At 30.1% G+C, this 144,179-nt stretch overlaps 13 protein-coding genes and 1 pseudogene across 20 annotated transcripts in view; 7 read left to right on the top strand and 7 right to left on the bottom strand.

The window, feature by feature from the left end:
* Nucleotides 1–14,089: 14,089 nt before the first annotated feature.
* On the top strand, nucleotides 14,090–22,633 carry LOC108321054 (cysteine-tryptophan domain-containing zinc finger protein 3). Its single transcript, XM_017552701.2, has 11 exons — nucleotides 14,090–14,645; nucleotides 15,442–15,514; nucleotides 15,617–15,744; nucleotides 15,860–16,237; nucleotides 16,766–18,063; nucleotides 18,270–18,715; nucleotides 18,839–20,454; nucleotides 20,542–20,699; nucleotides 21,131–21,291; nucleotides 21,396–21,553; nucleotides 22,048–22,633. The coding sequence occupies exons 1-11, from the start codon at nucleotides 14,544–14,546 to the stop codon at nucleotides 22,264–22,266; spliced, it is 4,737 nt and encodes a 1,578-aa protein (XP_017408190.1). The 5' UTR covers nucleotides 14,090–14,543; the 3' UTR covers nucleotides 22,267–22,633.
* A 6,553-nt stretch (nucleotides 22,634–29,186) lies between these two features.
* LOC108337968 (pentatricopeptide repeat-containing protein At4g15720) lies at nucleotides 29,187–31,459 on the bottom strand. Its single transcript, XM_052871718.1, is given in 2 exon segments — nucleotides 29,187–29,751; nucleotides 29,753–31,459. Coding segments are annotated over 2 exon segments (1,842 nt in total). The 5' UTR covers nucleotides 31,421–31,459; the 3' UTR covers nucleotides 29,187–29,577.
* A 3,092-nt stretch (nucleotides 31,460–34,551) lies between these two features.
* On the bottom strand, nucleotides 34,552–41,884 carry LOC108346100 (cullin-1). The gene is made up of 19 exons (XM_017585084.2): nucleotides 41,348–41,884; nucleotides 41,132–41,231; nucleotides 39,512–39,697; nucleotides 39,285–39,332; nucleotides 39,003–39,206; nucleotides 38,827–38,904; nucleotides 38,625–38,714; nucleotides 38,459–38,539; nucleotides 38,180–38,242; nucleotides 37,822–37,857; nucleotides 37,656–37,742; nucleotides 37,431–37,580; nucleotides 37,275–37,330; nucleotides 36,092–36,212; nucleotides 35,831–35,992; nucleotides 35,574–35,717; nucleotides 35,215–35,433; nucleotides 34,961–35,128; nucleotides 34,552–34,875 (listed from the first exon to the last, which is right to left on the bottom strand). The coding sequence occupies exons 1-19, from the start codon at nucleotides 41,485–41,487 to the stop codon at nucleotides 34,774–34,776; spliced, it is 2,235 nt and encodes a 744-aa protein (XP_017440573.1). The 5' UTR covers nucleotides 41,488–41,884; the 3' UTR covers nucleotides 34,552–34,773.
* Nucleotides 41,885–46,613: 4,729 nt separating this feature from the next.
* On the bottom strand, nucleotides 46,614–61,720 carry LOC108330056 (cation/H(+) antiporter 18-like; annotated as a pseudogene).
* Nucleotides 61,721–62,050: 330 nt separating this feature from the next.
* LOC108330050 (nuclear transcription factor Y subunit B-5) lies at nucleotides 62,051–62,576 on the top strand. The gene has a single exon (XM_017564505.2). It carries the CDS (start codon nucleotides 62,051–62,053, stop codon nucleotides 62,444–62,446), a length of 396 nt encoding a protein of 131 aa, XP_017419994.1. The 3' UTR covers nucleotides 62,447–62,576.
* Nucleotides 62,577–70,127: 7,551 nt separating this feature from the next.
* On the bottom strand, nucleotides 70,128–72,213 carry LOC108332872 (uncharacterized). Its single transcript, XM_017568173.2, has 2 exons — nucleotides 70,856–72,213; nucleotides 70,128–70,391 (listed from the first exon to the last, which is right to left on the bottom strand). Exon 1 carries the CDS (start codon nucleotides 72,011–72,013, stop codon nucleotides 70,889–70,891), a length of 1,125 nt encoding a protein of 374 aa, XP_017423662.1. The 5' UTR covers nucleotides 72,014–72,213; the 3' UTR covers nucleotides 70,128–70,391; nucleotides 70,856–70,888.
* Nucleotides 72,214–73,715: 1,502 nt separating this feature from the next.
* On the bottom strand, nucleotides 73,716–76,511 carry LOC108344006 (uncharacterized). Of its 6 annotated transcripts, none has more exons than XM_017582644.2 (3): nucleotides 75,201–76,511; nucleotides 74,322–74,490; nucleotides 73,716–74,059 (listed from the first exon to the last, which is right to left on the bottom strand). In XM_017582644.2, exon 1 carries the CDS (start codon nucleotides 76,378–76,380, stop codon nucleotides 75,265–75,267), a length of 1,116 nt encoding a protein of 371 aa, XP_017438133.1. In that variant the 5' UTR covers nucleotides 76,381–76,511; the 3' UTR covers nucleotides 73,716–74,059; nucleotides 74,322–74,490; nucleotides 75,201–75,264. The 6 variants fall into 6 exon arrangements, with proteins under 6 accessions (XP_017438133.1, XP_017438181.1, XP_017438088.1 ...); XM_017582692.2 differs by lacking the exon at nucleotides 73,716–74,059 and adding an exon at nucleotides 74,798–74,919 and having other exon boundaries at nucleotides 74,143–74,472; XM_017582599.2 differs by lacking the exon at nucleotides 73,716–74,059 and adding an exon at nucleotides 74,798–74,919 and having other exon boundaries at nucleotides 74,143–74,490.
* An 886-nt stretch (nucleotides 76,512–77,397) lies between these two features.
* LOC108332977 (COMPASS-like H3K4 histone methylase component WDR5A) lies at nucleotides 77,398–79,891 on the top strand. Its single transcript, XM_052871720.1, has 2 exons — nucleotides 77,398–78,207; nucleotides 79,342–79,891. The coding sequence occupies exons 1-2, from the start codon at nucleotides 77,521–77,523 to the stop codon at nucleotides 79,633–79,635; spliced, it is 981 nt and encodes a 326-aa protein (XP_052727680.1). The 5' UTR covers nucleotides 77,398–77,520; the 3' UTR covers nucleotides 79,636–79,891.
* Nucleotides 79,892–87,881: 7,990 nt separating this feature from the next.
* Nucleotides 87,882–93,697, top strand: LOC108347789 (uncharacterized). Its single transcript, XM_017587207.2, has 4 exons — nucleotides 87,882–88,015; nucleotides 88,192–88,251; nucleotides 89,659–90,504; nucleotides 91,020–93,697. Exons 2-4 carry the CDS (start codon nucleotides 88,204–88,206, stop codon nucleotides 92,910–92,912), a joined length of 2,787 nt encoding a protein of 928 aa, XP_017442696.2. The 5' UTR covers nucleotides 87,882–88,015; nucleotides 88,192–88,203; the 3' UTR covers nucleotides 92,913–93,697.
* A 3,141-nt stretch (nucleotides 93,698–96,838) lies between these two features.
* On the bottom strand, nucleotides 96,839–101,044 carry LOC108323860 (mitochondrial thiamine diphosphate carrier 2). 2 transcript variants are annotated; one of them, XM_052871721.1, is made up of 9 exons: nucleotides 100,882–101,044; nucleotides 100,797–100,847; nucleotides 100,543–100,695; nucleotides 100,324–100,452; nucleotides 100,103–100,214; nucleotides 99,568–99,695; nucleotides 98,235–98,387; nucleotides 97,541–97,678; nucleotides 96,839–97,342 (listed from the first exon to the last, which is right to left on the bottom strand). In XM_052871721.1, exons 3-9 carry the CDS (start codon nucleotides 100,657–100,659, stop codon nucleotides 97,124–97,126), a joined length of 996 nt encoding a protein of 331 aa, XP_052727681.1. In that variant the 5' UTR covers nucleotides 100,660–100,695; nucleotides 100,797–100,847; nucleotides 100,882–101,044; the 3' UTR covers nucleotides 96,839–97,123. The 2 variants fall into 2 exon arrangements, with proteins under 2 accessions (XP_052727681.1, XP_017412146.1); XM_017556657.2 differs by having other exon boundaries at nucleotides 100,797–101,044.
* Nucleotides 101,045–116,520: 15,476 nt separating this feature from the next.
* Nucleotides 116,521–117,839, top strand: LOC108334062 (protein SRC2). The gene has a single exon (XM_017569684.2). The coding sequence runs from the start codon at nucleotides 116,730–116,732 to the stop codon at nucleotides 117,564–117,566; it is 837 nt and encodes a 278-aa protein (XP_017425173.1). The 5' UTR covers nucleotides 116,521–116,729; the 3' UTR covers nucleotides 117,567–117,839.
* A 4,159-nt stretch (nucleotides 117,840–121,998) lies between these two features.
* On the top strand, nucleotides 121,999–122,957 carry LOC108335334 (uncharacterized). The gene has a single exon (XM_017571333.2). It carries the CDS (start codon nucleotides 122,091–122,093, stop codon nucleotides 122,652–122,654), a length of 564 nt encoding a protein of 187 aa, XP_017426822.1. The 5' UTR covers nucleotides 121,999–122,090; the 3' UTR covers nucleotides 122,655–122,957.
* Nucleotides 122,958–136,144: 13,187 nt separating this feature from the next.
* On the top strand, nucleotides 136,145–136,901 carry LOC108341072 (flowering-promoting factor 1-like protein 3). The gene has a single exon (XM_017578690.2). The coding sequence runs from the start codon at nucleotides 136,269–136,271 to the stop codon at nucleotides 136,596–136,598; it is 330 nt and encodes a 109-aa protein (XP_017434179.1). The 5' UTR covers nucleotides 136,145–136,268; the 3' UTR covers nucleotides 136,599–136,901.
* A 6,425-nt stretch (nucleotides 136,902–143,326) lies between these two features.
* LOC108326390 (vesicle-associated membrane protein 724) overlaps nucleotides 143,327–144,179 on the bottom strand; it is a 3,211-nt gene continuing 2,358 nt past the window's right edge. Inside the window, exon 5 of one of the 2 annotated variants that reach the window (XM_017559918.2) lies at nucleotides 143,327–143,765. In XM_017559918.2, the coding sequence (XP_017415407.1) occupies nucleotides 143,616–143,765 (150 nt within the window). In that variant the 3' untranslated portion in view covers nucleotides 143,327–143,615. Of the gene's footprint in view, nucleotides 143,766–143,945; nucleotides 144,067–144,179 lie in introns of those variants that run through there. The other variant, XM_052871722.1, reaches the window with a different exon arrangement.

The following is a 144,179-nucleotide window of genomic DNA, read 5'->3' on the forward strand; positions in this document are numbered from 1 at the left end:
AAATACTTAACGTAGTTCATATTTAGTCGAAGGTATTAGATTATTTACATTAAATATATATTAAAATAATTCTTAATATATTTTCGTCATTGAATTAAAAATATATATATATTAAGCAATGAAGTATGCAAAGATTTGCATTTATGGGTGGAGAATGCGAAACATTGTGAGAAACAAGTTTACAGTGACAATATTATATCACATTGCAATTGATAATTACATTCTTCTATTTAAATTAAACTGTGATTTTAATCTACGTTTTCAGAATATATAGTTGATATTTTTTTATAACTTAAATGTAAGTTTTTTTACTTGCATGGGTTAAATATATATTGAAAAATTATAATCATTTAAGTAATTGTATTAAACTATATTCTTGTTAATAATATAAGGTTGAACTCTCATTAATTTTTTCTTAAAAAAGAAAAAAAAATTATAGATATTATTTCAATATTGTTTTCCTTGAATCCAGGTGTCGTCTTCTCTTTATAAATTTTAATATAAAAGAGGGACATACAATAATGCATCCAATCCCAGTTTTGTTAACTTTGTATCATGATTACTTATAAATTGTTACAATGTCAGTTTTAATGAATTATACATCAATTATTTGTGATACAGAGATTAAATTATAAGTTAATTGATAAAAAAAATATCATTTTCAAGTTGTAAACTAATATCCAAAATTATATTATTCCCCTTGGCAAGAGTAACATCTTTTTCATTTAGCAATATGATGTCTTTGTAATTTTTTTCCACATTTGTTAAATAAGATAAACTTCTAATTAGATGGTGTAAAACTCTCCTATTAATAATTCAAAAAATTGTCATTTTTTTATCATGAAGATAATTCTCAATGAAGACAATTCTCAATATTAACAATATTCAAAATTTCAAGAAGTTGTTGTGATGTTATTGGAGTGATGCAGAATATTAATCATCAATATTTCTTGTATAATATGGTATAATTCTAAAAAAAAAATTATTTAATTCTCCTCAAGATTTTCCCAATCTCTTAATTTTAATGCAAGAAAACCCCTTGTAGCTTTATTTATCAAGACACTAATATAAATAAATATTACAAGACATTGTTACACAAACTAAAATAAAATTATGATCACTACAAATATTTATAATAAATATCTATAATTAACTAAGAATATATTTTCTAAATATAATGACAATGTAATAATAAAATTAGTACCGTCAAAATGGGTTGAAACTTGTGAGTCAATCCGGCTCACCACGGGTTTGAGTTGGCTCATCACTCCACCTATTTTTTTATTAAAATCAAATTAACTAAATTAATTATTCAAATCCTTTTTTTATTGAAATCAAATTAATTAAATTAAGTATTCAAAACGCACAACCTTTACTTCGCAGTAGAGCTTTTCGTGCTGTTGTCTATCCAAAAGTTTCTCTCTACTATATATTTTTGTTAACGGCTATATGTAGTTTCTTGGTCAAACGATTGTGTATGTCTCATTAAACTAAATTGACAAAATTTTATGGTTGATAGCTTAGAATATATAACAATAGAGTTATTTTGTTTCATTTTCTTTTATATCAATTGGTCCAATTATTACTGTTTCAATTTGATCGATCAAAGTAACATGTTATAAAAATCCCAGAGGAATAGGGTGAAAAAAAGTTAAGTGCACCAATGAACCAACCTGTTTAACCCATCAACCCGTAGTGGGTCGGGTCGAGTTTAAAATTTTTCGGTTTGCTAATAAATAAGGTGGGTTGGGTTGGCTCACTAAGTAGTCAACCCGTGGTGGGTCGGGTTTAAGTCGGGTCGGGTTACCCATTTTGACAATTCTAAATAAAATAAATAACCATCAATAATAATAAATAATTATAATGGTAACATTTCAATCATGTCAATATAAAATATTTTCATATGCTATATTTATCTTTTATTTGTTTTATTTATTTTTATTAAAAAACTGTAATTTACTTATATTCTTGAAATCTATTTATGTACATTAATTTGATACTATGATCTTCTGTATTGTGATAGAAAGAGTATTCATTTTTTGGTGTACGTATTGTTTTTCAATTTTATCCTTTAAATAATTTTTTAAAATTAAAATAATTATTTTATCAATATTATCTTTTAATTGATAATTTGCTTAAGTTTAACTATTTTTCTGACTTTTAACTGTTTTTTTCAAGCTTAATTATTTTTCTTAATTAAAAATATATCTATAAAATAATTAAAAGCTACTCATGATAAAATTATAAAAATATTTATATTTAATTTTATAATTGTAAGAATACTAATAGTAATTTTAATAATTTATTATTATCATAAAAGTCAACACACATTCACTAATTTTAAATAATGATAATATATTTTACTTGTCATATGATAATAAATATATATATATATATATATATATATATATATATATATATATATATATATATATATATATATATATTCATATTCTGGGGTCATACTATTTTCCTAGTTTATCATTTAAATAGATTTTTTCTAAATTTAAAATAATTATATTATCAATTTTATGATTTTTTAAATTTATCTTCTTTTTTAATTTATCCATTTTTTAAACTTAACTATTTTTAAATTATAAAACTCTTTATAAAATAAATAAAATCTATCTTGCAATAAAATTATAAAAAATAGTTATATTTAAGTTCATAATTTGTCTATATAATACTTATATATATAAAGAGATTTATTTTTTATGTTAGCATAGTAATATCTCATTTAATAATGTAAAATTATTAAATAAAATATTATAAATATGATAATCAATAAGCAAAGAAGATTAACATATAACTATCATATTAAATTCATTGGTACAAGTATATAATGCATGACCTAAAATCATGTCATTGTATTGTCTTTATTTTTTTTATAAACAAAGTCTCACATATGATAAAATAAGAGATGAACATTGGTTTATATACACATAATATACCTTTATTGGTAAGAGCCTTTTGGAATGGTACCAAAAACAAATCCAAGAAAGTCTAGCCCAAAGCGGAAAATATCTTACCAGTGTGGAGATTTATGTGTATGTAGGTTTCACCCTACCACACATAAGGTTAGTCCGTCAACATCATTAACCAATATAAAACCTCTAGACAGGACAACTCCTTGTACAAAATCCATATATCAATACAAACAATATTTTTATACTTTTGCTTAATGAGTAACGCTAGAAAGCACATTCATCCAACGACCAAATAGCTCGTCCAACGAGAATAGCACTGAAACTTATAAACTTGAATTCTCACAAAAGTTACCCAGTGAGACTCACCCAACTACTTCTAGTGAGTGAACTATTTGACTTTTGTTGTGTTCAATGAGATTATTCTCGCCCAACGACCATAGAGTCAATAGCTTTATGATTTTAATCTCACCTAACAAGTATATTATCGCCTAAAACCCAACGAAATTATTCTCACTGAGCAAAGTCTACATAATTTTGCATATTTACGTCATTTCAACCCAACAAATTAATCTAACAACAACCACATGTGAAAACACACCAATTATCAAATTATACACAATTCAATGTCTTAATTAATGTCAATTGCAATATCAAACAAACAACATACTAAATTTCAAAATACAATTCATGTGAGCCAAATTGAATCATAATTCAACTTCATACATCATATTCCATCGAACACTTCAATCACACAAACCAAATACCTCACAAACATGCAATTAGCAATTACAAGTTATCTCTTAGTTAAAAACAATGCAATGAGTTTTCCTTACCTAAAAGACAAATCAAATTGATCAGTAATCCTACAAACACTTCCAAACACACAAATAAAACTCTATCTTCCCATATGAACACCATTAGAACAATTGATTAACAAAGACTCTTATATAAGACTCATACATTACATGCGAACCAAAATGATTCACATGCAAGAACACACCAATAAAAAAAGAGATAAAAAACTAATTTACTTTATTTAAAAAATTGTTTGGAAAAAAATGAGAGTTCGTTTCAAAGATCATCATAGCTATATAAGAGTTCGTCTAGAAAAAAAAATCGAGAGTTAGTCTAAAAAAAACACTATTTTTTATTAAAATAATAAAGTCTCATCATTTCAAACACACTATCAATTTTAAAACATGATTTTATAGGCTCTTACATATGTTTTCCAAACTCACCATTTAGATACAAGTTTTTTTTTATTAAATTAAAATAATTATTTTATCAATTTTATTATCTTTAAAAATTTAACAATTTTTTTAGTTTAATCGTGTTTTTTAAACTTAACATCTTTTTAATTACAAAACTACCTATAAAATAAATAGAAATTATGTACAATAAAATTATAAAAATTATTTATATTTAATTTTACAATTAAAATAATAATTTTATTTTTTATTATTATTATAAAAAATTGAACACATACGGGTAGCGCATATGTTTTTATTAGTTTTCGGTGTGTATTTTTTTTTCTTCTAATTTTATCCAAGTAAACTTCTTCTTTTTTTAATTTTAATTGTTTTTCTATTTAATCATTTTTTTAAATTCCAATAAAGGATTAAATATGTTTTTACTCTTTAAATTCTTAGTGAAAATTATAATTAGTCACTCTTTGAAACTTTAAATCAATCTAGTCTCTCATTTTTAGAAGTGCATGAATTTAGTCATTTTAACCAAATTATGTTAAATTTGTCTAAGATTTCAAATGTATTTCTCAACTAACATTGAATAAAAAAATTTGTCAAAAACAATATAAACAACTCAAATGTTATGATGAAATATGTTTGAAACGTTAAATAACTTTAATAAAATTTAATTAAAATGATTAAATCTACATATATTTCTAAAGTTGAGAGACTAAATTTGACTAGAATTTCAAAAAAGACTAATTCCAATTATGACTAAAAGTTAACATTAAGGATCAAAAATATATTTAACTCAAAAATAAATAAACCAATGTCATCCACAAAAAAATAAATACTATATATAATAAATTGTAAAATTTGTTTATATATAATTTTATGATTATAATTTCATTATTTCTTCTTATAAAAAAATGAATACATTTGTTTTCACTTGATTTTTTTTTTGTTTACATTTGTTTTACAAGATAAAATATCCGTTTATTATATATTAAAATAAATTAATTTTAGTAATTAAAAAGTATAATATTTATACTTAGGAGATGGCTTATGACGCATATTAAGAATTTAATAGTAAGTTGAAAGTCTTATACTGAATGAATTGAATAATATAACATAGAGAAAACACTGCGTGTCTATATATATATATATATATATATATATATATATATATATATATATATATATATATATATATATATATATATATATATATTCTTTACCTTAAAGTTATATTGGAAATGATATTACAATTCTTATATGAATTCGTTATGAATTGTTAATATTATATTCACTTGAATAAAACACATGTAATATTAATCGTTGATTAATTTTAATAATTGACTCAAATAACTACAGTATCAAATAAATGCATCTTATTGTGATAAAACAAAATATTAAAAAAATATCGTTAACGAATATTCATAATTAAAAGATGTTAATATTTAATATAATATGAAGAAGAGTCACGTGTGGTAAAAACAATTATTTGAAATTTAAATAAGTTGAAAATCTTGATTTAAATAAAAATTATCATTGATTTAAATAAAATTATCACTGAATTTATAGGAAATAAGTTTTGCTAGAATATTTTTATGGAGATATTAGACTTTAATATTGCTAATAGATCAAATTATGGTAATATTTTGTAGAGTAATTGATAATAACCCTTCTTAGTTAATGTGTTTACACGTGTCTTTAAAGCTAATAAATATTAGCAGTATTTTGTTTCTGTATCCTTTGAAATTAATAAATATTAAATTTGCACATAGAAAAAAAGCACGTGCTTTTCAAATAGTCAACTTCCTACAGTGCATGTGACTGTGACGCACGACGAACGATGACCAAGTTCACGCGCTACTCCTGCATCTGTCATTCTTCTTTCAATGTAACAATATAATCAATATATTTGACTATCGAACATAAAATATTATTATTTTTATATATTTTTATGATTAATACTATTTTGAATAAAAACTTTCAGCCATTTTCAAATGTTGAAATCTATAATCAATATTCTTTTGCTTGTTTGTGAAGTATGGTGGTTCAAGGTGAACTTTTATTTAGTTAATTTAAATCGTTAATTTGATTTGTTTGTATACAATTGTTTCCTATACGATTAAATACATTTAGAGATAGTGAATGTGATTCATAATCAAATAATAACATAATAAAACTTATTTTCTAGAAAGTTTATAAATTTTTTTGCAGTAGATACATTTTGAAGTTTGTTGATTGATAAATCATTACTATTCTAACTTGAAAGACTTACATTTGTGTGATGAAATAATTTGTTAACCAAAACTATTACATAAAGTCAATCCATCAAACATTTGTGATCTAAAGAAAACCATTAGACTACAGACCTATACAACTATCTATACAAATTATTTATATTTAATTTCATAATTATTATAACAATAATAATTTCATTTTTTATTACCATTAAAAATCAAATACCGCACATATGTTTTTACTTGTATTTGATAAATAAATAAACCTATAAATATATAAATTATATTTATAATTCTTCATAAAAAATCATAGTTTAAAATTTTCAAAATATAGAAAACTCCATCAATTAAAAAAAATTATACAATACAAAAATATATATCTAGGTCACAACTAATGTCTAAACATATAATCAATTATTTCATTATTGTAGGTTTTTTTTTTCTTGTTCATATTATTCTCTGCTATCATATGATCATAACATGTAGAGCTGTGAAAATGGATCACCCGGTCCGATCCGACCTGGCCCACCACGAGTTGGTCACTTAGTGAATCAACCCAACCCGATTCATTTATTAGCGAGTCAGAAAAATTCGAACCCGGTCCAACCCACCATGGGTTGGTGGGTAAACGGGTTGACTCACTCACTCACTTAATTACAATTCTTTTTAAATAAAAAAATTATAAACTTTCTATAATTCAAATCTAAACAAATTTCACTCCCGTGTTTAATTAATTTTGAAAATACGGGTTGAAATCTGACCCGCATAAAAAAATACAATTTTTTTAAACCCAACCCAACTCAAATCCGTGGTGGATCAGATTGGCCTGCATGTTGTAACGCTTTTGACAGCTATAATAACATGTACAAACCACAACAAAAACAACACGGTAAAGTAGTAAAATTTTATTAAGTGATATACAATAAACATCCATCAATCCGACCTTCAAATATATACATAATTATACCATCCAATCTTAATAACTCTTCCTTCAGATATCATTTCCCATTATTAATTCTTATTATTCTCTAATTACTTTTCTATCTATTTCTCCACACATTCTTTTTCAAAGTCATTCTTTCAAAATTATTTATTTTTAAAAGTTTTATTATTTCTACATTAACGTTCATACACAGTTTTATTATTTCAACGTTAACTTTCATATACAAGCAAAATATTTGTTTATGTTATTTATAATAACAAAAGGTTAACATTAGGAATAAACAATAAAAATAATATTAATTATATATTAATAATAAAGTTATTAAATAAAATTTTTATGTTAATTAAATTAAATATTACTATGTATTAATATTTATTTTACATTTATAATAAAATTCCCATGCAATCCACTAAAGACCAATGAAAAAGAAGAAGGAAAATATTTTAATAAGCAAAAAATTGTATGGCTTAAGTGACTTTTTAAGTGTGTTAGAAAACAATTTTATTTTCATTTAAGTAAAAACGTCATTTGTTTGAGCGAAAATAAAATATTAAAAAAACATAGTTTTGATATTTATTCATGAGTGGAAATCTTAGGTTTGAGTGAAAATATAAAAATCAACCTCATACAATAAAATCAAATATATTTTAAAAGTTTGACTCAAATTTAGTTTGATAAATATAATTTTCATATACATTTAAAATTATCAATACAATCTATAATTTAATCAAATATCATTACTCACTCATTTCAATATTCAATTCTTTATCATTAAAATTTGATATATTTTTTCATTAATATCAAACTCATTTAAACTAACATATGAAAAACTACGTGAAACTAATTATACTCTTTTAAAATATATTAAAAACTCAATTTAAAAATCTTTTATACTTTAGACATGCAAAATATAGTCGGTATTTAATCCATCAAAAGTATTATATTTAAAATAGAGTTCTCAAAATGGGTAATCCGGCTTAGCCCACCACGAGTTGGTCATTTGGAGTGTGTTCACTTGGAGGAAATGATTTCGGGGAGAGTGAGTGGATGAATTTGAAAGTAAATTTTTTGTTATTTATTTGAGTGGATTTTGAGATAATTGAGAGTGGATTTGGAAGTAAAATTTGTTAAAATTAGTGTAGGATTTGATTGATGTGACAGATAAAAAAATGTTTAATTGGTAAAAATTAAATATTACCAAAATGCCCCTAGTTATTAAAGTAATATAAAATGATAAATATTTAGTTGTAGAAATATTTATAAAGAGTAAAAAATTAAAATTAATTATTAAAGTAAATTTTAAAAATGTAAAAAAAATTATAAATTAGTAAAATGATAATTGTTATTATTATTATTATTATTATTTATTATTATTATTATTATTATTATTGTTATTATTATTATTATTATTATTATTATTATTTTTATTATTATTATTATAAGAGAAAAAAATATGAAAAATATAAAATACAGGAGGGACAAAAATGAAAATTGGTTTTAATTCCTTGCAAATCATCCCATATATACCATGATTGAAAATAGAGAAGATCCCTTAATTCTCCTCTTTTCTTTCCTCGCCAATCTTTGCATGTGAATACAAATAATCCCTCTTTTTCATATGTGCTAATCCATCTGAAGAGTAAACTCCTCTCAAGTGAACAAACCATTAGTGAACCAACCTAATTCGCTCACTTAGTAGCAAGCTGAAAAAAAATTCAAATATGGTCTGACCCACCACGGGTTGATGGGTCAAACGAGCTGGTTCACTGACTCACTTAATTATGAGTTTATTCTCAAATAAAAAAATTATAATTTTTTAATTAAAATCTAAATAAATTTCACTCTAACTCCAAAGACAATTCAAAATAAAAAAAATATCATACAATTCAACTATAAAAAAAAAAACAAACACAAAAGACGAATAAATAAGTTTTTAATATTGATAATTTTTGTATCACTTGCCCATTTATAATATTAGAGTCTTGAATATATATAAATCTAATAATATTTTTCTCTCTTAGAAATTTTTTTTTATCTCATCTACAATATAATAATAAAAATGCTAACTAATAATATTGAAACACAAAACCCGCATAAAAAAATTACTATTTTTTTCAAACTCAATCTGGCTCAAACCCGTAATGGGCCGGATTGGGTTGACTAGTTACAACCCATTTGGACAACATTAATTTAAAGCATTTAAAACCAATCATCTATTTATAAAAAAACAAAACAACATTATCATGCCTAACATTTAATATTTTGTTTTAAAATAACCACAGTTGAAACAATTTGTCTTAGCTATAGTATTCTAACACAAAATTAATAAACACGCAACAATTTTCATTCATTCAAGCTATATAAATCGTATATCAACAAATTCATACATTTAAAAAATATTCAAATAACACACAATCTTGTATAAAATTCAATATAACCATGTTATCTTTTGTATTTAGATTATTTATCCTTATGTTTTTATCAAATTTACTTAATTTACTTGCAATTTTATACTATAAAGAAAATTTCAGCTTAAGAAAAAAAAAGAGACTCAAATGAAAATGAAAAAAGAAGATGAAGGGAATAAGGATTTTATCCGTTTTTAATTTCATCCTATTTTAACCTAATTTTTTAATTTCATTTTCAGTTATTACACAGCAAAAACAAATTTAACCTGCACTAAAATCTATAAACAACAACTAGTAATTAAACATTGTTTTAAAAGTGAGGAATTTTTAGAAAATATTTTGGAAGTGTCAACATAAATATATATAAAAAAATAAAATGCTAAACATAAAATATATTAAAATTAAAATAAATTATTTTTATGTATACGTAAACAAATTTAGGAGGAGCAAGGCCCCCAAAACTATGAAGCTCAGCCACTAATTTTAAGATAATTTTTGAAAAAAGTCTAACTAGTATAGTGTGTCTATATATACTTTTGATTAAAAAATATCATAAAATTGTTTTATATAACTAATATATAGTATTTTAAAAAATGGCTTTATCAAACACGGGACTGATAAAGCGCTTTTCCAAACTGTGATTGTTGAATGCGATTTACAAGTTTCCGAGAGTGATGTCGTTCACGCATTCCATTTGCGATTGTCATAATACTACAAAAAGTTATGGGAAAAAAACACACGAGCACAACGAGGGTAAGTTTATTTATATCTATGCAAAAACAATTATTCAATAATGGATTTCAGGTTGAAAAATGTAAATTTTGTTTCCTTATTTATTCAATCTATCACTTCATTCTTTTTTTTTTCAAATAAAATTAATATTCAAATGATTGTAAATATTCTTTATAGTTTCAAAATCTGAAAATATTTTCTTTTTAAAGATACAGTTATTGTTTTTCTTTTCGTTGTCAAACACGGTGGTAATTTTACATTGTTTTTTTTTTATCTTATTTAGGTAACTTATTCCATATATGTTTTCCTATTTTTTAAATAAATATTTATAAGACTTAAAGTAATGTTCGAATGGGAAGACCTTATTTTTTTATTTGTTTATTTATAGTAATTACAATACTTACTTAAAGCATCACAGTCATCGTTGTTTTTTTGGCTGCTAATAATAATTTATTTTTTGGATATAATGGAAGTATTTTCCATAAAAGAAAATAACTATGTTATAATTTGATCATATGATATATAACGATTTCATTTTACAAATGAAATTCAACACACGGAGAATTATTTTTGCGCCGTGGTTCTACTAAAACAACATGAACAAATCATTTGAATATTTTTCGGTGAACAAAATTACATTGACAACATACTATAAATAACTGAATTGATTTAAAAATCAAGAAAAAGACGAAGCAATGGAAAATAGAGGAACTTATGTACTTGATGCTCCTTCCTCAAATTACTAACATGAATTGCATCTAGTATGTGATAAGAACCTATGAAATAGAGTTTTAAGAGCTAATAAAATATTTTAAATAATAAGAGTATGTTATTTTAATATTAAAAACAAAAATATATAAATATCAATTTTATTAAGGAGTGTTATTACTTAAAATATATGTTATCTTTCTAAAACTTATTATCTGAATATTTTTTTTCTTAGAGTTTTAGTTCTGAGTTATCTATTTGAAGATTATGGAGTGTCTACATGATCACGACAACAATATATTTATTTCTAATCGATGAATTCTTATAAAATAGTAAGTTAATTTCTACTATTTTTTCTCTAATTTATATGTTTGATAATACATGTAAACCTAGCTTTGTCACATGTGTCATCTACTCCTTTCATTAACTTTTTTATTAATCAATGGTTCTAATGATGTACTTTAATCATGGTATTATGTATTGTAGAAACAAATAGAGTTAGTTGATATGTGGGGGATGTATGAGTTCTATAGAATTGTTTGAGCTCCTAATAGGTAAGAAAAACTAACCATTACTTTTTAATTTATTTTGAGGTTTATAATATGTGTTGTATGTTTGAAATGTTGTGAAATTAGTGGTTTGGTGTGATGAATGATTGAGTGAGTGTATTGATTTTTGAAAGATCTATTGGTTAAGAATGGTTGTTTAATTGATTTGAAATTTGTGTTGAAATGCTGTTGTGATATGATAAAATACTTGAGTTTTTGGGTTTAGAGTTTCTTGGTTTTGTATATAAAAATTAGGAGGGAGTTGCTTGTTAAATTTAAAGGTTTTTGCTGGTCTTATTTGGTGAGATTGAGTAAATAATTTATGGTTTTGTTGTTGGGTATATGAATGAGTAAAAGGTCATGATATTAGATAAAAAGGAAGTTTAGTAATGGAGTTTTAACAAGTAAAATTCTAAGGGAATTGGTTATTGAGTAATTTTGGAGTTAGGAATTTAAGTTTGTGTCGTTTGGGACATTGTTAGCTTTTGATTTTGCTGAAATATGAGATGCAAATATGTTAATATGATAGTTGAGCTATGAGAAGTGTGAGCTTAATCTAATGGGTTGAATCATTTATCATTTGAATTAATTGATATCAAACCAATAGTTAAACGTGTTTTCAAACAATTACAAGTATTAGGATATCAATTTGATCATTTGTAAATGACTTAATACACACAAATCAAGAGAATCAGAGTTGTCATGTTCTGGTATGACATTGAGGGGCACAGAGTGGCGTTGAGCGTCCCAAAGTCAAAGAGCCACTGTACTTCAGGGCACTAAGTGGCTAGTTTGGGCATTGAGTGACCAGTTTAGGTGCTGAGTGCTGCAAAGATAATGAACTATTTATTTGGTGGGCGTTGAGCGATAGAAAGTGACATTGAACATCACTTCTCTGCTGTAGGTCTGAGCTTTTGTTTTGCTTAATTCGCTGGGTGAGTGACTTACTGGACGATAGTCTAGTACAAGACATCTATTTTGGGTTTTCCTTTAAGCTTTCTATATATTAAAAAGTTGGTCTTTTTAGAATGTTTTACAAAAATTAATCAAATGGGTGTGTATATTATATATGTTGATGAATATGGTGTTGTATAATTTTACTTCAAGTATGATATGAAGGTGATAATAAATTTTGATTGTTGGTATAGTATCAATGCCGTAATTTCATGATCTCATGGTGAGATTTTATGGTGTTTAGTAGTGTGTTGTATTTATGTATTTTTTCAATTTTATCTTTTAAATAAAAGTTTTTTAAATTAAAATAAATATGTTATTATTTTTTATCTTTTAAATTATTATTTCTTTTTTAAATTCAACTGTTTTTAATTTTATATTTTTTAAACTTAACCATTTTTTAATAAAACTATATACAAAATAAATAAGAATTATTTACATTGCAACTACTGTAATAATTATTTACATTGACAATAAAATTGTAAAAAATACTTTAATCATTATAAAATAATAACATAAATGAGCAAGTAACAAGTATTTTCCCTAGTAATATAGTTACAACAATACATAACCATTAATAATGAAATTTGGTTTTTAAAGTATTTTGTTTTCCTAATAATTTCATACCTTTTCTACTCTTTGACACTTTTCTTCCATCAACCAGTTTCTTAGTTTTTATGATAAACAATGAAATTAGCATAATGAACAATTTTGTTCCATAAAGATGTATCTTTAAAATTCTGGAAGATGTCTGAATATAATACCAATTAGAGCAATTTAAGATCATCTAAAATTTTATCCTATCACAGTTAAATATATAAGATAAAAGTATTCTAATAATGATAACAGATAAATTAATCAGAACTCTTATCCTCTCAGAAATAGTATAAAAAAGAAAGATGTATATATATATATATATATATATATATATATATATATATATATAACTTAAATAATTTTTAACATTTCATATCTTCATATGTCCATTTATGTATAAATTGTTCATTAATGTTTGATTTTTACCTTTCTGACTTGAATTCACTGTAATTCGAACCAGAATATCTTAAACACTCATTCTAAATTTTCTATTATCTGATCATAACCCTAAATTAGGACAAAATATAATGATTAATAAAAAAATAAATTATTTTTACATATACTTTATTTTTTTATGTTTTGATAATTATTTTTCATGATAATAATTACATCAAAATTTTAATATTTATTAATTTTTGTTATAAAAAAGAGAAAACTCTACTAGTATATTATTATTTATAAAAATAAGAAGGATGGTATTGTTTCTAAATAAACTATTTTTTTCCATGAACCAAACACAATAAGATAGAAACAAAAGTTGGGCGAGATATAAGGGAATAAATAAATAATAATAAAAAAATATAGCATATAAAATTGCAAAAATTAAGAGACCAAACACAAAACCGTAGTCTTTCATTCCGTGCTGGGCACATCAAACAATTCAAGAGGGAGAAAGTTTTGGATTCCGTTTGAAGTCTGCGTCAATACTCAATTCATTCATTCCACTTACTTCTGTCGTCGCTCATAGTTTCCCCGATCTCCACCGTCTCATCAATTCTTCCCTTGTTCTTGGGTCAAACCCAATATTAATTTTTAATTCAAGTAATAATTCACATCAACGATTCTTGTCCCATCGCATGATCACACTTTCTTTCATCTGTTTCCGCTTCTGGGTTCTCCTCTTCCTTTCTTGGGTCGAGTATTTTGAAAAAAAAAATTGATTTTTTTTTATCAATTGATGTATATTGTTGGTTGAAGTGATGCTGGACTTCAGGGAAAGTTCCACTGTAAAGGGGTCACTATTCGGGTTTTGGAGTTTGGGTTTTTGGGGTTAATTTTGCGGTGGTCAAGATGCAACGCAATAGTACTGCTGAGTTGGAGGAAGGAGAGGCTTTCTATTGTTATGAGGATGAGGATGATGACAACATTGACCTTGATTCTCTCTCTTACATTGTAAGGGTTTTTACTTGAAATCTTAACCCATTTCAATGTTTTCTGGTTTGGTTTCTCTTCTACTTTGTTCATGCGCGCAAATGGAACAAACAAGTGAAATTATCTGGTACCACTGAGCATGAATTTTCAATTTGTCAATGTGTTTCATTCCTTGTGACATACAGGAAATCGAACACATATTGACTTTTTTTCTTTAATGATTAAAGAAAACCATGTTTTGTTTTATAAAAAGAATCTGGTCTATAATCGAAGAGTACCAAAACGTAATAAAATGTACCAAAAACTGACAAACATATGGATCAATTATGTTTGTCCACGGATACTGTAGATGCTTTTCAGTGTGTTTGTTTCTTCATTTTAAAACCCAATTGAACGCCAATCCACGTTGAAGTACATTGGAAAAGAGGTAATGAGCAAACAAACACACTTTCTTGCAGCTGGATCTGCAATCTGCCACACACAATACCATCAATAATTACATCCTGCATCAATTGTACTTCTGCGTAATAGTGGTGATATACAAGTTTATCTTTTTTGTTTGTTTTTTCAGATTGTTTGTGGTATGCAAATGTGCAGTTATATTTTGACCGTGGGATAAGAATCTTACCTACCAATTAAATAATAAAAATCATTATAATTGTTGAATTTTGCTGCTGTGCTTCATGGTGTCTGTCATGATGCTGCTTCATTCCTCGTGATACATTTAGCCAATGCAATTTTTGCTTTTATCAGTCATATTGATTAAATTTCATCTTTAACATAACAGGACTAATAACTTGCTTACTGTTTTTTTTAGGATGAGAGGATTCAGCATGTTCTGGGTGATTTCCAAAAGGAATTTGAAGGAGGTATTTTTCCCGAGCGTTTGGGTAAGTTCAACAATAGAAATAATGGCATGTAACCAGAAATGAAATATCTGTCTATGCACTCACACGAGTAACTTTGTCGGATGATATGAACAACTTTTTTAGGTGCAAAATTTGGTGATTATGGCTCCTTTTTACCCACCTATGAACGCTCGCCTCGGTTGCGATCAGGTCCAAAGGCTCCAGAAAAACCCAATAGTTCACAAAAAATTCCCAGCAACATCCACACCACGGTATATAAAATTTGTTATTTGTTTTTCCCTTTTTCAACCAATGGATAGGAAAATGATGTGTTAGCTTGGGAGAAATACGGTTTACTTGAGCATCGTTGGTTATGTTGTTATACAGGCTGCAATTTATAACTCAAGAGCACCTCCAAATACGACTCCTTCCACGAGGCTTGGAACTGCTTCCCCTATTGTTCTTCCATCTCGAGATACAGGAGTGCCTTCAGAGAAGAACACAGGAATTTCCTCGAATAGAGTAACAGGGAAATGTAGTTTGAAAGAGGACTTTGCAAATAAGGCAGAAAAGTTGACCAACCAAAGAACGCCACAAATCAAAGTAAAATCAGATAGCTTAGCAAAAAAGAATGCTGCAATTTACAGTGGACTTGGGCTTGATGACTCTCCATCCTCTTCGGCAGAAAACAGCCAAAAGGAAAGTGAAGATTCGCCACACGTATCTCAAGAGATGCCTGAAGAATCTTGCACAAGCATTGTTCAGGTAGATGACTTGTTTTATTTCTATGAAACAATTATTCTGATAGCTTAAGCTGTCATGTCATAAGTGATTATCATATAAAAGCTTCAGTATAAGTTGTTTCTGTAATCAGAAGAGAGCAAACGGGGTAAATTGTTTTCATATAAGTTGTAAGCCTTTTCACAGTAGCTTATTGAGATAAGCTGAAAGCAACTGATAAACATATCATAACTATTTTGAGAAGTTTTTCCAAGCAGTGACACAAGTTCTTATGGCATAAGACAAGTTAAAATGAACTGGAAACAAACTCTTCCAAGTTCACCCTTTATATCTAACACAATCATTGGTCTACTTTTTCTTGCGTGATGACACTTAACTTTTACCAAAAAGGAATCAAGGCAACAAGGATTGAACTCTGGACTACATGGTCAAGAAGCTCTGCTATCATGTTATAAACAGACTACCCTAAAAGCTTAATCTGTTTGGCGAAAGTAGATGAACTGTTTTATGCATAACAATATTTTTTGAATTTTTTTATGTTTGATGTTACAGATTATGACTTCTTTCACTGTCCCTGGAGGTGTGCTAATATCACCTCTACATGACAGTCTACTCAACTTGATTAGAAAGGGAAAAGGCCTTGGAGACAGTAGACCCATGTCTTCTCTTAATGGTCATCAGGAGCATTATTCCATGTCTACTGATGAATCAGATTCCTTGGTTGGGGATTCACATTTGTTGAAGAAAAGGAAACTGACAGTGGTAGACCAAAGTGAAAAGCATCATATGAATGGTAACTGTTATGAGAACGACATGACATTTCATACGAAGAAAAGATTAGCAAATAGAACTCCAGATCGTAAGGACTTTCTGTCTAATGGTCTGAGATGCACACCACTGTCAAGTTCAATTTGTGATGCTGGTGAAACAGCAGAAGTCGCTGGTAAGGCTATTGAAGTATCCAAGGAGGTCAATAAAAATGGTGTGGAATGTAGAATGGGTTCCATAGAAGTAGTGAAGGAGGTTTCATTGGAGTCAATATCTGATCAGGATTTTGACAAGGTTGTGAAACGAAATACAGGAAGTAGCTTTGGGAAAAAAGTGTTAAAGCATAAAATGGAAATGTCTCAGGATAACAATTCTGCTGATCCTAAGAATAGTAGAAAGTGTAACACTTCTGCTATTTCGAAAAGGGTTAACTCTAATGAAATGAAACGTAAGGTGGATCAAGATACTCAAAAGTTTGAGACTAATCAGACCAAGGTAAAATCTGCAAGCAAGAACAACTTAAAAGGCGAACAGGGACCTGGAAAAGTTGTGGCCGATGCCAAAAAAGGTGTCACTGGTTCTAGTAATAAAGCAATGGTAAATGATAGAAAGAGTACTGGCATTGGTGTTATTTCTTCTAAAAATGAAATGCATAAAATGAAACTGATGGATAATAAGGTGAGAGATTGTGACAGAGGTTTACTGAAAAGAAAAAAATTACAATTGAAGCTTGATGGAATAGATCCAACTGATGGGCCTCCCCTTAATAAGGATACAGTAAATGCTGACCTTTACCATGTTAAAAAGAGTGCAAATGAGGTTAAAGTAAAGGAAAAACCAAGTGGCAATAAAGTTGTTTATCAGTTGTCTGCTGTGCCATGCGTAAAAGATGCTCCAGGCACATTTCCTGTTGCTGAAAATAAACCCACTTCTGAGATGGTTCTGTCGGCAGCAGCAGCACCTCAACTTATTGAAGAAGATTGGGTTTGCTGTGACAGTTGCCAGAAATGGCGGCTTCTACCTATGGGTTTAAAGCCAGAGCAGCTTCCAGAGAAATGGTTGTGTAGCATGCTATATTGGCTGTAAGTTGATTACTCTCATCTTGGGTTCATTTAGGAGCATATTTTACTTGTTAAAAACCCAGTTTGTGAATTATAACCAAAATTGTGCAGTATGTAGAAAGATATAATAATTATGACATATTTTCTCCTTTCTCCAACTTTGCATACATTTTATCTTTGCTGTATGTATTATTAGATTCTCATTGTTCTTCTGAAATTCTTGTTAGGCCTGGAATGAATCGGTGTAACATCAGCGAGGAGGAGACAACAAAATCACTTTATGCTTTATATCAAATGCCGATTTCTGAGGGTCAAAATAACATGCAAAGCCATGTCACTGGACCCGAAATTGGAGTGAAGTCTGTTGATACTCTACAACTTTGCCATGTTGACAAAAAGTCCAGTTCTGATGTAATGCTTGACCGGGGAAACAAGAAACATGGTATTAATGAAAAGGCAAAGCCAGGACTCAACATTGACAGGCATCAGTTGTCAAATACAGTAAAGAATGGTCAACAGTCAAATGTTAAAAATAGAAGCTTGAATGACATGAATCAGCGGTCTGCAGACTCAAACCGTATGAAGAAATCTAATTCTCAAAATTTGAACAGGTTGAACAATTTGATAGAAGATAAAAAAGCGCTTAAGGCAAAAGAATATCAAATTAATGGAGGTATCTCATTGACTTTGGGGTTGATATATTTTGTTGCTGCTTCATATTTGTTTTATGGTGCAAATAACTGTATATAAAAGTTTTCTAAAAGAATATGTCAATGTGGTTGTCAAATGTGTGCAGGTGACAAACAGGTTAGATTGAAGCGTAAGATGGAGGATAATCAACATGGATCTGGAACTCATAAGAAATCTAAGATTGAAGTTGTTGGCAATGCTGATAAACATCTGAAACACGGTATGGACTATAAAAAGATGGGTCTAAACTCAAGAAATGACTTACCAACAAAGGCTAGTGGGGAAAATACGACGAAATATGATGATTATTGTTCGTCTGATGATAACAAGTTTGTAGTTCCGGTAAAGAAGGGAGATCGGGCACAGTTTTCATCTGATGATGGTTCGTTGGATGCTACAAATAGTAGGCAAAGTGGTTCGGTCAAAGAAAGAAAAATGAGTGACTGGCGGGATAATGAGAAACATAACAAAACATTGTATATGGAAGGTGACATGCATCGTGTTAAAAACATCAATGTAAATAAGAAACAGAAGAAGTATACAGTTTTGAATACAGAGGCAAAACCAGTAATTGAAAGTGATGACGAATTTATTAAAGAAAGTGAGATGAAGCGTGCTTTCTTGCCAGACAGCAGGGACAAAATGTCTACTGGGACAGAGGTGAAAAGTGATATCAATATGGCCCACCAGCCTAGAAAGCACAAAAAAAATGTTGCTTCTTACCAAGCTTTGGATTGTTTTGATACATCGGGTGGGGATTTAGGCTCTGGAAAATTTTCATTGGCAGCAACTTCAAGTTCTTCTAAGGTTTCTGGGTCTCACGAAGCTAGAACTAAGCTTGAAAAGGCCATAGGCTCACCAGTAGAATCTGTTACCTCATCACCTTTGAGGACTTCCAACATCGAGAAATGTACTTTTGCTGCAGGGTTGGACACATCAGAAAAAGATGATGCTAGAAAAGGTGGTTTATCAATAAAAAAATTAGATAGTAGGGAGAAAAAGTTATCAGTAAAAAAGGAGAGAGTTTCAAATGACATACATCTTGCACGTGTTAATTGTGGCAGTGGTTCACATCATGAAGAGAAAATGAACAAGAGTAATAAGGAAAATGCACTTTCTTGGCAGAAATCTGGTAGGCTCACATCATTACGGGTGAAGCAAAAGGTTAGAACTTCTGGTTCTGAGGTGAGTAGGGATAAGATGAAGGTTTCAGTATCAGCTAATGATTTTTCCAAAAATGGTGTGAGTTATGACTCAGCAGTTCATCCTAATAATCACACTTCTGGTACTGAGACAAGTCATGATGTTAAGAACGTCTTTCTGAAGTCTAAACACAATATTGACAACCTTAGCAAGCAAAATCCTTCAAGGGATTGGTCAGATGAAACTGGAAAACAAACTGAGCCAAAACAAAATGATTTTGGGAATCCAATTTTGAAAAGGGAAACTTTACATTTGGGTTCTAGAACTGCACCCAAATCGCAAAAAGGAGATATGTCTATTGGGCATCCGGTCCATGCATCTGGCAACGGTGATGTTCCTAGGCTTGTGAGAAATGCAGTTGATGTTAGTTGCAAGGCTGGAGTTGATCACAGTTCAGGAAGTTTAGTACCTGACAGACAGCTCAGTGGGTCAAGTCCCGTGACAACAAATTCTAGCCAAACTGCCTCTGGCATTCTGGAAGAAGCCACAAACCTAAAGGATTCTGCAGATCATTATAAGGTTATTTCAACATTAAAAGATTTTACCTCACACCTGTTTGATATAGCATCTTTCTCTTTCTAACCAATTGTTTTATTCTGACTGTAGAACTCTGGTTTTGAGTTTGAAAGTAACGAGACTTATTTTAAAGCTGCCTTAAAGTTTCTGCACGGAGCATCACTTATAGAAAAATCCCACCGTGAAAATAGCAAGCAGGGAGAGATGAATCAAATGCAAATTTATGCTGCTACAGCTAAACTTTTTGAGTAAGCAAAATTTGAATCAGTAAATATGTTATTTCTGCGATCTCTGATTTATTATGCTTTTGGTGAAAGCACATTTTGAGGGGAAAAAGGATTCGAGAATGTTCAATAAATTTGAAATTTCTAACCTTCCTTTGGAGACTCCGTTTATGTATGGTAGAAACAAAATATAATAAAAAGAATAATTAAACTATTTGTACTAAGATTTTTTTTTTTGAAGTTCTTGTCCTTAGTTCTGTACCAATCTCTCTCCTTTTCCTTTCTAGGGTTCCTACTTTTATTTTGGGGGTTAAAAAAAATACTCATCATGTGCTAAAATTATTAGCATAGAGTTTTGCTATCATATTACCCTATAATTTTTGTATCCTTTGTTTTTTTTTTTTTTATCTATTTGTATTATCTTTAATTATTAAATTCCATAAAATGTATACCAGATCCTGTGCCCATAAATATGAAAGACGCCAAGAAATGGCCGCAGCTTCCTTGGCCTATAAATGCATGGAGGTGGTATACATGAGATTGGTTTACAATAAACATTCTACCATAAACAGGGATCGTGATGAGTTAAAATCAATTCTACAAATGGTTTCTCAAGGTAATTGAATGCAGTTGACTTTAGATATAAGTATGTATGTCTTTAGGCTTGTTGAGCATTGCTGTATGTTGGTGATGTTCACTGTTTTTTTACTCCATTTTTAGGTGAATCTCCTTCGTCTTCTGCATCAGATATTGATAATTTAAATAACGTGGGGGCAGTGGATAGGACTACTTTGACAAGGGGTTCTAGTACTCTTGCTGCTAACAATCAAGTCATATCTGCTCAGAATCGCCCAAATATTATCAGGCTTCTTGATTTTGTAAGTTTTACTTTATTGATAAACCTTATGTTTCATTTGGAAAATCTATCTGGGTGTTTTGATCCTGAAGTACGGTGGAGTTAATTTCGGGGATTTAGTTGTTTAATGATTTAACGTAATAGTAGGAAATTTGTCTGTATTAGACTACCAGATAAAATGTTTGAGAAAAATCTATATGGATGGAAGCTGATTTTTCTATGTTAAATAGGAAGATTGAATTTTTTGTTTTCTCCTTAAAACCATTTTTTGTTGCATGCAAGATCTAGGCTCACACCTATAATTCTTGAAAACACATTAGTGATTTTTATATAAAAATCATATGGTAATGCAACTGTCAAATTGGCTATTGTGACAGTGCACATTTTAATGCAACACATGTTATAGTTCTTGTTAGAGGTATAATGTTTAACTTGTATTGAAATTTCATTCAATTGCCATAATAATTTATTTAATGAAAAGTCACAATGAGTAAAAGTTAGCTTGTGATTTTGCAGACTCAAGACATAAATTTTGCAATGGAGGCTTCCAGAAAATGCAAGAGCAGTTTCATGGCTGCTAATTTGAACATGGATGAAGCACGGAATAGGGATTGCATAACTTCGATTAGGAAGGTTATTGATTTCAGCTTCCAAGATGTAGATGAGCTTGTACATCTGGTGATGATAGCAACAAAAGCAATAACTCGAGCTGGTCTTGGTGGTGTTAGAGATTAACTTGATACTGTATATAATACTTTTTTGGGTTTCTCTGAGAGAAGGTGCCCTGAAAGGAAGTGGCTTAAGGATATCTACATACGAAAGCTGGCACCTGGAAACCTGCTAAATATGTTACCCTTGTGTACATGTGTACAAATGAGATTATTAGCAAATTTTGGAATCTATTTTTAATAGTTCAAGTTCTTATTGTGAATAGGATCAGAATTTTCTCACCCTTAAATTTTATGGGTTAGATAGAACGTAGTGACTCCTTCTTATTAAGTGACTAAGGATGGATATCATGTAATTGTTCAGTGCTACATTCTTTGCTCCACTGATTTGGAGCCACAGGAAAAAACAAATAAAACCGTGAAATGTTAGCCAACCAGTTTTTTGAGGGCTTTTGATACTTACATAGTCATAGCAAATATTAACAAATCCATTTTCTGTTATCATATCGTAGCTTGAATGGTTAGAAATCCTTGCAGAAATGTTGTTATTGTGTGTCTCATTGGTACAAATCCTTCTATCGGACTCTACCAGCTTTTTGGATTAAAGTATTCAGCTATTCCTGTCATATTGTTAAACCTTTTCTTTGCTTTATGTTTGTCATCTGACTTCCTACATTGGTTTAGGTGATATACTGTTTAATTATTTGGATCTGGCAAACTAGACAAGATGGGATAATCATCAGTAGTTTAAGTTGACTTTTATATTCTGTCTTGGTCATGCAAGTACAAGTACCTTGTGAGGAATATTAGTTGGTAATGTTGTTCTATACTTTGACCAAAGTTCTCAAGTTTTTTTTATATTTACTTTCTGTCAGAATATTTTTTGTCACTTTCCTTTTGTATTTAAAAAATTGTTAAGGTTATGACTAAATGATAATATATAACTCATTTTCTAAGACCTCTGACGGATTGCCAGATGATACATAAAAGTTTGTGATTATAGAATCATGCAAAGACTCTGGCCCACCATTTGATCTTTTCCAAACCAACAATATATGTTTTGGGTTATGATGTTTGGCCCTCCTTTTGATACCTTTTTCATAGGTTTAAACCCTTGAATTGCACATAATAAGTGCATGTACAATGAAAAGGGTAGATATGGATGTAGAACACAAGTTTGTAAGCTTTTTATCAATGGAAGTTTGGTAAAGCTTTGACAGGGTATGTACAATGTAATTTGTGTTTGTACACACTTCAGGTATGTTTTCTGTTCATCTAAATATACCAAATTTGGGTTTAAGTCTCTAAATTTTGAGTTTTAATTTGTTTTCCATATTTTTTTATTTGTAAAAGTGAACACTTTTCTCTCCATCATGTTTCATTAGACCCATTTAATGTTGACTTTGTTATTTGATGGTTTGCTTATTTATTTTAAAAAAGAAAGAAATCAAAACTCAAATTTTGTATAGAATAAAACATTGTTTTATCCATTGAAAACACACGAAGCAAATTTTATATTTCAATTAGATCAATGTTATGTAATATCCGTGATTGCCATGAATATCTTAGCATTAGATTTATATTGATTTATTTAATTTCAACACATAATTAACTAAAGTATGTTTTAAAAATAGTGGTGTTGTAACATCTCAAAAATACAGTATAAAACCATATACGAGAATCATCACATTTTAATAATATTACAGACCAGTTTTACACAGAACGAGATACGATTATGGTCGAACGACCTTATACAATAACAAGGGATTTAAAAACGTACGCTAGCTACTGCTAGACCGAACGTTTACCAAAATATACTAATGTCGCCCGGTCTTTACAAAAGGTAAAGCCAACACCAGACCGAACGCTCTCAAAGTTCGGCCTTCACTTCTGTTGCGTCTTCCAATACTTCTTCCAGCAGCTCTTCTCCTTCTGCTCACATCCACACGGATGATCATTGCAACAGAACAACGACAGGACGCACAACACAGACAAAATGATAAATAGGGTAAGCTTATGTAATTTAATTTATTCCATAACAACATACAACAATCATAATTAAATCAATAACACCCAATTCATCATTCATTCATCATGGCATGCAAAGAACGACCACTTAACTCTGATTGTCCGGACTGTATGAATCTTGTGTAGCTACGACGTTTGTGCACCCGAGTGATGTAGTAACTGAGATATCCTCAACAGCTGCCACCCGAGGTTGATCCGTTCCGTCCAAGTTAACCTTATGGACTAGGACCTCCTGCCATTCCCACACATGACTTACTCCTCTCTACATGAGAACGAGTAAGCATGGAATATTAGGATGAACGCTCGCTAAGCTTTGATCACATTCATACTTTACCAATCAATAACCACTTTCTGAGATATTCCTCCCTGGAATACTCGTTCATAATCAAACTATTTCATTCACATCACATTTCAAATTTCCTTACACATCATTAATACATTCAACTGGAATACGATCACATTCTCTCATCATAGTGTAAGTACGACTGAAATAACATTTCTTAGAAATTAACATAACTGAGCGCTATTTATCCACTTCCATCAACAGACCCCTAAGAGTTCAAACGGACGCCACGAAGCCTAGGCCGAGTACTAAGACTCTAGGTCGAGCACCTTTTTAAAGACCAACACTGTTTGACACCAAATACTAATACTGATGAGGAACTATGAAGTAACGAACGCTATTGAGTTTGAATGAAGACTCTTATTATAAGAACGGTAATAATGTATATTACAGAAAACTAGACCCAGCGCTTGGTTTAAGACCGAGCCCTGTAGAACCGAACGCTATAAAACGAGCACTGATACAAGACCAAGTGCTTATCAGAAACGAGCGCTACTGAGACTGAACACTTAGTCCAAGATCGATCACTGATAAACTTACATAAAACGAAAGAATATAAATCTATACAATTGAGCCACCACTTATTCTGAAGGAAAAAGAACAATAATGTCTACGACCTTAAGTAGTATATAACACATTTAACTAAACTGTTTAAAAAGTCTAAAGAAGAACTTAACATGAACGGACTCTCAACGAAAACTGAACGATGAATACAAACTCTCGGTCACAGTTTACCTATTCTTATATCATATTACAGAAAGACTCTTAAACAATATCCCTAACGCATTATAATTCAAGTAAGACCATGCACTCCTAAGAAAGACCGAACGCTCGACCATACTATCACCTTTGCTCAGAATACTATGGTTCGAAAATTAAACTCTATTCCAACTCAGTTCACAGCGTATATCATACGTCCATCCACACGTCCAAACCAGCAGTACAATCATATTTCATACTCATCAAATAATCAAACTTATCATGCAAGCATACAAACATTCAACACAACAAGCTAAATTAAATTATATAAGCTTCCCTTACATCGACACGTAACCGAACGCTCAACTATGCAGAATTAGAGCTCCCTACTACCAAAGACTTAAAGCCCGACGACCACGTTTTAGGAATACTGAACCACATAAAAACCAGAAACACTCAGAATTATACTATCTACTCAGGCAACCAGAAATAGAGGGTTGCATGCAAGACTTAAACGAACGCACTAGAGAGAAAGAGACTCACCGGCTCAGAATCATAAACCGATCGGTTTAAATGGAAGCTCTTGATGCCGGGAGTGTTCTAGCAGTGCCTGAGAGGTGATCGGAAGAAGAAATGGTGAGGTTTTCTTATAGGGAAGAAGGAGATTTTAGAGAGAAGGAGGAGAAAAGAGTTTCAGTGTTTTGGAGAAGAAGAAAGGCATGCAGAGAAGTGGCAAATTATTTGAAATTGAGCCTTAAATACTGTCGTCACCCAAAACGAACGGTCACTCTCCTGCAGCCACCTGTTTTCCACTAACTGAGACGCTCACTCTCCTTTTAGCACATGGATCCCACTACTTGAGGTTTTTGGATGTGTTTTAATAGGTCTGACAGGTGTGGTTAATATTTTGTCACTGAATCATGTTGGACCAATGTTTGAACTAGTGTGTCACTGATTGAATAGTATGGTTACATCTCTATTATAAAAATTTGAAAATTTAGTATACCTTCCCATATAAAAAAACACAAAAAAGTGAAAAATAAAATAACATGACAAATTAATATAATTTCTCTGTTTTTTTTTAATGTTGTAATAGACACATTAATGTTGTTATTTGTAATAGACACATTATTATAATTTATTAATTATCATTATTATGACATATTTGTACATTTATTTGGAATGTTAAGAATATATACAATAATATTTTAATTTTAGCATTATAAAATTAAATTTATTAATAAAATTTATATTAATTAATTATTATTTACTCAATGTAGTTCAATTGCAATTCAGTTATGACTAATAAATTTTAAACATATTAATGTAAATAAGTTTTGATAAAGAAAATAAAATGTTGGTTCACGTGTTTGGTATATTGGGTCACTCCCGGAAAAGCCATCCGTTTTTGGCAAAATAGTTAATGAATTTTAAAACCATAAATAAAAGTGATATCTTGATACGAAACTAACTTCTAATAAGATATAAATAACTTCTAATAAGATATTTGTCATGTTTGGAGTTTTATTCTATAAGAAAGCGCGTGATGAAGGGATGATTATATACATATTATACCAATGATGGTTATGTTAGTCAAGAGTGGAAGGGGAGGCTTTATGCTTTGTTATTGTGTAATGATTCACTGTGCAAGGATATTAAAAAAATGCGGATTTGTAGGGTGAGATTGTGTTCATTTAGTGGTACTTGGAGATTAAATAATGTATCTATTTCATAACGTTATATTTCTGAAGATTTGAGGGTGATCAGAATTGTTTTACAAAAATACCTTTATTTTAATATCATGATCTATGTGACCAAGATGCATTATATTGGAATTGGTTTTAGGTTATATTGAATAGATTCCAACATTGTGTGAAGGAAGCGGAATCAGTTCTAGGAAGTGTTGGAATTGATTCTATAGTTTTACATATGTTGAGGGAATTGATTTCCTTGAACAAGAAACCAATTTCATGCATGTTATATGTTATGAGGTTTACTTTTTAATCTGTTAATTTTTTTTAATAATATTACATCAATTAAATCTTTTATAAATTTTATTCTCAAATCCATTTTACTATCACCTTTGGATAAGAAACAACAACTAAATCATCTAAAAGAAACAACACAAACTTAACCTTCAGTATTCAAATTTTTCTACTCTCTCCTTTGAATCAATCTCTACAAAAGAACACACCCTTAATATGTGAAGAAAATAAGAATGGTAAAAAAATGCTTTAAATGAAAGGGTTAAGTATAAATAATTTGAGTGTAACTTTTTATTTTTGATGTATTGTAATGGAGTGAATAGGAGTTTCATTTATAATCATGACATAAAAATCCAGTATTCAAGTAGTAACAAAAATGCATAGGTTAAGTGGTAAGTAAACTAGATGAAGACCAATGAGGTTAAGCTGACCCTAAAAATGGATTTACAATGAATGGAACAACATTTAATTGTTATTGTTCATTGTTAAAAGTAGTAGTGAGTGATGAAAGTATGTTTTCTCATACAAACCTAAATTTGATCTTATGAATAATTTGAGTGTTGTTTTTAACTTGTGCGTTTGTGTTTAGTAACATTTATTTTATTAACTTGAGCATTTGTATCACAAGAAATTATCAATTAGACCAGCTTGAGGAAATCCACAAGTAAGGGGAATTGTCAAAAAATGTTCAACCTGTTATTCATAAGTGAGTCTGCACGAAGAAGAACTTTTATAGTTATATAAGTCTTTCAAAAAAACATTCACCTACCTTTGTGTGATGTTAGGACATTTGAAAGATTCTTTTATTGTGATATGTATTTTGGATCACATGTAATTTGTAAGATTTTGAATTATGGTTATAATATAAAGTAATTTATATATTAATTTGGATGGCACAAATTATGAAAATTAATTTCCAACTAGCCAATTTCTTTGAAGAATTAAAGTAATTTAGAAATACATTAATTTATGATTAATATCTTAGAATTTGATATGATTGGGTGATACAATAATTTTCTCATTCTTTTTAATCTTACCCTTAAGCTCTTATATTTGAAAATACATGCTAATACACACTACAACATATTATCAATATTTTTTCTTGGCACTTTTCATAGTTCAGTTAGAGCATAAACAAATGTAATAATCATGGATGAAGAAACAATAAAGATGTTAAACATTATTCTCTTTTCAAATAGTAATGCATGTGCAATAATGACAAGATATAGTGGAAGCTACATTAACAAAATCACAAGATTTTAGAAAAAAAAAAAAACAGAAACACTTTGCATACTCAAAATTACTAAAATTTTGATTAGATACTCACTAAATCTCATTTATACCCTATATTATTAGTATTAACATTTACTATTATTGATACTATTACCATATCAATACTTATAATTATTATTGTTAGAGTATTGCTTAGTGAATCAATTTTCTCAATTCAATCTAATTAATTAGATTGAGTTTCATTTCTAATTCGGTGAAACTTGACCCATCTCAAATTAATTCACTCTTGTACAGGTTACGCATTTAGTTTAGTATAAATGACTCAATACCAATCCAAGAACCACTTCTATATTTGTATTGTAGAAAAATTGCCTTGTTTTTTTTTCATGTCTTAAATTCTATTTGGAGAAACTTATTATAACTTAACTTATTGATTTATTCAAAGTTTTGAAATAATTTCTGTAAAGATTGTATTATTTTTTAATTAGATTTATACTTGAAATTACAATTTTTAACAAAAAAATAAATTCAAAATCTTAACCCAGTAAATAATGAATCTTGTTGCAGTATCATGCATTTAAATTAAAATAAACATGCAATCAGTGTGTAGAATACAATCTGCATATAACAAATCAATCTGCCAGAAATAGAATATTCAAACTACGCAATGTCCAATTGAAAATTCCTTCATGATATAGAACTACCAACTTCATGTTTGCGTTTCAATATTACCATCAAAGTCACTCTACCTTACAATAACTCAATTTTTTACCATTCAGTACAATAAAATTGATGCCTTTCAAGTTTCATTCGACTGTTAGAAAATATGTTCATGGGATTTTCTAACTAGTGGATCTGCAGAATAGTCTATGCTAGTTATTAAATCTCTTTCCTGTTCTTCTTCACGTGCTGATAACATAATTTTCAAATGAATAAGGAGCAAGAATCAGCCATGGTATACCAATAGATATATGTGCGAAACTCAGTGATGAACCCAAATTGACGACAATGATTGTCCGTTGGTGGATTGTGTGAGTGATGAAGTATGGAGTTGCTGTTCTGAGAAATACTAAACTGATAAGACAAATCATTACCAAAAATTTCCACAAGTGCATTATCTATTTTTGAAGTGATGAAACCTGTTCACACCTCTAACAATAAAGTCTCTCTGTAGAATATCGCTAATCAGCTTCAATGCCTCATGACAACCCCTGAACAGTCTCAAGTTTTTCATTATTCTGATTGTGACACCTTTAGGTGGGTGCGTTTATTAGTCCAAAGGCCAAGGCAAGTTCTTCACTATGTAAGCTCACAATTTCCTATTTGGCTTCCTCTTCCACATCAACAAACACCAACACTTTAGTTCCTCCTACGTATCCCCTTTCATTCTCTCTTCCAATTCCCTTAGCAGACTCGGAATCTCTGTTTCTTTCAGTACATTTAGACATGTCTCCAGCACGGCACAACTAAGTGGGTTCTTTTACCTCAATCCAACTACTGCCAGGTTCCTTGTAGACTCCAGTATGCTTCATTTCAGATCGTAGATTATGAGCATTTTCCCAATCCCCTGCCAGTGCATATGCGTTGACCAATGTAACATATGCACCATCCACTTCTGGGTTGGACTCTAGTATCCTATTACTGGCCTCAAGGGCAATGTCTACCCTGCCATAAAGCCTACTAGCTGAAAGAATGGTCCCCCACAACATGGCACGTGCATCACCTTCAACTTGAACTGATTTTGCTAACTCGTATGCTTCTTCAATTCGTCCTACTCGGCCTAACATATCTGCAACGCAAGTGTAATGCTTTGCATCAGGAATCACCCCATATTTTCCATTCATTGAGTTAAGTAACTCAAGTCCTTTATCTACAAGCCCTGAATGACTGCAAGCGTGCAAAACCCCAACAAAGGTGACATCGTTAGGTTTTATACTTCTAACAACCATTTCTTGGAACAGTTGAAGAGATAATGTACCAAGTCCATACTTTGCAGCACCCACAATCATTGAAGTATAGGGAATCACAGAAGGAATTGAGATTCTCCTAAAGACTTTGGCTGAATAATTCACACAACCACATTTGGCATACATGTCCACAAGTGCACTGGCAATCACATCACTAGCATCCTGTCCAAGCCGGATGACCACACCATGAGTGATTTTGCCATCACTCAGGCTTCCCAGACTCGCACAGGTGTTGATTGCACTGCTGAGCATGAAATGATTGGGTCTGTCCAAACCAGAATGATTGAATTCTTTAAACAGTTGTAGAGCAGTATGCCCTTGTGCATTCTGAGAATATGTGGTGATCATGGAAGTCCAAGAAACCACATTCCTTGTACACATGGAATCAAAAATCAGGCGAGCCTCAACAACATGGTTGCACTTGCCATACATATCAACGAGGGAAGAACATGCAACAAGGTTGGACTGAAGGCCCGAAACCTCAACAAGAGCATGAAGTCTTCTACCAATCTCAAGATTGACGAGGATAGAACATGCATTGATGAGAGTGGCAAATGTAAATTCATTGGGCAGGACGACGGTTCCTTGCATTTGACGGAAGAGACAAAGTGCCATGTTCGCTTGATCCAAGCCAACATAACCAGCCATAAGCGAAGTCCAGGACACAACATTACGCTGAGGCATTTCGTCGAACAGTTTTTGTGCATTGTCGATTCTAAAGAGTCTAAGGTAGCAATTAATGAGATGGTTGGCAGCAAAAGTGTCATTCGAGAAACCGAATTTGACAATGTTAGAGTGGGTTGATGTTGCAGAGGCTAAATCCTTGCAAGTTTGGAGCTTTGCAACGAAATGAGCTTTGATATTGGTGTGGAAATGGAGCGATGGTAGTTTATGTTGTTGTGGAAGAGAAGAAGAAAAAGAGGTGCTGAGAGAATTTATCAAATTGGGTCTCAATGCCCGCTTCATCTTCCCTTAGTTCATTCAGCAGATAGACTAAGAATAAGAAAATTATAAGTGGAAGAGGACCTTCTCGACATTTCAATGATAAAGAAAATTATTAACTACTTCCAATGATAATTCAATATTCGATGTCAAAGTTTATTTTAACTATTATTAAAATAAATTGCAGTGAAGAAAACACCCATAATTAATTAATAACTAAAAATATATGACATTGAATAATTCATATTTATTAGGTAATGAAAAGAGAAAACTTCAAAACTCATTTTAAAATTTTTAACTTTAAACTTTAAATCATAGTATCTATTTCCAATAAAATAAATTTTTCTTAATTCTTGCTTCATATGTAAGACTAAATTGAACTAGGTTTTTAGAAAAATTATCAACATTTTAACATATATAAGAGTCTTGCACAAATAAATTTTCCCCCCAAATTAGTTATTTTAGTGTATATATATATATATATATATATATATATATATATATATATATATATATATATATATATATATATATATATATATATATATATATATATATATATATAGTAAATAAATAAATTAAAAGCCATACAAATTATACAAATTAAAGAGTAATACAATATTGACAATTAATGAATAATTAAAAAATAATAACATGTGAAATGAAAATATAGTAGGTCTTAGGATAAGAATACTATTATAAGTGTTATGTGTGAAGTGTACTGACAACAGAGTGGAGATGAGATTATTTTGATTCTAGTAAAGATTTAACTCAGAAAAATATTTAGTTGAGAGACAAATGAGATTTTTATTCATTTATATTGTCATATTCTTTGAGTAAGTAATGACAAGTACAAGGATTCATTCTACTTAATAAAGTCAAATGTATAATTGTATATAAATGTGTCACGTGTTATGATGACTTTGTATGTGATACACTTTAAACATTTGATGTTTTTGAGTATTATGTGCAAATTAAAAAAAAAAAGAGTTGTTCTTATTATTGTTTAGTATTGTGTTATGATTTGTACAGTATTATAATAATATATTGTATGTAAGAAAAAAAAAATACTCTAAGTGAGAAACTGCTAAAGATTGAATAGTGAGTAATGATTGTTTGCGTATAAAATTTTTGTATTGTATAAATCATTCCGTTAATAATAATTAATTATATTTCTAAAATCCAACTTAAATTTTTTTATAAAGAACTGTAAATATATCTTATATACTTAAGTTTATTTGTGTGTTTTTATCAATTATATAATGCTATAATTAGTAAGATTATCGTAATGAATGGTGGTGTTACACTTTATATAAACAAATATGAAATATGTCATTTATAATTATTATTTTTTATAAGTATTTGTTATCTCTATTTTAGTATACACATTTTATGGTTAATTTTATTTTTATTAATATAAATAATTTTATTATTTTTCCTTTTTAATTTTGAAAATGATTTTTAAAGCTAATGACTATCACTAAAAAAGCTACCAACTTATAATAAAATTATAAAAATTATTCATTTTATACTTACTTTCTACTTTTAACTATTATAATAATAATAATAATAATAATAATAATAATAATAATAATAATAATAATAATAATAGATGTGTGTCATATTTCTTCACACGTAAAGCGACTACAAAACAGTCTTATATAATGCACTAAAAATAACATAAAAATACAAATAACAATCTCAAATGTTGAAATGGATTAAAATTTTGATGTGAAGAATATAATTCAACTTAATCCAAATTAGATCCAACCTCGCCTTTGAAAGCTACATCCCTAAATTTCATACTACACCCCATAATTTACCGACTACAGTTTTTTCTGTTTTTAATTTAAGTTCTAAATTATGTTATTAGTAGATTTCCTGAGTTATATCATTCAAAACCCAATAAATTTTATTTTTATATTCTAAGTTATATAATTTAAAATGTAAAATTAATTTTTAAAATTAAACATCTCATAATGTAAAATAAATATTTTGATTTAATATGCCACATTCTCACATGAACCATTAAGTCATTGCGATTTTGGTCTGTTATCTTTCGACACAGTGGTTAAGTTTGACATGACTCCGACAAAAGAGAAAGGAAAGTGGAAAAACATACTGTGGAGATTGGAGGAGAGAAGGGAAGGACATATGAATAAAGGAGCAAGTGAAGATATTGAAAAAAAAGAAGAATAAAAGAATCTGAAAATAAATCAAATCTAAGTAACAGTGTTTTATTCTTAGTTTTAAGACTAAAGAGATAAATATTTACTTTTATAAAATTAAAATTTCTAAAATCATAATCGAATATAGAAATTATATTTTAAATATAAAATTATTTTCAATAATGTATACCTTTTTAATAATAATTACTAAAATTCAATTTAGATTGAAAAAAAAATGCATATTTAAATCAAGTACACTAAACAGTTTAAAAAAATAACAAAACATATAGTTTATATAAAAGATTTCAACTGTGCAATATGTAAATTATAGATTTAAAGAAAATTGTAGAAAACTTATGATTAAATATACTTAAAAATATAGTTCATTTATAAAGTTTCTTATTTTTTAAGATCCTTGTTATCTATTATTTTTCAATATATTATTAAATTATAATATATTTCACACATAATTTATTTAAAAACATGGAAGATGAAAATTATTCTGGTTTCGACGTCCCTTACACAAAAAACATAAATTTAAAATTAAAAACTTCACACCAAAGTATCCATAAAAGCTTAAAACTGGCAACAAAAGTTGCTTTCATGTTTTTGAATGCCAAGATTCATAATTGCATTTGAAGGAATGATGAACAACAATGATATAAAATCATAAAGATTCATAAATAAGACATATACATCACTAATGATCTTTAGAATCATAGGGATAATTTGATTTTCAAACAGATATAAAATATCATAGACACTACAAAAATGTAGTAAATGTCACTGGAATATTGTCATAGACAAATAATGTAAGAAACCATAGCTATTGGGTTTAGATTTAAAAGGCGTACCCATTCACCTGATAATTTTTCTAAGCTGATAAAAAATATAATTTCCCTGGAGCGCTAACAATTTTTGGGGAGCAAATAGCAGACGGCATCAAAATATGTTGAGAAGGAATTGCAGCAATCAGAAGCCAAAAATATGGTGAAAGTGTCAGAGAGCTGGATTATGGAATTGATTACAATTTCCCAACATGATCACACATCTACAGGAGTTGTCCATACCTGGACATGGACGCAAAATATACAAGCACGCAGCTCCCCCTTCAAGGAAACTTTAAAAATAAAACTCATTTCATTTGCAGAAGTTCAAGCATTTTCATTTCGCAGAAACCACTTCATTTGCAAAATCATTTAGACCACGTCAAGCCAAGTACTTGAACATGTTAGCATTATCTTTGTCTCTTTCCAAATAGTCTCGAGAAATCAAATCTTCTATCCGCTTTTTAATAGCCTTGACGTCAGGCTGCACAATGAAATCCAAATGTTAAAAAAATCAGGATTTGAGAGAAAAACATAATATTATGTTTGGAGAATGGCTACATATATACCTTAAACATGCGACCCAACTGTTCAACACACTCCACGACTAATTGTTGGTAGCCCAAAACTTTCCGACTCTTCATAATACGCACAATTGAGGCATCGATAGCATATCTTCTGTCCTTATCAACATCCTCAATTACTTTCTTCTTCTCATCCACAGGAGGGAGAGGAATCTGCATACAGAATTTGTCAATTCCTCCCTAAAGTTCATAAATAGAAAAAAGGTCAAGATTAAAACACATTTTAAATAAAATTATACCTTGATTCTTCTCATTTTGTCAGTAAATTTAGAATTAAATTCAAAATAATCAGTGGATGATATTGTTTTTGTATTTGGCTCCTTGATGAGAATCTTGTACTTGGCACACGACAACGAATGAAGCAGTCTAATAACATCATCGTCCGATAAGTTTAATTGAGTCATTATCTCTGAGTAACTCAGTCTATCTGACAAGTTAAAAAGCAGCAATGCTGAAGCCTATTAAAAAAGCGACAAAGAGAAATTGGGTCAGTTGAAAATATCCAAGATTCGATGGACGTCACAATTTGAAAATGAACAAGTGAAAAGGCATAATATTTATATAATTACAGATAAATAAAGCAGGTAAGTAATATTACCTGGTAGGTTGTAACAATCAGCTCCACGGTTTTTGGCTCAAATTTCCCACTTATATTACAGGTTCCCAAGGAATATATCCATGTAAGTTTTCTGTGCTTTGTTTTAGTTTGATAAAATTCTTTGAAAACTTCAACACACCTAATCTAAAAAAAAGGAATAAAGAGATAGTTATTAATTATAACCAAATTCTATAAAGTATCGGTAATGTAGAATAAAAAACTGAGCACCAGATGCTTTATATCAAGATCCAGATTACCATTTCTGCAGGAAGATTGAGATCAAAAGATTTGTAACTAGGCCAGAAGCCAGTAGTCAGAACCGTAACTGTCAAGTCTATACCAGGGTCTGCATTCGGATTATTGCTTAAATACTCCTCAAAACTCGTTTGATTCTCCTTTGCCAATGTCAAATCCGTAACCTGGTAAGAGAGGGAAAGCATTTAAATTTTCGTCAACCATCCAAAAAAGTTCATCATAGTGTTTCAGCTTATGTTTACAAAGAATAGAAAAAGGCTGACCATTCCTTCCATCTTTGAGGTAAACTGTCCACCACATTGTTGCTTCAATTTTGTCAAAATACTTCTCTCGTGATCATCATTGGCACTCTTGTCAAAGAGAAGTCTTCGAGCAAGCTTCTTCCTGAAAGCAACAAAGCAAAAGCCCAGTATTAATATTATTTTTCAAAAATCTAACATAAACAAAAGGGAATTCAGACATTCAGATATATGACATATCAACAAGAAAAGAGCTTTAAATTAGACCTGAAAACTGCAGAAAAATTTCTTTAAGGTAAATATGTCAAACAATATTAGGAAGCAATCATGTAAGCAAAAAGTTTAACAATGGCACCATAAATCCTGATAGATCACTAGACACTCCAATGAGAATTGTTCTTACCTAAAATAATGTTACACATTACAAAAGAACATAGGATATGTTTAGACTTCTACCATTAATTGTAGAGAAAAGGTCAGACATTTTCTAGAATCTTAGTCCAGAAAATTCCTAATTTCTCATTATGTTGTAAAGTGTTCAGATAAATTGATAAAAAAAAATAGTCTAGAGACATGAGTAAATATAAAACTAATATAAGTTTCGTTCTTAAATAGCTGCACTCCACTTTGTCTCTTCAAATCTTCACCCCGATCAATTTCAATTCAGATGCCTACTCATCTCAACTTTTAGGTCTTTTCAAAAATACACTTTAGTAAACATGAAATAAAGTACCACTTCTCCCTAAAGCTTAAAGTGCTACGTAAAGACCAGTATTAGTTTTACATCTCGAAACATGTCACAGCTTAAGCAAGGGCATTTTGGGCCTAAAAGGTGGACTATGCCGAGATTAAACTAGAACAAGAGTATGACAAGGCTTGACTCCTAGCCATTTTATAATAGAGGGCTTTGGTCTTATTTCAAGGACTAATTCCCAAATAATGAAGGCCAAATATTGGTGGTATTGTATCTCTAGATGTAAGGAAAACAAATTCTACATACAACAGAGCACATTTAATTGCCAGACAACCAAGAAAGAGTGGAAGCAATTTTTATGATACAGTTATGAAATGAATATATAAACACTGGAGATAGTCGTTGGAAGGTAAAGATTGAAGCACCAGCCACGCAATATAATCCCTTTTTGACAAAGATATCCAACCTAACAATCATTATAAAAAAACAATTATCTTCTCATTAATATATTACCTATAGAATTCAGCAAACAAGTCTTTGTCACTGATATATGCAAGCAGCTTCACCACCTGCAGATAGACCAAAACAAATCGCAATTTCAAAAGTCAGGACTACATGTATCTTGCTTATTTACAGAAGTAAAAGTGGAACATCAAGAATAACACTGACCTTTTCTAGAGTCTCTTCAATTGCTTCATCACTTAATTTTTCACTTCCTCCTTTCTTAAGAATGTTATCACAGAAGGAGGCAAGCAGTTCTGCACTTGAACTTCCAGCAACACCTTTGTTGCAGAAGACCTCAAAAGCCTCTTTAAGAGCCTATATGATTAAAACATTCAGATCAGCAAGTACACATACCAATCCAACATAATTAAAGGCACTTCTATTCAAAACCTTGTGAAAAAGAGTGTGATTCTGGAAACAATCATTCACATATGCCAGGTACTTGTCATGCAGCTCAATCACTTTCCGAACAAAAACCTGAAGCAAGAAACTAATTTAAATTTTCACAACTTGAAAAAAAAAAAGTAGTAAAATTAATAAATCTATTTTTTATCACCTGCTCTTGAAGACCAACAATATCCTTTTTTTCTGCCTGTACGTATTTTCATTTAAAAGGACAAAATAACTAGGTTAGAAACAAAATAGATTGCCCCAAAAAGTATGACATCAGTCACAACTAGAACAGTAAGAAAATACAAGTAAACGAAGCTATTAATAAATCATTTAGTCAGAAAGCAACTTCAAAATCTTGTCCAAAACCCCCCATTAACAATTTCGAACAGAAATTTCAATGGATCTATACTGAGATTGTAGATTGAAAACTCAGAATGATAGTGCACAGTAATCTCTCTCCTCAATTGCTGCGATCAAGAAATTAAACCTCAGCCAGAAATAAGCAAAACTGCGGAATAGACCTTTTTGTTGCTAGCTGCATCTTCAGCCTGCTTCACCAATGCCATACCTTCAGTGGTAACATGCTGACAAAAAGGGAAAGAGAATGATAAGCAAGAGAGCAAGAAAGAAAGGAGAACAAGAGAGCCAAAAATTGGCATAAAAGCGCAAAGATAGGTTCAACATGACCAACATGCTGAGAAAAGGGAAAGAGAAAGATAAGCAAGAGAGCAAGAAAGAAAGGAGAACAAGAGAGCCCAAAATTGGCATAAAAGCACAAAGATAGGTTCAACATGACCAACCAGCTTAAATATACTGGAAACAGGATCCAAGCCTCGAGGTATTTTAGAGAATAGCCTGAACATTCTTGACAAGTCTTCAACCTGAGCATTAAAGGAAACATGAGAACACTATATACTCTTGGTTAAAAAAAAGTGTACATATAAGAACATAAAGTTTCATAAGTACCTTGTCGTCTCTAAGTAAAGCATGACATCCAGAGTGCTCTTTCTCAAGGAGTTGGTTTGCATACACAGATAACAGTTCATGTTGAACTTTCTAAACAAAGAAATTTCCAGAAGAGCAAAAGAAAACACAAAAACTTCAGAAACTATAAAATGAGACGAAAGGAAACATTGTAATCATTAAAAAAAAATCCTCAAGAACAGACCTCTAATAACTTTGGTTCACTACTAGAGTGCAAGTAATGTGCAACCCTATCTTTCTCCCGTTTTAAGCACTCCTCAGCCTGCAATAAAAAACATAACACCAAAAGATCATATAAAGGCCAAAAAGTAATGTAAATTAAGAAACCAAGTTACAGTTAGCATAAACAGGAAACAACACCTTGAGCATATAATCAGGACAAGAATCTTCAAGGATCCAGTTTGAAGCCTTTCGAGAATAATAAGCAGAAGTGTCTTTGAGCATGGCAGTTTCAAAATCATTCTCATAGTGATCCATTTGTCCCATTCCAATTTCAACAAATATGTCTAGTACATTCTTTAATAGAGCTCTATCAATCTGTTCTCCCTCACGTTCTTGATCAATCTTCATAAGCAAAAATACTTTATTGATCTAAAATTTATAATCACAGAAAATCTAGCATACATAGGAAGAAAAACATACAAGTGAAATAACTGCATCTCTAACTTTCCCGTTTACTTCCTTGTAAACCTGCAAATGATAAAACTCAAATTTATTTTGATGAAGTTGCATTAAATGAAACGAAAATAATAGGAAAGACATCTAATCTGCACTAGCATGCATGTCTTTTTTATAACATGTACAAGACTAGTTAATTGTAAGAACTAGTGCAGCAGAAATGTTTATTGCAACATCATTAGTTGCATTACCAAATCACGGAAGCAAGTTAGTCCAACTTCATTAAGGGGCGGAAGTGATCTCCGAGCAATAAAGTAGCGATCCAAATAGTGAAAGAACCGAGAAAGCCATCGAACCATAATTTTATGGTTTGCCCATCTCTTCACAAGTTCTCTCAACATAAATTCGTCATGCTTCTCTCTCAAAGAAGGCAATACCTGGACCAAAAGGAAAACAAGACAACTGACAAAATAAATAACAAGTACATTTCTTGAATAAAATCAAAAAATACAAGTATTTTATAATTGACATGTAGATAATAGCCTGGTTCGATAACCAAGAAATCCAATTTTCTGGTACAAAGATGAAGTTGCACAACCACCTGTTTGAGTAACATTTTGGATTCTCAAAATCAATTTTACACTAAGCATAATTGGTCTTGAGAGAAGTAAATAATTTGACGGTGGGTAATGGCTTTGTTTTTAATATATAAGTAAATAGGGTAGATTTGGGATGCTAGCTTTGCTGTTATTTTAAGTAAAGGGTAAGAACAGCTTTCCTTTCACTATTTATTCCCATTCAAAGGTAGCCCGAAATGCAACTGATGGCTCCAGGTCAAGGATGTCTGCATTGAAGAGAAAAGAGACAAATGCGAGTTGAGCATTATTTATTCAGCCTTCAAACTTCCAAAGAGGAAAATGTGGTTTGTGTTTTGATCAAACAAAAAGGAGACAAATCCCGAGATCCCTCCCCCAAACAGTATCATTCCAGGGGTCAAAAAAGGGGTCTTAGCCTCTGATGCAACAGCAGCCATAATTTGTTGCATCCCTAGGTGCAACAGCAAGCTACAACAGGCTTCCACAAAGCACCTCACAGCTGTAACACTGCTATATCGGCACTATAACAGACAACTGGCTACTATGGAGTACGCTGGTTAAAATTCTAAAATTTCAGGCCCTTACCTTCAATTTTCTTCCCATATTAAACAGATAAAAATGACAAAGGCAACTTTTTTCTTCATTCCAACCCTTTTAACTCTAACTTTATTATTCCCTTTCCAATGAACTGCATATCTATAAAACATCCTAACGAAGCTTGACCACCAAAGGAGTCTTTTCTGAGCAGGATAACCTCAGCAAATGCTGCTTCATTGTCTGACTACGATAAGCGATCTGTGTTTTGACTGCCTGCACCGCACGTCCTTTACCACCAAAAACTGGATGCATGGTCGGTGGAGTTGCAATAACAAAGATTTATCACCCAGTCATGCTTCAGTCATCACGTGTCCTATATTTACTCATTTCTACAATTTGCTGGTTGCATTTAGGATAAAATGTTCCAAAAACATGATTCAATGGGTGATCAAACCACATTTTATACTTGCTTCAAAAAATTTGGGACAACCGCAACTTCTATAAGAACTGGACAATAAACTTTCGAAAAAGAAAATAAATGCATCGAAGTCCCATAAATGTACGAAAACAGTTTAGTGGATTTTAAGCAACATATACCAATATCACTCCCAAAAAGTAAACGCGAATGGATATGACACTCCTAATTGTATTAAACTTGTAAGCAAGAACGGATAATAACCAAATAATACACCAGAAAGCCTATCAATGAACCCAAAATCAAATGAGAGTGTCACTAACCGTCGATACAATGTACTCTTCAAAAGACTCCCTATACTTGTCATAAAGTTGTTGGGAGTAGTCATGAGGAGGCTTCTGAGTACACATATTGTAAATGGTCCTGCAATACGAATCAAGAAAATACAGTGCTCAGATAAGAAAATATATATACAAATTTAAAAAAAAAAATCTCAAACAACCAAAAACAAAACAAAGAAACAGTGCAAAGACGAATACGTATAAAGCATCATGTAGTCCTCAGAGCTGAATTGAGTCTCGGGCAGGCCTTCCAGGATGTTCTTGAGTTTGGTGATGCCCTTCTGCATGAAATCCCATCCCTGTTCGAGGTCGATAGTCTTCCGCTCACTCATCGACATGATGCCAAACAAAACCAGCGGAATCTGCACTCGTACGTCAAATAGTGGCAGTCGCTAATTGAAATTGATAGGTACGGAGGTGGATGAGAGAAATCAATCGCCGCAAAGGGAGGAAGTATTTGCGGAACGAAACGGATTCGAAATGCGGAAAAGAAAAGCGGTGGCGATCGGGGTGGGAGATTGAGAGCGAGAGAGAGAGGTTGATTAAGGAGAGAGAGCGAAATAGAAAAGCGAACCCTAGAAACGGTTGGAGAAGGAGAAGAGGGGAAAAGGAAGGGTCGCAAGGAGGGAGGAAGAAGAAGAAGAAGGCAGAAGCATTGATGGGAAAAGGAAAGGGAACACACGACCCCTCTCCCCCTTCAAAAAAATCCTTCTCGACCAAAAATTGCTCTTTCGGTGTCGGGTCTATTATTTAAATAAGAATCCCTCTTGTTCTTTAGTAATGATTTATGGTTTATTCATAAATAACACCCTATTTTAATTCTACTCTATTTTTCATTTATAGTATTTATCAACTTAATGGGATTAGATCATTCATTATATCAACTTATTCTGTTCATCGTTTCAAAACATACTAGGTTTTTTTTTCTCCACTTTCATTATTAACATAATTATTTTTATCATAATCTTGTTGCTCGACTATATAAATATTTTTAGATATCTTATGATTTTGTCCAACTTCTACCACCTAATTGATCTAATTTTTTTTTCTATATCAAAAGCATAATTATTATTGCTTTTGCTGTTTAGATTATAATATTTATTATGTTATTTAAATCTCATTTCGTTAAGATTGTGTTATTTGTTAACATATAGGTTGTCAAAGTGGTAAATTCTTTTAAGGGATTTAGAAAAATAAATAAAGAAATTAGTATACGTATAATGAAGAAAATGAATTTTTGTTGAACTTGATAAATATTTCATTAAGGAGATTTAATTTAATATTAATGAACCATTAATTTATATAAATATCACTTTTGAGAAAACTAGTATAGTATACCTGTAGTTAAGAAAATATTTTTTGTAAGGATATAGAAAAATAAATAAAAAAGCCAGTATAGTATACGTATAGTTAAGAAAATATTTTTTTGAACTTAATAAGTATTTCATTAAATTTAATGTTAATGAGTCATTAAATTTATATTAATATTAGTTAGTCATTAAAATTATACAATGGACTTAATATTGAGATATAAATTTATAAATATTATTGCATATTATTGTATTCAATTATAAAAATCAAACTCAACTAAATTTAATAGTTTGTTTACGTTACAATTAAAAATTAAATAAGATGATAATTCATTAATTTAATATTAATGACTCATTAATGAGCAAACTCACAATTCAATTTAACAGTTTCTTTACTTTACAATTAGAACAATTAAAAAAATAAATAAAATGGTAACTCATTATTAATGAGTCTTTAAATTTATATAAGAGACGTAATATCATTTTATATTTGTGTTGGTATTGTTTAGTGTCGTCAAAATGGGTTGAAATCCGTGAGTCAACCTGGTTCACCACGGGTTTGAGCCGGTTGGGTTGAAAAAAAATACAAAATTTTTTATGCGAGTTAATTTTGACCCGGCTTACTAAGAACCCGACTCACACGGGTTGAACCCGTAGTGGGTCGGATTGGCTCACCAATCCACCTATTTTTTTTAATTAAATTAAATTAATTATTCAAATCCTATATTTTTTTATTGAAATCAAATTAATTAAATTAATTATTCAAAATGCACAACCTTTACTTAGCAATAGAGTCTTTCGCGCTGCTGTCTTTCCAAAAGTTTCCCTCGGCAAATAAAACTCTAAGATTATAGATTGGATAATATTATAGATGGAGATAAAGAAGAAGAAGATGCTTCAAGAGAGCATAATACTGTGGATTTATCCATTCAGGACTCCAATTTAATAGATGGATAATATTATAGATTGGATAATTCAGGAATATATCATTTGTTTTATCTTGTTTTTAGACCTATCTACAAGCATGACAGTTTTATCTTGTGCTATATATTTTTGTTAACGGTTATACGTAGTTTCTTGGTCAAACGGTTGTGTATGTCTCATTAAACTAAATTGACAAACTTAGAATATATATAACAATATATTTTTTTTGTTTCATTTTCTTTTATATCAATTGGTCCAATTATTATTGTTTCAATTTGATCAATCAAAGTAACATATTATAAGAATATGAGAAGAAGAGGGTGAAAAAAAAGTTAATTAAGTGAACCAATGAACCAACCCGTTTAACCCACCAACCCGTGGTGGGTTGGGTCAGGTTCGAATTTTTTCGGCTCGCTAATAAATGAGCCGGGTTGGGTTGGCTCACTAAGTGACTAACCCGTGGTGGATCGGGTCGGGTCAGGCCGGGTTACCCGTTTTGACCGCTCTAGTATTTTTAGAAGAAATTGTAATGAATACGTGGATGATTTTTTATTTTTTAAAGATATAAACTTATATTCATGCTGTTTTGTTGAAAATCTAATGTGAGTTTAAGTTTCATATAGATAAAAAAAAAAACTTAAGGTTTTGAATTAAAAATGAAGATAAGTTCTTGTGTGATTTGACTCATATCTCATTGGTGTAGTATCTTTTCAGTTATCCTCTCTAAATGTAACACTTCCTCTATAAGTGATTCTTCTTTAGTTTGTAATGATTTTTCGGATCAACAAATAGTTCTAATAGTCTTTTAGCGTCGATGTTTACATTTTTGTGTACTTTTAAAAAATGCTCTCTTTTTTTGTGAAAAAAGTTATTGCACAAATAAATGGTGTCATTTAGTTTTCATTCCTATAAAACACCATATTTAATTTAACATTTAACCTCCATCTACTTATTTATATTTTTTTCATAAAAAAATTATCATAAATTTGGTATGGTCGATCATACTTTGTATATTTTTATTTTATTTTTTAAAATATTTTTTCATGATGAAAAATAATTAATAAATATTATAATTTGAGATGTCATAGTTTATATTAATATCTAAGATGAATTTATTTAGAAAGTGAATATATTAACTTGGAGATATAAGAGACTAATCTAAATATATTATATTTGTACGTGACTTTATCATTAAAACCTGATAGTTCAAGAAATTGACCGGTAATTCCTAAATATTAGAAGGAGTTGATTGGCTGGTTTAATTTTATAGTGATTAATTTTTCACACCATAGAAGGAAAAATATATATCATTGATTTATAAAGTCATTGTAAAATGACTTTTTAGTGTGACATCCTTTTAAAGATTTTGGATGATGATCGACGAATGTTGTTTTTTTTAATGAAGAAATCTCGTAAGTGGAGTGAAGATTTATGTCTCAGTGGATTTGAAAATAAATTTTTTTGTCGTTTATTTAAGTGAATTTGAAGATAAATAAAAATAAATTTGAAAATAAAATTTGTGAAAATTAATATAAAATTATCTTCAAATTTTCTCAAATTCTTTCAAATCTACTCAAAAGAACAAGGCCTTAAATATAATTTAACAAGCTTCATCGAATTATATGAAAAGTTTCAGTAAGCTCGTCTATATTTATTTTGTCAATACTAAATTTGTTTGTTTTAGAAACTAACTATATATAAAAAAAGTTTTTATCAACCCGTGTTGTTTGAAAATCTCAACTGCAATATGAAACAAACAATTGTTTTTGTTTTAGACGTAGAAAAGTTTGTTTATAGAAGAAAACGTTGTTTATAGACTTTAAAATACAGTAGTATAAGCTGTAAAAATATGTCGACTAAGAATAATTAGCAAATTAGTTAATAATAAGTTAAAATTATGTACGTCATACATAAAGTAATTCATAAAAATTATATATTTTTAATTTGTTGTGCGTAAGTTATGGAAAACTTATCTCATTTCTTTCTTCAACAACTACTTCTAATTAGTCAAAAAATAAAAAACAAATATTAAATATTTTATGCCTTATGAGACAATAATATCAAACAAGTATCCATGTGTAATCACATGTCAAGTTTTTATTAGAAAACTATTGTCATTTATAACCATATGTATAAAGATTATTGATTTTGTAATTGTTTTAGATCTTATAATTATTTTTAATTTAATTAATATAATCTATATTCATGGTGTACACGTTTATTTTATTTATTTCATCCATAATAATATAATTGTTAACCGATTTGTTAGGTCGATATTTATAGTTTTTATGTAAAGCTGTTTCAGTTTCAATTTTATTTTATTTTTTATCTTTATGTAACTTACATCGGGATGAGAACGGGTCGGATCGAGTATGGATAGTGCTTACCCGCAACCTAATCCGTTGAATAAAATTGTATCCGCTATCCGACCCGCTACCCGCCGGGTACCCGTTTAAAAAATACCCGTGGATATTTTAAAACCCGCAGATACCCGCAAAAAATAAAAAATAAAAAATAAATATTTAATACATATTTAAAATAAAATTACAAAAAAGTATATATATAATATAAATTAGATATAAATTAAAATTTAATTAATTAAATTTAACCTAATAAAATATAATTTTATTTTATTTTTAATTAATTTAATTAAAAAATATGTAATTTTTTTTTTAATTTTTTGCGGGTAGCGGGTACCCGCAGGGTGGGTAGTATACTACCCGTACCCGACCCGTTTAGAAGCGGGTATTAAAATACCCGCTACCCATTACCCGCGGGTAGTAAATATCTGCGGATAGTTACTACCCGCCGCGGATTTTACCCGCGGATACCCGTGCCTGCGGGTAAAATTGCCATCTCTACTTACATCTATTCCTTCGTCTTATTTCTTAGTTTTTTATTTCTTTCATTACACTTGCTTTTTGTTTTCTCAATACTTTTCATTTCTTTCTATTTTTTCGAATTTTCATTTCTAAATGCTTTGCAACATTCAATCCTAAAAAAAGAAAGGTTTAATACCTTATTTTTTTGTCCCCAGTTTCGCTTGAAAATGTCAAATTAGTCCATCCTTTAAAAAGTGTGTCAATTACGTCCTCACTTAATAAAATTTGCTCCAATGAAATCTCTTCCGTTAAATCTGTACAAACGGCGTTAACTATTTTTCTCTCTCTTCTACTTTTTCTGTGCAAGGCAGGTTTTAGCAGATTTTAGCAGGTTTTTTCTCTCTTCTACTATTCTTCTTCTCTCTCTTCTACCAAATTTATTGGCGCCCCATCGTTGTTATACTGTTGTATTACCAAAACGGATGCAGTTGTGGGGTAATCTTGTGATACCAACAAACCACCCACAGGTCCTAGTTCAGGGAATTCACTACTTTTCAGAGAACAAGCAACTTCACTGACTGGCCTTGAACCCACAAGAAACAGACTCGAGCTATTAACCTCACGGATAATAGCAACTGTTTCTGCTACATTTTTAACTATTCTTTCTTCATAGTTGATGGAGTCATCATTGGTTGTTTTCACTTTAAGTTCATCGAGGAATTGCTCATCCTGTGAGACTAATTTGGTGCTGGAGAGGAGTCACCCACATCAACTCTTGAAATCTCTGCTTCATTAGGTGGTTCAACTACAAAGCGAATAACCAACAATCTGATGCTCAGCCATACGACCTCCGTAAGCAAGGGCTTCACGATCATCACCACCACCAAAGAAAAGCACTGCAACACGGTAAGAAACATTACTTGCAGAGACATGGGAGGTACCACCGAGCCCCCGATCAACAAAAATTCCAACTGAGCATGAGTACTCTTTTGTTAACCCATCGAAAATCATTTCTAGTGTTATTTAGTGAACCATCCAAACTTTGATGCTTATGAAATGGAAGAATGATGACTGCGGCTTCCTTCCTCTTAGCAGTTGCACAAATGTCTTCATGTATGTTAGCCATAGATGAGATGGCGGTCATTGGCCGGATGGACACTTGACTTAGTTGCCTGTAAGCCTCAAACGCTACAATAACATGGTTAGAAGGTGAATGAGAACCTTTGTTCCAGAATGGCAATCCATTTCTTCTTGCCTTATGTACCATTAATATAGATGAGGACCTCTTAGAGAATTCTTTAAGGTGCATGCATACACACAAAGATCATCACGCTTCTGGATTCCTCTTGAAGCCTCAATCAAATTTATCATTGATGGAATATTTCTTGCACCATGGAAGCAGACGAGAATCCTCAGTTGTCTATTTGCATTTTTCCTCCCAATTGTTCTATATTTGTAGTCAGCTATTCCTCCCTTCCTTACAGGCTTATACACGGCCATCACAAGAGGAGTGATGATGAAGGTAGTGAAAACAGCCATAAGAACCATGATGGCGAAGGTCTGATCATTCAAAACCTGGAAATGCATATTTTTAATATTTCACGGTAATAGATAGGAAAGTGCACCTTATTAAACTGATTATATGGAGAGTCATTCTCCCTGCACCTCACTACCCTCGTCCTGCACCTCCAAAAAAAATTTTAATTCTAAGTGTGCCCTTGTCACAGTCAACGAGGAGAGAGAAAAATATTGTGGATATTTAAAAAGTTTAGTAAAACTTTACTCCTCTTCTTCCCTGCCGCATCTCACAGTGAAACCCTACACCTACACCCCGTCCTTCCTCCCTCTTTTTCTCTCCGTGTATCTTGTCTCTGCCATCCCACGCTGCTCGCGTTCCTACTTTGTTTTCCTCACAGATCTGAGCTGGCGTCCAGGTTAGTAGCTTGCATCTACTATATTTGTTTGTTGTAATATGTGCTTGGTTCGGTTTGTGGGTCGTGTTCGGAGCTCGCTGGAGGTGCACGTCCGCAGTTTGAAGTGCGGAAACGGATCAGAACCGCATTTCGATATGCGGCAAGGATAAACGCAGTTCGAACTGCGGTAAGCACAAACCGCAGTTCAATCTGCGACACACATACCCAGAACCGCATTTCGATCTGCGGCGGCAAGGAGAAACTGCGTTTTTCAAATGCGTTTTGAAACTTAGTTTTTTTAATTAAATATCTCTCTTAATAATATATGTGATCTCCAGTATAGAGAATAATAGGCTTTGACACTAGTTTCTTCGTTTGAATTGAATGTGTGGTTGAAATCTTTTTATCTGCGTTGGCATATATATTGCTTATGATTTTTTTTTTCAATTGTTTATCTTTTTTTCAAATGTTTTCTTATTCAAATATTAAAATTTAAAGATTTATTAAATTATAAATATTAAAATATGACCTACAATAAATATTAAAATTCAAAAACACTCCCTAATAAAAAAATTCATATAACCTAAATATTATTAAAGAGGTATTTCCAATTCATTCTTTGAGTAATAATACACTCCCTAATGACTAAGCATAATCCATGAACAAAAAATTTAAAATAAAAAATCATAACATAAAACAATAAATTTAAATAAATAATAATAACACAATAAAAAAACATAAAAAAAAAGATAAAAAACATGTAAAAAAAAGCATGGCAGGAATTTAACTACAAAATCATTAAATAAAAAAACATGCATGAAATAAAATAAAGAAAAAAAATTAAACACAAAAAAATCATTAAATAAAAAAAAATGCATCAAATAAACAAATAAAAATTAAACAAAATAAGCTGCAAATAAAAAAAACACATATCACTAACCGCACTTCAAAGTGCGGCCTCAAAATAAAAAACGCACTTCGAAGTGCGGCTGCGTCTTTCCGCACCTCGAAGTGCGGTTGCGTACCTGTCTTCTTCGCCGGACCTCACAGTGTATTCTTCCTCTTGCCGTCACACAGTATATCTCCAAATCTTCCAACAGCACTACCACCACCCCGAGAATTTTAACCACAACTCAATCCAATTCAATACACAGTAAACAAGTGAAGTGAAGAAAAATAACTTGCTACACTGCAAAACGAAGAACAGGGCACCTCAGGGTTTATAACCAACAAATATTTTTGTGGTTGGGAATTAGGAAAATGGTTGGGGGTTAAAAAAATTAAATTCATTAATTACGTTTTGACTTTTTATTAAATGAAGGGCAAAGAGGTAAATTTGGGGGTGCAGGATGAACTGAGTGAGGTGTAGGAAGAATCACTCTTATATGGAACACTAAGATCAACAAAATTGAAACTACCTTTCTATCTTTGCCAATGTTTAGGACTATTAATTCAATTAGGCCTTTGCAATTCATTAAGAACCCCAACACCAGAGCCTCGTTAAGAGGTAGTTTACAGAGAAGGGAAACAACAAAAGTCCCAAGAATCTTTCTAAAAGAAGTTGTAAATATAACAAAAGTCAGAAGACCCCATGATTCCAGCCCCTTTATGATGGCTCACCCATTTGAAATTTGGAGGGACAATATTGTATAATTGGTAGAAGAGAGAGAAGAAGAATAGTAGAAGAGAGAAAAAACCTGCTAAAACCTGTCTTTCACAGAAAAAGTAGAAGAGAGAGAAAAATAGTTAACGCCGTTTTTACGGATTTAACGGAAGAGATTTCATTGATGTAATTTTTATTAAGTGAAAACGTAATTGACACACTTTTTAAAGGATGAACTAATTTGACATTTTCGAGCGAAATCGGGAACAAAATAGGATATTAAACCAAAAAAAAGGAAAAATTTAAAAACTTGAAAGTGGAATTGGGTTCAAGAATATGAATGTTAAACCTTCACTAAGAAATAACAACGGTATAATGTATAGCCACAAGATATAAAGAAAAAGAAACCGAAAAGAAAGTAAAAGATTTCAGCTGGTTGTATTTTAAAATTAAAATTAAAATTTTTCTAATAATTATATTATTTTTATACGAGGAGTCAGGTGTAATTTTTTGCATTAATTTTTTATTTAAATTCACGATCAAATTTTATCTTTTGGGTGTTATAAAATTTTAATAAAGCGGTTAGTTTTCAAAATGTTCAAAATTAAACAATTTTGCTTTAACATATATTATTTAAATGTTAACACAAAAATATTAAAGCATTTTATGTGATAATCATATTAAAACTTATGGTTAATAAGATTATTAATATTTTGCGTAAATAAATAAATAACATTGTTATTATTTATAAAGATGCTAAGACTTCCCGTTATAGTTTGAAAAACATAGTTTAAAACTGCTTACTTTCGCAAAGTGGGAGGAGAAACGTTCTCTGAAACTTTTTGCGGAAACTCTATTGAACATCATAAAGCCTAAAAGTGTATGTAAATCTTAAAATAATTATAGGTTTAAACCCGTTCTCGTATTTGTGTGTCAATTTCAAGTGAATCATCGTTTTTCTTTTTCATTCTCAATCAGGTCCATAAACTTGTAAAAATAAGTCAATTAACGTCGTTTGAAAACTTAATGAAGATAGCTTAAATGACTCATTTTTACAAGTTTATGGACCCGATTGAGACTCGGGTCCATAAACTTGTAAAAATGAGTCAATTAACGTCGTCTGAAAACTTAACGGAGATGACTTAATTGGCTCATTTTTACAAGTTTATGACCCGATTGAGATTGAAAAAAAAAACGATGATTCACTTGATATTAGTATAGAAATACAAGGACCAAATGAGGGTTTAAACCAATAATTATAATTTACTATAAGTTCAAATTATGTCTTCAAATTTTTTATAATTTTAAAATTCACACTTACATTTTTATTATTTTTCAATGAAATATTAGTCTTAAAAAATTAGTTAACAATTATATTATTAAAGGTAAAATAGAAAAAAATAAATATAAAAACCAAATAGGTATACTTTCTTTATATTATACTAAAGTAAAGAGTTTTTAAACTATTTTTTAAATATTTATAAACTGATTAAGTTAATAATATATTTAAATTAATTAATTTAATAAAATATATAAATTAATAAAGTTAATATAATAAAAAATTAAAAAAACAATAAAAAGTATATGAAGGTCAATCATATAACGTCTCTAATTTAACTTTAGGATGTTGAGTGCCAAAAAGTATTGTTGAGCGCAACTTTTTGAGAGAAAAATGGTGCTAAGCACCAAAAATTTGTTGACCGCCACTTTTTGTAAGAGGTTTGGCCTTAAGTGCCACAACTAAGCACCAATTTATATGTTGTCTTTGTTTTCTTCTTTGCCTGTTTGAGATAGATCTATTATGGACCTTATGTATGTTTATGATCTTGATTGTTTTTAATTAAAGTGAAAATGTTGTTGTGAGCATGTATGATGATGATAGTGTTTGAGAAATTTCAATGAGAAATTTTTTGTGAGAGTTTCAGAAGGTCATAGTCAATGGATTTGTTTGGTCTTAGGTGCAAAGAGAATTAACTTTGTGCGTGGTAGGTGATAACACATTTGGTTGTAGCTATGTAGAACATAGATACCACCACAAGTGCATGCTTCTAGTGAATTTAGTGTCAAAGACATTATCCAAATAATTGAGTTTAGTGTCAATTATTTGTGTGTATATATATGATTTAGTGTATTTCATTCATGCTTAGTTTGTATTTGATATAATATAATTGTTTTATGATAACTCTTTTGACACTGTTGTGTGTTTTGTTTGTTTATTTTGCAATTATCACTTTATGGTGTGAAAGTTAGGTGTGGTTACCCCTACGGTGGAAGACAAAGAGATTGCAAAATATTTTTTTATGCTATTAATCATTATTCTGTATAGAAATTTGATATTTTAAAAAAAATCATATCATCTATGGTTTGGTTTCTCTCACTATTTCTATATAAGATGATTATTATTTTGGATAAATATATTAATATTATATATTTTTATTGTTATATATCTTTATTGCTATATGTTTTATTTAAGTTATTTTTTTTCAAGGTCATTATTATCATTATCATTTCCTACTAATCTAGACATTATCATAAATTTTTTAATAACTAACAAATTTCTTTATTTGCAAGAAATTAATAGAATTGTTTCTTATGTGTTTTTATATACATCAATTATTCAATGAGATGAAAATTATAATATTACATGTTAAATGGTATGAAACGTTTAAATATTAAAAAAACTATAAAAAAACAGTTTGATAAATTATAGGTTTAAATAAAGTCTTTCAATTGTAATCACCTTCTATATAACTTTTTAATGATCATAGATGTTCACCTTCTTCAATTTGATAACCTGTCATTTATAATTTTACCTTCCATGTCAATATTTTATTTTCACAATCCTTTCACATCTATAAAATATTATGTTTACTTTGTTAGCTTTTAAAAAATATAACTTATTGAAGTGCACTGAATGTAAAATTTCACATATTCATGTTTTTCCAATAATGCAATATTCTATCACTAAAATTAAATTATTTAAATACATGAATTTAAACTTTGTTAGCCACAATAAAAATTTACTATCCATCTTAAATAAATAAAAAATTAACAAACATATAAAAAATCCAAAAACTACAAAATACAAAAAAAAAGTTAAAGAAAAATACCCCAAATGAAAAGATAAAAAACATATTTAAGTATAACTTATTTGCTGTAATCTGTGCTATAGTTTATTACAAAAACAAAATAAATTTGATAACTATGTTTGAATTTTATTTACTACATTACCTTCTTTAACATGAACATCTTAGTAGGTAACATTCATCAATTAATAATAACCACTCAGAAAATGAATCAACATAATTGTAAGAGGAATCGAGGAAAACCACAATCTTTGAATCATGATGATTAATTATAACTTTTCATTGTTTATGTTTTCAAGAAAAAAAAAATCTTTAGAAAATTAACACTTTTTGAAACTCTTTTTTTTAATCGGAGACAGTATATTTTATTGAAAAAAAATATTTTAAAACAAATTTTTTTAACAATATTTTAATACAACATATTTGTAATTTTTTTACTAGTTCATTATTTATTTATTATTATACTTACGTATTTTAAACTCAATAATATAATAATACATATACTATGTTAAATTTATTGTCAAAATTTTTGTATTAACATATTATTATCCTATTTGATTAAGACAATATACTTGCTTAATTTGCATGTTAAAACGAAGACTTTACATTTGATATTGGGACAATTGGATTATTATTTTTTTCTTTTTTGGGTAAACTATTTTTTAAGTTTGTGCTTTTCATATAATTTGTATTTTTGTTTCAAAGACAGATTAATCACGTATTCTGAATACTTGGATCAACTTCTATTTCGAGTTCTTTGTCTAAGGAATTTCTTAGATTATTGTCTCTTTCTTTATATTGATTATTTTATTTAAACTTAACTTCTAATTATGCTTAGTACTCTATTTAGGGATTACAAAATGGCTAAAGGAACCCAATGACAATGAAATAAATGAGCTGGATTTTTAAAAGAATAATGATTTACAGTTATGACAATTAAAACGCACAAAACAATTACTATTTAGAGATTAACAAATTGTGTAATGAGACAAAAGACTTGTAGGCTGATAATGAGACTTATGTGTCAATTCATCACATCATTCATATTGTTCGTCTAGATAATAAAAGTTCATAAAAGCATAATACTAATTTCAATAATCAATATTATTTAATAATACAATAACTAAATAAATTAATCCCCAAAAAAGTCCAACCAGACCGAAAGAAAATTAATATATATATATATATATATATATATATATATATATATATATATATATATATATATATATATATATATATATATATTTAGATGGAATAGTAATTTGACACCATTAAAGAATTAAAGTCTAAATATACTTTAAATATTTATTTCACTAAGGAAATCATTTGAAAAACTTAAAATCATTATTATTTATAAATATAATATTTATGAATATAATGAGTATAAGTAATTATGAAATTAATATTTTTTAAAAAATATAAATTTTATTTATAGGATTAAGTATGTATTATCCATTGAACCAGATAAAAACATTAATAAAATCGTCTATATATCTCATTTAATCTTTAAGTAAAAAAGTATATAAAGTGTACATATTTCTTTTATTTTATTTAAAAATAATATATTGATTAAATTTTAAATAATAAGTTAAGAAAAATTTAAATTAAAGTTTTAAATCGTAAAATTATAAACAAAAAAATATATAAAAAAATTTACTAGAGAAAATAAGTATGGAAAAAGATGACGAAGATGTAAACTTATTTAAGAATTATGTAAGATGTAATTATTTTTTATTAAAAATATAAATGAGATGAATATTTATTTTAAACTCGGAATTACACCGGTTTCATTTAATATAATATCATGCGAAATAAATGAAATTTTCTTTAAAAAACATTTGATTTTATCACTATTCTATTAAAAATATATTGACCTGACCTGACACACCGCACCACCAAAAGCGTTACTAGAAATACAATCGTATGAATCATTTACTTTCAGCACCTCACAATTTTTCGTGTACCCCTGAATTGTTTTTAAAAAGACCGTTTTGCCCTCAGCTAAAGTGATTTTTAATTTATATATTTTGGTAACTTTTCGGAACAAACTTTTAGAAATTTTGGAAACATGATTTCTGAAAAGGGATTTCCATAATAGAATTTCTTAAACAATTTTTGAAATAAGTTTTTCATAACAGAATTTCTGGGATATATAAAATACATTTTGGATAAAATTATATTACATCCCATTTATTCCCATTTTCTTCCTTAAATCCTTCTTTTGTTTCTTAATGTTTTTATTTTTTTTTCATTTATTTAAAGGAAGAGATGAAATAAAGAAGATGGAATGAAAGTGGAGGTGAAAGAAGAACATGGAGTGGAATAGAAGTGGAAGAAGAAGATGGAGTGAAGGAAAGTACGGAGATGTCGATTAGGGAAGAACATGAGGGTAACATTGACTTTTCAATTTGTCTATAGAGGTGTAGGAAGAAATTTCCAAGTTTATGTTATCCTGTTTTAAACTGTTATTGCTTAATTGGGTATTTGGGTTGTTTCACTTTACACCTCAATTTCTCTCCAACTCTAGATATTTCAATTTTAATCTTAATTAATATTTTTTAATATTTTTTGATAAAGTCACTTTGTACTTTTCTAATTTTTTTTCTCTTTTTTATTAAAGTCACCCTACACCATTTTAATAGATTTTAAAATCCGTTTCATAAATTTTTCAAATTCATTTTTAGATTTAAAATTTAATAACAATATAACTTAATTTCAAATTTTAATATTATTTAATATACATTTCTATTTTAATAATTATTAAAATATAATTTCTATTATTATAATAGTTATATTAAAAACATAAAAATAGAAAAATTAAAATAAATATAGTAATAATGAAAGTAAAAAAAATAAAAAAAGTACTAATATAAAATATGATTTAATATATTTAAATATATTAAAATATATTAATTATTAAATTAAAATTAAATAATTATTAAATTTTAAATAATTAAATAAAATTTAAAAAGATTTATTTATGGAATTTTGATATTCAATAAACTATTTTTTTAGATTTTGTTTTTTAATTAAAATTTCATAATTATTTAATTTAATTAAAATTCTAATATCATTTAATATATTTTTATATTTTAATAATCATTAAAATACGATTTATATTATAATAATAATTATATTAAAATAATTAAAATAAAAATAGTAATAATAAAAATAAAAAATATTTATATAAAATTTGATTTAAAATATTTAAATGTTAAATTATATTAAAATATTAAATTAAATTAAATAATTATTAAATTTTAAATAAAAGAACTAAATTATAAAGAACTTTGTTTATCTAATATCTTTAAAATATGTTAACGGATTTCGATAAACAATTTTTTTTAAAATTTTGTTTTTTATTTAAAATTTAATATTTATTTAATTTAGTTTAAAAATCTAATATTATTTATAATATTTTTAAATAATTTTTCTTAATATTTATCATTGTTACTTTTATTTTAATTACTTTTGTTTTTATTTTTTTTTAATATAACGTAGAAATTATATTTTAATAATTATTAAGATATAAACGTATCTTAAAAAATATTAAAATTTTAAATTAAATTAGATTATTATTAAATTTTAAATCTAAAAATAAAATTTAAAAAATTTATGAAAAGGATTTCAAAATCTATTAAAAGGTACATAGTGACTTTAATAAGAAAGAAAAAAAAAATTAGAGAGGTACAGAGTGACTTTAACATGAATGAGAAAAAATAAAAAAAATATTAATTGAAATTAAATGTTTTTTTTAAATATCTGAATATCTTATAAATATTTTATCACAATTTTGGGTAAGTTTTTATATGAAAGAAATAGGAAAAAGAAAATTGGTGAAGCAAATTAAAAAACAATTACTGTTTGAAACAATTTAATTTAGAAAAGTTTAACTATAAACATTATTATTTTTCCAGAAGTTCATGGGTTATTTTCCTTTTAGAATCCGCATTTCTCTCGTCAATTTATTACTGACAATGACCCCAAATTCTGATAATTTTATATTACTTTTATTTACAAATTTATAATTGTGATTTTTTTATCATTTCTCCAATAAAGTCTAAACTCTTTGCATATGGAAAGTGTCTATTCATTATTCCACCACAAACAAAAAAAATTTCAACTAATTTTTTGAGCATTCGTGAATACTAATGAATAATTAAAAACAAAATTTTATAATTTTTAAAATAAAATTTAATTAAAATAAAAATAATATAAAATATAATATAAAATACATTAAATATAAAATAAATTTTAATTTTAATTAAAGTCAACCTAATAAAATATAAATTAATTATAAATTCAATTAAATTTAACTTAATAAAATATAAATTAATTTTTAATTTTTTTAAAAGTAATGAAAATCTACGTATAATAGTATAATAATTACACTTAACTTATTTATAAACAAGTATTAAAATATCTGCATGTGTGAATTATCCACTTCAAATTTTATTTGTAAATATAGTAGGGATTTTTTTTTCATCCCTACTCAAAATTTATGGGTAAGCTTATTTATTACAATAATCAAACAACATCAGTTTATAAAAATAAATTATAACAATAAGAACAATAAAAAAGATAAAATTTATTATTGTCTATCACTTCTTGTTAGAGTTGCCAAAATGGGTCACAACCCGCGGGTCAATCTACCCCACCACACGGGTTTGAGCCAGGTTGAGTTTGAAAAATTGTATTTTTTTATACGGGTCAAATTTCAACCCGGCTCATGCGGGTTAAACCCGTGGTGGGCCGAGTTGACCCACCAACCCACCTATATAATTTTATTTTATTAAAATTTAATTTTAGTTTTATAAAAATATATTTATTATTTTGTTTTTGCTTGAAAAAAATATTTAAGTTCCTTATTTTCAAAATTAATTAAACACCCATGTACCAATTACAAAAACTTTTTTTTAGTGGGTATTCTTTCTTTGCGGTATTCCACCCTTTGCCTGTTTTTGGTCTAAGGATGAGATTCTTAATGATAGTTGGTTGTATTCACCAACTTTTGCAATAATAACTTGTTCTGCAGTAGGATTAACTGCATTTTATATGTTTCGCATTTATTTACTTGTTTTTGAAGGATATTTAAACGTTCATTTTTGAATTTTAATGAAAAAAAATAGTTCATTCTATTCAATATCTTTATGGGGAAGAAACAAGTAAAACTTAAAAGAAAAATTGAAATTTTTTAATTAGTTTTACTAAGAATCAAGGGAGTGAAATTTGTTTAGATTTGAATTATAGAAAGTTTGTAATTTTTTTTTATTTAAAAAAAATTGTAATTAAGTGAACCAACCCGTTTACTCACCAACTCGTGGTGGGTTGGGCTGGATTCAAATTTTTCTGGCTCGCTAATAAATGAGTCGGGTTGGGTTGGTTCACTAAATGACTAACCCGTGGTGGACCGGATCAGACCGGATGACCCGTTTTGACAACTCTACTTCTTGCACACACACGAGAGAAAACATTTAATAAATATTAAATAAGTTTGTCATCATAATATATATCACTAGTAATTTTTAAACTACCAGTGACAATTAGAGCTAATTCCCTTAATTTTTACCCACTAATCAGGTTTTACATGGACTGACTTCTCCCAAAATTTCCAACATAAATTTTAAAAAATAAAAAAACACCAACAATTTTTTTTAATATTTTAATTCTAAATATTAATATCTTACAAAAAAAATATTATACTTTTAAATATAACAATCACAAGAAATACATAAATATTAATAGTTTACTATTTATTGTAAATACATAAAGAAATATATTATAAAAAATATTCAAGTGAATATAAAATACAAATTTATATTTATATATAATATTAATAAAATAATAAATAAAAATATTTAGCTATAATCAACACAATACAATAATATAATATTAGAAAAAACTAATGTGTACAAAGCTAATTTCAACCTATCTCTCACTTTTGTTGAGGAAGCTACGTGCACATAATGTGACTCAGTTTATGATTCCTCCTCTAAACATCGTATTACTTAATATATATTATTGTTGGCTTTAATGAAGTTTTAAGTCTTTATTAATTTTTGATATAGTAAATATTATTATTTAATTTTTTTCAATAATACATCCTTTATCTTATTTTCTTGCTTATATATGTTAAAAAGCTATATGATTTTATGATTAATATTAAACAATATCAAAGTAATAAAAATTTTACATTAATCATAATATTGTTCTATATTAATTATAAAATTTCATAATAATAATAATTATTTTTAACTGTAACTTGTGACGAAATGTTAGTAACATATTTATATGTTGTTGAAAATATTATGAAAATAGGGATTGTTATCATCAACTTATTTATATTGAAAATGCATAGTTTTATATTAATTTCATATCCATTAACAGTGATGGACATTGTGATCACAATAAACATATGATGACACAGTAATTCGTTGAAGATTATACTTTGGCAGTCAATTTATTGGGAATATATTATGAAAATTTGAGCAGCTTTTGCATCAAGATGACATGCGTGTTAAAAAAGTAACTATAAAGTGATTTTGTATGATCTTTTTCTCTGTATGTTAGAGTTGTTTGAATCATTTATGAGAAACTTAATTTTCTTTATTACATTATACAAGGATATGTTTAGTGACTTGAAATTATAAGAATCGTTATACACAACAAAATATATTTTCTTTATTTTGAATTGGTTATCAAAATGAACTTTTGACTTATGTTAGATTCTTAGATAGAAACAAAGAAAATTGTACACCAATATAAATATAGAATACATTAATATCACTTTCATTTCAAAACTTTAAAGATGATAATTATATAAATCTTTTTACTTATATATATTTTTATTTTACTCATAGATAAAACTTCCAACTCATTTTTAATTTCTAACATTATATATATATATATATATATATATTATGTGTTTATAAAAAATAATTAAACATATATATATGTTTCAAACTATTCCGTATGGTCCAGACGACCATACATGACACTCCACACCAAGCGAGTCGGACGCTCCTAAAGAAGGAAAACTAAGTAGTGAATGAATGTAGCATAACCAATAGGCAAGACCGGACAAACGAAAGCAGCGATGTCCGACCTTAAGTCAATAAACATGTTTTTCTACAAGGATTAATGTAAGGGTGTTGCTCCCTCCATCACCCCATTCTTGTTTTACCCCTCTCTTTATTTTCTTATTCCTATTTTACCCTTAGTAAAATTTTAGGGTTAATATTTTTTAACTTCTACCCACTTCAATCATCTACATGTATGCAGCGGCAACTCTTCTTCCTTTTATCGTTCGTTCCCTCATTGTTTCATTGTGCTCTTCTTCCTTTTTTTCACGTTCCACTTCTTCCTCTCATTTTTTAATTGCGATAGAATTGTGGTCTTAGAGTGTGGTGGACTTTCATTAGTTGGTGTGTTTAGTGAGAGATTGCGAGTGGTGGTGGAATCAATTGATCAGCCGTGCCAAGATCGGTGTGTGGTGGTGCTTGAAGGATTCGTCGTGAAGATGCGTAATAAACCCTAAAAAAATAAACGTATAATATTTAAACGGATGTGAGTATCCCTCAGCGGATGTCAACATCCGTTTAAGGAAAAACGAATGTCGATATCCGTTTTGCCTTAAACGGATGTTGACATCCGTTGACGGATGCTCACATCCGTTTAAGTTACATGTTTATTTTCCAGTTTATTTTTATTAGTTTATTTTTTTTATATTTATTTTGGAGATATTTTAATAATGTAATTTATATGTTTTAATGTATTATTTTTGAATATATTTTTGATGTATTTTAATAATGTATTTTTGAAGATCTTTATTGTTATTAGTTTATATTTATATTTTTTTGTATTTTGCAGTTATATATAATTAGTTTTTTGTTTTAATGTTTTTGTATAATATATATTTTTTATATATGGTTTTTGTATTCTTTAACAATTTTATAATTATATAAAAAATTATTTATTAGTTTAATTATATGAAATATATAATTTTATTATATTAATATTTTTGTAATTAAAACAAACGGATGTGGTGGAGTTGGGGGGTGGGAAGAGAGAGAAGGAGAGTTGAGAGGTGGAGCTGAGTGAAAAGTAAAAATAGGTAGAAAGATAGAGTTTGAGTTTAAAGTAAATAAATAGGATTAAAAGTAAAAAAGGATATTTTTATAATTAAACTTTTTTTGAAGAAGGTTGGGGAGGTGGAGGGAGAAGTGGTGGTGGTGGTGTTTTAATGTAAATGGTAAATTAGAGGTAATTGGGCTCAGATGAGCCGAAGTTAAGATTTCACTAATCTCAAGCCCATGCCAAAAACTATAAATATAGGTAAAATGTAGGAGGTAGGTAATCGTATTTACTATGCATTTATTACCATTACACCAAACTCTCCTACAAAAAGTTTACTGACTTTAGCATTGGAGAACCTTTGACAGGTATACCTCTGAACGATGGAGTGGAGACGAAAACTTAAGTTAGTTAACGGACGACATGTTAAGAGAAATGATATAGATATTTGAAGTGACTTGACCTCGTATCCAAAACAAACAAAAAAAACTAAAAAGAAAAAGCATGAATTGAAATACATCTCGACCAATTCAACTAGTTGAGATAATAAAACTTGTATAGAAAAGAAAAATTGTAGCAAGAGGAATCAAATAAGCTATTATTATTATTATTTTACCTCAAAAAAGAAAAAAGTGTGTAATATTATAACTCATACGTTGAAGAATATTGGGTGAATCATGATTCATGATCTTTGTTGTACCATAGAGATGAATAAATTAGTTGTAGCTTAGGGCTTTCGAACGGATAGTGAGAGTGATCTTCACCCTTTTGAACTGCCTGAAAAGCCTCCTCAGCATCCATTAGCAGTGACGAAGCCAATGAAATGGATGGATCCATTGGGTGGACTTTGTCTAAACTTTGCAACAAAAAATGACTCTGAACTCCAATTCATTTAATCAGTGTTGCGGCATCAGACCCCACAATCTTAGCCGACCGCCTTGGCATCATTCGCATGTCACCTTGAATTAACTAACTCACAACATTAATGTTCATGTGTCACTGTGACTAGGCTTCCTTGCATGTGCACTTATCTTTATTTTTTTCTTTAGTCACATGTTTTCAATCGAAGAATAATCACTTCATATATATATATATATACACACACTCACAAAGCCTTGACATGTTGTCTGTTGGAGTTGAATTCCTTCCTCTTGCTTCCTTCCAAAGATGGTGGACAATGTCGGAGGCAGTTCCTCTAATCCTGAAAACAGTGGCATCAGGGAACAAGACCGTCTGTTGCCAATAGCCAATGTTGGAAGGATCATGAAGCAGATTCTGCCTCCTAATGCAAAAATCTCAAAGGAATCAAAGGAAACAATGCAAGAGTGTGTGTCGGAGTTTATAAGCTTTGTGACGAGTGAGGCATCAGAGAAGTGCAGAAAGGAGAGGAGGAAGACCGTGAACGGAGATGATATATGCTGGGCCTTAGGCTCCCTTGGTTTTGATGACTATGCAGACCCATTGAGAAGGTATTTGCACAGATATAGAGAACTAGAAGTAGATAGATCAGCCATCCAAGAGAGAGGAAATAGCCCCTCCAAAGACAAGGATGCTGAATTCTGATCCTAGAACAACCTTCAAGGAATTAATCTGTGTTGTGTCTGAAACAAGGCTAGTTTAAGGTTTTGAGGATGTTGAGACAATCAGTGTAATAGTTTTCTTGTTTTGTATGTTGTTACGTATATCTATATGCATGCACTCCTTTTTGTTGATTGATTTGCAGTATATTCATTCAATATGAATCATGGTCTCGATCGGTGCTATAAATATTCATTCATTGAACCAAAGCTGAGTTTTCGCATATGCCATGTCCATGATTGACCATATGCGTACATGGTGATACAATATCTTAATCATCAAAGCAAAAACATTCCGTACAGTTCCAAGCTAGCTCCTCCTTCTTCATTGTGTTGACCACAAATTCTACCACAGCATGTCTTAATTGGATAAGGATTATCCTTAATTACATTCAAGATTAGGGTCAAAGGACGTATAATTACACTTAAAGTAAATTCAGAACAAGACAGAAGCATGAGGTTAGTAAATCACTGTCTTCATGCATGTATGTATCTAATGGTATATTCCCAGAAAAATTCCCACGAACTCTTCCATCGTTTGGAATCTGCAAGATCGATGTTAGAGCATTCACCCTCGTGAAATTAAGGCTAAATTTTTAAAATTGTTATTATTTTTTATTTAGAGAATTACTTAAAATAGATTGAATATTCAAATGGAGTAATTTAAACTAAGATTTTAAGTAGGTTTTGGTGTTTAATTATATTGTATAGTTTGATTCTCCTTGTTTTGTTCTGACCTTATCTGAAAGTCTATCGCGGTGACCAAAAGAGAGTGTATAAAGTCAGTTTTCTAGGGTTCCTTTAAACAGATAATTGTTAATGAGAATCTTAAAAATGTAGTACGTCAGTAAATGTTATGTTAATATAGATTAATGTATCTTAAATCTAATAATGTGATTTTAAGGGGATGGACCACAATCGATACCAAATTAACTATTGTATTCGTTAGATGTCAACACAAAACACCAACAAAGTGAAGCCAAAAAACGATGGAGTTTGCAAGCTGTTTTAGATTGATTCATCGTACAAGGTCATGTAACGGATTCTTTGATGTTCCTTTTAAAACCTCACATAAATAATATATTTGTACGTATATATATATATATACAAATCATCAACTTATATTAACGATAAAATATACTTCTCATAATATTTTTCTTTTTTAATTTAATAATCAAATGTGAGTTATTTATTATATAATCATGGTATTAATGGAAAATAAGAAAAGTTGAAATAATATAATATCTTTTTACAATAATATATATATATATATATATATATATATATATATATATGTGTGTGTGTGTGTGTGGGTGTATAACTTAATTGATAACGGACCTCCCTTTTTACTTTTGTTTCTTTTTGTTTTATACATAATTAGATTTTAAATAAATTTTAATTTAATTATTGAAAAATATAATCAATAAGTTATATTTAATTTGAGTTTGAATAAATTCATCCCAGTCCAATATAAAAAAAATTGAGTTAGATTTTTTTATTTTTTTATTCAATTCAACTTTTTAATGAGATTTAACTCAATTCAACACATCTTCATCAAATTGTATTGGAATTGATCGATTGGGTCACTCTTTTTGAGTTTTTTTTCTTCTAAAATTTATAATTCTAAAACACCTTTTGTTACCTTTTTAGAATAATTTTCAGAACAATAGACTATATTAATTAATTACGAATAATTGAATAACTTAGTAGTTAAAAAATAGTTAGCAATGTAATTAAATACTAATATTATTTAATAATTTTGATTAGATTGAATTAGGTTTTATTTTATATTCAACTACAGACTTTGTCACCCAACTGTAAGAGATTAAATTAAATTAAGTTAGGTTACCCATGAAACAATTACAAATAATTAAAACACAACCGGCATTTTTATTATATTTATAAAAATAAAAAGGTAAAAGAATATGTATAAGAAAACCGTAACAAAACCTAGTAATTTTTATATAAAGTTATAAATAAAAATTTCCTTTTAAATATTTAGTGCACCTATATGTCTAAAACTATAACTCCAGATAACTAATTAAACTTGTTCTAAAGTACATATTGAGACAGTACTGTGGACATGTATATAAATAAAAGTGTTATTCTCACGTTAATAAATACAATTAATCTATATTAAAGCTTAATGAATTGATAGTATTTGACAATAAAGTAGTATTTGATACTACTTTACTATGTTTATTTTGACTAATTTCACTTAATTAAAAAAATATAGTATTCTCAATTTAAAACAAATAAAGATATTTTATTTGTTTATAAAGTGGTCTAAGAAATGAAATTATTATTTTGACCTTAAAAGCAGAAGGTACTATTTTTTGTGGGTGATAAATTAATAATATATTTGTGAATGCTAATGATGTGTTTTTATTATTGTATTTAGATTTTGTTTGAAATATTTAATCAAATGTGTACTTTTTTATTTTTTTCCTTTTGTCATTGTTATTTTGGGTTAGTCAACCCACCAACTAATTAATTATTATTATGATATTAGGTTAAAATAGTTAACTCACTAATCCAATCACATCAATGGATGATATACCCATTGCACTCATAATCTCTAATTCAACAAATGGAATAATTATTGAGAATAAAATAAACAACATTAATTAGCCAATTCCTAAAGTCCTAGGTGACAAACCTACACTTACAAATGCCTTTTTGTCTATTATATATTAATTTAATCACCCATGCAATATTTTTTTTTGCCTGCCTCCACTATAATACTTAAGACAAAGGGAACATTATGATGAGTCAACTAATTATTAAATTAATCTCATTTTAAAATGGTATCCCAATAGAAAGTAAAACAAGAAACTTGTTTGAGTTTAAATTTATTCAACAAGATACAAAACAATAAGATGGTTTATTCATATGTATTCTATCCCAACAATGATACTTTCTACTTTTATTTTAGGTTTTTTTGTTGATGTATTTTAAGCCTTCAACGTTATATATAAAGGGAATGATATTTTTTAGTAGAGAAATAAAAAGAAAAAAAATGAAACTTTTTTATAAATTAAAATTGGTTATTGTATAAGTTAATTTGTGCAAAAAGTACTTTCTCGAAATTTTTAATTTCAATTTATAAATGATTTTTCCTGTGTTTATGAAGATTGTTTTTTCCAAAGCATACCCTTAATTAATTAAGAAGAATACAATGAATTTTTTCCCTGGATTAGGAACTAAAGACAAGGATCATGCTTCTTGTCCATCATTTCCCCTACATTGTCAAAATCACATTTAATTTTAAATACATGTAAATATATATAAGTGACTTTATCGTTCTTTTTGTGATAATTGATGTATGAACACGCATTATTCTTTTAAAATATAACTTAATATAATCATTGATTTTTTTTTTAAATTTTGATAACAAAAACTTAATTTTTTTAAAAAAATTTATCTACATATTATTGTTATTATAACTAACACGAAATATTTGGAAAAGGCTATAATTTAGATAAACTTTAAAGTACATATAATGTTTTTTAATTATTTAAAAATACAAATAATTTAGTTTTATTATTTCTTTTATTTTGATCTCATAACGCTCTAGGTTAAACATGTTCATTTAAGACACCATCAAATTTATTTTAATTAATTACAATATCAGTGAAAAAAAGAAGATGACTAAAACACCAAACGAAGAATTAAAGAACATTTACAAATGTAATTTAACATAATGTAATGAGTAAAATAAAATAGTTTTAATTCGATGCTGAAAGGAGTTTCAAAGAAAAATGCAGTGATTTTTTTTTCTTATTTATAATTTTTGGTTTTGTATAGAAAGAGGACTCTATCATATGGTAGGTAGCATATAGCTATGTGTTATCATTTGGTTTAATAAATTAATTAAGGGAAATATGTACATGTAAATATAAATTTCTTTTGTTGGAATTAAGTATGATTTAAGTTTATATTTACTTGGAAGAAAACAATGATAATGGAGGATTCCCAAAAGGCAAAAGCCATTGTTTTACTTGGAAGCTATAGGTGCCTGCAACCACTCCTTTGATCCATTAAACAGCCATATATATACTCTACAGTAGTCATACTAAAAAAACAACTTCAAAAATATTAGTTTTCCCTTTTTTTTTTTATAATTACGAGGCAATACCCTAAGTCTTTGTTTGTTAGATAAAAGAAAGATATGAATTATAATTTTAATTATATATATAACTGATGTTATTTTTTTTTCTTTCTTTCTCTTTTCCTGATACATATTTAATATTTTTTTTAAGAGATGTAAATAAAGTTACATGACTAGATTATTCCAAAATTTTGCTCCAAAAAATTTAAATCATTGTGAAGCAAATGTTAAGAGATCTTATATTAGTTAGAGAGAAAGGTAATTTTAAGTATATAACTTGCGAAGATAAACTAAGTTTATATTTATCATAACTTATTCTATAAGTTTGTTAAATCTATTATTTTATTTGTTATTTCTTATCGTATTATTTTATGTTTATATATATACATGGTTTGACGTGAAAAAATATATTGGAAATCTATAATCAAAATCAATTTTGAATATACAAATGAGAAAATTGATTTAAACTTAAACTTATTTTATAATAATCAAATTATCAAAGTGTGAAAAGAATAATAAAAGGTTATATTACATATAACATTTACATTTTCTCTTTTTTGAAAGCTGCTCAAATTGCTCGAGGGTAAAGTGATTCAACCAAAATTGTTTTTTTTTTACCTAATGAACAAGTTATAAAAGATAATCCTTTAATTTCCGAGTTCTTCTTAATCCAACTCATTTAACTTTTTGGTTGAAAACTAACTTGGATCCGCTCATTCAAGCTATATAGTAAACTTTGTAAAAAGAAATCTATTTTTCCTATTTTTATTATGAATTATTTGAAATTTTTTGGTTTTATTTGTTTATTCTTTAGATTTGTGATTGTCAATTGGTGTGGTGTAGTTGAACTTTTGCATTGTGGTTTTTTCTGTTTTTTTTATCTAACTTTCCTAAATGGTTTACTTTTCTTTGGACAACGTGAAGTGGAATAACTAAGATGAAAGGTGTTAGTTTATTTTGACACTTGTAATCTAAGCTTGTGCTTAATATAGTTTTATTAGTTTGAAACATCCACAATACGAGGAACTACTTCTTTTAATTGACATGATACTCATTCAAAACATTATTTTAAGAGAATTAGAAATCATGGGTTCACAACAAACAAACACCACGGTTGAAAACTTTAAGCGTATGTTTCAAAGTATGAACCTATAAATTATTATATAAATTTTGTGAGAGACAAAATGAATGAGTTGAAAAATAGTGAACTGTACCGTATGTGACATTATAAATATTCTCGGAATATAGACATTGTTGATGACATTTTCATTTCAAGTCATTGGAACAGATTTTGTAGTTAGTTTTGTCTGTTGGAATCTTGTTAGAGGCAACTTCGTTTTATGCACCACAACGTTTTCTGACTGCTTGTAGTAACAGTGAAGTACTCATATACCTCTTACAGATATAAATTATTTTTAACCATTGATCATTTCTCTTAATAAAATACAGAAATTTAATTTATAAATAAAAATCAAAAGAATAAACGAAAGGAGATAAGAGTTTAATAAAGTTTGCTAAATATGTTTTCACTGAAGAAAATTTCCTAAAACACTTTTGTTGAAGTTTTTAAAAACATGCTTATTCAACGTGTATATTTTAATTTACACAGAGAGGATAATATATATGTTTTAAGAGAATATTTTAATGATGTATAATATGACCGTCTGGTTAGCCATTACCTAAACTGTCAACAAGCTTATGGTTCTACATAAATTGGTCGGTAAACTGATCGGTCGAGTTATAAATAGAATTAACACTAAAAATAATTACATTAATCTTAAACTAAATCATAATTATTTGGACTATAATTAGACCGATACTAATAAGAAGTTTATCCTAAAATCTATAAATATGATATTTAGGTAGTTAGTTATATTTCTCATCCTAATATCTATAAATGCATGTTTGATATTAAGGTAGTTAGTTATATTTCTCATCCTAAAATCTATAAATACATGTTTGATATTCAGGTAGTTAGTTATATTTATTGCACATTTATTGCTAATATTATCAAACAAACACGGAGTGTTTTCTACAAGTAACACCCCAACTCAAAACCTTAACTTGACCTTAGAGATTGGAGATCCTTTGGAGAAATAGATATAACCTCGACTCCATAAACCGAAACAAATAATGTTATTTTGAAGTGATTGATCTTGTAAGATATGAATAAACAAATAATATGTTATTTTGAAATGATTGATCTTATAAGATATGAATGAACCTGATCAAATTATTCTAAAGTGATAAAAGTTTTATTACAAAGGCAATTTATTATTAACAATGTTACCAATTACAAAATATAAGAAAATTTATCTGAAATTATATTAAGCGGTATCTAATTATATGATTTTATAAAGTTCAATGTAATTTCAAACTCATACTTATTCAGAAAAATCATTTTGTTTGGAAATATATGTTTTTTATATTGCAAGAATATAAAACCAAAACTGCAATATTTGCATAAACACAATTCACACAATTCGCTTTAATTAAATTAAGTGTACAGAAGGAAAAGAATACTAAGTACATCTTAGATTTCTAAAATATCAACACTTTCAAAACAGAATTTAAAAGGTAAAAAACATCAGTAGATATGATAAGTGTACCATATGGACCGGGCGGTCCGAGAGCAACGCCGACACCAATCTAACGGCCGACGTTTCTTCAATCTTTTTTACTCCTCTGATAACATTGCCGGATGGCTGCCATAAACACTCACTACACGCTATGCGACCCGACCATTCATCCTTTCACTCAGATGAGTAATTGCGGTATATCGTACAGGCAGCTGCGCAAGGCCGGCCGGTAAACTGGGTCATTAAGACTAGGATTAAGGTAAATGGTTATTAGAGCCATTGGACTGGAATTGGACCGTGATTAACTTTTCACTAATCCCAAGCCCATGGCGAAAACTATAAATACAGGTTAGAGGTGAGTGGTAGATAGATTGCATTTACTGCACATTCATTACTATTTCATTGAATCGACAAACGGTTCATGTACTGACTTTGACATCGGAGAATGGTTCCCTCCCAGACGGAAGAGTGAACAACGGAGTTTGGAGCGAGACCGGACGACTAAAAGATAAATTATAGAAGAGTTTGGTGACTTAGCCCCAATAACCGAAACAAAAAGGAAAGACAGTTCTTTGCAATAGATATGAAAAGGTAAAGACACTTTCCTTATGATTGTTGTGCAAATCCAACAATTGATATTTTCTATACTACAAGAAAAAGAATGTCAAGAAGGATAAGGTTCAAAAACATGACCAGCAAGTATAACATTAAAAAATTTCCCATAATGACACATCTAACTATTTATCGTATATAGCATGAAAGAACTAATCATATTAATTTCAGACTACACTTGGTTAAAGATGTTATTAAATCTAGAAAGGTTAGGATTATGAAGATAGCTTCAGAGAATAAACCTACAAATATGTTTACAAAGTCTCTACCAAATCGAGATTCGTTAAAATAGATTAATTTTTCGTTTAAGGATATAGTTGCAAAAATTCTTACATTATTTGGAATCAAAGTAGAGAATTGTGATATTTTATCTAAAATTGTGATCGTCTTATGAAAAGCGCAAAAGACCATCTTCTAAAGTACATCTAGAAATGTTGAGTTTGAATATTCTGTCTACTCGTTGTATTCTTGTAGACAGTGGTTTGTCTCAGTTGTCCTGACAATTTCTGGTATTCCTAGTTCTATACACACAAACATGCGAAGCTCTTGGTGTGAAATAGACGTCCCTCTGCGTATAGAACCTTCAAAAATACAGTTTCTTCTTTTTTTTCACTCTTGTCCTTGTTTTACTGTTTGATTGTCAACACAATCAGACTGTTAGAAATCCAGATTTAGACAGGAGTATAACACATACAAGAATGAGATGAAGAAATACAGCAGTTGACAACAAAATCTACGTTCAACATTTAACCAACTACAAGATGCTAGCACCCTCTCGGTTCCAGATACAACCTTACCATCCTATTTACTCATAAGTTATTCCACAAACTTTTGCTAAAATAACTACTGATAGCTAAGCTGGCGCAATCAAACTCGTAGATAGAAGATCCCAGATAACTGAAGCCACTGCAATATGCCTAAGACGAGAAGTCCCTTTCTTTAGACAAATTTTACTTTACAATTTCTACCCAACAAGAATCTTTCACAAAACAACTCAAAAATTTCTAGCTGATCTGACAAAATCATCTGCATATGAAACATGTTCCTGAAAAACATAAATGTTTGCAAGGAGGATCTCAAAGAACTAACAAACCTGAAGACAAGTTCACACAAGGTCTTGTCCCTATCATTTCCAAGACTCATGTTCTGTGTACAGCTTTAACAGATGAGAAGAATCTTCCCTAAAACGTTTCACATATTTTTCCAGGAACAACTTCTCAGTCAGAACAAATGGTGTCGTTAAGCTTGGATCCTTCCGTAGCAGACCTTTTGAGACAAGAAACTGCAAGACACAAGCCCTCGGAGCAATCCTTTTTCGGAGACTAAGTAAGAAAATTCCAGGATGTTTGACAAGGTCCACAGAATTGAAGCCTGCCTGCTCCACCCAATAACTCATCACGGCATTAATTTTATCACAGGATGACAGCATACAATAAGGCTGCCTCCTAAATGCTGGAAGAACTTGTTCTTCGGACCAACCCCACCTCTTATAAGTGTCAATCTTCTCGGCCCATTTGCTTTCGTTTACGATAATTTTGGCAACCAACGCTATGCAGAATGTTGAAAGCGAAGCATCGAAGCCCATTTGCTTCAACTCCTGAACTGGCTTTGACATGTCGCCAAAGTAGAGTAGACGACGCCATCTCTGGGGCAATTTAACAATTTTTGAACCGGGAACTCCACTATCAAGCAACAGTTTGAGGTTAGCTACCCCACGGCTTTCATAAAGTAAAGGAGGATGGTGAATCAGAAAATCAATGATTTGTTTGTCCGTAATAAAGGGTTGAAGGAGCCCTCTAATAAATTCATATGATGGGATTATACGATTCTCCAAGCTTCGTCGGAGAAAATGAGGGCAGGCGGTAACGACGTGAATAATGTCAAGGGATGAAGCACCCTTTGAACGCAAAAATTCAAACTTTGGCAACAGCAACTTTTGGGTGTTGCATGAAAGTAACTGGGGCACTCTTTGGAGGATATGAGATATCTGAGAGTTGGAGAAGGAGTGGTTTCGGAAGAAGGAGAGAACAGAATCAGGCTTTTGGGGTTTCGAAAAATGAAGATTGCGGGAAGCTTTGAGAGCGGTTTTTTGGGAGAAGGCACAGTTGTTGACGAGGTACGAGACCACGAAAGAGGATGAATTGGAGGTGGAGGTGGCCCTGCAGAATTGGAAAAGAGGGTTCCATTTTAGGGTTGTGAATTCGAAAAACTTGGCACAACCAAGGGTTGTGCGGCGGTAAATTTTGAACATGGGATCCCTATTCAAACAACAATGATGAAGCTAGCAAATGTAGATTGCAATTCTAACAACAGCATCCATGTAAAAAGAAACGCTAAATTCGAATATGTAACACAATTGAAAAGTAGAAAACCGAACGAGGGTTTTGATTTCAGAGGGGAAAAGCCCCAATTGATGAAGAATGTGGAATTTGAATTTGCTAAAATCACCAAAATGCTCTCGGATAGTCATGTTAAAAGTACTAACCTCCGAGTTAATTCGGCCAACACGGATTTTATTTGGTTTGAAAAAAAAAATATATATATTTTTTGATGGGTTAGTTTTAAATTCACTCACTTAAAATTTAGTTTATTTGAATTAAACTTATGGTGAGTGGAATTGGGTTACTAATTCATCAATTTAATTTAATTATTTATTATTTTATATTTTAATATTATTATTTAATATTTTTTTATTATATTATATATGAAATAAAAGAAAAAAGATATGACAAGAAAAAATTATATTATAAATTTATTTATTTAACATTCTAATTTAGACAAGTGATACAAAAATTATTAATACTAAAAATTTATTTGTTCGTGTTACTTGTTTTTGGTTTACGTTTATATGATATTTTTTTTATTTTGAATTGTCTTTGAAATTAGAGTCAAATTTATTTAGATTTGAATTAAAGAAAATTATAATTTTTTATATAAAAAAAAACTTATAATTAAATGAGTTAGTGAATCAACTTGTTTTATCCACCAATCCGTGATGGGTTGGATTAGTTCAAATTTTTTCAACTTATTCATAAGTAAGTCGAATTGAATCTACTCACTAAATGTGATAAGTCAGAATCAGAGGTCAAACCGAATTACCCATTTTAACAATTCTACTCTAATAACATTAAACACTTTGTTAAAAGTGTTTTTTAGAATATAGTAAACATCAATATCAATATGTAGTATTCAAAAATAAAAATAGGAATAATCATAGAAATAGCAAAAGGTTTGAAATATAACTTTTCCAGAAGATTTCTTCCTTCCATCTATCGGGATTAATATGAAAAATTAAAATACTTTTTATGAAACATCTCTAAATTTATCTTTAAATTACCTTGTTTTTCATCAATTCTTATTTACAGAATATTCATTGATTTATATTTAAAAAATATAATTTTTTTTGAAAATTCTTACATTTTCTAGGTCAAATCCCAAAAAAAAAAAATCAAGATACTAGTAACTTTACTAAATTAACAGAATCTTCTTTTTGGAAAAACAGAATTTTAAACATTATATAAAAACTTTATTTTCACAAGAAATAGTGACTATAGTATTAAAAATACTATTAATATTTTTTCCAATTATCTAGAATTCTGAGAAAATTACCAAAGATACAACTGGTCATTTTGGTTTGCCTGAGTGGTTTTCACTTAGATGATTGTTTTTAATTAGTAAGATTATTTTTTATGTTTAATTACAAAATGTGTTTCATAAACAATATATTTAAAGAACTATTTTAAATACAGATTGCATTAACATTAAAAATGTTGATAATATGACTGTATAAATTCAATCAATATCTTTTAATACCAAAATTATTTATTTCCTTTTAGACTTTTAAATTTATTCTCCATAAGTATTATAATAACAAAAACAGTTTCAAACTGAAAACTGAAATATGACAGTTAAACTAGTGCAAGTCCATACTTAATAAGTAATAATAGATGAGATTAAGGAAGTCAAAAAATAGCATTATCAATTTTGGTAAGTCGGGTCACGTGACTAGGGTTTTAAAACGAGAAGTTTAGGCCCATTTTTATCCTCTCAAAGCCCAATTACTTCCACGTACCCCTTTTGTCTAAAATTTGGCCCAAAAAACGTCACTAACATTGTTATTGCCCCCTGCCAAAAGATACAGAATTCTGCTGTCCTTTTGGCTGCTTAAAATCACTTTAGACTCATTTTGATTTCATTCCTTCTCCTTCATCGATTGCCAAATGACTTTCAAATCCAATTCCAAACTCCTTTGCACTCGTGGCTCCCAAAAATGGTCCAAGAAAAAGAAGTGATATAGCTGAAAAGTTGGTGGGATACTAGAAAACTTCAATACAAATATTGGCAGAAGGTATACCACAAGGACTTGGTTGGTACTTGAAAGGATGTGGAAGCTTGCAACAGTGTTAATGATGAAATGCAGAAGGAAAATGTGCGCAACTGTTGTTGGTTTGTAACAAAATTTGCTAAAACATTATAAGAAAGAAGAAAGTGCAGAAGCTAGTGACAGTACTAGAAACATCTTTAAGGAAAGAATACTTAACACAAGAAACCATCAATACCATGTTTAAGAAAGGTGCGAGAGAGGAAGCATGTCAAGCAATACCCTTTGACGTGGCAAAGAGCGAGAAATTTAACACTATGTTTGATTTGATTTCATAGCATAGTCTTGGATTCAAACCTCCCTCCTGTCATGAGATTATATAGATTCATCTGCAATAACCATAACAACTGAAAAAGTTTGAGATAATAGATATCATTTCTGAATTGAGATAATGGATATCATTTTTAAAGATGCGGGGGAAGACAATGTTGTTCAAGTTGTAATGAATAATGTAGCAAACAAAGTTGTTGCATGTCAAATGATGATGGTAAAGAGGAAAAAGGCTAATCTTGTGATGCACACTGTTATGAGTTAATGTTAGAGGATTATGATTAGAAGATTCCAATTTACGGGGAGACAGTTTACAAGATAAAAGAATTACTAAAAAATTTGCATGCAAAATCTTAGACAAACCATTCAATCACCCAGAATTACCTAGGCCATAAAAGCATTTATGACATTGCAGGAGTTCTACTCTAGCTGAATAGGAGTTCTACTCTAGCTGAATTTGAATAGGAGAGAAGTTTTATTATGCAGCCTCTTGGTCTCGCACACAACTGGAAAAGAAAATTGCTAGAAATTCAAGCAGCATTCCAATCCCACAATTCATGAAGATACCCACCATTGAAGAGTACTGTTAAATGAAACAAACTAAAAAGAAGGGACAATGAGAATCAATATCAATATTACTTGCAAAGCTTTTCTACAAAGGCAACTTTCTTTCCTGATCAACCAGTTATAAAATATTAGACTACTGCCATAAATCACAACTGTAACTTAATTTAAAAATGTACTTACTACAAAGACAAAAACGTCACAAAAGTCTAATGAGACATACTGGTTAGAGATGAACTACACCAAAGTCCGTATGTATCCATGAGTTAAGTATCAACAACCAGATGCTAGCATGTTCCCTGTGCCGCCTGATATAACTCTAGTAACCTGGGCGTTTTCTCCTCGAAACGTTTCACGTACTTTTGCAGAAACCGTTCATCAGACAAAACAAAAGGTGTGGCCAAGCTAGCACTTTTCTTCACCAATCCTTTGGAGAGAAGATACTGCACAACCAAAGCCCTCGGTGCAACCCTTTTCTCCAAACTGTACGAAAACAACGTTGGGGACGAAATAAGCACGGAGTGATCCCAACCAAGCTTACCAACCCAAAACCCCATCACTGCATTAAGTTTTTCCTTGGAACGCAGCATAATATTAGGCTGGTTCCTAAAAGCAACACAAATATCATCCTCGGACCAACCCCATTTCTTCAAGACGTCAACTTTGGCATCCCAAAGAGGTTTCGAAACAGCCCTTTTAGCCAGAATGGCCAGAGTGAAGCTCAGCTTCAAAGGGTCAAACCCCAACAACTTCACTTCCTCAATAGCGGGTCTCAGGTCGGAGCACAGAACCGAAGGCCGAGAGCAGAGCAAGTAGCGAATTCCGGTGTGCGTCACTCCGGTGTCGAGCAACATCTGAACGTTGGAGGCAACACGACCGTCTCCGATGAAATTGGGACAGGCGATGAAAACAGCGAGGGCTTTTAGGTCGGAGGGCAAGAACGTTCGGATCAGTTCAAAGATGGGAATGATATGGCTGTTGAGACCGTAACGAAGGACACGGGCGGTCTTGGAGACGATGAGAATGGTGTCGGAGGGCGAAGCGCCTTTAGAGGCAAAGAATTGGAATTTGGGGAGAAGCCTTTTGGTGGGGTCGCATACCAAGAGCTCTGGGGCTTGGTAGAAGATGCGGCAGATCTGGGAGGTGGAGAAACCGTGGGTTCGGAAGAAAGAGAAGACGGAATCGGGTTTTTCTGCGGTTTCGAAACGAAGCCGTTTAGATAGTTTCAGTGCGACGTCGTGCGAGAAGCCGCAGGTGTTGCTGAGATAGGATAAGGTGAAGGCGCAGGGCTCAGAAGTGGTTGTTGAGAAAAAGTGAAAGGGTTGGGAAAAAAGGAATTTGGGGAAGCAATAGAGAATAGGTGTCGGACTTAGCCTGAGGCGGTGGCGGAGAATGGTGTTCATGGGATGAGAATGGAGGTAGATCCACCGCTTCCGCCGCAAGAGTTCGGACTTGGTGTCTTTCACCGCCGTCAACCCTACAAACTGGAACCAGCACCAGAATAATTCACTCTAAACAGCTGTTAAAAAATTATCATTTCCTTTTTATTTAGCTCATTTAAATAGAAAAAATAATAAAAACTATTCTAATATAATTACGAATTACTTTAGCTTCTTAAAATATAACACTCTCACGGTTAATAACTTTTTATACTATTTAACTCTTCAATTTTTTTTTTCAAATACAACACAAACACATACGTATTATTTAAATATTTATAAATTATTTAAATTTTAAAAGTAATAATTAAAAAACAAAATAGTGTATACAATTATAAATATAGTTATAGATAAAATAAATTGTAATTAATAAAATAAATAATATTATAAGTAATATTATATAAATAATTTTTTTATTATGAATAGTTATTTAAATTTTAAAAAACAATTTTTAAAATGATAAAAATATTGTTTTTATCCTGTCTAATAAATATTCTTAAAAGTAGGGGTGGATTATCACATATCATAAATCGATAATTTGTTATTATTAATTACTACTAATATATACTTATTTTAATAGAATCATAAACTCATTATCTATATTTTGATCATATAAATACAATTAAAATACTTTATTCATTATTATTTATATTCACTATAATCATCAAAATTTTAAATTCTCTTACTAATTTTTTTCCCTTTAAACAGTAAAAAATATCATATTAATGAGGTCAAACTATCTTATCTTGTCATCTATCTCCAAATTCAGATTTGATGACATTAAATAAAAATATATAATTATAAATAAAAAATTAACTTTTTCTAATGACTAAAACATCTTGAAAAAGGAATAATCAATACATTTAATGTGAAAAATATTTTCCAAAATATAAACAAATTTGTGTGGTAAAATTAAAATTTTATAAACACGAGAGTTATTGAGAATAGAGAGAGATTTATATAAGTGTATAAAAAAAATTGAGAAAAATAAAGCTTTAGGCAGAGAGTGTTTGTTTCTACTACGTTGTTCTCTTCTGGTTTTTTCTTCAGTTCTAAGGTGACAGAAGAGTGCCAAGAGAAAGGTAAATTTAATAGTGAAAAGAAATGTCGACGGAACCGAAATCATCGTCGGATTCAGATTCCTTCAAACCCTACACTCTTTCCCAAACCCTAACTGGCCACAAACGCGCCATCTCCGCCGTCAAATTCTCCTCCAATGGCCGCCTCCTCGCCTCCTCCTCCGCCGACAAGACTCTTCGAACCTACGGCTTCACGAACTCCGACTCCGACTCCGACAGCCTCTCTCTCTCCCCGATGCAGGAGTACTCGGGGCACGAGCAGGGCGTGTCGGACCTCGCCTTCTCCTCCGACTCCCGCTTCCTCGTCTCCGCCTCCGACGACAAGACCCTCCGCCTCTGGGACGTGCCGACGGGGTCCCTTATAAAGACGCTGCAGGGCCACACTAACTTTGTCTTCTGCGTCAATTTCAACCCTCAGTCTAACGTCATCGTCTCCGGCTCCTTCGACGAGACCGTTAGGGTTTGGGATGTGAAGTCCGGCAAGTGCCTCAAGGTCCTCCCCGCCCACTCCGACCCCGTCACCGCCGTGGACTTCAACCGCGACGGCACCCTCATCGTCTCCAGCAGCTACGACGGCCTCTGCCGAATCTGGGACGCCTCCACTGGCCACTGCGTCAAGACCCTTATCGACGACGAGAACCCTCCCGTCTCCTTTGTCAAGTTTTCCCCCAACGCCAAGTTCATCCTCGTTGGCACCCTCGACAACACTCTCGTAATTCCTCATTACCCTCTCTTAATTCATTTCAACATTAGCCCATGTTTGGATAAATTTAGGGTACATTTTTCCACAAGCATGCTAATTTATTAGTAAAAAATCTGGTTCTTTGGCAGGATAATTTTAGCTTATGCAAGTATCTTAATTCGTTTTAGTTTTGCGTTTTCTTCTCCTATACGCACTTTTTGAGAAATTTATAGAAACACGGCATACGTTAGTTTCTGGTTTGGTGTGTTTTGCTTGCGTGACGAATGTGTTTCTGCAACTATTGAAACTGAGAAGGTGCATTGCTTTTCTATTGAAAATTCAATTTCGAGTTCTTAGCTCAGTCTTTCCGGGTTCTGTTGTTACTTACGCTTTGGTCTTGACTTGAACCAAGTTACTATTGTCTAGTGTCATAACACTTCTGTTTTGAACTTCTGAACCAGTGGAAAATGGCAGGCTTATTGTATATTATTATGGATTTAAGGAATCAGGATTATGCGATTCTCTGAATATGGATTGTACTCATCAGCTCCATTGAATTTTTCTTTTTGAAAAACTGTACTTAGATTTTTGGATCTCTGGCTTTATAAATATGAAGAGAAAAACAAGCCAGCGAAATTGGTGTTCAAGGGTGAACTGCGTTTTCATGTTCATGTTCAGTGTAGCTTCAGAGCAAGTTTCAAATGAAAGCAACACAAGGTTGCTTTTAAAACTTAAGTTTCCACAATGAAGTTCATTTTACATTTGCAAACATTAAACCAAACATGCACTAAACCTCAATTTTTGTCCATTTCGACTTTACAAAATTCTCATTTTAGTTTCCACTCCGTAAATATATTCTAGTATTATTTTTTTTCACTAAAAAGTGAACGACATTTTCTATGACTGACTAATCAGGAGGATTTTGTTATATTAGAAACTACGACCAACACTTACAATTTCATGAACTAGAACGGGTTTATTTTTTTCTCTGATGAGCTTTAGTTTGTAAGGTACTATTGCATGTAATAGCAAATGACTAATTTGATTAGTTTTTTCATGTTATTATTCACTTAATTTGGTAGCTTATTTGGCTACTAGTTGTTTTCTTGCTTCACCATTCAATGTTTGGGTCATTCTTACATCGGAATTTTTCTTTTCCTGCAGAGGCTTTGGAACTATTCAACTGGGAAGTTTCTGAAGACTTACACGGGTCACGTTAATTCAAAATACTGCATTTCATCAACTTTTTCTATAACAAATGGAAAGTATGTTGTTGGCGGATCAGAAGATAACTCTATATACTTGTGGGAACTTCAGTCAAGGAAAATAGTACAGAAATTAGAAGGCCATTCTGATGCAGTTGTTTCTGTGTCATGTCACCCGACAGAGAACATGATTGCTTCTGGTGCACTCGGCAATGACAAAACTGTGAAGATCTGGACTCAACAGAAAGAATGATTCAGTTGGGAACAAATGGATATCAAAGTTGATTTGGGGTAAGTGATTTATGATGATACCTGTGACTCATTTTCTAGTTGAGAACTTTGGTTGAGAAACTCTGTACCTTTCCCAGTTGAGAACACTATTTTAGTCTCTGCTAGGTTCCACCATTCTTTGAGAGACTGGAACATGTGTTTGGGAACACAATATTTTCAACCTTGTATCTTAGCTAGCGGGTTTCGCTATTTAACTATTCTCATTCTTCATTCTACAAGTCAGCATTCGCTTTTCAATTACTGTCAAAAGATATGTCAAAAGATAAATTTTATAGGCTAAAATGACCAAGTTCAATATCTACAAATACTTAGAAAGTGCTTACACGAAACAGAGATTGACAGATAACCGTGTTCTTCAACTTGAATACATAGTATAATTGACTGTGATTGTTTAATTTCTTATATTGTTGTTAATATCACAAATCCAGAAAAGTAACTGGCCCCAATTTTGGAACACGGGATATTTATAATTGCTGCATAATAGACTTCACTTATCTTCAAATTGGTTAATTTCCCTAATAGGTATTTAATAGAATTGACTTATCGACAACTAGTTAATTGGTGAGTAGGCAAACAGAAAAAACAATTGGTGTTATTGATGTTGCTTTTTGATGACACGTTTAAAAAAATTACGAAAGAAATAAACGACATAAATTAAAGAAAAATTAATTAAAAAATATGTTAATTGAGCAGGTAAAAAATAAAAACTGAAGAATTGTTCATATCTTCTTTACGTTGATAGAAAAAACCAGTAAATTACATTATAAAAGAATTGGTTCTTATTCTGCTTTTCCTTAACATAAATTATTTATTAATTTTTAATCTTGTAAAACATGTTTAATATTTGAAGCAATTATAAAGAGAGGCAATCTCCTTCTCACTGGAAGTTGATAAATTTTAGAGGATGAAAAGAGACTCTACTGTTGCGATTAAGAGATTTGAAATGATTGATGAAAGAATTTAAAGGAAATTTTGTGAAAGTTTGTTTGTGAATGATTGATAAAAATAAATAATTGTCACTTTATTTTATAAAAATTTTATATAATTTTTAATATTGGAAATTATATTAAAATTAAATTAAAATTATTATTTATAAAAAAAATATAATTGGAAAAATAAAATTAAAATTTATAAAAGAGATTTGTAAATAAAATTCAAATTCATTCTCTTAAACAATAACTCGTTTATTATTATTTAAATTATTATTAACAAAAATATATGAAATGAATATTATGAAAGTCAACTTCTAGAAAGATATTAAATCAAATAATAATATTAATTTATTATTACAGTTATTATAAATAGTATTTATTATAGGAGTTTACAACAATATAAACTTAAATTAAAATCTTAAATGAGACAATTCAGATTATATTATATAAATCTATTTAAATTCATGTATAATAAATTACACACGTGTATAAAACATTACTACAAAGTAATGGTTTTTCCTTAGTTACAAACTATAGCATAATTGAACTTACATATACTAATTAAATTTAATCCCACCAAAATACAAAATGTTAAAAAATTATTAAAAGCTTTTACTTTTCCGTTAACTAAAACTAAATTATAATTAATATATATTGTTAAACGTAAATGAAATTAAATAAAATTCTATAAATATCTACCAAAAAAACATAAAAAATCTCTGTAATGTAAAACATATATCACCTTTTTACGTTATATATATAATTGTATGAGTTTTACTTCTATTACTTTTTTTTTCTAAACATTTCTAAAAGTTAAACTAACAAAAAGCTAAGAATGAAATTTTACTTAATAAGGGAAACATATATACCAACCAAAGTTTAAAATTAACCTACCACATTAATTTTCTATAGTAAAAGAATTATAGGATACACATGTGAGCATTGTGTTGATATACATGAGCATTTTGGATTTTTTAATCAGATGCATGAGTCAAACTTAAATTTTTACATTCATTTAACACAGTATATTTTTTTTATTTTTTATCATTTTAAAAAAAATATATAAAATTTATATTTTTATGATAATTTTATTTTTATATTTTATGTCAAATGAATATAAAAGTACGTTATGTTACGGTTACATGTCTCCTTTCTACTCTCGCTCAAATCTGCTCCCTAAAATCTACACAAAAATATTGAATCAAAGACGAGTAGCAAAGTGCATATTCGTCTTGATACGTATCTTTGAAGTATGAGAGAAAAGAATGCGAAAAGATTGCGTAGATGAAGATATATGTGGAAAAGAAATATTGAGAATATAAGAGCATGAAGGTGTTTGATATTTCTATCTTATTGCCTCTTTACAGACAAAACAAACATAAGTAAAGTGTTGCATTCTGTTGTTGTCTCTTTGTGTGATGTCTTGAAGGCTTCGACAGCTACCAATGAATAGAGTGGGTCCTTCACTCTCTTCATCAAAATGGTTTCCCATTTCTCTCTCACTGCTAGAAAAACTACCTTTGCACATTCACATAACTCAAAACTCAACAACATCCACCCCATTCACTCCTGGTCCCCAGAACTATCAACCACATCTCATTTTTACTTCTTTTATTTTCTTTATCATAACTATTCTCTGGGAAAAGTAGGTATGGTAAAATTATTATACACATTATTCCTGCCGATAAGTTAGGGCGACGTAATAAGTTTTTAAGTTTTCAGTCCAAATTTATATTTATTTAGATGATATTTATATTTTATAATTAAATTTTTATAATTTGATATATTAGTTATTAATTATGATTTTGTTACGTAACTAAGTATTATTGTTAAAATTTTGCCACCTATATGCAAGTAATATTTTAAAACTAATATCATTCAAACTCCTTTGGAAAAGTAAACATATAAACCAAAGTGCTGCAAGAAAATGATCTAAAAAAACAAAATTATGAGAAGTTGCGAATGATAATAGTATTGGAGTGACAATGAGTAATTCGGAATACCTGGAATTGAATGATGATAAAATAAAAAATTCACATCCCTTTTGTTAGTTGGAGATGAAAACACGAGTAGGCCCTCTCTGATATAGAAAGCTCAAAATCCCATTGCACACGAGATAAAGATAAAACACACCAAATCTTTTGTATTATTATAACCAAATAAATACAACCAACATAAAAATTTGTGCGTGAAATCTTGTATTTGATGGATATTATTTAATATTGCGTAAAAATATTTTAATCAATGATGTCGATATACATTAAAAATTATTTACATATAATCAGAAACACTTCATAAAATGTACTTTTAAAATTAAGAATTAAAAAAATGTTCAGAAATAACTTTTAAAAGTCCCAAATCTAAATTAGACTTAAAATGTAAATTATAAATATCTTTTAATAGAAAAAATGTATATATATATATATATATATTTATGTGAATGTGATAATGTTAATATATGATAGTCACACGTGGAGAAATAATTTATGAGTTTTTTTAGTATTTGCCGTCAGATGGTAACGTCTCTTGCTGTACGGTTTCAAATCAAATAATTGACGTTTTTGGGTTAAATGTAGAGAGATCCTTTTGGGAGTATTAAAACAATTGTTTAGCAAATTTTATAAAAATAAAAAAAGCAAAAAGCAATCCAATTTAAACCCAAAAGCACTCGTCTAATTTTAGTTTTATTTTTTTATTAAATTTAAATTCAACGAAATAAAACGGCGTCAAAATGTTTTATGTTTAATTGAGGTAATTTTTAAATAAAAATAGGATAAAATTGGGCAGCAACTTTTCTAGTTTCCTATACATTTTTGCTCAAGATGTGGACCTACTATTCCACTTTTTCAAGATTATTGATAACATTTTTTATTAATATTATTAAAATATTTTTAAATTTGAGTTTGATCTTATCAGTGTTATTCAAATATATAAAAAAATATATCCTTAAGGTTATACATCGAATTTTGTTTCTTGTAAAAAGGATTTATTTCAACCTAACGTTCTAAAAACATTACAAAGAAACAAAATCTTATCCTTCATTATTTGCTACAGTACCTCATGAATTTTGTAATAGTTTTTTTACTGTACAATGCCAGTACCAAAATTTAAAGCTATAGTTTATACAAACTATTCAATCTTTCATTACTACATTTATCTTAGTAAGTTAATGATAATGCATTATTTCATAAAATTCATGAAGATGAACTTGATAAATCTGACATATAAATACATATATACATATTGGTTTTTTTGTTATATTCGCACTTCTTATCTGTTATCTGCTAGCTGATTATGATTGAGCTATTTGTCCATGCTTGTCAGTAGAGTTTGAGTTCCTTTGCCCTTTTAGCTCCTTGACTTGATAAAAACAATAATTAAGACTTTTTTATTTTAATTATACTAAAATTATATTAATTTTTAGGTTTTAAAAGTATTATGTACATTTTTGGAAAATAAAATGATAAATTGGGTAGAGGTTGTGTAATTTGGAAAATATGAACATAATTTAGTATTGCATGTTTGATGAGTTTGGTTTGAGGAAAGGGTGTTTTGGTAAATTGATTACAGGTTGTGAATTGAAATGAGATTATATGAGCAGCATGGCAATGCAGTGGTTCCAACCCTACACATTTTCTATCACTAACACTCTCTGGAATTAGTATATAATTATGTTTTTCTATTATCGATCTCTTTACTGGGATAGAGACTAATCATGATTTCTGCATTATAATTGTAGCTAATTTTCAATTACAGTGAAAATCTCAAATGCATTTTTCACTAGATATAAGTTGTATCTATGTTATTCCTATTAAGCTTTTAGGTCTCTCTTAGTTATCAATAATATACACATATATCAATAAAAAAAATTACAAAGGATGGAGTTTTTCACTCTAAAACTACTAACACATTAATTTTTATTTAATAATTTTTTTTTCGAAAACTTATATGTTTTTCTATCTTTTATCATGATCAACTTCTTGTAACTTCTTGTTAAGATGTCAGTGACTTGATTCTAACTTTCCTTGTTTAATAGTTTCACATTCTATTTATTTACATATTCTTCAATGAAATGAAAAAGATTAATATACTTGCTTCTTTTATGATTGATCTGTTTTTTGTGAAATTAATTGTTGACTTGTTATCAACTATTATCACATTTTTGTCTAGAAATGACAAAACAAGTATGAACACAACTTTTTTTTTCAAATAAAAAGTAATTTTAAAATTAATTATGTCTATATAATACCTTTTGAAGATATAAATATATATTTTGTCCATTACTATTCGTCATTCTCACCTTAGGTTGCTTCTTCAAAACATATACCATATTCATCTGGATTATAAAATTATTTAAATCTTGCAAACTTCTCATTCTAATGTTGGGTATAAACAAAATTCTACATCAGATAAAATATGAAATACACATGAGTTTATATATACATAAATTACATCCCTTAATAAGAATAAGAGACCTCTTGGAATGGTATCAAACACAAATCCGTGAGGATCTAGTCCAAAGCGGACAATATCTTACCTTACTGGTGTGAGGATATGTGTTTATATTAAACACACACAACATCATCTAAATCAAAATCAATGCTCTTCTTCTTCATATCAAACTCTTAAAATTAATTCATTAAAAGCTTTAAAATAATAAACATTTATATTTGAATTAATATTTATAATATGTAATATATATATATATATAATTATCGTATACTTTACTGTTGTCTTTAAATGATTAAAATTTAACATTTTAGTTGAAATGTTATTAAATCTGATCTTTTTAGTAGACAAGGTCAAATTATATTATACATCTTTCTTGCAATTAGTGAGGTTGTAGATCCTTTATATATAAAATGCTTAACCTATTTCATCTCAAGCCTATAAGATCATATTTCCATAGTAAGGTTTTACCTGGAGACAAAGGTTTACACTTTTCCATTAGAGTATGTTAACAGGCCATGAAATTAAATCCTTGATCTTAAATAATAACCTAAATTATACGAATAAAAAATATATTTTCTGAAAAATATTGATTTACCTTATCAATGACCTAATCCACTGGTTTTTACTTATATATATACATCCTTTATTTAAATTATTTAGCCAATTTTATTTAAAAAAAAAAACATAAAAATATTGTTTATTTTAGAGTCCAAAATTTCTGTTTAAAAGATATCTTAAAGATTTAAAAGAGAAAAATATATTTAAATTATTCTTTAGTTAGACTTCTTAATGATGTAAAATTATTAAGTATATCATAATAAAATTAACCTTTTACACTAATTTAATGATCAAAAAACATATATCAAAATATACTACATTAATGTAATTTTTTATATGAGCTAAATTACATTCAATATATAAATAGTTTTATAGTAATCATAATATTTGTATATAGTTAAACTTTGATTTATATTATAGTACTACCTTCAAAATTATATTTAGCTTATAATTAATTGTTAACATAATTTTTTGTATAGTTATGCATAAAATTTAAACTCTTTGTTATATAAAATAAAACCATCTCCTCCTGATAAATAAAATAAGTACGTATGTCTATTACAGCATATTTAACGCAAATATTTGTGATATTTTAAATTTTTATTTAAAACAAATTTACACAGTAGAGAGGTGCTCCATCATCTATAAGATGTAATTGTTCAGAAGTAAAATCAGTACGTTATCTTATCTTTATTTAGAAAATGACATTAATATTTGATTGGAAGTACAAATAAAAGTTGAGTTGTTTAACATTTTAGATTGCAATAAATTTGAGAATGGATTACTTAAATATGATGTTATATTCTGGACACAGCTTAGTTTATTTTGTTACAAAATAAAACATTTAAAATGCATATATTAAATTAATAGCATTTAGATGTTTTTATGTAAGGTACCAAAGGAAATTTATCATAAAATACTTTTATTATAAAAATTGAGAAAAAAAATCTTTTAAAATTAATTTAAATGAGTTACAAAATAAGTCTTGTTTTAAAATACAAGCAATGAAAAATAAATCCTTCAAAAAATAATTTATGTATAAATTAATTTTAACTCATTATTTAGAAGTAAAGTTAATATATAGAATGGAAAAAAATCATCTTGACATGTTTATGCACTTATCTAACACATAATTTTTTAATAAAAATGTGTGGATGTATTATCTTATAATATATAAATCTTATTGTCATAATTGGATACATATTTTATTTTAGGAGTGGATTTTATAAACTAGTTTTGTATTATTTTATCTTTTATTTATTATTATTTTTTTAAAATAAGTGTGCAACCTAGTTAACTTTGATTAACAAATTAATGGAAGGAAATTTTTTATAATAACATGAGATTTTATATTATTTGTATTTTATTATTTAATGAAGATTCATTTTGTATTTATTTATATTCTATAAATTGATTTTATATCTAGTTAATATAGAATTTTTAACACACATTCTACTTATACATTCTGAATTGACCTGATTTCATGTGTGATTTTCAACCAACACTCCTATCACGTCGAGGTATATAAACGTAAGACTAAACATTAATAATAAATATTATTACTATAAGTTTTAACATAACTTTCATATCATATTAATGAGTAGACTTTAAACCTAACTAAATCACACAAAAATTAAATTGAAAGATTTAAGAATTCTAATTAAATTTAATTTGCTAACTAAAATGAAAATACACATTTAAAATATAGAAAATTACAAAATCGAAAAGTTATTGAAAAATCAATTATATAGTAGAAGAAGAGGAATGAAAAAGGTTGAAAGAAGGTTGGTGAGATGTGTGTGTGAGAATAGTACTAGAAATTGGAAAGAGGCATGGAGCCATGGAAGCAAAAGGCAAAACCAAAAGTATGTAGCAGCTCAAAAAACGTGAAAATATTTGAACCTTAACCTTAACATAAACCTAAACCTAACGTAGTCCACACAACATAAGAAGAACCAATTCACGCAGGAGGATCTCCTCGTCTGCCTGCACTCTATTCACTACCATATATATGCATCTATGATTGGAATCTTCAATGCCACGTGTCACTATATCTTCACACGCGCCTCATGCGCGTGAGCATACACTTCCTTCACCCCACCCTGCCCTTGGACGGACCAGACACAACACAACCCTCGCTTTCTCTCTCCAAAGCAAAATAAAATAAAATAAAATTAATATATTATTATTATTAATAATAATAATAATAATAACAATTTCTGATATATCTTTTTCCCTATATATGAGCAAGGGAAGGGAGCGAGAAGAGAAGGACTTGGGTTTAGTTTTTATTTTTCACTTTTATTTTTGTCGTGGAAATTTTCTTCTCTCTTCTTTCTCTCTCTCTTTCTCGAATTTAACCTTTGTAGTGGCCATGAAAGCTCTTGTTCCTTGACGCAGGTACCACTCTTTCTCTCTTCATATGCACATCTTTGTATGTAATATATATATGTACGGAGAAATAGTTATGCTGTTATTATTTTCTTCATCAACAACTATGTCTTGTTCACGTTTTCTTTATTTCCAATCTGCTACTTCGTCAATCGCTGTGTAACAATCACGATCCATTTTCCCAGCTTCGCTTCTTCATGTGGGTCTCGCTTGCTGCTACTTCTTCCTCTTCTCCTTCCATGGAGGTAATAACACTGCGAATCTTCTTCTCTTTATTTTTTTTTCTCTTTTATCTTATTCTCTCTCTCGTGCTGTGCTGCTTGTACGGTTTTAATGTACTTGCAGGTGTGTTATCGCGTAAAATAACTGATTTTCTTGGATCATATTGGAATTCTCACTGGGAAACTTGTGTGTTTCTGTGTGCGCGCTTGTCTCTTTCTTTCTACTCTTATTTTTCTCTTCTTTTTTGTTTTACATATATTTGTGACTGTGTGCTTCATCTCTTGTTGCTGTTCCTTTTTCGTGCTCGAATGTTGTTGGCTTCGCGGAGATTGTGCCGTTTTTTGCATTCTAGAGAAATGTGCTTAATGGGGATTTTCATGCATTTCTGCGGAGTCTTCGCATTCGTTCTCTTTTCGTATATATTGTTCAGGGAATGGATCTGGTTTGTGGATTTGTTCTCGGTGCTCCTCTCGCTTTTTTGTTACCCACCTCTTCATATTAACACGTATGTTAACTCTTTGTCACGATTTTTTTATGCCAAGCTTTTTTTATGGGGAGTTCATTTGGTTGGTATAGGAATTTTGTTCAACTTCCATGTTTTGTTCCTAAAGGTTCCTGTTTAATTTGGGATTTTGTACCTGCAAGTTTTTTTTTTTTTGGGAAATTAAATCATAATTATGTCCGTCATTATATTTTTCTTTTTCATTTCTATATATTTTTTATTTTCCTATTAATTTAAATTTCTCCATTTTTCTAATCAATTATGACTTTTTGATGATAATTGGGTGTAGGGGTTATGACTTCTATATAAATATAAACCATAACACAATGTTATTATCTCACTGATTCTGAAACGGTTTGCTCAGCCGCACACTAACATGGCTAGCAAATTTCACTGATGAAATTGTAGGATGTCTATAATTTAAATTAACTAGCAATATGTTTCCCTGGTTTGACTCTAGCTGTCACTCCTAGGTGAAGGTTAAGTGGAAAATTCTCATTACCATTAAACCTCGTCATTATCGGCTAGTTCACTAGCATTTTATCAGGAAATAATGAAATCAAGCTATCAGTTTTGCACACAGCTGGAGGAAATGAAAATGCCGACTGTGTCTATTCTTGCTACTTTGTGTGTGTTGTAGGTTCATTACAGAAACATTATCAGGTACACAATATTAAATCTGTGTTTTATAGTGTGAGTGATGTATACAGAAAGAGAAGGGCAAGGACACTTACCCTTAGATTCAACTCTTGCTCTACTATTCACTTCCCTAGCAACAAGAAACACATCAGCTTAGATAAAACTAATCTTGACCATCCATGTGAGATTGAATCCTTAAAATTAGTTCCTCTCACCACCTGATATGCGTCCTATGTGTTTTCATGTTCATCTTTTAATTTTTTTTAAATATGTTCAAATTTATGAACAGGTGGATGCAGTACGAGTTAATGACATGAATTGTAATGTGGAGCAAGAACACGAGCAATCACTTTCTCCTGAATATTCTGGTGTTTATGATGTTTTTGGTGAGCCGGAAATATTTCCTCGGGTGGGTCAGCAGTACCAGGTTCAACTTCCTAGTTTAATTTCAAAATCTGATTATCACTGGTATGTAAGGAATCCATACGAGGCAGATAACTTTGCAAGTGTTCTCCATAAGTTTCGAGTTGGATTACCCATCCCAATAATTTGGATTAAGAATGAACTTCAGAACAGTAGGCATAATCAGCAGGAAAAGGCTTCCAAGTCAAATGGAGTTACCAATAAAAATGAATCTTCAAAACTAAATTGTATAAAAGAGACCTCTAATTATCTGGGTGGTGATATAGTAAAGGCTAAACTTGGGCCAGTGGGCAGTACATTGGTCAATGAGATGACACTGGGAAAATCGGGAGATTCCAATATGCAACAAGAAACAGAGATTGAGATGCACGAGAAGCATAGTGATAAAGGTCATTCTTTAGTTCCTGGGTCTGCGAGTGACACCTGGAATGAAATTGAAGAGGCCAGTTTCATCCTTGGCTTGTATATATTTGGGAAGAACCTTGTTCAGGTGAAAAGATTTATTGGTAATAAGAACATGGGAGATATACTGTCATTCTATTATGGAAAATTTTATAAATCTGACAAATATCAAAGATGGTCAGGATGCAGAAAAACGAGAAGTAGAAAATGCATTTATGGCCCAAAAATTTTCACTGGACCAAGACAACAAGAGCTTTTGTCTCGATTACTACCAATGGTATCAGAGGAATGCTACAATAAGTTACTCGAGGTACTCACTTAATTCTTGAGAGTTTATGCTAATGCTGTGATTATCATGGATTGGATCTACCAATTCTTCATTCACCTTAATCTGATCATGTCGACTTCTCCTTTCTCAACTATATACAGAACAAAAAAGATCTTTTGAGAAGCCAGAGTTTACAGGTGTCAGTTGTTTATTCTTGAACAAACACCACTTCTGAAAGTGATGATGACTTTTTGTTGAAGGTGGAAGAATTTCGAAGTCAGACTTTCTTTCAATAGAACTAGCAGGGCTTAAATCAAGAGCATTTTTTTATACATTATAATAGAAAAGTTCTGTGTGACAATTATTTTTATTCCAATTTCAACATAAGAATACATTACCTTTTCATCGTAGCTTTAGAAGTCTTTTTGCATCATGGACCTCATTAGTTATTGAGAACAAAACAGTTATCTTAGCATTTCTACTGCCCATTAATTAATCTACCTTTTATTTATGTCAAGGAATGTGTTTTGACTATACTAAATTCAATTACTTGGTAGGTTTCGAAGGCGTTTGCAGAGGGGAAAATGCTTCTAGAAGACTATGTTTTGACTTTAAAGGCCTCAGTTGGGCTCAAAGCTCTTGTTGAAGGAGTAGGAGTTGGTAAGGGGAAGGAAGATCTTACGGGACTCGCTATAGATTCCATGAAGCCTACTCAAGCACTACCTGTTCGCCAAGAAATACCAGTTGGCAAGGCATGTTCAATGCTTACACCTCCTGAAATAATAAGCTTTCTAACAGGTGATTTCAGATTAAGCAAAGCTCGAACAAGTGATCTGTTCTGGGAAGCTATTTGGCCTCGTTTACTTGCCAGAGGTTGGCACTCTGAGCAGCCAGATAGTCATAACTATGCCGTTATTTCTAAGCATTCTCTGGTCTTCCTTGTCCCTGGAGTTAAAAAATTTTCGAGGAAACTGGTGAAGGGAAATCACTATTTTGACTCTGTTAGTGATGTCTTGTGTAAAGTTGCTTCTGACCCTGAGCTAATTGAGCTCGGGACAATTGCAGATAATGATTGCAACAGCAAAGAGGGAAATGGTTGGGCACAAGATACAAAACTGGATCGCGAAAATTTCCCTGATCAACCACGCCACTGCTATCTCAAGGTAAAAACTCCAAACCGCAGCACAGATGTCATGAAATTTACTGTTGTGGACACAAGTCTGGCTTGTGAAAAGATGACGAATGTGAGAGAACTGAGAAGCTTGCCCTTTGAAGTTTTAAAAACTTGTACTTTTGAAAATGACTCTGATGATGATGAGAATACTTCTGAGAAGCACACAAATGAATCCGAGTCTGCCAAGACCACCTGCTTTGATAGGAGGAAGAATGGCATTACTAAAGCCAGTAAATCTAATATTGGTAAGCGTGTCTCTTCACTTTTGAATGGTTTTGAAAACAATGTCCCTTCTAAAGTGGAGCTGCCAAGCAGCGGCATGGCTTCTAGTGGCCTATCTGCTGCCTCCAAGGGCCAGAAGGCAGAATTCTTCTGCAACACACTCAAAAGAGATGGTTTGAATTGCTCATCACTCCAGAGAATGGTATCTGATAACAAAAATGATCTAGTCCCTGTTACAAAAAGAAGGAGGCGATTAACTGCTTGTAGCCGCGCAAAGAAAAATAGCAACACTGCCAATTTCTTTGTGGTTCCTAGAGGAAAAGAAAAGGAAGCTGGGTTTTGTTTGGATAATGGCAATTCAAAATCTAGTGCAAATGTATCTGCAAACTTCTTTGTGGCTACCAGAGTAGAACAAGAGGAAGCCAGTCTTCACAAGTCAAAATTTAGTGAGAGAGTTTCATGGGATATCCCACCCCAGGAGAAGTCATTAGCAGGTTTTCCAGCCCAGAAAACCAAAAGACTAGCAGATTCTCCGTCAAATCTAAGCTCAATCATCAATGAAGAAGCTGTTCCTGACACTAGTTCTTCAGGCGCTACGGGTCAATGTAGTAAACCCCAACCACGGACTATGATTGACCTTAACTTGCCTGTTTCACCAGAAGCTGAAGTTGATGAACCTTTTGTGAATGTAGTGACCGAGATGCAGGAAAATAAGATATCCAAGGAATCAAATGATCCCAGTGTTGGAACAAACTCCAAACTTGGCGATCACCCTGAACAACAGCCTGACATGCACACCCGGAGGCAGAGCACCAGAAACCGCCCACCAACAACGAAAGTGCTTGAAGCTTTTGCCTTTGGATATCTAGACAGAAAGGAGAAGCGAAGAAGTAGAGATTATCTTCAAGACAGCTCAATAACGAGACCTTCCGTATCCCGCAAAGTGGGAGGCGCTAGTAATGCTGGTACTGGTCTTGAAAAAGAAGAAAAAACAGACGTCGTCTGTAATGGTAGCCCCGGAAGTGACTGTAATATAGACAGGCTCCAAGTTTAATGAAGGATAAATGAAACTGAGTGTTCAAACTCAACTCTAGACTCAGGATGTGAATGCCACTTCTTTGAATACAAGCAGTGGAAGTTTGATTATCTGGATCCAATATCGTTAGATGGCATGCATGACATGAACAAGATAGCAGCCTTTTCACTGACTGAAGTGGTTTTGCACATAATGGATGTTAGATATTAACTTCGAAGGAAGGTTTTTAATCGCTTAAAACTTTCAAATCTTTCCAATAGAATGTACTAAAAGCTACATAGAGAAATCCCTCTGGTCTTCTCAGCTTTTGCAATCAACAGAATCTGAGAGATGTCTAGTCCCTGGAATTGAACTTTTATGCTTTTCTCATTTCTTAGTTGCAGTGCCAGTCCTCAATGCCAGACATCGTTTCAGTCAACCCTTGCTGCCCCTGGTTATGAACAAAATACACAGTAAGCCAATGCACATTGTGACAAAAGTTTTTCTTTTTCTTTTTTATGTTAAACCTCGTCAGATTCTGTCAGATGACAGAAGAAAAGTAAATGGAGCAGTTATCAAAGGCCTTTCCCTATTGAATGGGTATGTCCTTCTTTATACATTCATATATGATGTGATTTCATCGTTGTTATGGTTGTTTCTAATAATTTACCATTTCGCTTAGACCAAGCGTAGCTATTTATATTTGCATGGAGAGGGCAGTTTACCTCCCAAGTTGTGAATCAGAAAGCCATGTTCTCTGTATGTAAAGTAATAGGTGTTTATGGCTTGACTTTTCTCCTCAAACAAAAAGAATTTTTCACCAATTTTCCAAATCTTGACCTACTGTTAGATGAGAACATATCTTCAAGTTGACCAAATTTGCTTTGTAGTGATATATTTTTGTGTTCAAATTTACTTAGCTGTATAGATTTTAAAATTTAAGTGAACTGTTTAACTAATGATACCGAAGTTTGTCATTATCTTATTTTTTGAACTTTCAATTTAGGTTAACCTTGATTTGTCCCATTCAAGTTTCAGAGTGAACCCATATATAATTGAGTTTAGGTCTAAAAATGTGATTTAATCAGACTTTAGGGTTAAGATTAAGTACATACATATTAACTCATCCTTGATGTGAAGTCTCTATTTTTTTTTTATTTTATCTTTACTTTAATGTATTGTTTGTTCAGTTCTTTTCGTTCCCAATATTTGGAAAAATGTCTTTTCTTTAAGAATTTTTCATTCTGTCAATTCTCTTCTCTGCAATTGACATTTGAAAATGACTTTGTCCACTTTTGTTTTACGTCTTTCAAAACCTAAACTTCCGTTTCCAACAAGTATAATACATAAATGATTTAATACCTACTTTTTCTTGTTAGGATGTTTTATTATACAGAAAGGAATATAGTCACAAGACCTTATAAAAGTGAAAACAAAATATGATAAATAATTTAAAAGTTGACTTCTAAATATTTGTAGCTTTTTAATAAATATTGTAAGTAGCCACAATATCGAGAAAAGACAAATATAAAACTTTTTCCAAATTTCCTTTGAATTAAAAAATAGCACGTATAAAAGTATTTTCCTTTATTTTAAATATCAATATTCTGTTAGAAAATTCAAAATTCATTTTTATAATAATGTCAAAGTTTTGATTTGTTTTCAACATTTCATAATTCCAAATTCCAACTAACTATCAGTTTCGGACATAAATTACGTCCCAATCCGATGTTGTTGTCGGTTTCTTTATTAAATTCCAGCAAATGGTTTTATTTTTTTCAGTACTTTAATTCTCTGCAGATGTGTCCATAGCGATAATCCAATAATGAAGTCATACACACATGCCATCATATTTTCTATTTCTAGTATAAATAGAATCACTAATGCTAATTTATATTTATAATTTAATTTCTATAATTCAAATATCTAACAAAAAGTGATATCACTAATATTGACCCTATGCTCAAATTCGAAAGTATTTGAATTTCTAAGTGTTTCGAAAAGAGTTGAATGAAATTGCAAGGTGTGATGTTCATGAGATGTGTAGTTCGTACAATGTTAGTGTGAGATTGTGTTTCTTGTTATCAGTATGATCTTCATATGACAACTGGTAAGAGACTTTAGTTTCCCCTAATGTTATAATATTTTTTGTGATTCGAGCAAGATTCAATGTTAAAAATGGACGTCTTCCATGAGAACGTTTCATTGAAATTACAATTTAAGGTTTTCAAAATTATGTTTTTTAATTATTGGTCTTATTAAATAAAGATAAATGTTAGAATCAATAATGAATTATCTGATCAAATTGATTTAAGCATGTCTCATGTATAATCAATTGTTGATAGTAGTCCACGTAAACTAAATCAATAATGAAAGTAATGTAAAAAAAGTACGATAGAGAGAATTAAATTTTGAGAAAAAATAAATACTTTACTACATGTCGTAATAATTTAACATAACTTACTTTAAAAAGTTCACATGTAAAAAACTAAGATAATTTAAATATTTTTTCTTTCATTATCTCATCTTATATATCTTTTGAGATAAATAAGATTTCAAAACATAATTTTAAAGATGATTGATTTGTATGAGTTAGAATTCACGAAGTTAGTTTTACAATTTTTTATTTTAAAATTTGTTTTGGTTGAAAGTGTATGAAGGTCAGAATCTTTCTTCCTTGTTTTGTTCTTTTTCGATCGTTCAATTTTTTCGATCCACTTCAATGGATTGTTGACTTGCAGAAGAAGACGCTCAAGTTAGATATTTTTTTTTCTATTTTAAATAGGTCTTTATTTTATTAGGATAGATCAATATTGTTTTACCTGAACATCAATAATATATTTTTAGGGCTTGTAGCAGTCAAACACATTGATTAACCATTAACGCAATATATTTTTAAGTCATTAAACCTATTAATACATGCTAATATATTAATACATGCTAATATATCTCGTAACTGCTCGTAAATGACCATTAACTCTGATCGGTATATTTCATAAATTAATAATGAAAAAAAAATTAAATTAAATATAAGATAGTGTTAAATATGTAGTAGTAATGTATTAATATTTTTTAATTGTTTTATGTACTTTTCAATAAAGGAATTTGAAAATGTAGAAGTATATAGTTAAATATTTTGTATTGTTTAATTTTTGTATTTCTTTGATTTTGTAATAATTTTGTTTTAAAAAAAACTTATATGTATATAAGATGAAATAATATTTATATTTAAGGTTGGATATGGGAAAAACTTATTTAAGAAATGGAAAATGAATTTACTCATTTTTTAATTGTTGCAATTTTTTTAGATAATAAAAATGGAAAATGTATAACTATATGGTCTAAGTGTATTACTTTTTGTTCAAAGTAGGAATTGATAACTAGTTGATTGTAGTTAAAATTAGAAAATTAAACTGAATGTATAGGATATACATTGATGAGTGAATAATTTTAATAAACTATACATTGAATTTAATTTTGCTAATTTTAAATAAAAGTAGAAATCATCAATTCCTACCTATAAACTTTCAACAAAATAATAATAAACTTAAATTATTTAACCATATACTTATACATTTTTCAATTATAAACTAAAATTCAAATTAAAAGTTAGTGTTTAGAAAATCATACCTTGTATAGTTTATTAACTTAGTATTTCAAATCTTCATCAACACCAAGACCAGCCCGTAGTGAGCCATGAAACTCCACGAACTCCATTCAGTTTGTCAAATTGAGGTGTTAGGTTAAAATATAATCACTTGCCAGGTTACAACCAACAAATTATGCAAAAACACACTGATGGGATTGTTTATGAAAGGCAGAAGGATGAATCCTGGACATCAAATATCAATAATTGGAATCTTGGGGATTGCAGAAGGACATTATTAGCCTACAAAAATGACAAATTTGAGGATAGACTACTTTTGTCCAACAGAATTATCATAAAGAATAGGCACAGCATGGTCTCAACCTCGAACACAAAAAGATATTCATTAACTATGACCGAATTTAACTACAAGACTACAATTAGGTTGAATCCAAACACCACTCGATTCTAGACAGGCTTTGCACCATCTTGGAAATATACATTTGGAATTCGATATCAGACGTAGACATCAAGAACAAATCTTTTCCATCTACAACTATCATTACAATGAATTAAATCCCTCACTTTCTTCCTACACTACGAGGGATCAATTTGTATATTGAAAAAGAATATAATTAATAACGGAAGAAAAAGTGGGGAAAAATCAACTAAAAGTGGATTCTAGCCAATCTGATGTCAACTCATAAGCAACAAATGTAACAGCACCAGCAGGTGCAGCTTTAACAGTTGATGGGATTATCCCCTTGTACAAACCAGCCCAACCCTCTAATCGCAATATCCGTTGCATGGCATCCAACATGTTCCTGTATGCACGATGCTCAACTCGAGCTCCATATCTTGGATGTCTTTGAAGCCCTTCAATCTGCAGCAAGAAAGAATGAAGATCCATTATTACAAATGACAATGACAGAATAACACAATGTCCAATTTTCTTTAACACCCTCTCCTATGTATCCCTAAAGTACAATTTTTAAGGTTGAGAGGCGAGGATATCTAAAACTAAGTTCTGAAATTGAACATCCAATCCCTGTAATGATCTTTAATATGTGTAGAGGTTTACCTGAAATCTTTTCTTGACGACATCAAGTGGATGACAGACAAGTTTGGCACATGTTCCAGCTGCTAACCCACAAAGGAAAAGCTGAAAGCTAGAGATGTTGTCTTCTGCAGCAGCGTTCGAAAATCTATGATTCAAAGCCTACAATTTCACACCCGCAATACATTATATGTTAACAGGACCAAACACTACAATACAAAATTAAAGTAAACTAAACATTCATCAACTACGTGAAGCTTTAAGACAAGCGGAAATAAACCGATAGTGACATAATTTCAAAAGTTAATTTTCTCTTCTGCTAATAATTCATCAACTTTAATCTGCAAATAATTCATCAACTTTAATCTGCAAATAATTCATCCAGTAAATGGCAATAGTAATTCATACGCAGAGTCCACACTGAAAAGCAAGGCAACAGATAAAACAAGGATGAGACAAAATGTATATTGAAACTGAAAATGCACATATAGGGCAATCCTCAAAACTGAATCAGAGAATCGCATTCCACCGAGAAGCCTACAATATGAAGGAATAATATTACAAAGCATGGCAGACTGGATCATGCAGTGTCCATGGGAATCTACCATCTCACCACATTAGAGTTTCACAATAAACAAAGTATAACATCCAAAGAATGCAGAGAATAATCACGTCAACAAAAACAGATGAGTTTTAAATAGAAGGACTGGAATTGTACCATGGCCCAACGCTTAAATGTATCATACGTGCCAAATTGTAGACCTGCATAAGGTATAATCTCCACTAGAGTAGGGGACAGTCCGGAATACAAGCCTTGGAATCCACGTGTACGAACAATATCAATGAATGCTGATCTCATGGTTGGATATACCTATAGCAGGATATTGGCAAATGCTTGTTACAAAAAAAAAAAAACTTCAAAATGGACCAAAACAAGATCTTTATTTCCATACAAAGCAAAACAAAACAGCATAAAAAGCATAAGCGTTTAGAGTTAATGAAATCATTAATGAAGATCTCATCTGCCACAAGTACTCAAAGGACCACCACATTGTTCATAGCAATCCTTAAACTGGAAACATACAATACTAGTATACCATGGATTGATACTTGAGCCCATTTCATAACCAAGCTGAAGTCAAACTTAATAAGGTTCAAGGTATTCACCATAGTCCAGAGTGAATTATAACAAGATTCTATTGTGACTTATGGTCTGCAGCTGTCAATGATTCAGTATAATCAATGAAAGAGAATGGATGCTATAGTTTGCAAGGCATTCATCTCCAGGATTTTCCTTAACAATATATGAATAACCAATATGAGAAGGGATCAAATTACTCCAAAAGTAAATATAAAAGAGTTAATCCTCTTTCTTTTAATCTAACCGCATGAGATGGATTACCCATTACAACCATCAGACTAAATTCACTCTTTGGAGTAAATATATCCCTTAAAAAGTAGCTCTTGTCATTTAATTTGAGTTCCTTCCACTTGACATTTAATTTGATTTCCTTCCTCTGTTTCACATTAGTTAACAAGTGTGAAAAAGAAAACAATAAATGAGTGCGTAGATTTCTCACATTATCCACGAGAACAGAAAAATAAATACTTTAAAATTTCAAACTACAATATCTTGAGGAATATCAGATTTGATTTCTCTCCAATGTAGAGAGTATAAAGGTTGGTGTCTCCCAAGGCATTTGAACAATAGTGCATTTTAGAAGTATAGCATAACTTTGAGGTGGACACAACTCAAAACTAACAAAACTGTTGATAGAGCTCATTTGAAAATGAAGCATCCTCTAGCTCGCAACAAGCAACAGGAACAGATAAAACAAAAAAGTGATGTCAAAGAATAAACATTCAAGCCCAAAGAATGAAGTGCAGGCTCATCTTTATGATGGAGAAGATAAAAGCCTAAAGTTTAAGAACCAAATTAATATATTTAAAAAGAAGAACAATAATTTGCTTCACTCTACAGAACACTAACTAACATTACATAAATTTAGTTTGAATCTGTTTAATGAACTTAAAACTAATAATGCTTATACCTTCGGTTCACCCTGAGATGCTAATATGGTACGGAGAAGATCAAAGGGGTATGAACCTACTGTAGCTGCACACCCAGCTAATGCTCCACTGACATAGGAAAGATAAGGGCTCAAATTAATGTGATTCTCTGCACAAACAAAATAGCAATCAATGAAAAAAACAAAATACTATAAATAAAAAATAAAGGACATCTTTTAGTATATAATAATTAAATAATTATATTTCTGAAGTGTGCAGAGTGTATGGCAATAGGCTTTAGCTAGCATTTATAGAGTACACACCGGTTAACTACAGACAGCACCCTCCTCCCCAAAAGAGCCTTAGACAAAACAAATTGGTATAATTGAATAAGAGCCTTATGCAAAATAAATTGGTCTAAATGTATTCAGCAAATACCGCAACGAATTTAATAAAACTCCAGAAAAATTATTTCTATCGGTTGAGAATGTATTCAATTTAACACTAACACTGTAAAATAAAAGATAGTATTAGTGAAGACGCCGCATGGAGACCGTAAATTACAAAATAGAATACCTGTCTTTGAAGAGCCAGAGACAAAAGTCTTCAACTTATGTAAAACTGTAAACTGTATAGCTGTATACGGCATAACCATGAGCAATGCCGGGACATTTCCCCGCCAAAATCCCTGGAAAAAGGATAAGAAAAAAAAAGAAGCTTTTAGCTCCTAAACACGCACACAATGATAAACATAAAGGGTAACAAAAATCACAGGCTTTATTTATTGCTTCCTCTACCTGAACGCCTTCTTCTCTAAGAATATCCTTGGTTGCTTGAAACATGCCAGTATATTTTGATGGTGCAGACGCAGCTGCAGCCAAATCCTTACGTAGTAAAGCCCACGAAGATGTGGGCTCCAGTTGAACCTGTTATTTTGATTTCGAGGTTGAATAACACCACAATTAAATTGAAATAACCATTCCAACCAAAAAAACATTACACAGACACAAACAAACCTGGAATCGAATCTTTATAACATCGAGGGGCGAGGTAACAGTCCGTGATATTCCTCCGGAAATTGCTCCGGCCGAGGAATCAATCAAGGCACGCTTCAGTTTACTCGGTTCCTCCATTGCCGCAAATAGTCTCCTCCGTTTTAGGGCTACAACCTGCAACGGCTAATGAAATTAGGGTTTCTGAAAATCGGAGAGAAGTCGATAGAGAAATTAGGGTTTAGGATCTGTGCATGTGCAGAGAGAAGGAAAGGGACCTCGGGGAGATGGAAAAGAGAGCCGACATTGGAGACTAGAGAGAGAGATGAAGAGAGAGAGAGAGAGAGAGAGAGAGAGAGAGAGAGAGAGAGAGAGAGAGAGAGAGAGAGAGAGAGAGAGAGAGACGAACAGAGAAAACAAGTTTTCTATCCGATTGAGTCAGATTTGGCGGAGAAAGACGCAGTTTATTTATAGAAAGAAATGAAGTAAATGATTGTTGAGTTTATGAGAACAAAATTTTGTTTTCAATTGACCAGAAATTATGGCATTGCAGCGTATTCTTTTTCTTTCTCAGTTTCAGATTCACCTATGTCCTACCCTATTGCTAAACCTTTCTCTCTTTTATTTTCCTTTTTTTTATTCACAAATCAATCTTTATCTTTATTATAATTACTATTATAATATATTATTATTAGTCAAAACACACTTTCTTTATAATTTTTGTTAACCTAAAAATTATTTGTATGGACCAAAAAAATATCACCTAATTCGAATTTATCTTTGATCTTTGATCTCGTTGATGATTTCATGTTAATTGGTTACATCATGACAAAGTTACAATAAAATTTAACACAAAATTGAAAATAAGTTTTAAAATAGGAAAAATATATTTTTTTCTTTAATAAATAATATTTCTTTTAGTAGATACTAGTTATAAGGTTATGTTTATAATTTTTACGTCTGTATGAGGATTGGACTAAGTATTTGATCCGTTCGAATTCAAAATCAAATAAATTTCAACGCAAATTCTCTCTTTTACATTAAATTGGTTTTCAAACTTTTTCCAAAAGAAAATTAAATATCTACACTCCTGTATTATAGGTTGTAAGAAGACAAAATAGGTAGTTTAGAAACTTCTCTCTCAAATATCTGAAATTATCCTCTCTTTTTTTAGTTATATTTATATTTATCTTTTGTTATCATTTATCTCTTTCAATGTGTAATAAAAAACACATCTTGTATTTTTATTTTTAAACATAACCTTATGACGTTTTTCAATTCAGTTTCTTCCGGCACAAAACAAAACAAAAAAATACACTAACAAAATAAGATAAAAAAATAGTTTATCTATAAAAAAAATATTTTATACCAATTACTATCCCATTTGAAAATCTAATATAAAGGTAGAATGATTCTTACAAAAATAAATTTTTGTATTTATTTATAAAAAAAGTAAAAAATAATCAAAAATAACATTAAATGAGTATAAAATCTTTTAAATGTGAAAGTATCGTTATCCTTTACATATTATTAATCACGATAAGATAGACGAATTGTCTTATTGTATTATATATTATGTTATATATACTTTCACACAATTCTTTAAAAATTAATTTTCTATGCGTTTAGTTTATAATAGGTGAGAGGAGTAACACTTAAAAAGAAAAAAAGAAAAATACCAAAAAATTTATAAGAAAAAAAGTAAGAGAAAAAAATGAGGTTGGATTTAGAAAAAAGATAGTGGTGTGCTAAAGGAATGGTGGTCCTCCCTCACAATGTTTCCACCTTTAGTTGCCGCAAAGCAATTCCTCCATTGATTACCATTCAAGCTTTTTGCTCTCTTTTTTCGTCTTTCTTCACGTCATCGTGTTTACTTTATACCTACCAATAAATAAATATATTAAAAAGGAAAATAAATAAAAAAATCTAATTTAGAATTGAGATTTATTAACTTTTTTTTTTATCGAACTTACAATTAACAACCTCAGCAAATTTTGAATATTTCACACCTAAAACATGTGAATATTATGGCAAAGTAATCTGATTTAACTAGCCTTTTTCAAACATATACAGTCTAACTCAAGTCTACACAACGAAGAATTCAATTCTAAACCTTATATAAAGTTTCAAATTACATTTTACATACCTAATTAATTACATCATGTAGCCTATTAACTTAATTGTTTCATTAAAAACATTACCATATATTAATGATAAAATATAATTAAATGTTATAAATATTATATAACCTTTTTCTTTTGTCTTAGTGTTTTTTATATTGTATATAACCTTTCTTTCATGTATTGTTTTGTTTTTCTGTTACTGTTATTTAATCCATTAATAGAAAAAAATTGTCGTCTTCAATTTATTTAATTTCTTTTAGATGGGCTGTTACCTTTTATATGAATTTTCTATGTTAACTGGACATTAAAACGAGTTATTATACTTTATGTGTTGTGATCTTAAAGTATATTTAAAAAATAAAAAAAGGATTCTGTGATTTTTTATTTGGGTTTTTAGTTTTTGTACTTTATATACATTCATCGATCCATATTAATTTAACTGTTCCAAAAATTAATAATTATATTTAATAGAATTAGATTGTAATTAGAACGATCTTATTTAGAAATTGAAAAATAAAAATTATGCATCCAAGTTAAAACTATGGTTATTGATATATTTAAAACATATTTACTATAATATTAATTTTAATCAAATAGCACTTAATTAGAATGTCTAAATAATAAAGAAAGTCTTAAGAAAGGAAACAATTTTAAGTCAACATTCGAACCATGTACTTTAAATATGTTTTAGAATTGGGTTGATTCTGTTTTGAACCGTATTTACATACAAATATGAGAAAAATGATGATTAAATATTTATACATTTTCTCTGTTTCCTCGCACGGCACTGAGAATGTATCGTTCATATCCACTTGACTAATGCACTTTCACTCGTAAAAAATTCTCTGCGAAGGAATATAAAACTTTTAAACAATCACTCGTAAAAAATTCTCTGCGAAGGAATATAAAACTTTTAAACAAATTAGTTAGAAATCTAAAAAGTTATGGCCAGTGTTATGGTGGGGTTTGGAGGTCCCTCCCTAAAACATTCTTGGTAATACTGAAGACTGGATGGACATTGAAGACTGGATGGACATTGAAGACTGGACGAAAATTGCTCATTCTCCCTTTTCATTTTCCAAGCTGAACAGACGGGCACCTGTCAAAGGCACTCTGACGCTCAAGTCAATAAAATGACCGAACGGTTGGCACCACAAATAAGGCATATGGTGTGCATAATGAGTAGTCTGTCTAGAAATCATACCCGAGACTCTTATTTATACTGGTTGTAATAGACTTTTACCTTTTGTCGACCTAATGATGGCCCAATCACGCCTTAATCTTCATTAGGGGCTTTAATGAGCTATTATCGGCCTGCATGATCGGCCGGGTGGTTGGTCGGCCTGGATGATCGATCGGGTGGATGGTCGGCTTGGATGATCGGCCGGGTAGTTGGTCGGCCTGGATGGTCAGTCGGGTGGATCTTCCCCAAAGGAAATCTCAGTCAGCCTCATTGTAGGCCAGCGACTGTGGATCTTCACCAAAGGAAATCCTGGCCGGCCTCACCGCAAGTCGGTGACTGTGGATCTTCACCTACGGAAATCTCGGTCAGCCTCACCGCAGGTCGGCGACTGTGGATCTTCACCAAAGGAAATCTCGGCCCGCCTCACTGTAGGCCGACGACTGTGGATCTTCACCCAAAGGAAATCTCGACCGACCTCACCGCAGGTCGGCGACTGTGGATCTTCATCAAAGGAAATCCCGGCCGGCCTTACCGTAGGTCGACGACTGTGGATCTTCATCAAAGGAAATCCCGGCCCGTCTCACCGTAGGCCGGCGACTAGTCGAAGGATCAGTAGCGTATCCAGCTGAGCCGACAAAGGCAAGACCCATTTTTCCAACCACCCATCGCGTGATCAACGAATGGAGATGACAAAAACGAAAACAAAATAGAGAACCCGTCCTTTTCAGGAACGCCATCTACAAAACCCATTCACATCATTATCATCATGCTCGGGCTTGGGGGGCTGATGTACTGTACCACCAAGCCAACCACTCAAGTCGACCAACCACCCGACCGATCATCCAGGCCGACTAACCATCAGGCCGATCATCCACCAGGCCGACCAAACACTCGACCGATCATCCAGGCTGATCATCTACCAGGCCAATGCCACAGGCTGATCATCCACCCGGCCGAATCATCCAAGCCAACCAACCACCCGGCCGATCATCTAGGCCGACCAACCACCCGGCCGATCATCTAGGCCGACCATCCACCCGACCGATCATCCAGGCCGATAATAGCTCATTAAAGTCCCTAATGAAGATTAAGGCGTGATTGGACCGTCATTAGGCCGACAGAAGCTAAAAGCCCACTACAACCAGTATAAATAAGAGTCCCAAGTATGATTTCTGGACGACGCTGCTCATTATGCACACGTCCATTATATGTGGTGCCAACCGTTCGGTCATTTTACTGACTTGAGCGTCGGAGTGCCTTTGACAGGTGTCTGTTCGCCTGGCTTGGAGAAGGAGGAGGGAGAGCGGGCAACGTCCGTCCGTCCGATCTTCAACGCCCATCCAATCTTCAGTACGACCAAGAGTGTTTTAGCGGGAGACCTCCAAACCCTACCTGAACAAAGCTCAATTATGCAATGAATGATACAGTGTTAACAGATGATAGTCAACAATGTAGACAAAATAATTCAGAAAACACATCTATTAATTTGAATTTTGGAAATTAAAACCAGTAAGCCTTTGAAAAAAAAGTCCTAATGTCTTCGTTGAAAGGGACTTTTCTTGAAAGCAACACATCACACCATGTAGCACTTTAATGTTTTCAGAGCTAGTTATGGCCACATCAACTCTTCATTCATCCCTGCGGAAATCCAGAGCAGAAATGGAAGACATTTCATCAATAATAAAGAGAGCTGAATATGAATCAACCATTGTAATGAGATATGAACCAATTTTGGATGCTATAATAACTACAAAATTAGTATATCATAATAGAATAAGTATCATAAGAAGTGTGTTCTGAATCATGTGGCCAGATTGAATTCATTAATAAAAAGGAATATGCCCTAGCCATGGTAAAATTGTGTGTATTTTAGACCTTGTATTAAGGGTCAAATAGTATAGTATTTAATTTTAGGCCTTGTATTAAGGGCTAAGTATTGTATGGTTTGTAATCTTATTTTTAAAGAGTGTGTCCCACCATGGGACATGATGGCCACATGGCAAGCTCTTAGTGAAGACACTTCTTAAAAAGGAAGTGGCCATGTGTCACTTTCCAAGTGGAGAAACTCTTCCTAAAGTGGATTGCCACATGTCACTCTAAGAGTGGAAAGCTCTTGCAAAAGTGGATTGTCACATGGCACTTTAAGAGTGGAGGAACTTTGCAAAAGTGGATTACCACATGAGTGGAGAAGACTTTACAAAAGTGGATTGCCACATGGCACTCTAAGAGTGGAGAAACTTTGTAAAAGAGGATTGCCACATGTCTCTTTAAGAGTGGATAGTTTTTAGGGTTTCTTGTCTACTTAGGAGACACCTTTCTCTATAAATAGAAGGGTCTCCTTCCTTGTAAAATCACTTGATGAATTTGAATGTTATTATGCCAAAATGTGTGCAAACATATCTTGTCTCAAGTCAAGGCTAGAGCATCCCATGAGGTCCCTTTAACCACCCTTCTCTAGAGTTGGCCCAACCTCTCCGGAGATCCATCAAACACCTCCATCCTACCACAAATACTCACCAAAAACATCACCAAAATTGTGAGCCCACCACCATATCCATCGCTTCCGAACAAATTCCACCTCCATAGCTTCATCTTCGTGCTTTGGCCCAACCTAGCTCGAGGAGGACGCTATCATTTGGTATCAAGAGCTTTGGGTCTACAAGAGCTAAGTATCTTGGTCCTTTACCTATCTTTGTGTATTTCTTGTTGTTATTGTGTTGTTCTTTATTGTCTTCCATAGTCTACTTTCATACTTGTTATTTTTATGGTTCTAGTTTGTTCTTTTGCGGAACCATTCGGTTTTTACCACTAAGTTTCCATATACATGTGTTGTGGCGTGCTTTTATATTTTTTTGAGTCTTTCTTCATATATTTGGTTCTGTTTTAATGTCATTTTTGGGTTATTTTTTATTTTTAATTCCATCCATGTTGTCTAGAGTCATGTGTAGTCATTTTTATGTCATTTTCTCTTAGTTCGGGCTTTGCAAAAATCATAAAAAAATATGTCCCATTGGGATTTCGAAATTACAGTATATACATCCATTTGAGTGCTTTTTTATTTCATATTTGAGTTCATGCTTGTCATTAGATCATTGTCAAGTTCTTAGAGTTAAGTTTCTCTTGTGTTTCTTTGAGTTTCATGCTCTATTTTTGATTCTAGTAAGATTTCTTCCATTTTTTTTTTCTTTGAGTCATGAACTTTGAGCTACCCAAACAAATTGTCCAGATCTAATTTGTGTTGAAAAACAAAAGTGTAGACAAAAGTAAAAAGTCAAAGTAAAAAAAAAAAAAAAGTAAAAGTACAAGCAAAAGCAAAAGTGAAAAAAAAAAAAGTTACTTTGACTTGAGACTTTGACATGAGACTTTACCATGACACTTGGAGATGATACTTGAACATAATACCTTGACATGACACTTGGACATGACCCTTGGATATGAGACTTGGACATGACACTTTTGACAAAATATTGTCTCTGCCTACATTGCACCATTAGCTCAGTGTTTGTAAAGATAAGAAGTAATAATTCTCTATTCTAATTGTTTTTTGTTTTATTCATCTATTCTAGTGCCTTTCTTTAGGTAATTCTTTTGAGTGCCTAGCCTTTGTTTTTAAGCTTTATTTTCTTGATTGTCTTGTTCATTACTCTTTGTTTTGTCTCAACATAACTCCTTTTGAAGAGCTATTGTTCAAATTGGCCCTTGATTTGCATTCTCTTTGGATTCCTACCTTTCGGATTTGGTTTGATATTTGGTGTAGGATATTCTTTGGAGGAAAAACGAAATTGGACATAGTATATTGGGTGATCGGAGACCTCTTTGGACCTTGAAACCTTGAGGAAGAGACAAGAAGAAAAGGAGTGAAACACTTTAGAGAGGAACACAAATTATTTATTTGTATTACGCATTTTTGAGTTGTAAAATTGTATTGCTTTTGGATTTGTAACTCATAACCTTGTTAGGTATCTTGGGGTAGTCTGTGATACTCAATCCCATATCCTAACAAAGACTTGTAAACCATATTGAAAACGTTTTTAGTTGGTTAAAGTTTGAAGGTTCCAAAGTGCCTTCTAACTTTACCATTAGGCCGCATAGTCTAGTTTAATTGTTGTCTTTAACTGCTTATAATTTATTGTGTGTCTACTTGTGTATCAAACCTAATTCCATTTGAGAAGTTTGGTGCAAGAGAACTTGAGGTAAACTTTGGCTAGGAAAGGCTTGGATTTTAAGTGATCCTTAGTGATTCTCCTCTCTTTCCTGGAAGTGAACTTGAGATTATTTTGCCTCCTTAAATCTCTAAAGGAATTTACTTTTGAAATACAAGTTTGTGTGTGCATTACATATTTTGAATTTTTTTTAAGAATGTCTAAGGAACCTTCTTACCAAATTGATAATGATTATAGTGAAGAGGCCCAACCAAATTTAGAACAAATGGCCAAGGAACTAAAATCACTAAAACTTTGGCAAAAGCAAGAATCCATTTTGAAAGAAAAAGAGAGAGTTGAAAGAGAACAATATCTTGAAACCTTAGAAGAAGAACTTAGAGTTCTAGCCCAAAAACAAGAAAAGGTCCAAGAAGAGATAAAGAAAAGTAGAAGTAGGAGTCACTCAAGGAGAAGTTCAAAAATTCCCACAGAAAACACATACCCTGAACAAGATAGTAGGACTGCTGCACAATTCTACCAACATCCTCCACCTAGAAGGTATAGAAGGGAGAGTGAACAACCACCAAGAGAGATTAGGATAGACCTTCCTCATTTCCATGGGAAAGAAGATGTTGAGGCATACCTAGATTGGGAAATGAAAGTAGAACAACTTTTTGAGTGTCATCAAATAATAGAGGAAAGGAAAGTATCCCTAGCCACCCTAAGCTTTCAAGGGAATGCCATGTATTGGTGGACTGCCCTAGTGAGAGAAAGAAGACTCTCCAATTCCCCTCAAGTCCAATATTGGAATGACTTGAAGAGTGCTCTAAGAAGAAGACACATACCTTCCTACTACCATAGAGAGCTTATGGATAAACTCCAAAGGCTCCAACAAAGAACCATGAGTGTGGAAGAGTATAGGCAAAAGATGGAACTCTACATGATGAGGGCGGGAATTAGGGAAGAAGAAGGAACCACAATTTCTAGATTTCTAAGTGGTCTTAATCTTGATATTAGAGATAGAGTGGAATTGTTGCCCTATCAAGATCTCAATGATTTGGTACAAATTTGCATAAAAGTTGAGCAACAACATTTGAGAAAAGGTTTGAAAATTAACCACTTTAACTCTAGTGTTAAGAAAGACCATAGGAGGGAAGGTAAGCAAGTGATGGAAGAGGAACCCTCTAGGAATCTATGGAAGGAGAAAGAAAAAGATAGATCAAGGGAGGGAACATCATTACACACTCGTACTAGTGAAATTAAATGTTTTAAATGTCAAGGTAGAGGTCATATGGCATCACAATGCCCCACTAAAAGGACCATAATCTTGAGGGATGTTGACTCATATAGTAGTGAAGAGGAGGAGGAGAAAGACACAAGTAAGGATGAGAGTGAAGGAGAAGATTCCTACCCATGCGAGGGAGATCTCCTCATGATGAGAAGAGTTTTGAAGAATCAACCTAGTCCCCAAGTCCAAACCCAAAGAGAGAACATCTTTCATACAAGATGTCAAGTTTTAGAAAACACGTGTTCTCTTATTGTGGATAGTGGCTCATGTTGCAATTGTTGTAGCACTAGGTTGGTTGAAAAGTTAGCCTTAACTATATTGCCTCACCCCCAACCTTACAAACTTCAATGGCTTAATGATGGTGAAGACATGATAGTTAATCAACAAGTGAAGGTTAAGTTTTCCATAGGGAATTATGAAGATAGTGTGCTATGTGACATAGTACCTATGGAAGTTTGTCACATCTTGTTAGGAAGGCCTTGACTTTTTGAAAAGGAAACCATACATCATGGTCGTACCAATGAGATAACCTTCAACCATAAAGATAGAAATTTTGTACTTCATCCTCTCACACCATCTCAAGTTGAAATAGACCAAGTACAAATGAAAAATAAGAGAGAAAAGGAAAGAGATGACATTAACATATACAAAATCAAATGTTCAGAGTGTCAAAGCAATACACACATGTCCAATGAGTGTCCCAACAAAAGAGCCTTCATGTTAAGGGCCACAAGCTTGTGTGAAGATTCAAAAGGGGTATTCTTTCCATCTTCCTTTAGTAGATTGGAAAGACAAGACCAAATGAGACTTGGTGGTAAAAAAGGAAGTCACTCCAAATGCATATGCATTCAACACAAGATAAGCCGGTACTTAAAGGGAAAATACATAATTGGGTTGATTATTCTAATAACACTTACTTTATCTCTTGTTTTTTGCAGAAAGTTATTTGACCCCGGAGGGTTTTGTTGATACATAAGTTGATCAATATGAAGAAGAGGGTTTTTGAAGAAACTTAAAGATTTGAGGACAAATCCTTTTTAAGAGGGAGGGTATGATGGCATATGCCCTAGCCATGGTAAAATTGTGTGTATTTTAGACCTTGTATTAAGGGTCAAATAGTATAGTATTTAATTTTAGGCCTTGTATTAAGGGCTAAGTATTGTATGGTTTGTAATCTTATTTTTAAAGAGTGTGTCCCACCATGGGACATGATGGCCACATGGCAAGCTCTTAGTGAAGACACTTCTTAAAAAGGAAGTGGCCATGTGTCACTTTCCAAGTGGAGAAACTCTTCCTAAAGTGGATTGCCACATGTCACTCTAAGAGTGGAAAGCTCTTGCAAAAGTGGATTGTCACATGGCACTTTAAGAGTGGAGGAACTTTGCAAAAGTGGATTACCACATGAGTGGAGAAGACTTTACAAAAGTGGATTGCCACATGGCACTCTAAGAGTGGAGAAACTTTGTAAAAGAGGATTGCCACATGTCTCTTTAAGAGTGGATAGTTTTTAGGGTTTCTTGTCTACTTAGGAGACACCTTTCTCTATAAATAGAAGGGTCTCCTTCCTTGTAAAATCACTTGATGAATTTGAATGTTATTATGCCAAAATGTGTGCAAACATATCTTGTCTCAAGTCAAGGCTAGAGCATCCCATGAGGTCCCTCTAACCACCCTTCTCTAGAGTTGGCCCAACCTCTCCGGAGATCCATCAAACACCTCCATCCTACCACAAATACTCACCAAAAACATCACCAAAATTGTGAGCCCACCACCATATCCATCGCTTCCGAACAAATTCCACCTCCATAGCTTCATCTTCGTGCTTTGGCCCAACCTAGCTCGAGGAGGACGCTATCAATAAGTATCATAAGAAGTGTGTTCTGAATCATGTGGCCAGATTGAATTCATTAATAAAAAGGAAAATGAGAGGGTTGGCGTCTCTCCTCGGAACTGTGAAAAATGTAGTGTAGCCTTGGATTAGTTGTCAAAGCACTCACTAGCCACTGCACTACTTTACAACCCAAAATTGTTTGTGAACTTATGGGTTGGATCCGGTTTCTGGCAATGAAGGTGAAAGGTCATGGGCCAACCTATAATGAGAAATATTAGTAATGTTACAGTGACACGATCTTTCAAATTTTTGGAAGTGAATTTGGTAAAAGTGATTGGTATATGGTCATAGCTCAGTACCGTTCCTATGTCCCCTGGCTCCATGACTTTTGGGCCAAGGATAATTATTAATGACATGCTTATATTCATAATTTTGATAATTTTATATTAACTTCCAATCTCATCTATGTTAGGTGCAAAGTCCTTTTTTTTTCCTTTTGTCCCACACTTTGAACAAAAGATGTGAATGTACTCTCTAGATTTTCTGTAAAGAAAAGCTATATTATATCTGTCTATCTATCTAAGACTAAAAAGGTTAAAAGGAATTAGCTTTCTACGCATTGGTTCAAACTTAAAAGACTGAATCAATCATCCATGTGTATCTGCTTCCAGCTTTCTACACATGCTTTCCTAACTAACTAAACCAGTGGTAAAAACAATCTGCAATCTGCAGCTTTCTACACATAATAATCTACTTTTTATTTGCTTGTAAGTTACTGAGTTGGGTTGCAATCTGCAACCAAACAAAGAAGAAAATCTGACATGATTGAGGAAATGTTGATGTTAATTATGGTTAGTTTTCTTATTAACTAGATGCTAAATACAATGACATCACTAATCGGTGTCAGTATAATGTGATATTTATTAATAATCTGTATTCTTTCAAACACCAATAAACAGGGAGTGAATTCTATAACAATCAATGTATTTCTAATTATAAAAACAAAATGTCTTAACCATTATTAGATCGCTAGCTTAATTAGGTTAAGCAAATTTGGTTTCATAAAAAATCAATGAGTCATCAACTACAAATAAAATGAAAAGTGAATTCAATATCAATCTCAAAATGCAGACAAAATAATTTGCGCTAAGAGACACACTCAACAGTACATGCTAGTTTTGATCATGGGACGCCTGCGTAACAATTTTGCAGTTCACTGATTCTCTCTTGAAAGCACCTACGTTCTCCAATCACACTAACAGATTTGCACCTGCATTCTCCAATCGTACAAACAGATTTGTGTTGTTCTCTTTCTCTGCAACCTCACTGCAATCTCAGTGTTCTCCTTTAGGGTTCACACTAAAATACCTACCAATAACAAAAACAAAATTGATCTTACATTAAGAAAGAAGAGATACAATGACATATTGAACAGTATAGCATTCAGATTTATGAACAAGGTAGGGTTTCATACCTTTCGAAATTGGGAGTCAAGGTTTTTTCAGGTTAACTGGAAGCTTCAGAGACTAGCGCGTAAATCATATCAGCTGTAGTGCGTAAATGTTTTCAATCTCTGCAGGATGTAGCGTCAATGGAAATCTTCGCGGAAAATGAGGCCAAGTCACTTTTGTGGGAGAAGAGATGAGGTAAGTTTTAATAGATGAAATTTCAAATGTAAAAGGCAACGAAGTTTCAAATGTAAATTTCAAATTTCCTGAGATTTTTTATTTGCAAGAAAAATAATAATTAATGTATATATAGATAATTACATAATTATTATTAATAGTTATCTACAAAATAATTTTATAAGAAACAAAATTATTTTGAATATATTATTCACAAAAAAGTTGCGTCTTCAGAAAATATTTCAAACAAAAAATCTATATATTTATTTACAAAATTATATCCATAAGAAAATTTGCAAAAAAATCATTTACAACATCATTTAAAAGATCGAACATTTTTTTTTGTGATTTTTTATTCGTAAGAAAGAAAAAGTACCTAATCATATAATGGCAAATACGCAAGTAATATGGCAAATATTAAAAGTAATTTTCATACAGATCTAATTTTACACAGGAAAACTCACATGTAATTATATCGGTAACTTTTTCTTTACGAAAAAGAAATTGCCGAAATATTTTAACAGTAAAATCTGCCTGTAATAAATGATTTTTTAGTAGTGATATATATATATATATATATATATATATATATATATATATATATATATATATATAAAATGATTATGGAAGAATTTTAGATAAAAAAGATATATTAATTAAGAGGTGGTGAAGATAATGATTTTGTAGTGTTGAGTATATTTAATACATATATGTTGTGTTGCTTCCTGGATGAGGTTTTTACATACGAGGAAGGGGGAGCAACTTGTGCTTTTCTCAGAATTTTTAAAAATATTTTACTCAATGATTGGTAAGTTTAACTTTATTTTTTTTTCTCTTGGTTACTAGTTAGTTTTCTAAATTTGTGAAAGTTTTTAAGAGATTTTCCTTATCCCAAAATTTTATATCAAGTAGTTTTTGGTAGGTGAAAGTTGTTTTATTTTTTTTTATAACATGGTTTTATATTTGGGTGGTAATAAGGTAAATTATTTCCTTTTTCTTAAGTTGTTATATGTTGAAATTGATTTAGAAGTTCTCTTAGTGTTTTAAGTCCACTAGGTTGCACACTAATCTTGAAAGTCTCTTTACATGGGTATAGTTACTGTCATAGAGGTGTGGAAAATAAAATGTATTTGTATAGAAATCATATTAGAGGTTCACTTATAGGATACACTTAGAGAATCACGTATGCAAGGTACAACGCATAATATGCATTTCACTTTTGAAAATTATGATTCAATTATGTATAATTTTACACTAAATTAAGAAGAATGGTAAATGTAAAAGTTGTAGATAGTTATATTAACTTTCAAACAAGATAAAAACCAATTTATGTGATTAATATAGCTTTAAATATTGTTTATATTTAAAATTTGCAAATATCATAAAAGTATACAGCAATACAAATGAGAATATTGTTCAAATCAAATCAAATGTTTTTCCATAAGTGACATATATCATATTATGAATGGTAATACAGGTTGGTCCGATTTATTTAGGTTTATTTGCACTTCTGTAAATTGCAAAGTTAAATATGATTGTCCGTTTTAAAAATGCGAACTTAATAATCTGACTCATCTAGCATAAGTCTTAATTTACCAAAATGGATAAGTCGAGTTAGAATTTTGAACCGGTTGACATGTTTTAACCTGACTCGTCTAACCTATCATATTAGTTAGAGCTGTTAAAATGGATAACCTGACTCGACTCGGTCACTTAGTGAACCAACCCAACCCGACTCACTTATTAGAAAAAAATTTGAACCCAGCTCGATCACTAGCTCCCTTATTTATAAGTTTTTTTAAAATAAAATAAAAATTATAATTTTTTTAATTCAAATCTAAATAAATTTCACTGTATGTTAAACTTCGAAGACAATTCAAAATAAAAAAATATCATACAATTCAAGCTTAATAAAAAAACAACCACAAAATGCGAACAAATAAGTTTTTAATATTAGATCATTTTTGTATCAAATGTCCATATATAATATTAGAGTCCGGCTTAAACCCGTGGTGAGCCGGATTAACTCACGGGTTACAATCCATTTTGACAACACTAATATTAGTGGATCAAAAGCAAGTCAATCTCCTTCTATCCGCTAATCTATTTTTTAAAAATTAAAAATTAAGATAAAAATAATTGAAAACATTAATTTTTTTATATTATATATTTTTAAAAATATAATATATATATATATATATATATATATATATATATATGTATATATATAAAATTGCGGGACAATCTATTAGTTCATCCTAGGACGAATTATAATTTTTAACCTATTGTTTAGTTAGAGGTTAATCTTATCCGATCAATTTTTTATGATTTAAATACAAATTGGATCAAAACCGATCAATTTTTTATGATTTAAATACAAATTGGATCAAAACGGAATGGATTGACCTGTTTTGTCACTCAAAATCTTGAAATTACTGTTGTAAAATCGATATGAAATATTAATTCGATAAAAACTCTCTTTAAGATATAAGAAATATTTGTGATTCATAATACATGAAATCAAATAAAAAGATTTTTATTTTCTCTCCTAATCCCAAGAAAGGATGAAAAAAAAAAGATGACTAGTTAAAAAAAATGTTACCAAACTAAAAGTTAGTACTTATTTGTTGTTTCATAAAGTTAACCTAAAACATTTAAACAACTTGAAAAAATGGGTTAATTTGTAAACATTGTACTCTTTGTTATTGAGTGTAAGACATTATCTCCCCCTTTTCTCCTAACGAAAAGATCCATGACACCTAGAGACCAAAAAAAACCAGTTAGCTTTGAAAGTTCAAACTCAATATTTGTTTGTATTATATATTATTTTCATACATCCTACTCCAAATATAACGAATTTAAAAAGTCTGGAAACAAAGTTTAGTTTATCTGTTTGTGGTCCTTGAGTTGAATTACATGAACCATAGAGAATTAAATAATTTTCGGCATGCTTTATTTCGGACATTTTCAAATTAAATTATAAGAAATAAAATAAAAACGAAGAAATATTTTAAAATTTAATAAAGGACGAAAATATAATAAAAGAAAAGGAGTGCAACATCCTGGAACATAAAGTTCGTTGGAAGAAGGATCCCAACAACTTCTTGGAAACGGCCAATTTTCGTATTTGTATTAAAAACAGAATAAAGAAGAAAGATAAGCCAATTTTAAATATCACGTTATCATAACATAATGACAACTTTTATTATTTTGTCTTTTACGAAAAAACACTGTAATTGTTATGAAATAAAAGAAAGATTATTTTTACATACATAAGTTAGTAAATAATAAAATAAATGGTATTGTACGTTTTTTCTTTGATTAGCTCGCAAAACACGCGTCAGTGAAACTGAAAATGACAATAGGAAAAAGTCGTTAGCCGTGTGGGTCGTGCATAAGCAACGTGATGCAGACGCTTACAACTGACATAGGACTTGGTCAAGAGCAGTGTAAACTTTGGAAGTTTCGAAAGAAATTGTTTCACTAGATTAAGCCTTTTTTATTTTTTTAAATTTTAAAAATACCGGTACTTTCACATCGTAATTTGTTTCATATCCACTAACATTTTTTTCTTCTAAAAATATAAAAATTAAATTTTGTTAAGATAATTTTATTTCCATAAAAGTTATTAGATGGCAACCAAATCGTGTGAAAGAACCCTTATCCTTTTAAAAAATCTAAAATATAAAAATGATAAATACTTTGACACACTTTTATAAAAATTATGTCAAATGTCTCACCTACCATTACCCTATAAAGATATACGAAACCTTAAAATAATAACTGAAAAAAAGTAAAATATGTATAAAAAATAATAGAAATATATTTATTTTATTCCTGCCAAATAATTATCTCGTTACAACGCGTGAATACGAAAGACTGCCACTTTAAGTTCAAGATGGTTGACCTTAATTTGTGTTAATTAGTTTCTGAACGAAGAAGATAAAACCAACGCAACAAACAACTTCAGATTCATAGTTCTGATCTGCGAATTCACCGAAACCCTCGTCGCCGTCACCATGGAACACAGAACGCTGGAACTCAGCCTCGGATCGGCGAAGGATCTGAAAAACGTGAATCTCTTTTCCAGGATGGACGTGTACGCCGTCGTTTCGCTCTCCGGCGTCCAAAAGATCAAGACTCCCGTCGACAGAAACGGCGGCACCAACCCCACGTGGAAAGTTACCGAGAAGTTCACCATCGATGAATCGCTGGCGCGGCAGAATCGCTTGACCCTCGAAATCAAGCTCCGCTGCGAGCGCAACCTATCCGCCGACAAAGAAATCGGCCAGGTCCTCGTCCCCATCAGGGAGCTCCTCGACCAACCCGGTGATGGAAAAGCCTTCCAGCATGTCAGTTACCAGGTCAGAAAACCCTCCGGCAAACCCAAAGGATCGTTTAGTTTTTCTTACAGATTTAGCGAAAAATTCACTGAGCCCGGGATATCGTCAGCGCCGTCAGCGCCTGTGATTTCGGTTGCTCCCAAGACGGAGCCGGTGACGGCTTATCCTGCTCCCGCGGTGGGGTCCACTTCTGCCTCGTATCCCGTCGTGTATCCTCCTCCCCCGCAGCCACAATATGCGGGCGGATATGGGTACCCTCCGCCGCCACAAGCGGCATATGGGTACGCTCCACAAGCGGCTTACGGGTACGCGCCGCAACCCGGGTACGGTTACCCTCCTGCTCCTGCTCCTGCTCAAGGAGCTCGGAAGAACAAATTTGGAATGGGATTGGGAGCGGGTTTGCTTGGTGGAGCGTTGGGTGGGCTTCTGATCGGAGACATGATATCTGATGTGGGTTCTTACGATGCTGGCTATGACGCTGGTTTTGGAGATGCCGGTGGATTTGATTTTTAATCCTTTGTTTCTTTGGAGTACATAGTTTTTCTTAGTATGTGAACCTTGAATATGGTTTTGCAACACTATACTCTGTTTTGTTACTTCTAGTTTCCTGTACAGGTGGCGTGTTCTTTATGTAATTGTTGAAGTTTTTGGTTACGTAATGTATGCTTCACGTCTATCTCTGCTTTTTAATTTCTTTTCCAATATTAATCCTAGGAGATTGGACCATATACTGTAAAATATTGTTCAATAGCATAATATAATATTTTCATGTTTTTGTTATGCTTACATTCTGGGTACTTCTCTGACCTGTTAGAAAGGTACGAGCATCGTCATCCGTAGGTACTTAAATTGTGAGTTATTGTTATGTTCTTCATTGTTTTCACTTTTTCTTATAGACAAAAACACTCATTTCACAATCCGATAAGATGCTTGTGAAAAATATAAACTATTGTATTTATTAAGAAAATAAGAATAACAAAGCAGATAATAACTTATGGTAAGTCCCTTTAAAATTAATAAAGGGGCTTTGGGCCTTATGTGGGAACATTGAGGCCCATTAGGCACACTTTTTCCTTCTCTCTAAAAACGCTGTTCTAGGACGTTAATTTTTATTGGATAATTATAACGGATAGAGGGAACTTAAAAAAGCTGAGTTGGCACATCTGATCATATAGCAGCCCTGACCTGGTCTAGTGGTAAACCAGGATATATGTATGGTGTTGTTGAGTGGTTGTAAAGTATACTGAGATGATTGAAAGTGATGTGTGGGGTGTTGTTGTTGCCTACACTCGAAAGCACGATGATATTTATTGATTGAACTATATGATTACTGTTTGTTTATCTAGGTCATCCTTGCTTCTTTGTTGTGTGTTGCTTGTGTATGTTTTCGTTTGCGAGATCACCCAGTACTCTAAATTATTTAATTTTTAAATTGTGTCCTTTTGTGGATGACTGTAATATGAGTTACTAAACTACTATTCTACTCTGACTGTTCTCTTTATTGGAATATGTGGACGCCTAAGTTATATGATTGTGGTTATTATATATTTGGGATGCCACAATTATTATATTTTTAGAAATTTAGAAGCATACAGTAACATGTTAATTGACAAATGTTATAAAAACTCAAATAAACTTGTGGGTTTGTTTTTTTTTCTAATTTGTTTTGTTAATATTTTTTTATTAAAATTATGAAAAATTTAATATACAATTACAACTATGTTTGTCTTTGTCATTCATTTTCCTCTTTTGAATTAAAAACCTAAAAACATGATATTTAAGGCATACAATCAATAAGACAAAGTGGAATAGGTTGAAAAACTTGTTTTACAAACTTAGCTTGTAGTGCAAAGATGAAAGAGAGTAAAAGGTTTTGCAAAAAAGTGGATGGAAGAGAAAAATGAGGATGTTAATATTGTTTTTGAAATTTTGAAAGATATAGTGAGAGAGTAAGAGGTTTTACACAAATATTGAAGAGAAATATGATAATGACTAATGTTGTTTCTGAAATTTTGAAAAAAAAAATTAGGTTTAATATCCAATTTTGTCCTCAGTTTGGTTCGGAAATATCAATTTAGTCCCTCATTTTAAAAGTGTTTGAAATGAGTCTTCTCTTTTAAAATTTCGAGTCAAATTAGTCCCTTCCGTTAAATATAATCAAACGACGTTAATAGGGTGATGATTTGGCATCAGTTACTGGTTACGTGTCATAATTTGCTTCTGTCAAGAGAAGACGAAAGGGTAATAAGGGGATTTTGGAGGGCTTCTGAATTTGGGGTTTAGGAGAAATGAGGATGAAGAATAACGAAGAAGTGCAAGCCGTGACGCATAAGTGCCCCAATGCCGCCACCACCTCGCGCCTCATCACCTTCGTCTCGTGAGTTCGTCTTCTCGTAGGAAGATCCAGAAACAAACCACAAAATCGCAGAAAGGATTTTATTCAGAAATGATTTTTTAATTGGGGAAGAAAGGATTTTATTCAGAAATTGGCTGCGGGCAACAATCCGGTCGAAGAGCTCACCCCCCTCGCAGAGCTCCATAACGAGGTGAACGACATTGTCGTCCTCACAGGCTTCGCGGAGTGGCACGATTCTGGGACTCTCGGGAAGGTGGCGCATGATGGCAACCTCGCGGCGGACATCCTCGACGTCGACAGCCGTCCTGAGCTTCCTGAGCAACCTCGCTTGGAGATGCTTTTGCAAGCGAGCAGCTCGCGCGTGTCACGGTCGATGCAGAGGTAAGTCACGCCGAGCTCGCGGTCCACGAGGTAGCAGTCCTCGATGTTCTCCTTGGGCACGCCAGCGAGGACCGTGATCGACGCCTTCTGTTTGACAGCCTCAGCCCTGGAACCGCGCTTGCCATGGTGGTCTGCGTTGGAGAAGCTCGATTTGACATCCTCGCGGGCCACGGCGGCCGGGATCTGCAGCAGTTTCCCATGGTAGGAGGAGCGGAGATCGCGGCGAAGGGGAGGGTTTCAGAGGAGATGGTGGACGAGGCGTGCTATCGTTTCACATCATAATGCGGAAACCCTAACCCTAGAATGTGATTTTGAAAAAGAAGGTGTGATTGAAACGAAGGTGACGAAGACGAGACGAAGAAGAAGAGTAAGAGAGTGAGAATGAGTGTGAGTGAGTAGTGAGTGAGGTGAAGGTGGATGTGTGAGGGTGTTTTCGCCATTTCATATATAAATTTAAGGTTTAATACCACGTAAGCACGCAGACAGTTGTGTTTTGACACCTAATCATTAATTACTGCCAGATCATCATTCCATTAACTCCGTCTGCTTATATTTAACGGAAGGGACTAATTTGACTCGAAATTTTAAAAGAGAAGACTCATTTCAAACACTTTTAAAATGAGGGACTAAATTGAGATTTCCGAACCAAACTGAGGACAAAATTAGGTATTAAACCAAAAAATTACCATCTTCATTTAACATCACGAAAGACGAAAACATCTACCGAAATGTCATTGCATATTTTTAACATCAAATTTTATTATTTTGTGATATGATCCTATTGTGATATGAACATAATGACTAAATAAACCCTTTTTGCATTTAGTGACGATGAGAATATATGAATAATGTTGAATTGAAAATAGAAAATGATCTTTTTGTTGTTATACTATTTGCAATTATATATATGAATATTGAGATGATTAAAGATTGGACTAACCAATATCACGTGCTATACTATTGAAAAAACACAAGTAAATAAAAAAATTATAACTAAATGTATATGTACTTTCTTTAATTTTTTTATTGGTGGTAAATTATTATTAATGACTTTCTTAACTTAAAACATCCATTTTATTTTTCCTTTCATATATTTTATTATACTGTTGAGGTGAGATAGAAGACATTTTGAGGCGCACATCTCAATCAAACTTATAGTTTGAAAAGTGATAGAGTAGCAATTATTACATTTAAAAATGTCGCATAAGAAATAAATTATCTTCACTCACTATTCTACATCTGTTATATTACATTCAATTTTAACGGATATTTTAGTAAGTTTAAGTTGAAAATACAACTCATTAAACATGAGAACCAATATTTCTAAACTTTATTTAAAAATATTGCATTTCACACCACTACAAGCAACGAAGAATTTTCAAAAAGTTATTTGTAACGTGTATGAGATGAAACAATAAACTTTTCAAGCTAAAACATTGATCGAAGTTTCAATAAGTGATACTAAAAGTGTACCCATTTACGATCTTGTTGATACCGTGTTTGAAAAAACTAAATCATCAAACTATAGTACATGTCATAAGCATCACATGAGCACACGAAATTTTACGAAGAGCACACATGTATTATTTTTAAAGGCACAGTCAAAACTTATGAATTTAATGTATTCGTACAGTCAACTCTCCATCTTTGTCAACTTGTTATAAACTTGGTGGTGAAATTTCGAAAGATTTAAGCTTTCTGACTTAGTTTTTTTTTTTCATTTTCCATTTACAAATTGTAACTTTTATTAATGCACCAATAGTCTACAAACTATTTACAATATCCACATATATATTAATATTGATGTTTTATACAATTATAACTTTTATTCTTGACTATTACGTGTGAAAAAAAACAATTAAAAAGATTAATTAACACTTATATTCATAAAAAAGCCAAATCAAATCAAAATAAAAGTATTTCTTTTGTAAGAATAAAGTTATAGCTTAAACAATATTCTATATTGAGTAATAATAGAAATTATATTATGAAGATCCTTTGGACATATATTTCTAGTAAGATATAAAATAGTAACATTTTGAATCAATACAATATATAAACGTATAAAAATAACAGAGAAGTAAAGTAACCATACACACACCTAGCCATTTGTTTATTGGGCACAAAGAAACAATGGGCCGAAGACAAGCAACCGAGACCCAAAGAAATTATTGTTCCCGTTTTGGGCTTTGGTGTCTTTTTGAGGCATTAGTCTCTTTCATCTTCTGAAGTCAACAAAACCAAAAACCCTAATCTCGCTGTAAAACCCTAGAAGGAGGGAGCGAGAGAGAAAGAGGAAGATGAGACCTTTGGATGAGAAGGAGACGAGCGTAGTGTTCGAGAAACTCTTCAAATTCGTCGGAAACAACCTCAAGAACATCGTCGAGAACCCCTCTCACGAGGGCCCCGACGCCAACCCTGGCCGCTACTGCTTCCGCCTCCACAAGAACAAGATCTACTATGCCAGCGAGTCCCTCGTCAAGCGCGCCACCAACGTCGCGCGTCCTAACCTTGTGTCGCTCGGCACCTGCATCGGCAAGTACACCCACGGCGGCAGCTTCCACCTCACCGTCCAGGCCCTAAACTTGCTCGCCGCCAACGCCAAACACAAGGTATGGCTCAAACCGCAGTCTGAGATGTCTTTCTTGTACGGAAACCACGTTTTGAAGAGCGCGTTGGGCAGAATCACGGACAACATTGCCTCCGGCGACGGAGTTGTTGTATTTTCCATGGCGGATGTGCCGTTGGGTTTCGGTATCGCCGCAAAGTCTACGCAGGATTGCAGGAAGTTGGATCCCAATGGCATCGTTGTTCTGCACCAGGCCGATGTGGGAGAGTACTTGAGGATGGAGGATGAGCTTTGATGCATTTTGCAAACGGGTTTTATTGTTGAATTTTGAATTTAATGAAATTATATCATCTTCGATATTATATGTATTTAATCCCTTTGCCTTTGAGGTTACTCTTATTAGATTCCTATGCAGTGCCCGAGTGGTTGATTTGCCTTTGAGGATCGGTCTGATTTGCTTTGCAATTTTTTCAGGGGAAAGTAATTAATGGAGGAATTAGTTTTGTCTTTGTTATTTTTGTAAGTTCTTTGAAAGAGAAAAATATGTATGGATTGAAAAGTGATTATGAAATATGGGTTATTCTGTTCACTTGACAAACAGTTTGTGGAACCAAAGTAATTTAATTTACTTGCGTATTGCTTGCTTCTTTTAATTCCAGATTCACCTATGTAAGATAAAAAGTTGTATTCATTCTTCAATTATGGCCTTCCATGTATCACTCTGCCCCTTGTAATCATATCACTCCTCACATTTATAGTTGTAGTTGACTTTACCTGATGATAGTGTAGTGACGGGAGCTAGGAATTCTGATGTCATGCTAGAGGCTAGTACTCAATGAACTCAGGTTTGTCTAGTTTGTAACATATTCAGTTTTTCGAGCCTTACATTCGTGTCTTTTAAAGCTATTTTTGAGTTCTGTACAATTTTTTGTGTAATCATTTTGTTAAAGGTCAATAGAGAAGGAAGTCAAGTTAGGAGGATGAGTAGGTTTTGTTACAATTTCTCGAGAACAACTCATTTCTCTACAGTTTCTCCCATGAAGGACTTGTTCACAACCATTCGGATATCAGAATGGCAGTGTCATCTTTGAATTTTTGTTTTGGTTTTTTCATTTACATGTACGAAAGAAGAATCTTTTATCCTATCTGACAGCTGTTGTTTTGATTGGTTAGCGGTTGTTCACACAAGAAAAAAAAAATATTGTAGGAGCTGTACATAAACCAAAAGTGTGTTTTTAATTTAGAACATGCTTAATCCGATTCTCACAGATATATGGTTGTGCAATAAGTATATTGGACCTTGCAATAGTTGATCCTAGTTGTCAACTTATCTTCTGCCCCATTCATTTTGTGGCATTGCTTTCATAATTACCTTTATGGTCTAACACCAATCTGTAAAACTTTTCGATGCTTTCATGCACCACCTTTTGGGATCTAACATCACTGGAAGGTTTGAATGTTAATACTCTTCGTCCATATTCGATATTCAGCAGTTGAGGATTATCAGGTCATTACATTGTGGCTATACCATATTTACTTCACATCTTATCCGATATTAATTTTCCTTCGCCTCCAAAGTTACTTAAGTGGAGAATCTTGATAAAAAGTTGATTTGATATGCAGGTGATCAATTTATGCATTTTCCTTATGTTTTACACTAATTTTGTTGTAATTTCTTTTAACCTGTTCTCTGAGTTAACAAATTCAAATCATGAGACATCATCAGCGACTGATACCATTTTTATACTGAAGCTTTTTAAGAACAAAACGAATACCTTCCTAGCATTGTGGAAATGTTTGAACACTATTAGAAGGTGGGTGGGTTTAAGCATAACTCAATCTCACAAAACTAGGGGTGGGCAAACTGCACTATTTGTACTGTACTATAAATCTATTACAATTAACTATAAAATAGTTTAAAAAAACTGAACTGCACTAGAAAATAGTTCAAAAAAACTGAACTAAACTATTTTTTAGTTCAGTTAACTACAAAACAATTCAGTTAACTACAATGCACCTTTTTCTAATAAATAAATGTAGTTTTGCACTTGTACAACTGTCAATGGCTAATTATCGATAGAGTTAAAAGAATTAGTTCAATTTGATTTTTTTTAATAATTACAAACAAATAAATTAATATTCAATAACATCACATCATTTAAAAAAATTAAATTATAAATCTATATAATTAGAATTAGTAAATGGTTATAATAAAAAATTTTAAAAAATTAATGAAATATTATTGGTACTATTTTATCATATTATTAAAATTAAATTAATAATTATAATTTTTAGTTTTATAATTATTAATTTATCATATTATTAAAATTAAATTAATAATTATTAATTTATCATATTATTAAAATTAAATTAATAATTATTTTATCATATTATTAAAAGTAATAATTAAATTAATAATTTTTAGTTTTATAATTATTTTATCATATTATTAAAATTAAACTAATGAAATATTTTCTCATACACACTTTTATCTTTTCATTTTACAAATATATTTAGTTTTATTAATTTAAAAAATAATTATCAATTCATAATCACAATTTAATAAAATTTAGTTCTTTTAAAATATATAATGAATTTTAGTATGAATTTAATAATATTATTTTATTTTAATAATTATTATATTAACTTTTTAAATAATTTAAGAACAGTTATTTATTTATTTATCTATATTATATATATATATATATATATATATATATATTTAATTTTATTAATTTACAAAATAATTATTGATTTATAATTTCAATTTAATAGAATTTAGTTCTTTTAAAATATTTAATGAATTTTGGTATAAATTTAATAATATTATTTTATTATAATAATTATTATAGTTAACTTTATAAAGTCAGTTATTTATTTATTTGTCCATATTATATATATATATATATATATATATATATATATATATATATATATATATATATATATATATATATATATATATATATATATATAATCTAAAAGATAGTTCAATGTTTATTTATTTTGAAGAAAAAAAACGAAACAATATAGTTCAGAGTTTAAAACAGTTAACTATACTCTTAATAGAAAAAGTTTAATTTTTTTAAACTGCACCAAAAAACAGTATAATTCAGTTTTTATAAAAATAGTTCAGTTTTTATAGTACAAAATAGTATAAATTATCTATAGTTTACTGTACCTAAGTTAATTATGCCCAGCCTTACACAAAACCTTGTAAAGTGAGGTTTGCGCCTTACTTATATATTATAATTTGGTCTTATCTCTAGTCGATTTGAGACTTCCAACTCACTCCTTTCACGTCGAGGTATAGACATCTCGTGTGTAATAGTAGAAATTGGGTGGTCCGATAGCAGTCCGATAGTGGGTGGAATAGAAGAATAGAATGTCCACTTAAAACTTGCTAGGATACCATATTAGAAGGTGTGTTTAAGCCTAACTCAATTCCACAAAATCAGCTTATAAGGTGAGGTTTGCATCTCACTTATATATTATAATTTGGCCTTATCTCTAGTCGATGTGGGACTTTTAACAAACACAAATTTACAAAGTCTAAAAGTGCTAAAATTCAATGCATAACAGCTGAGCTTGCAATGGATGAGTATTCATATAAAAAATGATCTATTTGAAGTCTTCGGCAGTTTAGCAAATTAAATTCAGTGGATATTCGTTGTTGCGATTACTTGATATAAATTGCCATTTATTCGTTTTCAAGTTCGCATAGAAGCAAAAGAAAGATGTAAGCTCTTCATTATATATTTCGGTGGGAAGAGAAAAAAAAAAAAAAGGGCTCAACGTGTATTTTATTCTTAGAAGTGTATATATATTTAAGTTAACAATGCCAATAAATAGATAAATAACTCACTGCAAAAGTAACTTTGGTCTTTCAGATTTGATATTCGTATTAAGTAATTGTTTATATATTATCATTAAAATGTAATTTAGGTTTTACATAAATAAACTAAATTGTATTTTAATAATATTATACAATGATTAAACTGTACCTGATAATACGTAAAGATTTTTTTGAGATCAAATTTTTAAAACTTGATATTAATTTATTTAAATAGTATAATTAAATTTATTAAGGATTACAAAGATTGTTAGTAATAAAAAGCCAAAAAGATTACATATCATTATCACTTGTATCATTTAAAATACGTAGTATCACTTAATGAATATTAAAGGATATAATTAAAAAATAAATAAAATTTTATCAAAACATTTAAAATGAAAAATTATTATTGAAAAGGTATATGCAAAATTTTTAAGAAGTTATTAGAAATCTTGACATTGTTCCCATGTAGATGAAAGTAATTATAAGGCTTTGTTTCTTTAGAAAGATACATTGATTAGAGGGTGACAAAATGATCAATCGGATCTGCTTTGCCTTTCATATGTCAAAAATGAATCTGGGTTGATTTACTGGGATAAAATAAAATGAGTTAGCAGTTGTTACTCTCCCGTCATAGGACAGGCTGGCGGATGCTTTTCGCTTTTTTTTTTATTTATACATAAAAATAGATGCTAAAATAATATTTAATCATACAAATATTTTGTATGTTTTTAATTAATTAACTAATATTTTTAATTAAATAAATTAAAATAAATATTGCATTTACATTTTAAATTATTATATTATAACTAAAAATTAGATTTAATTTGTAAATCTTAATAATTTAAATTAAAATATTATTATATATTTACATATTTTAAAAAATATAATATAAAAAGTTAATTTATTAATTTTTTTTTAATTTTTAAATTAAAAAAGCTAGTCAGGGAACTAGGATAGGTTGACCCACCAATGTGGCAGACTAAGCGGACTGGGTCAAAATGAGTTGTCGGGTTGAAAATTTTAGCCTTATCCACCTTTTTCTTAGCAGGCTGATAGGTTGACCTCTCGAGTCTAACTCGTTTTGACACCCTAATTTGGATAGATAATTTTTGGGGCTATGTATTCAAGATGATTTGAATTGTGACAAATACATGTTCAAATACATATTTGTCCTTCGATTATATTATATTTATGCTCAAGATTAATCCAATTGTGTATTTGAAATAATGTTGATATTATGTGCAAAACTTTTAAGTTAGATGAAAATCGTTGTTACAAATTAGTTTGATACAACTTTTTAAATTGATTGTAACCAAACTAAAGTAAATTATTTTCTCAAAATTATAATTTTATTTTTCATTCCTCACAAATTTTAATTTAATTTCTTAAAAAAATTAAAATTGTACCTAAAAGTTTGCAAATAAAAAACTTAAATGCACTCAAAATATTTTGTATTAAATCATTTAGAAAACTAGAAAAAAAAAGGAAATTTTGGTTGGAATTAGAATTGATCCCAATTTAAACTCTAAAAAAATACAAAAATATTTTTCTATTCATAAGTTTTGATTTAAATATAAAAAGGTAAAATAAAAATCAAATATGATACAAATATATGATACATGCAAATAGAAAAGTGCACATATGTTGTGTTTGTTTCAATTAATTTGGAATGATTTGCTTATATAAATTCATCTTATAGTTTTAATGAGTGTAAGGTGTGTGAGTTAATGTTTCTTAAATAATTTCTAATTTCATTGGACATTAAGATGACTAAAATGTTATCTAGATGTGAATGTATGGAAGAGAATATTCAAATGAATATGAAATGGAAACAAAAATAGATGAACAATAAAAGGTACAAAAGCATAAAATGGACAAGAACATAAAAATATAAAGAAATTTGAATAAATATGACAAAAGATGGAGATAATAGAAAGGGGATATGAGATGGAATGAGTTAAGTCACTTTGGGTATTAGGCCATCCATGATAAGTGGTGATTGTTGTTTTTCAAATTCAATAGTTGACAACCTTTTCCAAGTAGTGAGAAGACCTTACTTAATAGACAATGGAAATAATCTCATGAGAAAATTACAAAGATGGGAAAGACTATCTAGCAAAAGTAAGGAGCTATCTAGTAAATACAAAATGTATTTCCTAGAAAATTATAATGATGAGGTAGAGGGAGAATATTCCATACTCATTACAAAATTATCATAAAGGTAATCTCTCATGAGTGTCCATGTGGTTCCCTCTTCTATATACTCTCATTTCTACTCATTTTTACAAAAGAAAGATGTGGATTGAGCTAACTTCCTCCTTGATCCTTTATTCTCTAAACAGTGGTAACCTCATAAGGAGATACCATTAGTAATTATACAAAATATAACACAAATTTGATTTTTATTTTAAAACAAAAACTAAACTAAGTAAAACAAAGAATGTGAAGAAACTTATCTCCTAAACATGTTTATTTTTCTTGAACTCTTTCCTCAATTTTTGATAAGGGTTAGAAAAAGATAGAAAAGTGAAGGAATGACTAAAGGATTTCCATACTATGGTGAAAAGAGAAAAATGATGATTGTTAAGTGTTCTATATGGTTTGACATTTTTATTCTTATTTAATTTTTTTAGATGTGATATGCTTGAGAGTCAATAAGACATGATTGTTTTGAGTTGCAAAATAGTCAAATTCAAAAATTGAAAAGAGCATAAATAATAATAATAGTAATTTTAGTAATAATTTATTTAAATTTTTTATTTTAAATTTATTTTAATCTCATAAATTAGTAATTATTAATTTTATCAATTAAAATATTCTTTTAATCTATCAAATTCATCACATCATTAATTAATTTTTATAAATTTTATTGTCATTTCTAATTGTTTCTTATTATCTCTTAATCCAAATAATTTCACTCTCACTTATTTTTTTCTTTCCAATCTTCTTAAATCCACTCGTTCACATCTATTTTTATAAATGCGATCTTAAAGGTTCTTTTTGTTATCAATTTTAGTTTCAAAATTTATCTATTTATTTAGTAAATAATTTTACATTATTAAAATATATAAGATAAACTTCCAGTAAAAATATTCTTATTTTAATAAAAACATTATTAATCCGAAAAATATGCCATTTTAGTATTTGTTTTAGGCATTTTGTTGGGGTGGCTTAATGAGAGAGTTTACATTTCTTGGTTTTATGTCTTTCACTATTTCTAGTTATTTTGTGAATACTTTACAATCTTATCCTATAATTACGTGCTTCCTACATATGAACATTCCTAAATTTGGCGACTCTATTTTCTTATATAATTATTTAGACTTTAAATTTTCCTAACCACAAAAAAATAAAAAAAGGCTGAACAAAGAAACGAGGCCACTTCATAATATCTACATATAGTTTATGACCGTTATTTTCTGTTTTTCTTCCATATCATTAAGGAAAAATAAAAAGTATTTTATCCATTTTAATATAATAGTCAAGTTTTTCTTTAATTCTTATATTATAAAGTAGTGTTGTCAAAATGGGTTATAACTTACGAGACAACCCTGCCCATCACATGTTTGAGTCGGGTTGAGTTTGAAAAAAATGTAATTTTTTTTATGCGGATTAGTTTTCAATCCGGCTCACTTAGAACCCGGCTCACCACGTCGGCTCATCTGGGTTGAACCCGAGGTCGGGTTGACTCACAAACACACCTAATCTAATTTAATTATTTATTATTTTATGTTTCAATATTATTAATTAATATTTGTTTTATTATATTGTAGATGGGATAAAAAAAAGACATTATATATATATATATATTTTTTATTTTAAAAAAAACTTATAATTAAGTGAGTCAATGAACCAACCTGTTAACCCATCAACCCTCATGGGTCGAGTCGAGTTCAAATTTTTTCAGCTCACTAATAAGTGATTCAAGTTGATGCACTAAGTGACCAACCCGTAGTGAACCGAGACAGACGAAGTCGGGTTATCTCTTTTGACAACTCTATTATAAAGAAAAGCAAAAAGTAATTTGAAAAAAAAGAAATTTTTAATATTTTTTAATACCACAGTTTAAAAATAGCAATTAAAGACCAAATCTTGATCTGCACAGTTGTTATGATTCTTTAATGAGATATTTATTTTGTTCTTTTTTATTTAATTTTTTGTAACAAGGAATATGAGAAGAAAATTATGATAAAATGGCATTGTGGGAGAATTGATCCAACATTCCTAATGTTTTGAACACTTTATTCTCGAAAATGAATGTAAGTTCCCCAATTCCATGATTTATAATAAAAGTTAGGCATAAACCTAACAACTGATATAAGCAAAGCTTTAATCTTATTCTTTTCTATCACTTCTTTTCTTTTCTAATTCTTCAAAAATTCTATTCGGTATCTCATTTTATGCATTCCTTTATATTATAACTTCACAACCCCAATAAGCTTTTCTTTATTTTTTTTAAACTTGATCCTAAGAAATGGAGAATATGTTCATATACCTACCTGGGACCATCATCATTAATATTAAGATGCTCAAAATTTCATTAAGTTAAATCAATTTTACGAATCCTATTATATCACATCGATCGCCCTATTTATTAATATAATGTTAGGATATAGTGATTTCCAGTAAATATATATAAGTAAAAAAGTTGACTTAAAACTATCACTTTTTTGTTTGCGCCTCTTGCAATATCTTAACTTGTAAATATAAGTTAATACATTTAATATTGCAATAATTATTGTAACTTATCTTTTCAATTTTATTATATAACAAATATTAATATGTACACGTGTACACTGACTTACCTTTTAGTTGGAGTATCCTGAAAGATTATATTGTAGGTATATTTTAGGATAATTCCAACGATGTAGAATTTCAAATCTTATATATTATATATTATCAATTTTTAATCAATGTAATTTTTTTTGTTTATTTCTTTTTTATTAATTTATTATGTCAAAAGCTCATACTAGACGTAGCTATATTTTTGACATAACATTTAAAAATATATCTATAATTTATCATCACATAAAAAATATTAATAAAAAAAATATAAACAATCATGGACCAAAACTAAATCCATAAACAAATAATACATGACAAATTAAACACAAATCACAACTTGAGCTATAATGCTTTATCTCAACGATGAATGTTACGCAAATATTGCTTATGTGACTAATTCAATACTTAAGCGATAACAAAATATTTTTTTTACAAAATAGATTCAAATTCAATTCTATCATATGTATAAAAGTTTTAACAAATTTTATACCTCAAATGTAACTTTTTTTGTTATCAATGTCACAATTTTACTTACTAATAAAAAATATATATTTACAATACCTAAATAAAATAAAAACAATATAACACTTTTGTCGAATTCACTTATAATTTTGAATTCAACATTAAAACGTTAGTACACGATGTTATTCAATTAGTATATATATATTTTTTTAAGTTTAAGTTAAACAAGTATATTTATTTATATAATGATATTTATTTGAGTAGTTTTAAGTCACCATCATGCTATATTTAAGTGAACATGAATTAAATTTTAAAAGTGTAGTCGATTCAAACCTAATTTAAAACTATATCTAAATATAAATTTGATTCAAATCCATAATTTTTTTTTCTTTAAAGAAAATCAAATTTCATTTCAAGTCTAAATAATTAGATTGAATTTTAAGTTCAGATTTATATTTTTTTAAAATAAAATAGTATAAAATTTTATAAATGGACTTAATGACAAAATTAAAATAAATATAAAATAATTTTCATTATTATTTATTTTCTAATAATATTTTTTAGATTGAAAATATGTTTTTTTATAAAATGTGTAATTATTACCTCTATATTATTAATAATTATAAAATTGAATTACTTAAAATATATATTAAGTGGGTGTGTGTTTTTAATTAATATTTATTTACATAAACAATGTTTATTCATTTTTTCACTTAAATTTTATATAACGACGTTTCATATTAATTTTTATTTTATTTTATTATTATAGTATTTTTAATTAATATTTATTTACATAAAAAATGTTTATTCATTTTTACACTTAAATTTTATATAATGACGTTTCATATTAAATATCTATTATTTATTATTTTAGTTTTATAGTATTAAATAAGAATATTTGATTTAAAATTGTTTTACATTTAATTTTTTTAAAAAGTGCTGATTTCAAAATCAATATGAAATCGATTTAAAAATATTCTAATTATTTCTAAATTCCAATATTCAAAATTTACATTTACAAAAGTTAATAACATTAATTTAATTTCAATCCAAATTATTTGAACTTATAACCGATTATATTGGTGTATCACCATATCCACGGTTTTCTTTATAAGAGTATATAGTGTTGTTGTTGATTTATGAGAGGGTATTTCGTTTATATATGTAAGGTAAGAGTAAGAGTGTGTGCTTAATAGAAACTTCCACTCTACAATGTGTAGAGGATGAATTCTAGTAAACATTAAAATTATTGTTAATTCATTATAAATTATCATTGAGTCTTTATTATTCACCTAGTTAACGTTTGTTTATTTTTTATTTTGGAGGAATGTGAAAATTGAAGTTTATTTTATTTTTTCATTTTAAAGGGATTGAAAAAATATATAAAAATGTTTATTTATTCATCGTAAAATAGTTGAATATTTAAACCAGGATAATGGAACAATGATTATTAATATAATTTTTGCAAGTAGACTATTGCACGGATGTTGCGTTAATGATATGGGACATAAAAGATAATGGTGTTCTCCTTCTTTATTTTTTTCATTTATTTGTTACATTATCTATTTAGTTGAAACCACTTTTTTAATAACATGATTTTTGTTTTAATTTTTATTTTCATTTTACGAATTGTTTTGGGTAAATATATTGAAAAGAATCATTCCTATTAAAAAAAAATATTTAGATTCAATAAATCATTAAGCACGAATAATTCATACGTAATAACATGAAATTTAATTCAACTATCACATTATTTACAATGAGAAAACTAAAACTAATTAGACTTATATATTTTTTTAGTTTCTTTTTCTTCTTCTTCTATTCTTTTATGTTCCAAGATTATTGAAATTTTAGCCTTTAAAAAAACTAAATTTACTGATATTTTTAACTTTCAATAAATATTGGTATTTTTATTTATTTTCAAAATGTTTAATTTGTCTCAATAATAATGTATTATTTGAAAGAGGTAATTTCTATATATTCTATGTATATAAAAAAATAAAATTGCAGTAGCATATATAAGAAGTTTTAGGGTTTGTATAATGATGATCTTTGGCACCGACGAGTGTTGAAAGCAATGTATTACGGAAGAGAAAGCCCTAGACAAGAAGTCCTTTTTGGTGAGTTGATGGATCATAGTTTGTCTTTTAAAAGAAGAGGCTAATATGGAAAGACATAACAAAATGTACATGTGTGAAGGATGTTGATGATACGACCAAGGAGTATCTTTGTTCCTCAGACTCGTATTTTGTCTTTGGATTTTCTGTTCTTGCTAATTAAAGCTTCTTGCATATACACACACATACGTGTGCTGGAGGAAGCATTCCGTTTATCGTGGAGCTTGCGATTCTTTGTCACACCACATTAAAGAACCAATATCATGTTTTTATAATTTCCTTGTAGATGTTCTCCGAATAACTTTATCACAAACAAAATCAAATGGCCAAAATCCAAAAAAGTAATAACGTGAACCTGACTTATCAACAAACAATCGCAGATTTTTGGATATATATTATATATATTGGGAATCAAAATCATGTGTGTGATCAGGCTGGCACTTGTGGGTGGAAATCAATCGTTTTGATGCATGCCACCTCACTGTTTACATCATAATCCTTAATGAAGTTTCGTTGTTCTTTACGTGAGTATTTAATACAAGTACTTTGGTCGATCACTTCTCCAACATAAACTTCTAGACAAGAATCTTATACCAGACAAATTCCAGAATAATTTTAAGTTACCGAGCATTCGGGGAAGGAACTACTATCACACCTTAATTACTACTGTCTATGAGTTGTTTGTGATGAATGTTTTATATATTATTGAATCCGTGAATACAAATTACCAAGTGAATGAATTGACGGGAGATATATACCAGATATAAGAGTGTCAACGGTGGCCCAATGGGATTCCAAAGGAATTCGAGAGAAAATGACAGAGAAAGAAAAACCCTAGCAAAATCCTTGTCATGAGAAAGAAATCTACAACTTTGCTCTCTGTAGTGTGTATGTGTCTGCATCGTAGGACCGTGTGGCTCAAGGAGGGGTGGCAAATTGAAGCAAAGTCAAAAGACTATGGTGTTGGGTTGATGAGCAGGCATGCCCTAAAGAACTACAACTTTAATGCCTCAACTTTGATTTTTGTTCGGTCAGAATGGATTCCATCACCATGCTATTGGCTCATTAGTTTGTGTATGTTATCAGTTTCATGTGAGTAAACCATGAAGTTAAGTTAGACTCTTCTGAGCATATTTCTCTTTTTTCTAGAAATGAGATTGACACAAACCTAATGCTAACAATCAGTGTAACACATCCATGCTTTCATAATATGTAAATCTAGTAAATTTTGTGTATACAACGTTGTGATGAGGTTTTTTAAACTCCAAAACACTAACAATTTGTGCATTAAAAACTAATGGCACTGTCAAAAACCTGAAGGAAGATTTCAGTAGGAAAAATGTAGTAATTGAGTAATAATTGTTGCTGTCCCAGTACAGTAAAAGTGGGTAGACTGAGCTTTGTGCAAAGGGAGATTATGTAGGTTTGAATCTAGATGCTAAGAATCCATCGATTTTATCTAAATTTGGTAGCTAGGAGGAGACTAGAGGTTTAGTTGGCATAGATAATCACAGATATCCAAATATATTATTTACCTGCAACGCTGTGAGTTGATTTACACAGAGCTTAAAAAGTGATTTTTAAAATTCAAACATGGGAACTTGGGTTTGAAGGTAAATAAAAGTTTATTATTGAGTTTATGATTATAGTAATATAAATTGAAGTGTGGCTATGTGCATCGTCAAAACTAGTTAGGCAAGCAAAACTTTTTACCGAAAGTATATTTATATACATATTAGCATAATAGTTAGGCAACAAAAACAGAAAAGAAATGGTTGGAAAACCTGAGCCTGCAGTGGTGTGTCCTAATGAAATTCAACAATGTCATTTCAGCAGCAACGACTGAAGTAATTGAAATCAATTCCTTTCATATTCTGGTCCCCCACACGCACTATATATATCTATCCATCCCCACAAACCATATAAACACTTTTGGAAAAAGTGTACAGTGTTCATTGAAAGGCTATTTGGGCATCCTCTTTCTACTTGAAGAAACTTATTCCATAACCATTCAAGTCCATTTTATACACTCGCCTCCTTCCCTTCCTCTCCTATAGTTTTCTTCACCCACACAATTTGATTGAAATAGCCCCACTCTTCTTCTCTTCACTTTTTCATTCCCTCGTTATCCAACTCTTTAACTCTATATCATCGATTAAAAATAATAAGATCAGATTAGAAATAAAATCAATATAAAATCAAAATAGAGACAAATCTCACTTTATAAACTGACTTTTGTTTATGAAATTGAATTAAACTTAAAATTTATTTGTTAGTCTCACACTTAAACAAAACATGGATTCTCTGTGCGTGGGGTTACAATACTGAGACTACGCAAATGGAAAAGTGAATGAAGATTCCCTCAATCCGATTATGATAATTGATGAAATGAATAACCTAGGCCCCCACCCTTTCCCAAAACACCCTGTCCCCAAAATTCACCTTTAGCTTAAGACTCTTCTTCAGTGGGTCCCACCTTAGCTGTATTCACATCCAAACACCACCTCTATTCTATATATATATACTATACTATACTATATATATCTCCTCCATTCTTTTCTTCCTCATGTATCTGGTTGGCCGGTCTATATATATATCAAATAAAATAATTCCATCGTCAAACTTTCTCATCCTATATATACACATTACACACAACCATATTCTCCCCCAACAGACACACTTCAACATTGTTGTTTCGAAATTAAGAATGTCTGGGGTTTGGGTTTTCAAGAACGGTGTGGTGAGGTTAGTGGAGAACCCCGGGGGTGAGGCGGTGGAGGGAAGCCGTGGCGGAAGAAGGAAGATGCTTGTTCATTTAGCAAGCAATGAGGTCATCACGTCTTACTCGGTTTTGGAGAGAAAATTATACTCGCTTGGCTGGGAGCGTTACTACGACGACCCTGATCTTCTTCAGTTCCACAAACGCTCCACCGTCCACCTTATCTCCCTCCCTAGAGATTTCAACAGGTTCAAATCCATGCACATGTATGACATAGTCGTCAAAAACAAGAACGCTTTTGAAGTTAGGGACATGTAGGGTAGCTAGGGAGAAAGAGAGGGACAACACAACATATATATATATATATATATATATATATATATATATATATATATATATATATATATATATATACATAGTCAGCAATCACAACCCTGCAAGGCCTTCGAGCAGGGTACCCTGCTACTGTTGAAGTCTCAGTGTTTCGTTCAGTTAGGTGTTTGCGTCTTTCGTTTTGGACTGTGTCCATTTGATTGTGACATTAACTTGTGTTTCCACTCTGTTGGTCAGTTTATTGTTATATACATATGTTCTGATTGTTAATTATTTCACCTTTATGTATACGTAGGTGTTCTGCTGTATATTTAGTCATCTGTGCAATGAAATTTCACTTTTCTATATTCCACTGCTAAATATTCACATTGCTTGCATTTCTATATATTTTTCATCGTAATTTGATAATATGTTTCCCTTCTGAGAAGTTTTTTTGTTCACTTTGGTATCTTCTATCACGTAATTATAATTAATTAGTGTTAGTTTTGTTGTGTGTTCAAATTTATTACGTATATATTTATATATTTAACACATTTATAATAGCTGGTAATATATGACGACTCGGGTTTTGGGTGACTTTCTGATTTTTTAGTCATGCATGATGGATCAGAAACGATCATGTGTAAAATTAAAGGATTCGTGGAAATTTTCCTCACAAGATGTTTTTCGTCAGTGTCTTAATTTAATAATCATACCATGATACATTCTTACATTTATTTAACACAGAATATAAAAGTAAAATAATTATAAAAGTATAAATTTTTTCATTTGTTTAAGAAAAAAAAAAGTAACAAAGGATATATAGTGTGAAATGAATGTAAAAAATTTAAGTGTTTGAAAATATATATTTCTAACTTATATCTAATTTTTTTAAAAAATGTTAAGGAAAAGCATTATAGATACATGGAAGAGGGAGAAAAAAAATAATAAAGAGAAAGAATGGTTAATGTTAAAAAAGTTAAAAATATATGATAAGTAATGGGATATCCTTAATAAGAGAAAACAATTAAAATATATAATGTATATATTGTTGAAGTGTCCGTGTAATAAGAGTCCCAGAAAAAAGAAAGAATAGAAATGATGTATAAAACATATGTTAAAATAAGAAATATATTAACCTAACTTGAAATTCAAAATTGTTGAATTAAATTCTAACAATTTGTTTAGATGGTGCAGATTGTAAGCTCACCTTCAAGCACAGGCTTGTATTCTTATATATTCGGGAAGTCTAAGGTTGTTCAAATTAATTAGAATTGTTTTTAAAATTGTTGAGATACTTTAAAAATGTTTTCCTTCCACCACAATTTTGAACACATCAATATATTTAGTTCAAATATATTTTCTCTCTTGACCTTTATTAATGTATTTTTAACTCTAGTATTACGTGATTAATGAAATTTCAATGTGTCAACCTAATCAGAATATTAAGATTTTATTATGATATTATCTAAAGTAAAACCTTTTACGTATCAAAAATGAGTAATCTAACATCGCGTGTAAATATTTGTTCTATGCTATATATATAAAGTCTTAAAAAAAGGAAAGTGAAGGGAATAATGTCCAAGTGGTACGATTCCTTGGGTCAGATCCTTCTATACACTTAAATACTTAAGTAATTTAGATATATTAATATTCTAAAAAAAGTTAAAAGTGATATTCTTATGTTAAGTGTTAACCACATAAAAATCGATTTAATACAACATAAAAGGGTGAATCAATTAAACTGGAATATTCATTCATATTTTGTTGTCTAATTTTGAGTTATATGCAAAAGTTGGATATTTATAGAAAAAAATACGAAATAAAAAGAAAATCTAAATTGGTGAGTGGTGCCATTCTTTATAATTTCACCTTTCATTTTTCTTAAAGCGGAAACACCAAGTTTTCCTACAAAAATTAACATAAATTATGATCAGAGGTATTTGACTGAGATTGGACCGTAATTTAAGTTTTACTAATTTTAAACTCATATATAAAACTATAAATATATGTCAAAGACAAGAGGTAGGTGATCGCATTTATTGTGCATTTCTTATTATTGCAGTGAACTCTTGTACGGACAGTTAACTGATTTAAACATCGGATAACCTTTGAACGGTACACCTCTGGAGGGTGAATCAAAGAGAAGAACTAGAAAAGTAGATACCAAACCATATCACAAAAAAAATCATGCAAGTGTTAGTGACTCGACCTCATACCCGAAATAATATTTAAATTATGTTGTATAATAAAACTATAACAAAAAATAGAAAAACTATAGGCTTTTAACATGTATATGAATATTTTATATTTGTAAAGTTATCCTTTTTCGAGAGTTTTTTTTTCTTTGTCTTTATAAACTGGGTAAGTGGTGTCCAACGTAACTCGTACGCCACCATTAGGCTAACTCTTCACTGCATATCTGAGCATTTTGCTGTTCCTCACAAAACTATTCCATCATTCTTTTGGTATTAATTTTCTTCTATTTTTATGATTTCTCATTACACAATATATCTGTCTTATTATATTAATTTTAAATCTAAAAAAAAAAACTTACCTCAATTTCTAAACACATATTAAAGTCAAAACAATAAAGACGAGTTTAAAGTGTTTTTTATTGACGTGAATTTACACACACAAATATATATATATATATATATATATATATATATATATATATATATATATATATATATATATATATATATATATATATATATATGAAGTTTTGCAATGAATACTTCAATTTGGAAAAAAAAAGGGAAATATATTATAATAAAATTATACTATTTGGGTAAGAAAAATAAATTAAATTATATAGTTTATGATACTAAAAATTAAATATTTTTAAATCTTATATCAATATTCTTCTTCACTCAATTTGGTGAGGAGTTTGACGGATTAACAAAGTTCGAGTGTGTTGGTTTGGTCAAAATTAGTTTTTTATACGCATTATTGGAATTATTTTATTATTAATGTAATTAATAATTATTTCTCGACTAATATTAGTCAACTTTTTCTTAATTATGTTTTTAAGTTGATCGTGAAGCACATTTATTATCCAATTTACGTTGGTGATGTCATTTCCAGTTAATAGTAGAATCCATAATTGCTTCTAACTCATCAATATAACTATATTTAAGCCAGATTTGAAGTTATTTTTGTTTACTTCATTGAAGTTATTTTTATTGTTATGTTAAAATTATTTCTTATTTTGTATAAACTTTTTCCAAAGTTAGTTTTTTTAGTGATGTTACTGTGATGATGTTTTTTATTGATATTTGCACGAATTATTTTTTTTACAACTTTGCTAATTTTTTACCTTTTTCTAAGGTTAACTTCAAAGTGAATAATTATAAAAGTGAGAAAGAAATTTTCGAGCATGATAGAGAAAAAGAAAGTTGGAGAAATCTCGTATCCAAAGAGGCTATTTATCTTTTCTCAGTTCTCCATAGATCCACTCTTTTCTTTCAATGTTCCTTTGGGCATTCAATCTAAATTTACTTTTCTCTTTTGAGAATTTTTATTTTAAATAATTTCATTTTTCACTATTAAACTTAGATTCAAATTTCCAATTATCATATTGCAGAAGAGAGGAGAAAAAATAATTACATAAACACACAATATATGATATATTTGTTTGTATAGGTAACAAATAATAAAAGAAATCAAATAAACATTTAATGAATACAACATTTTAACAGTTTAATAGAAACTAAAAGCTGATAACAAAATTACAAAACTTTGAAAGATAGAAACTAAATATAAATCTCACGATCCTACATTTACATATATTTATCCAGTTGCAACAATATTTTTTTTCTTGATCTCAATTTACATTTTTTTTTCATTTATTCATATTAATTATTGAAAAAGAAAAACAACAAACACAAAAAAATAAAAAAAAAATAAGTTAATTTATAAAAGAAATAAATATATATAAATTGATATTACGATAAAATAGTGTGTTTTGAATATTTATAGAAAATCAAATATAAAATCAAAAAATTTTTAGACTCAATTATTCATATACATGCATTTAATATCAAAATCATTAGAGACATGTACTTGTGGTGATATCTGTTACTCTATAGAGTCATTGTCAATGAGTTTTATCTTATCACTTACAAAGTTAACCTCATTTGCATTTGAGGTCATTAACCTACTTTCAAACTAAGATTTCATATGACTCTCGCCAAATAATTCATTTTATTTTATATGACTGTGAATGATTATTAGAGTTCACGATATCTCTTTACTTGAATCCATACACTAAATAAACATCATCATAAAATCTTTCTACGAGATTCCTGAAATTCTGTCAAACAAACACATTAGTTTCTCCATAAACATGATTCCAGATCAAGTTTCTAATACCAAAAATCACTCATTTGTATTTATCCATACTAAATGATATCATATTCATGATTAATTATAACCAACATATATTTCATATATATACTCCTGTCCAATAATAAGGTCATCATCTTCACAGTTTCATACATCATTATATGCATACATATTTATCAGTAAATTCATCAGTAATTCTATAAACAAACATATGTCTTCTTTTATTTCAAGACCAATCCAAAACCACAAATAAGAAATATTTTTTACAAAAGAGAAACCCAAAATACGATAAACATAAGAGATTAACTTTTCTAACATAAGACCTCAAATCAAAGATCCTACTAGTAAAGGTAACAATTCATGTTTCTATGACCTCTTTGAAAATTTTAACTTGATTCGACGATTAACGAAGTGAAAATTCCATTTTTTCTAAGATGACGTAGACGGAAAAAATAAGATGACGCCTTAGAAAAGTGGCATTCGATGCGTTACCACACCTTAAACCCACTAATTTAAGTGCACCTAATAGTACAAAAGTGGCACCCAGTGCCTCTAGGTTAGTGGTCACTGTCTTAGTGGCACCAACGGTGTTGTAGTGTTGCCCGATGATGCTACAATGGTGCCTGACAGTGTATTAGTAAGCATAACTCCCTCTTTGAGCTTTGATTGAGCAATTTGACTCCTTTTGAGTTAATTACCACCTGATAAACTTTCAAACATCTAAATTTCATGTTTTTAACTCGAATCAAATTAGATTACCCAATTAAACAAACCATAAAACTCATGTTTTCAACATATCACAACACATACGAATAATACACATCTAGAACAGATTAAATCAAAATTCATATCACAGTCACAACTCAACACATATACATATAATTAACCAAATAATATAACTTAAAACAAGTGTAATTAGTTTTCCTCATCTATAAAAGTAGTTATTAACCGCTCTAATAATTTAAAACATATGTTCCACAAGAAGCTCTATGTACGTATAAAGACATCGCAAAGAACGATCAAAACCTATCATAATAATCATTGATCTTTAATCAGATAAACAAAAGATAAGAACTTCTTGAAAAAAGTAAAAAAAAAACTCTAAAAATATAATTTTTAGAAAAATTATGTGTTTTAAAATAATAAAACTTAATTATAAAATTTTCTATTATATAAATTAATTTAATATAAAATAACTAATTTTATTATTTTTAAAATATTATCAATTCTAACTGAATCTCATACTCATAATCATTCTTATATATATATATATATATATATATATATATATATATATATATATATATATATATATATTGATGGATTTTAGGATTATTTTTTTTTACAAACTACATGATAAAGATTACGGGAAAAAAAGAACTCTGTTATGGGTTAAGATTACTTCTTATATACATTATTTTAAAATAAATATCCAACACAGTTTTTTTTTTTCATTCTAACTGAAAGAAAAACTCGTTTAATTTTCTTTTCTTCTTGTTTCTCTCTTTTATTAAGAAATTCGATCAAATATTCAATTAAGATTTTGTTTGATAAAACAACGGGATAAAGAAGCCCGTCGATAGTAAACTAATTATTAGATATAAAATAATTATTAAAATATTTTATTTTTCTTTCTTTTTAAGAAATTCATCCTAATATACACTTAATTACCTAAACGATTGCCTAATAATACCATCTCATTAACAAACACATAATAAAGTAACTTCTAACTAATAAACTTCTAATGTAATTAAGTATTTAGTTAATAAACTAGTTATTAAATATAAAATTATAAAAAAAAACATAACTATATAAATTTTATTATATATTTAAAACTTTGTTTCTAAACAAAACATATTATTATATAATTATAATTTTTTTTTATTTCGTAATTTAAGTTTTAGTTATATTAGGTTTCTCTCTTAAACTTTTTATGATATATAATTATAATATAATTAAATATTAATTACTATAATTTATATTGGTAAATCCCTTTTAATAACTTCATAAAATTAAAAAATAATTTAAGAAACACCAAAAATAATACAATAATTAGTATAAATATTCAATATCTATAATTGAAAGTTAAAAATAAGTAAAAATAAATAATAATAATAATAAAAAAAAATTAAAATATAAAAGATATTAATAAAAGAAAATTGAATAAAAATCAAATTAAAAACAAGTTGAAACAACTAAAAAATTAAAAGTTTCTAAATTAAGCTACTTCCCAAGCACATTTTTAGTTGTCAAGCTAGTTATAAACTAATCAAATTATTAGTTTAGTGATTTTACCAAATTCAATCTAAATCTTCCTAAGGTCACCATCATCAATTCATATTACCAACAAATTTGCCAGAATTTGCAAACATACATGCTATAAAGAGACAGAAACATTTTTCTATATTTAAAGTAAAGAAAAGGGAAACATATTAAGAGTGTAGAGTTTGACAAGACCAAACAGTCCAGCATATGATACATTACAGATACACCCAATCTCCTCTCTAAGAATTTCCAAGAATATCGTATACCATTATCAACCAACAAAGAAGGTAGGAAACTTTTTTTCTCCAGTTGCCAAACTCCCACTTCTAAGTAGATTTTTGCTAAAACTTCAAAGAAATTGCTCTTTAAACATCACTTAAATACCTATCCGTAAACTTCCATTTCTTGTTAATTTGCACAGTTGAATCCATGGCAGACAGAAAGCCAGATAACCAGAACCAAAAGCAACAAAATTCCAAGAACAACCAATTTAATTTTCATGTTCTGATACCACATCTTCCGACGGACTTGAGTTCCCTTCTTTCTGAACTCCTGGGCCTGAAAATCGGACACCCTTCAGCCCTAGACAACATAAGATTACAAACCAAAGCAGGTGTTTGTTTCAAGTTAAGGTTTTGAGTTCCTGGAAATTTAGTTCAGGGGAATGTTACGGTTGGAAAATTATCCCAAGGCATGTCTAAAAATACGTTTGTTTAGTTTTTTATATTCCTAAACTACTTTTTAAATTGTAAATTAATTGTAATAAAAAAAAATTGGAAGTCATAATAGAGGTTACAAAGTAACTTCCCCTTTTCCATGAGAATATACCCACTCCTTAGCAGGGGAATATAAACTGTTCCTGAGAATAAAACATGCCCAGAAATATTTTATAACCTTCCAACAAGCACAGGAATATACATTCTCACTTTCATTTCCCAGGAATGCAAAAAGATTCTGTGAAACAAACGCCTC

The sequence above is a fragment of the Vigna angularis genome, chromosome 1 (genome assembly GCF_016808095.1).
Source record: "Vigna angularis cultivar LongXiaoDou No.4 chromosome 1, ASM1680809v1, whole genome shotgun sequence".
Lineage (NCBI taxonomy): Eukaryota > Viridiplantae > Streptophyta > Magnoliopsida > Fabales > Fabaceae > Vigna > Vigna angularis.

What these genes read in the sequence shown, in the direction of transcription:
- LOC108321054 (XM_017552701.2), top strand. Translation starts at nt 14,544, where the DNA reads ATGCAACGCAATAGTACTGCTGAGTTGGAGGAAGGAGAGGCTTTCTAT. An exon ending in CTTGCACAAGCATTGTTCAG is followed by an intron (nt 16,238 to 16,765) that starts GTAGATGACTTG and finishes TTGATGTTACAG; the next exon opens with ATTATGACTTCTTTCACTGT. An exon ending in ATTCTGCAGATCATTATAAG is followed by an intron (nt 20,455 to 20,541) that starts GTTATTTCAACA and finishes TTCTGACTGTAG; the next exon opens with AACTCTGGTTTTGAGTTTGA.
- LOC108346100 (XM_017585084.2), bottom strand. Translation starts at nt 41,487, where the DNA reads ATGTCGATGAGTGAGCGGAAGACTATCGACCTCGAACAGGGATGGGAT. An exon ending in TTGAAGAGACTCTAGAAAAG is followed by an intron (nt 37,331 to 37,430) that starts GTCAGTGTTATT and finishes GTCTATCTGCAG; the next exon opens with GTGGTGAAGCTGCTTGCATA. An exon ending in CCTCAAAGATGGAAGGAATG is followed by an intron (nt 35,993 to 36,091) that starts GTCAGCCTTTTT and finishes CTCTCTTACCAG; the next exon opens with GTTACGGATTTGACATTGGC.
- LOC108330050 (XM_017564505.2), top strand. Translation starts at nt 62,051, where the DNA reads ATGGTGGACAATGTCGGAGGCAGTTCCTCTAATCCTGAAAACAGTGGC.
- LOC108332872 (XM_017568173.2), bottom strand. Translation starts at nt 72,013, where the DNA reads ATGTTCAAAATTTACCGCCGCACAACCCTTGGTTGTGCCAAGTTTTTC.
- LOC108344006 (XM_017582644.2), bottom strand. Translation starts at nt 76,380, where the DNA reads ATGAACACCATTCTCCGCCACCGCCTCAGGCTAAGTCCGACACCTATT.
- LOC108332977 (XM_052871720.1), top strand. Translation starts at nt 77,521, where the DNA reads ATGTCGACGGAACCGAAATCATCGTCGGATTCAGATTCCTTCAAACCC. An exon ending in GCACCCTCGACAACACTCTC is followed by an intron (nt 78,208 to 79,341) that starts GTAATTCCTCAT and finishes CTTTTCCTGCAG; the next exon opens with AGGCTTTGGAACTATTCAAC.
- LOC108347789 (XM_017587207.2), top strand. Translation starts at nt 88,204, where the DNA reads ATGTGGGTCTCGCTTGCTGCTACTTCTTCCTCTTCTCCTTCCATGGAG. An exon ending in CCTCTTCTCCTTCCATGGAG is followed by an intron (nt 88,252 to 89,658) that starts GTAATAACACTG and finishes ATTTATGAACAG; the next exon opens with GTGGATGCAGTACGAGTTAA. An exon ending in GCTACAATAAGTTACTCGAG is followed by an intron (nt 90,505 to 91,019) that starts GTACTCACTTAA and finishes ATTACTTGGTAG; the next exon opens with GTTTCGAAGGCGTTTGCAGA.
- LOC108323860 (XM_052871721.1), bottom strand. Translation starts at nt 100,659, where the DNA reads ATGGAGGAACCGAGTAAACTGAAGCGTGCCTTGATTGATTCCTCGGCC. An exon ending in CATCTCAGGGTGAACCGAAG is followed by an intron (nt 98,388 to 99,567) that starts GTATAAGCATTA and finishes ATCCTGCTATAG; the next exon opens with GTATATCCAACCATGAGATC. An exon ending in CATTTAAGCGTTGGGCCATG is followed by an intron (nt 97,679 to 98,234) that starts GTACAATTCCAG and finishes GTGAAATTGTAG; the next exon opens with GCTTTGAATCATAGATTTTC.
- LOC108334062 (XM_017569684.2), top strand. Translation starts at nt 116,730, where the DNA reads ATGGAACACAGAACGCTGGAACTCAGCCTCGGATCGGCGAAGGATCTG.
- LOC108335334 (XM_017571333.2), top strand. Translation starts at nt 122,091, where the DNA reads ATGAGACCTTTGGATGAGAAGGAGACGAGCGTAGTGTTCGAGAAACTC.
- LOC108341072 (XM_017578690.2), top strand. Translation starts at nt 136,269, where the DNA reads ATGTCTGGGGTTTGGGTTTTCAAGAACGGTGTGGTGAGGTTAGTGGAG.